Raw genomic sequence first — 144,179 nt, forward strand, 5'->3', positions numbered from 1 at the left:
ACCCATGAAATATGCTGGACCAATGTACCTCACAGCTGTTATTAGGACAAAATTGAGGGCAAGAGAACTAGGTACACTGATGTGAGCTCTTTGGAGAAAGGAAGGATATAAATGTAATAGAAAGGGGATGATTGCAAGTATTAATAAATACTATGGGATCTTTGGATGTCTCACATTTCAAAATCTGGGAAATGATAAAATGCAAATAATGCAAATAATCATAGATATAATAAAAGCTCAACATGGCGGCTCCATCCTCAATTTTTATTGGAAGTTGAGGCAACCACAGCAGTGGCCTTGCATTCTGTCTGTCACCACTCCCTCCTGTAATAGGGTAGCCTCACTGTGACCCACCTACTGCTGGCCCTGTTAGGCCAGAACCCCATCAGAAGGCCACCGAAGTTTGAGACAGATCTATGCTGAGAGGTTCTCCTGGAGCCTTACAGATTACTACTGCCTCTCCTCAGGACCTTTTGTAAGAAGTCTGGGACAGTCTGTCTCCCCCCACACACTCACACACAAACAAGGCTGCTGCAAAGCAAACAGTGAAGCAAACAGTAAACTGTGGGAGACATGTTCCTCTGCCCCTGCCTACTTAGGCCCAGGAATGTTAACAGTCTTACCTTCTCTGTGTCCTCTCTGTTAACCAGCTGCAGAAAGAGCAGCAGAGCTACTGTGGCCTCACAAAAGGCCTCCCAGCACACACAGCCTCCAAAGGCCACACAAATAGCCATGGAGGCAAGGCCCTGCTGGGAGTGTTTCCCCCTGGGAAGTGCTAGCCAGAAGCTGTTGCTAGGCAACCCAGGCTGCTCTTCTCAGTAAAGGGTGAGGCCTCAGACAAATAGAATAGCATACAGTCCACAGTTATTTTCTCCAGGATAGGGAGAGAAATCTGTTGTCTGGAATTCAGTTCTGATCCCAGGAGATCTTCACGCTCCACCTGAATGTTGGTTACCCTAGGTCTGGCAGCACCCTCTGGGTGACTTGATGCCACCCAGGTGGCATGATTTATCTAAGCTCAGCTGCTTACTCCTGTTCAGCAGCAGTCCCTCTATGACAGCCAATGTGAATTAGCAGTTGCCAATTTCAGGTTGGGAAATTCCTGGAGATTTGGTGGGTGAGACCTGGAGAGGGTGAGTTTGAGAAAGGATGGGACTTCAGACAGGTACCATGGCATAGAATCTACTCTCAAAATTAGCCATTTCTGCCTGAACCATTGTTGTCAAGCTCCAGGTGAGGGCTGTGTCATTATACCCTGCTGAGGTTGCTTGCTCCCTGCTTTTGTCCCCATTGTGGAGAAAGGCTGTCCTTTTACTAGGTAGATGCTGCAGGGAGGGGGAAAAAGATTGAAAACTGAAATCAGATAAATTCCCCTACAGAAAATACCTGCTTTGAGGTGCCACAGGCTCACGCTGATGCTAAACACCACAAGGCTGGATATGACAGGAAAAGGTGGCTAAAATGTACTACAAACAAAAGGAATGATGTGCTGCAGTGTCTGTGTGACCATCATCATGCTCCCTCTGCACCCCCACCCCCATTAGTCTTCCTTCTTGGCATTCTGGACCTGTTTCAGGGATTTGAGCCACCACAGACACGGGGACACGCACACACACACACACACACACACATGTGGGGGGGTGGGGAATGGAAAGTCAGTGTCTGTTTCAGCTGCAGGGTGGGTGGGAAGGGAAGACAGCAAGGGTGAGGATGAGGTGAATGAAAACCAAGGTTGGGGGTGGTGGTGGCTTCAGAGCAGAGTCTGCCAGACTGTGGACGTTGACTGGGTGATTTTGGGCCATTCACAGACTTTCAGTCTAACCTAACTTACAAGGCTGTGCAGATCAAACTCGAGAGAGGGGAATGATAAAACTGCTTTGGTCTTCCCCTCCACCAGTGTGAAGAAAGATTATCCTTTTCCTATGTAAAAGCTGCAGGGAGGGGGAAGGCAATGGAAAGCTGAAAGAGGGACAGATAAAGGGAAGGAGATATGGCTGCCAACTCCAGGTTAGGAAATTCCTGGAGATTGAATGGGTGGGGTTTGAGGAGGGATGAGACCTCAGACAGATACAATGCCATTTCCTTCTGGGGAACCACTGCTGCCAGTCTGCAGGTGAGGGCCTGTTTTTTACAACTGCTGCCCAGATGACAGACATCAGCTCCCCTTCAGGTGTGTGTGTGTGTGTGGGGGGAGTGCATACCTTCACTTGTGTGGGTGGAAGACAGCAAGGATGGGGGGGCACTCACCCAGAGCCTCTTTCTAGAGCCCATTGTATTTTTCTTCAAAACGGGCCTTATTACTAGTACTAAGTATAAAATGTGAAGGCCCAGAATCAGTTTCCCCCCACAGCGCTTGCTTTAAGCATCAGAGGTGGAGCCAGGCAGACAGACAAGGAGGAAGCACGCTGCCCCCTCCACAGCCGGCGCTTGCGAAGCGCTGGGTTTGCGGTGGAGCCACGTGGAGCGATCCCAGCGCTTGCCTGAAGAAGATGGAGCCAGGCAGGCAGGCGCGGGGGAAGCGCCGGATCGGAGGCAGAGGCAGCGGATCGCCCCCCCCCCGAAGGTACGCACCTTCGGACCATAAGACGCACACACTTCCCCCCCCCCCACTTTTTTGGTGGGGAAAAGTGCATCTTATGGTCCAAAAAATACGGTATTCTTTGTTTGGAGGGTTGCTAGAAGAGTGGGGTTATCAACATTTAAATGGGATCCTCTAGCTGTCCCTTTAATACCAGGCTGATCCTCAAGTAATTATCAGGTGAAGTTATTTAGCTTCATTCTATGAAAAGCCTCAACTGCCTATTTACATTTATCAAATTTTATTAAAAGGACATAGAGTTGCCAAGTCTCCTGCTATGGTGGGAAAACTCTGATTGACAATCTTTGGTACCCAGCATCACACGTGGTGTGACATTACTTCTGGAGAAAACTTGAAAGTAATGTCACTTCACTCTAGGAATCACCAGAAACTCTATGGTTTTTCATAGCGTTTCCAGTGTTTCCTAGAGTGGCATAATTTAATTTCCTCTTTTTCCTGGAAATGACTCACAGCACATATAACACCAGAACCCTCCATGTCCACCCCCCCAAGCTTCCACCTGTAAAAATACAGGACTTTTCCTCCTCTGGCTGGGGAGCTTTCACATCATTGGCAATGGTTCCAGCTATCTGGCAAAGAGACTCCAAAATGAGAGGGGAACTAAAGTGTGCTACTATAACTGGCAGGCAGCATAGACATCGTCAGGGCTTTTTTTATAGCAGGAATGCAGAAGAACGCAGTTCCAGCTGGCTTGGTGTCAGGAGGTGTGGCCTAATATACAAATGAGTTCATGCTAGGCTTTTTCTACCCCAAAAACCATGTGTGAAACAATGGTGATGTCAGGGGGTTTGGCCAAATATGCAAATGCGTTCCTGCTGGGCTTTTTCTACAAAAAAAGCCCTGGACCTCGTGTCATTTTTGTACTAAGTGGAAGTGATTTTCACATGGAAATGTGAATGATGTAAATCAGAAGAGCAAAAGCTACCTCATGCTTAGCCCAATGTTCTCATTTTCCATATATCCCATGTCTTTTAGTAATTTCATTCACAAACCATAGTTATCGTTCTTAGATAAATGCTAAACAAGATAGAAATTAACCCTTTAGGTGCATGTAAGGCCATATTTGCTAGTAAACACATGCTGACCCTCAGGGGATTAGTTAATTAAAGTCCACTGAAAACATGAGCCATGGCTCTAGTTCAGTCACGTAATCGATCAAAATCTCAACAATGTAATAAGTGTTTTGAAGAGAAATGGAAGACCTCATATTTCAATCTTGGGCAAGGGATAAAATAAAAATTAAAATCCTGGAATGAACCTTTCCAATGACTCTGATATGGCAACTGCTTCCCTTTCATGACAGTTTTCATCCCCCTGAGTGTACGGGTGACGTGGAGGCAGCTTTCATTCATTTTCCTAAATAGCTAAATGGATTGTTCTGATACTAAACCAATGCACTACTCATATTAACAGACATACCGGTATGTGTCTTGTAAAGGGTAGAGGGAAATCACAACAGCCAGTTTAGAGACACCTGATCTGCTTCTTATGCAGCATGAATGACTCAGACTGCCTAGTGCTGTCTCCTGTCATGGTTCACAGCAGATATTTCTACTTGACTTCCTTATAGCAATATATACACACACATTCTATAGTTGCAGCAATATTTTAAGGCTGTGATGCGGACAGAAAGCTGTTTGTACAATTTGTATAATGAAATGGATGTGGGCCTTATATTACAGCCTCTCTTAACCAACCAGTACAGGAACAAAGTCCAAATTCATTCATAGTGAGAAAGTATCATAGAGCTGTAAGATAAAAATGTATTTGTCCTGAGAAGCTTTCCTGCCTTGTGATTTTTTTCCCATATACCCCCCAGCACACATCATGTTCTATCAGTACAATGTCCAAACATTGTAACTAACAGATATACTAACAGAGCCACAGTCCACAAATTACCTGATGCCAAAGAATATTACCTTTTACTTCATCCTCTTTCCCAACCAGTATGCAACGGACCTTAGCATTCGGAATATCTCATGTATGAAATCAATCACATTTTTAATCCTGCCCTTCCTTCAAAGAGCTCAAGATGGCATCAATGAATTTCCTCTCCTCCATTTTATCTTCACAACAAACTCATGAAGTAGTGTAGGCTGAAAGGAGTTGCCTGCCCAAGGTAGGGTTTATGGCTTGAGGAGAATCTGAATCTGATTTGTGTTCCTTCCTAATCCAAAACACCCTAAACACACCGGTACTAGATTATATTGAAATGGTAATTGCCCACAAATGTCATGGCATGGGAGGATCTAGTTCATGCAGTTCTTCCCCTAGTAGCCTGTTTTCTTGCCAAATGATTAGTTTGCAGAATACTGGAAGACAGGGCTTTTTAAAAGCAGGAATGCACAGAACACAGTTCCGGCTGGCTTGGCATCAAGGGGTGTGGCCTAATATGCAAAAGCCCTGTGTGAAACAATGATAATATCAGGGGTGTGGCCTAATATGCAAATTAGTTCATGCTGGGTTTTTTCTACATGTTGCTAAATGATTCTGCTGGATGGTACCTGCTGGAAGGTATGCACAGGGGTATACTATTTAATCACAACATAAGGACAAACAGAATAAGGACAGTAGTCCCTGTCACTTGCTGGCCCACTTTGGAGTAATGATTGATTATGACTACTTTCATTCATAGTTATTGTTCAGTCAGGGACTAAGTTGTTGAGAAGGTTGCCATCTGAATTTTCTGATTCTCCCCCCCCCCACAAAAAAAATTCTAATTAGTCAATTGGTTTGTTTGGTTTATGTTTGGTTAGTTGTTTTGGAAATTATGTAATTTGTTTTATTCTGATGTGACCCGTTTTGAGCCCATCTGGGAAGGACAGAATAGAAATGTAAATAAATAAATAAGACATAAATAAAATCATAAACTCACTTAATATTAATGCAGCATAAATCACATTTTCAAAAAGAAAAGGAGAGAAAAAAGTAGCAAAATTCCAAAATCCTACATTGTGTTGTTGTTATGAATTGTCAAGTCAGCTATTTGTCTGGTAGATGGTGTTCTGCAATTTGAGATCTAGCCAGGTTCTTGGGCATTGCAGATGTATCTTCCCAAGATTCTTGCTGTTCCAAGCAACCCTGAGCTGAGCTGGTGTTATTTGTTGAATCTCCAAGATGTCCAGGTGTTTCTTGAGACTTCTAGGTATTGCTTCAAGGGTTCCAGTGACAACAGACATGATGGTAACCTTCCCCCAGAGGTGCTATAACTCTGTCCATAGGTCTTGTTATTTTGTGGTCTTCTCCTGTTTTTTCTTTTTGATGCTGCTGTCTCCTAAGATTTCAGAGTCAATGATCTATTTATATATTTATCCCTATTTCTCCCTTTTCCCCTACAATTGTGATATCAGGAGTGTTATGCTCCAAGTCTTTGCAATAGAAAGTCTTAGAGAATCTTTGTTCGCAATTGGAAGTCTCAAAGAATCTTTGTTCATCATTATCTCTGGTCTGGTCTGATTTTTGCTTCCATGAATATCTGGCTGATGCTAAGCCATACTTCATGCAAAGATTTCAGTGCAACATAGCTGCAACTCTATCATTATGTTTATATATAGTCAGTTTGAACAATTTTACTGCAGGTACTGACCATATGGTCAATTGTTTCATCCTTTGTCTTGCAAAGTCAACACCTGCTGTTACCACTGGTCTTTGCTTTCATACTTTTTTGTTTCAAGTGCCTATTCTTGTACAGCTAAAAGAATCCTTCTGTTTCTTCAAGTATCATTTTTGGAGCCACTTCCCATTCTCTATGTCTTTCCAATATTGATTGCCCATGCAAGTTTTTCCAGTTTGTTTCCAGTTGTCAGAGTGAGTTCTAATTTTAGTATGTTTGTAATTTTGATTTCTGTAACCTGAAATAAGTCCAACCAGAAGCATCTCTTTGCTTTTCTTGGTGCAGTCATTCAGTGCTTGTTTTTCTTCTTTAACTGCTTACTTAATTTTCAAGAGACCTCTTCCACCTAATTGTCTTGTCAAGTAGAGATGATCAACATCTAGGATACAGTGAGTGATGCATGATTGTTGTCTTGAGAGTTTTGCAATCTACTGCTTCTAATTCAGTTTGTTTGCAATCAATAATGCCGACTATGTATCTTAGAACTGGGACTGTGCACCTGTTAATTGCCCTTACTGTGTTGCCACTATTTAATTTTGTTCACAATATATTTTTAACTCTTTGGTAATTCTTTTTGGTTATATTTTTCTTAACAAGGGTATATTTGATGTCAGCTTCCAAAATTCCAAGATATTTGTAGTTTTCTTCAGAGCTCAGTGTTTTGATGTTGTTGTTGTTTGGCATCTGGATTTCTTCTTGTTCAATTATCTTTCATCTATGCAAAATATATAAATTTTATTTATTGCACATCCCTCAGTTTGTAAGCACTAAATAAATCAATAAGCTCATCTGGCCCTCTGTGTCACTGCATCAGAGCAGTTAATTTTGAATGCTTATTTTGTGCTACCTGAAATGAGATGGGGCACCCAATCCTCTCCCGCATTGCTCCCTTCCAGCAAACCTTCCTTCCCTCCTTTTCCTGCCCACCACCAATCACGACAATGCTCTCTTCTCTATTCCTATTTCTTTCCTCCTTGCTGTTTTTATATTGCTTTTCTAGCTTCCTACTTGACTGTCTGCCTTTTGGACTTGTTTAGAAACAAAGTAGTGCTTATCTCAGAAGCAAATACAGGCATACTTGGAAGGAGGGGAGAGAAGAAAATTTTATTTCCATATTCACTTTCAGAGTCAGAAACACATCTTGGTAAATGGCCAGACATTTAGGAAAGATCCATGTCTTTGTTTGTAACACAGCCAAGAACAGGTGAAAGTCAGAGAGTTATGAACAATGAAGATGGTTCTGAAGCTTTGCTACATGTTTCTCTCAGTCTTGTGCTTGACCTTCAGACATTTTAAACTCATCTCCCCCCCCCCCCTTCCAATGCCTCTGGAATTTTTAGAATGTGAGGGAAAGACATTGTCCTTAAGGACAGAGTAAAGCCACATGACTGGCTTGCTAATTAAACTGCATATGATCATAGCCTTCTAAGTTTCAGACTCCTGCACCACAAGTGATTAGCTGGTTGACGGTGGATGGAAATGGAATCCTCATCTCTACACATAAGGAGTGGATCCTAACCCATGTGAATAGAGATGCATTTGAGGAAAAAAACTCCCCGATCTTCCCCCTACCATTTTTTCTGGCCTTCAAAATTGTGTTCTTGTGGATTAGTAGACTCCCAGTAGGGTTGCCGGGTCTGACTCAGGAAATATCTGGAGACTTTAGGGGCAGAGCCAGGGGACTTTGGGGGTGGAGCCAGGAGCAAGGTTGTGACAAGCACGATTGAACTCCAAGGGGAGTCCTGGCCATCACATTCCTTTTAAATGCCTTATTTGAATTGGAAATAATGGAGGATGGGGGCACCTTTTTTTAGGGCTCATAGAATTGGACCCTTGATCCAATCTTTTTGAAACTTGTGGGGGGGGGGGTTGGGGGGGAATCAGATGTTATGCTGGAAATTTGGTGCCTCTACCTCAAAAAATAACCCCCCAGAACCTCACAGATCAATTCTCCATTATACCCTATGGGGAACTGATCTCCATAGGGTATAATGGAGTGCATAGCAGACATCCCAGCCCTGCTTTCTGATAACCCTGAAATGAGGGGAGGGCCTCCAAACCATGGGATCTCCTGCTCCCAACTGGGGATTGTGCAACCCAAAGTAGAGAATCACAGCATAAACAAGCAGGGGAAACAAAGCAACATGTTACTGTGATTACCAGCCTCAAAAAATCAAACAAAGAAAACAAATTGGAAAAATTCTATATCAAGGAATATTTTATACTAATTAGTAAACAACATAGTCACTCGGTCTCTTAAATCATGCAAAAGACATGTTCACTGTATACCAGCCCCACTGTTTCTGTAGCACTGCCATGCTGGTCTTCCTTAGGGATGATCCTGGTGAAATGGTAGAATGAATTCACTTTGTCCAAAAATCTTCAACGAAAGCAGCCAGCAGTTCAATAGAGCTGCAAGATCGTACTGGTGCCCTTGTTTCGCTATAGCTTTTTCGAGCTGCATAATGAATTACGAACATCACATTAAAATGCATATTAAAATACAAACGTTAACAATATCAGTGGTACCTTTGGATTACAAAATTGTCATACAATACCTCTTCAAAAATGCCACTTCAACGTGATGTCATTATACATCACCAATAAACTTATATACCCACAGGTGTGTTAATTAAACCATAAACATTGTTTAAAGAAACACAATTTTACAGCGTTTTTGCAATGAATTCTTCTAAATGCTACAGCAATGTCATTAGCAAAATTCAAAGTTAATACAAAACAGGGTTAATACAAAAAACACTCAGATTCACATCATAACTTATAAGAAGCAAGCCAAATCCCAATAATTCTTCAAGCTGTGTGGCATCAAATCCGCAATTTAAAGATCATGCGCATCTCCTGTTGAAGTAGCCATCTATTACAATCCACTTTTTCTTGTAGCCTGTTGAGAAATTTCATTAATACAAAAGAAGTATAGATTCTGGTGGATGTTTACGTCTCAGAAAGTGCTCAGCTAGAGGAGCATCTGTCACATGATTCTTGACTTGAGAATTGTGCTCCAAGATGCATGTACGCACTGACAAATTATGGAGCCCAAATTTATTTTGTCACATGGACACAGGATCCTGTAGATATATTTCTTGGTTGTGCATATGGTAGTATCCCTTAAAAACACTCGATACCCTGTTGTAGGATGTATAAATTCAGAGATCTGTAAATATAAGGTACACGTGGAACCCGCTCTGCATTTCAAGTGCCCGTTTTTCCGTTCTTATTTGTAAAATTCGAAAATCAGATCTAAGTAAATGGTCTCCAATATTTTCAGTTCTTATAAAACCCATAATGGGTTTCTCCTGGCAACCTGGCAGATCTTTAACTAAAAACCAAAATTTCTTGATGATATTATAAATTGGCTGAGTCAGTGGAGAAAACTGCGTAGTGCAAGTTATTCTGCTATTAGAAGGTACAGTCTTTCGCTGCCAAGAATCCTGTACTCGATTAATTCTAGAGACCACATCCTGTAGAATTCTATTAGCGTATCCTCGAGATCTAAACTGTTAGTAAATACGATCCCTTTCTTTTTCAAAATCCCGTATTTCAGTAGAATTATGCTTTGCACATATCATCTGACTGAATGGTAAACTAGCCCTCAAATGTGGAGGGTGGCAGGATTGGAAATGTAAAGGAACACTCTTATCTGTTGGTTTCCTATATATCTTAACTGCCAGAGTGTTAGTTTTATAGACACATGTGTCCAAAAAGGTAATGGTCTGCATGTCAGCTGTGTATGAAAATTTAATTGACGGATGCACATTATTCATCCATTCCATCAAAGTGGTCACCATTCCATCAAAGAAATCATCCACCATTCCATTCCGCCTTTTTCTCAGCATCCTCGCCCCATGGTCAAACCCAGCATCCACCAAGCCCAGTGAGGTTATAGATACAACTTATAAAGTTCTGCATATCAACTAGCTGATCAAAGATAGTTGACCCTTTAAGAGTCAGGTTCCCACTTGCAGCTGGCCCTTTGACAGTCAGCTGTCTGTCATTCAGCTGCTGGGAAGCTTAATCCTGGTGATAGAGAGGGAGATTAAGGGAGCAGAAATTGCTCAGAACATGCTATTGGTCCTCCACAGGCTTTGCCACACCTTCAAAAGGCTTCTGGATAGAGGGAGGCCACTGGGCAAGCCCCAGCACTGGATTCTTCAGAAGGCTGAAGGGAGGAGGTTGCTGAGGTCAGACTATGTCTGGCTCCCAGCTCAGAAGGGAATAGAGCCAAGGGAGAGGAGGTGGAATAGGGTGGTATAGTTTGGTTTAGTGGTTAAGTGTGCAGATTCTTATCTGGGAGCACCAGGATTGATTCCCCACCCCTCCACTTGCAGCTGCTGGAATAGCCTTGGGTCAGCCATAGCTCTCATAGGAGTTGTCCTTGAAAGCAGCTGCTGTAAGAGCTCTCTCGGCCCCACCTACCTCATAGGATGTCTGTTGTGGGGAGGGGGGAGGTAAAGGAGCTTGTGACTGCTCTGAGACTCTGAGATTCAAAGTATAGGGCAGGATATAAATCCAGTATTATCATCCTCTTCTGTCTGTCTGAGGCCAAGGGAAGGCACGTCAGCCAGATTAGTCCCTAATGCATGAGAGCTGGGGTTTGGTTCCTACAATACAATAATCTTGTCAGCATAACCTAAACCTTGGCATACAAGTGGCCTGCCTAGGACTTTAATCAGGTCTGTGGCTCTTCCCCCACCCCTTCTTAATGGAAAATCCATTCCCTTGCAACTTTGTCTGTGTACAATGTATTTTGTAGCTTCACTTTCCAGCATTTGTATGGCCAGTTGAAGCTGTTGCTTGCTGGAATTGTCTCCTTGCAAATACAGGATTGGTGCTTTGAGCCAGCTTGTCTCTGCTGAATGGACATGAGAATTGGTGCCTAGTGAGTACCTAGTGAGCCTGGGAAACCACAGCCAAAGAGATATTACACTGGAGAGCCATTGCTAATCTAAGTAGACCCAGGGGGTGGGGTGAGGAGAAGCTTGCAATGTTGAGCCATTCATGGTTGGTGTGTGGGAGTAGGCAAGGTAGGTGATGGCCTGGGGTGCCACCTTGCTTATGGGCACTGCTAGGCGCTCCCTTCCCCCCACCCCATCCAGCTCTTCTCACCTTGAACAAGAGAGCAGCTAAGCAGGGCGCATTCTTCTCCTCTGAGCATGGCTTCCCTTGAAAGGGAAGCTGAGCTTGGAGAAGAACATGCCTGGCCCATTGCAGCTGCTCTTGCCTTCAAAGTGAGAGCAGCTGGGTGGGGTGTTTTCTCCTCCAAGCCTGGCTTCCCTTGGAAGGGAAGCCAAGCTCAGAGGAGAATGCCTGTGAGTGCATTCTTGGAGGCGCTCCGAGACTCAGATTGCTTCTGAGACTACAGGCACTGCTCGACCGGAGCCTGCTGTGCCATCCCCTGCTGCACCACTGCATCTGCCCTCCCTGTGGGCAGGGGTGCAACAGTGTGGCAGTCAAAAGTTTGGGGGTGTGGGGGCAGGTGCTGGCTTGGGGCACCTGAGGTCCTTGCACTGGGCCTGGAGCCATTTCATGTTTTCCTAGGCTCAGAGCATGTTTTTAATTTCTGTTCTGATCCTTGTGCTTTCTTGTGATTTTTTATTTTAAAAATTGCATTGCCAAATCCCACTATTCCCCCACTTTTCCATTTAAAAAATATTGCAAGAGTTTTAAGCATGTTTGTATTTTAAATAAAAATATATTTAATTGTGTTTGTATGTATCCTTTATAAAGTTTATGTCTCCACTACCTGGCATTACATTTTATGACACACATGGCCCAGTCCCACAAAGTTCCATTTATGTCAGATCTGGCTCTCAAACAAATGAGCTTGACACCCCTGCCTTAGTCTACTCGATCCCTATTTTCTCCCTTCAAAAGCAAGTTTCCATTGATGCAGAGCATCTATAAACAGAAAAGTCACATCACATCAGAAAAGTCACATCAGATCTGGCTCTCAAATAAATGAGCTTGACACCCCTGCCTTAGTCTACTCGATCCCTATTTTCTCCCTTCAAAAGCAAGTTTCTGTTGGAACTCAGTCCTAAAATGGCTGACTGACTCCATCTTAGTAATAGTAATGTTGTTTCTGCAATGTCATGCTGAGTCATGCTGCATCATGGTCCAGTTGTTACCTGTTACTGAGGTAAGGTGGGATGACCTCACCTGTAATTAGGCTTTGTGCTGACTCACAAAGCTGATGCAACCTTCTGGTAAGATTGCATGATTGGTACGTGTACTTAGGGAAGCTCAGTGAGCCTGCTCTGTCTGCCTGTAAGGATTGTGGGTACTGAGAGGCTCACTGTCTGGGTGGCAGCAAACACTGCTGGTGTTGGATCCTATGCTACTGTGCTTGGATCGTGCTGTGTATACTTACTGCTGTATACTGTTATCTACTGAAGTGTGTACTGGTTACTGTGTATGACCTTGGCCTGGCAATGACTCTGAATATTGGATACTAGCCCTGGTAAATATATTCTACCACTGAATACAGTTATCTCTCTTGTCTATTAATTCCTGTGTTTGCCTGTCCCTCTCCTTCAGCTCTTCTGCTGCGTGCAAAATTCTCTAACATTGGTTATGGGCCCAGAGCTCCCAGTGCTCCCAGTGTTTCCAGAGGTGGTGCTGTTCTGAAGACAGAGGAGGCAACACAGCGTTTTTGGAAGAGACGGAGGCAGACTGCCAAGTTGCCCAGGTGTCCAGTGATAAGTAGCAGAGATGGAAGCTGCAAATGTTGTTTCCTTCTCTGGGCTCAGCATTACTAAGCTGAACGGGACTAACTATGCCACGTGGTCCCAGAAGGTCAGTCTGTTATTAAAGCACCAAGAGCTGTGGGAGGTGGTGGCTGCTCCTTTACGGGGGTTGTTGGCAGCTGCTGAAGACAGAAAAGCTGCAGACCTTTTGCATAAAAAGGATGTTAAGGCTTTGTCTTTAATAGGTCTTTCTCTAGACGACTCCCAGCTGGTGCATATAGCAGGACTGGAGACAGCTAATGGCTGTTGGAATGCTTTGAAGGAAATTTACGTCCGAGGAACTGTCGGCTCTCAGATACGTCTGGTAAGAAAGCTCCTGCATACCAGGTTGGCAGCTGGTGCAGATATGTTATCTCATGTTGAGGCAATGCGTAGAATGCTTCTAGAACTAAGAGAGCATAACCAAATGTTTTCTGAATCACAGGAGGTGTGCATACTTTTAAGTTCCCTAGATGCATCATATGACGTTGTGATAACGAGCCTGGATGGTTTGCCTGAGACAGGGTTGACCATGAACATCGTAACTGGACGGCTTCTTGATGAATTTGGCAAGAGACAGTCCAATTCCTCTTTACGTGTGGAGAGAAAGCCTGTCTGTAAGCCAGAGGGGCAGTGGATTTACTGTTAAGGAGGATCCTGACTGTCAAACCGGTAAAGTAATGGCTGTAAGAAAAAAATGCTTCCGGTGTGGCTCAACTAAACATTTGTTTAGGAATTGTCAAGGCCAGAAAGGGAAAGAGAGACGGTCTGAAAAGTGGTCTGCTGATAAGAGTGGTAATGTGCATCTCGTTACTACTGGTAAGTGAACTAACCACACTCAATCTTTCCTAATAGACAGCGGAGCGTCGGAGAACCTCTGTAGAGAGAGGAGTTTGTTTACTACTTACACACCTGTTGATAACCAGTCTGTTGTTTTGGCAGATGGAGTTAAAGCAACTGTTTTTGGCAGAGGGAAAGTGTTCCTGCCAAGCCTAAGGAAAGAGCTTCAAATGGGTTTTGTTCCTTCACTTAAGATGAATCTGCTGTCTGTGTCTGCTCTGTGCAGGGAAGGTTTCAAACTGCAATTTGACACCTCGTGCTGTGAGCTGAGGACCAGTGATGGCTTGTGTGCAAAGGCTATGCTGAAGGAAGATTTATACTTCTTGCATACCAAGGTACAAACGTGTAATAACGTTTGTGTACATAAACCAGTACATGATAATTGCTGTCATCTTTTACACAGGAAATTAGGGCATGCTGGTTTTCCTGCTCTAAAGAAGACTGTTGAACAGGCAGAAGGCATTAGTCTTAAACCTTGCAAGGAATTTCTTGACTGTGAAATCTGCAAGCTGGTGAAGTCTTCAAAAGCTCCTGTGCGTATTCCAAGTAAATTTACTAGTAAAAAACCTCTTGACCTAGTGTTCTTAGATCTGATAGGGCCCTTTAAGGAGTCGGTAGGTGGGGCCAAGTATGTATTAAGCATAGAAGATCACTACTCAAGGTTTTGTTTTGTTTACCTGTTGAAAGCTAAAACAGAAACCTTTCACAATATGCAAAATTGGCTAAGGTTTGTTAAGAGAAAAACTGAAAATGTGCCTGCATGCATTATTTCTGACCGAGGCTCTGAGTTTGTTAATAAACATTTTCAAAGTTTGTTTGCAGAGCTTGGAATTGAGCACAGATTGACTGCTCCATACAGACCTACCCATAACGCTTTTTGTGAGAGAAGGGGCCGTACATTGCAAGACATGTGTGTCAGAACTCAAGAACTTCAAACGGATCCCATACTCAGTTGCAAGGCTAGGATTTTATTGAAGAGAACTAGGTACTGGAAAAGGCAAGATAACAGTAATGGCGAGAGCCAGCATCAGCTTGATTTTATACACGTAAAGCAAACATCTCACAAAGCCACAATTCACATCTCAGGGCGCAGCTGTCTTCTCACCATCACTATCAGTAGAGAGGATGCCTCCCTACTTCGAAGGCCATGCTGTTCGGCTTCAAAGGGTCCCAGTGTGAGAATGTGCAGAGACAAGACATAATTCATTCTACAGCCCCAAATATTTTGGATACCAATGGGGCAAGGTTAATTACTATTCAGGCACTCTGGGTTAAGCAGAGGTTACAACATGGAGTCAGTTTGGTTCAGTTACAATACAGCTCTAAGGCACAGTAAAACTACCATACAGCATTGGTCACATTATAGGGGACCAGCAGCAAAGATACAAGTTCTGACATACTGCCCCCCCTAAGCGCCCCCTCCCGCGGGACCGGCTTTGGGCTTGTGCGGGTACAGTAGGTGAAACTTTTTCAGCAGTTGCGGAGCCACTACGTTCTGAGATTCGACCCACTCGTCACAGCTCGGGGGGAAGTGTTTCCACCTGATCAAATAATACAGTTTCCCCCGTTTGACTCTGGAGTCCAGGATCTCCTGGACTTCATGGTGACTCTGACCCCTCACTGTCGTCGGAGGGGGCGGTGGGGCCCTGGGATGGAAGGACGTAGCACCAGGGTCTTTCCGAAGCAAGCTGCAATGAAAAACAGGATGGATCTTACTTAGAGATTTGGGTAGTTCGAGTTCTACCGTTACTTTATTTATCACCCTTTTGATTTTGAAAGGTTCGAGGAACTTCAGGGCCAGTTTGCGACAGGACTGAGGAAGGGGGAGGTTTTTTGTTGACAGGAAAACTGTATCCCCCACCTTTAGATCCCACTCCGGAGAGTGTTTTTTGTCAAATTGTTTTTTGTATGCTTTTTTCGCTTCTTCCAGGTTTTCCTGAATTCCCTTCCAGCCTTCACGAAGTCCCTCCCACCACTGTTGGCACGATGTCGGTTGGGATGGGTTAGCTGGGAGGGCGAGCGTGGGGAACGGCTTGCCCTCGTAACCATTGATGATTTGAAAAGGGGAGGTTTTGGTTGAGCTATGGAGGCTATTGTTGTAGCCGTATTCTGCAAAGGGGAGGAGGTCTACCCAGTTGGACTGTTGGAAATTAATGAAGCAGCGGAGGTATTGCTCTAGAAGGCCATTAACCCTCTCCGTCTGTCCGTCCGACTGGGGGTGGTAGGCAGAACTCAATCCTTGCTCAATACCAGCCAGTTTGCAGAACTCCCGCCAGAAGTTGGCAACGAACTGTGTTCCGCGGTCACTAATGACCTTATCTGGGAATGAGTGTAGGCGTACAATGTGAGTGAAAAAGAGCTGGGCGAGTTTTTTGGCGGTGGGTAATTGTTTGCAAGGAATGAAGTGAGCCTGCTTTGAAAAGGTATCGACTACGACCAAGATGACTGTTTTGCCCTGCGAAGGCGGGAGCTCTACAATGAAGTCCATGGAGACTACCGACCAAGGTCGGGTGGCCGTAGGGAGGGGGACTAGGTGGCCCGGAGGTTTGCCCCCCCTCCGTTTTGCCATGAGGCACGTGGGACATGACAGTACAAACTCTGAAACATCTTTTTTCATTTTCGGCCACCAAAATTGGCGGGTGAGCAAGTTGAGCGTTTTAACATAGCCAAAGTGGCCGGCCAAGCGACTTGAGTGGCAGCGGTCCAAAACCTCTTTCCTGAGCGGATCGGGCACATAGATTTTCTCATTATGTAACCAGAGCCCGTTCTCGGCTTTGACCAAGTTGGGGGGGCGGTCAGCTTCTTGTTTGTACTCCGAGAGGAATCGAGAAAGTAATTCTAAGTCCGGAGGGTCGGTCTGTTTGCCGGAGCGGGTGGTGACCCCCCCCGCGATGGCTGAGGGGGAAATTAGCGAGTCTACCACCTCCTCCCTAAGACTGTCATGTTGGGGCAGGCGGGAAAGGGCGTCCGCTAAAAAGTTCTTTGAGCCTGGAATGTGTTTCAGCACAAAGTCAAACTTCGCAAAGAAGCCTGCCCACCGGATCTGTTTTGCAGTCATTTTGCGACGCCCAGTGAGGGCTTCTAGGTTTTTGTGATCGGTCCAAATTTCGAAGGGGACTCTTGCTCCTTCAAGCCAGGAGCGCCAGGTCTTTAAGGCAAACATGACTGCAAACGCTTCTTTGTCCCAGACTGACCAGTTTCTTTGTTCATTGGAACATTTCCTGGAAATATAGGCACATGGTCGGAGCGCCCCATCCTCCCCCCTCTGCATTAATATGGCTCCTACAGCGGCGTCGGAGGCGTCGCATTGGACCACGAAGGGCTTTAGTTCGTCAGGGTGCGCTAGCACGGGTTCGGAGGTGAAGAGGCGTTTTAGCTCAGTGAAAGCTTTTTGACAGTCCGGCGTCCACGTTAGGCGTGCGCCGGGTTTTTTAGCCTCGTCACCTTTCCCTTTGGTTTTGAGGAGTTCTGTAAGGGGGAGCATGACCGTGGCGAACCCCTTTATGAAGTCGCGGTAAAAGTTAGCGAACCCGATAAAACTTTGTAATTGCTTGCGGGTTCGAGGGGGTTCCCAGTCTAACACCGCTTGGACCTTTGCGGGGTCCATGGACAATCCCTCCCCCGACACCCGGAAGCCCAAATAATCAAGTTCAGTCTTGTGGAATTCACATTTCGACAGTTTGGCATACAGTTTGTGTTTACAAAGGGTGCTTAACACTTTTCTGACCAAAGGCACATGAGACTTTAGATCTTGTGAATAGATAATGATGTCATCAAGGTACACTACCACCCCCTTGAACAGGAAGTCCCGCAACACTTCATTGATAAAGTTCATAAAAACGCCCGGGGCTCCCTGTAGCCCAAACGGCATGACAAGGTACTCAAATTGTCCCAGTGGGGTGTTGAAGGCTGTTTTCCATTCGTCCCCCTCTTTGATGCGGACGCGGAAGTACGCGTCCCGGAGGTCGAGTTTGGTAAATATTTTTCCCTTTGCTACAGTGTTTAACAAGTCCTTTATCAACGGGATCGGGTAGGCGTTGGACATGGAAATCCCGTTTATCGCACGAAAATCTGTGCAAAGTCTAAGCGACCCGTCCTTTTTCTTTCGGAATAGGACGGGGGCGGCATGGGGGGCTGTGGCCGGTCGAATAAAACCACGCTTTAGATTTTTGTCCAAAAACTTTCGGAGTTCCGCCTTCTCCGCCCAACCCATGGAGTACAGTTTCGCTTTGGGAAGCTGCTGCCCGGGGATTAGCTCAATGGCGCAGTCTGTAGGGCGGTGGGGCGGTAGCTCATCCGCTTCCTTCTCGCTAAATGCCAGCTTTAAGTCTCGGTACTCCTTGGGGATGGAGGCGACTTCCTCAAGTGTGAGGCACGCCCGCATGTTTTGGGGGGGGGCGTGCGGCCCCCATTCGGGGCGCCAGTGGTGATGCTCGCACCTCCAATCTGGGAACCGGACGATCTGTTCCTCCCACCTTATGTCGGGTTGGTGGCGGGCGAGCCAGGCTGAGCCAACTACCACGTCGAAAGAGCAGGAGGGGGCAATTACGAAAGTCTCAATTCCCCAATGCTCCTCGGTCCCTACCGGGACCGCCTGAGTTTCTAAAACACATGGTTCCCCCCTCATGGGCCCCCCGTCCATTTGCTGGAACTGCATCGGTTGTGGCAGGGGCGAAGTGGCTAATCCCAGCGCCTCAACTAGGCGGGGGGTGATCAAGTCCCTGTTACACCCTGAGTCGATTAGTGCTCGGGCGTGCATGAATCTCTTTAGGTTCGGGTTTAGGAGGGTAACGGCCATAAAAAGTAAACCCCCAGTTGCTCTCACCGTGAGGAGTGCCGGCTGTTGCTGGACCTGCTTTGCGGCACCCATTAAAGCAGGTCGCTGTCGTTTCCCGCCGACTCGGTGTCGTCCGACTCCTCGGTCGATTCCTCGACTGCCGCCAGGCTGGTGGTAAAATCCTCGTCAGTCGCCAAGGAAGTGGCGACGGAGCCCCGACTGGGCTCCTTCGATCGGCTGCTCTTCTTCTTCTTCGGGCCCGGGGTGGTTGGCCGCGCCGTGGGTGGTGTGGATCCCGCTTTCCCAGGGCAGTTAGCAGCAAGATGATTTGGGTCCCCGCATTGGAAGCATTTGCGGGCGGGAGACGGGGTGGAGGTCGTCGGGGCCTTCTTCCCTTCAGATTTAGTTGGGGTGTGTTTGGCTCCCTTTCTCGCTAGTTGCTGTCTCCTCATCCCCACGTGTTGGAGGTTGGTCTCCACCTCCCCGGCCAGTTGGATCCAGCCGACCAGCGTATCGGGCCTTCCCTGACTGTAACAGCGGTCGAGGATGCTCGGATTCAACCCGTTGATGAACGCGGTGTATTTCATGACCTCGTTCCATCCCCTTGCTGCCGCGCAGTACCCCAGGAATTCGGTGGCGTACTCGCGGGTGGAGCGGTTGCCCTGTTCGATGCGTTGGAGGGCAGCGACCGCCTTCTCCTCCCGTAAGGGATCTCCATACTGGCGGAGCATCGCGTGTTGGAACCCTGCCACGGTAGCTAATTCGGGCTTTCTTCCCATGAAAAGCCCCACGTACCACTTGCGGGCCGCCCCTCTCAGTCGAGACGCGATGTGGTACACTCGGCTGGCCTCGGTCGGGTAATCGGCACCCCAGTGGGTGAAGAACGTGTCGCACTGGATAGTAAAGTATTCCACGTCCTCCGGATTCCCATCGAACGTAATCTTCAACTCTCTTCCCCGTCCCTCGGCCCCACCTGGCGCTCGCGGCGCCCCAGGCGGCGGCGCTGGGTCCGGTAGGGCCGGCGGGATCGGGACGGGTGGCGCAGGCGGCGCCGGGGCGGCCGGGGCCCCTGGTGCAGGTGGCGCCGGCGGTGCCGGGGCGGCCGGAGCCGGCGGAGCCGGAGGTGCCGGGGCTGCTGGGCCCACCGGGGCCGGCGGCGCCGGAGCAGCCGGAGCTTGCGGGGCGGGGGCCGGTGGGGCGACGGGCGGTTGCCCCAGTGGCAACACTCCATACGGTATCCCCAGGACCGCGGTTTGCAAGGTGCGGAGCTGGTCGTGGATAGCGCCCAGGTTCTGCTGCATCTCCTCGGCCATCGTCACGCGGGAGCGATGCACATCGCCGTGGATCTCCCGCACCCAATCGAATAATTCGTTGCGGAGGGTCCGGATCGGGTCTTCCCCCCCTCGGGGCTCCGCGCCCTCCGCCTGGCCCTCGTCGTCGTCTCCTGCCCCTCCTTCGCCCAACATGCTTCGGTACCGCTGCTCCGCGGCGTCGATTGCTGCCGTGGACTTCCGTGGGCTCCAGGTTCGCGGGGCCGGGAAAGCGGCGTCGACCGAGAAGGGCGCTGGAACCTTAATTTTGCGTCGGACCCCCGTCACGTTTGGGTCGAGCGGCGGGTCCTCCGATGGGGTGGTGGGCTCTCCGTCGTCTGGTACTTTTGCCGCCATCGGGCCAAGCCTCCAGTACAGATAAGCCACGAACAATGGGATTACTGTTATAATGTCAGAACTCAAGAACTTCAAACGGATCCCATACTCAGTTGCAAGGCTAGGATTTTATTGAAGAGAACTAGGTACTGGAAAAGGCAAGATAACAGTAATGGCGAGAGCCAGCATCAGCTTGATTTTATACACGTAAAGCAAACATCTCACAAAGCCACAATTCACATCTCAGGGCGCAGCTGTCTTCTCACCATCACTATCAGTAGAGAGGATGCCTCCCTACTTCGAAGGCCATGCTGTTCGGCTTCAAAGGGTCCCAGTGTGAGAATGTGCAGAGACAAGACATAATTCATTCTACAGCCCCAAATATTTTGGATACCAATGGGGCAAGGTTAATTACTATTCAGGCACTCTGGGTTAAGCAGAGGTTACAACATGGAGTCAGTTTGGTTCAGTTACAATACAGCTCTAAGGCACAGTAAAACTACCATACAGCATTGGTCACATTATAGGGGACCAGCAGCAAAGATACAAGTTCTGACAATGTGCCAGTGTATGTTACGTGATGCAGATATGCCCTGGAGATTTTGAGCAGAGGCTATGTGCTGTGCCAACTACAACCTGAACAGAGTTTGGTGTTCATCTACTGGCAAAATACCAGCAAGCCTATGGCATGACAAGGTAACTAACTTGGCAAATTTGCATGTATTTGGAGTTACAGCTTTTGTTCATATTCCTCAACAGCTCAGACGTAAAGGCCAACTGAAGGCTAGACGTATGAGGTTTCTCGGGTATGAGAGAAATGGGAGCTGTTATCGTTTTGGCACGCTCGACAGTCGTGAGGTGGTGATTAGTGCTTCAGCCACATTTCTGGAGAGATCAGAGGGCTAGAATCATTGCACCCAATCGCCAGTGTTCTGTCCTGAGGATGACCAAGGAATCCGGCTACAAGTCAGCTCGATGCCTAGCAACCCAGAGGAGGGAGAGGCAGCTGAGTTAACCCCAAAAGAAGAGATGCCTGATGGGGAGGAGACGGATATGAAGCCTACCAGTGAGGAATTATCCAGGAGGAATGTGCCAACTGAGGAGCCTGCATTGAGGAGATCTACACGTGAAAGAAGAGCTCCTGAGAGATTTAGTCCTGTGATGTCTGCTATACATGAGCCTGAGAAATATACTGATATTTTCTCTTTGTCCAAAGAAGAGCAGTGTAACTGGAAGGCTGCTATGGACGATGAACTTTCTTCCCTGAAACGTTTAAATGTTTATGTTGAGACTGATACTGTACCTGCTGGTGTAAAACCCATAGGCAGTAGATAGGTATACAAGGTGAAAACAGACCAGTCTGGGGGAAAAAAGTATAAGGCGAGGCTTGTAGCACAAGGCTGCAGACAGACTAATGAGACTTATGATGAAGTGTTTGCTCCAACGTTAAAGAGCAGTTCACTCCTCACTGCCTTAACTGTGGCAGCTAGAGAAAAACTCCATTTTACACATTTGGATGTTTGTGTGGCATACCTAAATGCTAATTTGGAGCACCAAATTTATTTAAAGAGACCAGAAGGTATTCCTGGTACTGGAAAGGGATACTGGTTGCTTAATAAGAGCTTGTATGGTCTAAAGCAAAGTGGTCATCAATGGTCAAAATGCCTAGTGGGTACACTTAAACAACTAGGGTTTACCCAAAGCATTGCTGATCCATGTGTGTTTACCAAGGGAAGTGGTGAAACAAGATGTATTGTTCTTACTTTTGTGGATGACTTGGGGATTCTAACCAAGACAAAGAAACAAACAGATGATATTGTTTCAGCCTTAAGTAAGAAGTTTAAACTGAGAAATCTTGGTACTGTACAGACCTATGTGGGTGTAGATATTGCAAAAACTACACAAGGTTTTAAACTGTCACAAAAACCTAAAATCATAGATTTGTTGGACAAGTACAAGATGACTGATTGCAAAACTGTTTCAACCCCTATGGTGACTGGCTTTGTAAATGATGTTACTGATAGCCCACCATGTAATGTTGAAATGTACAGGTCGTTAATTGGTAGTCTGAGCTATATCAGTAATTGGACACGGCCAGACATATCAGTAGCCTGTAATCTGTTGGCAAGAGCTACCCAGAACCCTAAGCAGAATCACTGGATTGCTGCTAAGCGAGTGTTGAGATATTTAAAGAACACTGCTGACTGGTGTCTTTATATCGAACCTAGGGGGGAGCTAGCACTGAAAGTGTATACAGATGCAAGTTTTGCAAGTGACTGTGAAACCAGAAAGTCAACAACAGGTCTTTCCATTTATTTGGGAGAGGTATTAGTATGCTGGAAGTACACAGAAGCAGCGTGTGGTAGCATTATCCACCACAGAAGCAGAGTTCTGCGCCCTTTCTACTGCATGTACCGAGGTAGAATGGTTTAGACAGCTACTAAAGGACCTGCATATAGAGGCAGAGGAACCTGTTGAAATTCTGGAAGACAATCAAGCTGTGATTGAGATTGCAAAAGCAGAAGGAGTAAAGACAAGGAATAGGTACACTGACATACGGTACCAGAATGTCAGATCATGTATCATGGAAGGGTTGATAAACATAAGGTATTGTGATACTGGCCACAATACAGTAGATATGTTTACTAAACCCCAGACTATGGAAAAGCATAATGAGCACTGTAAAAGGCTCAGATTGAGAAACGAACAAAACTATTAAGAGAAGAATGTTGGAACTCAGTCCTAAAATGGCTGACTGACTCCATCTTAGTAATAGTAATGTTGTTTCTGCAATGTCATGCTGAGTCATGCTGCATCATGGTCCAGCTGTTACCTGTTACTGAGGTAAGGTGGGATGACCTCACCTGTAATTAGGCTTTGTGCTGACTCACAAAGCTGATGCAACCTTCTGGTAAGATTGCATGATTGGTACATGTACTTAGGGAAGCTCAGTGAGCCTGCTCTGTCTGCCTGTAAGGATTGTGGGTACTGAGAGGCTCACTGTCTGGGTGGCAGCAAACACTGCTGGTGTTGGATCCTATGCTACTGTGCTTGGATCGTGCTGTGTATACTTACTGCTGTATACTGTTATCTACTGAAGTGTGTACTGGTTACTGTGTATGACCTTGGCCTGGCAACGACTCTGAATATTGGATACTAGCCCTGGTAAATATATTCTACCACTGAATACAGTTATCTCTCTTGTCTATTAATTCCTGTGTTTGCCTGTCCCTCTCCTTCAGCTCTTCTGCTGCGTGCAAAATTCTCTAACAGTTTCCATTGATGCAGAGCATCTATAAACAGAAAAGTCACAGATTTCTTTTCCTTATTTACTCTAAATGGCCTCAGTCTCCCCTCTCCCCCCAATGTGTAGGCTCCTCTTCTCAATGAAATATTAAAGCATCAGGTTCTTGTGATTCTTATTCCTAGGAGCTCCCACCAGAGGAATACTGAGATTATTTTAATGAGTGGAGAGATGTTAATACCTCTGTGTTTGACAGAAAGAAACATGAGAAGGATGCATTTTGAATTCTAAAACAAAAACTAAGAGGTTTGCAAAGAAAAATGCATGCGAGTACACAGATTAGCTACATGTTCACTTAGGACAACTATTCACTGTAATTTGCTGGTCTTTCAACCAAGGCTTCTGCATTACTTGCACTGTCAGAGACAGCAGCTTTGTTAATAGTAAAAATACCCTTTTCTTGACCCACATAGGGTACATTTCCCATTTTCTTCTTTTTCTATAATTATTTGGTGGACTCGACAGGCCAGTTCTGCTCCAGGCTTTGTCACAGATATAATTTTTGTCACTAACAAAAGGCCTACCATTATATCAGCAGGGACTGAAAGTTTATATATTATATATGATCCTGGTGAAAATCATAGTGCAGGCAACACTTTCCCTATGAAGAAAGGTTGAAACGCTTGGGGCTCTTTAGCATGGAGAAATGTCGACTGCGGGCTGACATGATAGAGGTTTACAAGATAATGCATGGGATGGAGAAAGTAGAGAAAGAAGTACTTTTCTCCCTTTCTCACAATACAAGAACTCGTGGGCATTCAATGAAATTACTGAGCAGTCAGGTTAAAACGGATAAAAGGAAGTACTTCTTCACCCAAAGAGTGATTAACATGTGGAATTCACTGCCACAGGAGGTGGTGGCGGTTACAAGCATAGCCAGTTTCAAGAGGGAATTGGATAAAAATATGGAGCAGAGGTCCATCAGTGGCTATTAGCCACAGTGTGTGTGTGTGTATTTTGGCCATTGTGTGATACAGAGTGTTGGACTGGATGGGCCATTGGCCTGATCCAACATGGCTTCTCTTATGTTCTTATGTTCTTAGGTGTACATAAAGGTCTGATTCAGTAGAAGGAAGCTTCATATGTTCACTCTTCTCTCTTTTCCTTGGGAAAAAATAGCATCAATTCACATACATTGGAGAAAGTAAAGAGCCTTGTTGGGTGGCCTCACAGTCTTGGGCATAAGGTAGATTTCTTGGCCATAACTCCCCAGCTTGGTGTAGTGGTTAAGTGTGTGGACTTTTATCTGGGAGAACCAGGTTTGATTCCCCATTCCTCCACTTGCACCTGCTGGAATGGCCTTGGGTCAACCATAGCTCTTGACAGGGCAGCTGCTGTGAGAGCCCTCTCAGCCCCACCCACTTCACAGGGTATTTATTTATTTATGTATTTATTTTTCACACTTATATCCCGCCCTCCCCGCCAAAGCAGGCTCAGGGCGGCTAACAACATCATTAAATATCCACAACAAAACAATAAAACCATAAAGCAATAAAAACAATTACAGTAAGATCAATTAAAATTAACAATTACACTTTAAATATTGAACAGATTTTAAAAACAGTTTTGGTGCTAAGTTCCATACCATGATGTTAAGCAGCTCTGTACTTTAGTTGAAGGCCATTCGAAACTAAGGTCCCGCAAGGCTCTAACATCATCAGGGAGTTGGTTCCACCAGTGGGGGGCAGCAAAAGAGAAGGCTCATTCTGTGGTAGCCTTCAATCTCGCCTCCCTCGGCCCAGGGATTTCTAATAGATTTTGTGTTCCAGATCTCAGTACCCTCTGGGGAATATGTGGGGAGAGATGGTCCCTAAGGTAGAGAGGACCTCGGCCATATAGGGCTTTAAAGGTAATAACCAGCACCTTGTAGCGAATCCGGAATACAGCCAATGCAGTCTCCGCAGCCCCGGCTGCACATGATCCCAAATAGAGAGACCCAGTAACAGCCTGGCTGCAGCATTCTGCACCAGCTGCAGCTTCCGGATTCGAGACATGGGCAGCCCCATGTAGAGGGCATTACAGTAGTCTAGTCTTGAGGTGACCGTAGCATGAATCACTGCTGCTAAGTCGCTGTGCTCTAGGAAGGGTGCCAGCTGTCGTGCCCACCTAAGGTGGAAAAAGGCGGATCTCATAGTGGCTGCTATCTGGGCCTTCATAGCCAATGTGGGCTCCAGTAGCACCCCCAAGCTCTTGACTTTAGGCGCTGATATCAGTGGCGCCCTATCAAAGGCTGGTAAAGGGATTTCCCTTCCCAGGCCACCAAGACTCAGACAAAGGACTTCTGTTTTCATTGGGTTCAGCTTCAGATGACTTAGCCTGAGCAACCCCACCATGACTTGTAATGCCGGGGCCAGTTTTTCTGGGGCGGAGGCAGGCCGGCCATCCATCAGCAGATAAAGCTGAGTGTCATCTGCATACTGATGGCAACCCAGCCCAAATCTCCTGACAATCTGGGCAAGGGGGCGCATGTAGATATTAAACAACATCGGGGAAAGCACCACCCCATGAGGCACCCCACAATTAAGCGGATGCCTCTGGGACGATCGTCCCCCATTCGCCACCCTTTATCCCCGATCACAGAGAAAGGAGGAAAGCCATTGTAAGGCTAACCCCTGAATCCCCGCATCAGCGAGGCAGTGAATGCTGCCAACAGGTCCAACAACAACAGCACTGCTGACTCGCCTCGATCCAGTTGTCACTGGAGATCATCTACTAAGGCGACCAGCACTGCCTACATCCCATGGCCCGGGCGAAAGCCAGACTGTTGTGGGTCTAGGACGGAAGCATCCTCCAGGAAGCTCTGCAACTGTAACCTATTTACGGGCCTATTTACGATATTCCGTACAGGATATTGAAGCTCCATCCGGCAAGCTTTAATCAGCCAGGATGGGCAAGGGTCCAAATCACATGTTGTTGGGTGTACAGTTGCAAGGATTCTGTCAACTTCTTCCAAGCTGAGTGTTGCAAAACTGTCTAAATCTGACCCTGAAAACAGGCACAGAGCCTCAAGTTCACTTACTATTTCAATTGTGGCAGGGAGATCATGGCGGAGCAACGAGACTTTATCTGTGAAAAATGTTGCAAAAGCCTCACAGCCTATTTCCAATTCCCTATAGTTTGGTCTGCCTTGTGGCAGAGTTGTAAGAGTCTGAATGATACTAAATAATTGTGCTGGGCATGAATTTGCAGATGCAATCTTGGCCGCAAAGTAAGTTTTCTTTGTGGCCTTGACTGCCATCTCATAGGATCTCATATATTCTCTATAAGATGCTCTGTTTGCTTCGTTGTGAGTCCGCCGCCATCGCCTCTCTAGACATCTGAGCCTCCATTTCATTGATTGCAAATCTGCATTATACCACAGCGCCATCTTTTCATGGGGGCGCAGAGGACACCGAGGAGCGATCTCATCAATGGCCATGGTGAGCCGATTTTGCCATAGCTCAACCATGTCATCAAGCAAGTCGCCAGGGGGCCAGGGATCCCTCAGTTCCCTCTGGAACCGTAGTGGGTCCATTAGGTTCCTTGGGCGAGCTAAAATATGCTCGTTGCCTAGACAGGTTTGGGGTGGCACATCCATGCGGGCCTTCAGGGCATAGTGGTCCGACTGTGGCACCGCATTAGCAATAATTCGGGTCACTGTAACCCCCGATGCAAAGATCAAATCCAGCATGTGCCCGGCCTGGTGAGCGGGTGTGGCTACAAATTGAGAGAGTTCTAGCGTAGCCATGGATGACACTAGGTCCATAGCCCAATTGGAGTCATCGGCATGGACGTTGAAATCACCCAGGATTAGAAGCCTTGGGTGTTCCAACGCCCAGCCTGTCATGGCCTCCATCAGGGATGGTAAGGCACTGGCTGATGCGCTAGGCAACCGGTAAACCAGCCAGATCGCCAACCCCTCTCCCACATCCCACTTCAGACCTGCACATTCAATGCTGTCGATCTCTGGCGCCGGTAGCGCCCTGAAGGAGTAAGCCTCCCATATGAATAATGCCACTCCTCCCCCCTGCTCACTAGTCCGTGACTGGTGAAAGACTGAGTATCGTGGGGGAGGCTACCTGAGAGAGGGCTACCTTCTCCCCTTCATGTACCCAGGTCTCAGTCACGCATGCCAGGTCCTGTTGTGAGGGAGGAAGATAAAGGAGACTGAGATTCAAAGTGGAGGGCGGGATATAAATCCAATATCTTCTTCTTCTACAACTGTTGGTGACAAGTCTTCTTGACCTGAATGTATAATAACCTGCTGGCTGCCCCCATAAGAACAAGGCCAGTCTAGAAAAGCTGTCCTGGACCTGTAAGAAGCTGTCTGTCTGTGTTGTGACATCCTGTTCTGGAGAAGACTGTAAATGCTTTGAAAACCTTGGTTCTATTTTAAACTCTGACAAGCATGACAGCTGCAGAAGTGGTTAATTCACACCCAGTGCATAGAACTTTGTTATTTGCTCTGTGCCAGTCACTAGGAAAGGGCAATCAGATATATGCCTGTGGGAAGGAGACCTTCCCAGCCGCAGAGACGCAGAGCCATTGATGTCTTTGAAATCAATTGAGTTGCATGGGTGTAGCTGAGAAAGCAGAGGCTGGCCCATTCTTCCTGTTGTCAGTGTTGCTCATCATTTTAATCCTCATGAAATACAGTCCCAGAGAAGTGTTTTAAAACTTATTCGCCTTCTGAAAGGTGAGGCAAAAATCAAGCACATTGTTATAAAATAGGGTTGCCAATCCCCAGGTGGGGGCAGGGGATCCCCCGGTTTGGAGGCCCTCCCCCCGCTTCAGGGTCATCAGAAAGCGGGGGGAGGGGAGGGAAATGTCTGCTGGGAACTCTGTTATTCCCTATGGAGATTTATTCCCATAGAAAATCATGGAGAATTGATCCGCGGGTATCTGGAGCTCTGGGGGGGCTGTTCTTTTGGGTAGAGGCACCAAAATTTCAGTATAGCATCTAGTCCCTCTCCTCAAAATACTCCCCAAGTTTCAAAAGGATTGGGGTCCAATTCTATGAGCCCCAAAAGAAGGTGCCCCTATCTTTCATTATTTCCCATGGAAGGAAGGCATTGAAAAGGTGTGCCGTCCCTTTAAATGTGATGGCCAGAACTCCTTTTGGAGTTCAATTATGCTTGTCACAGCCTTGATCTTGGCTCCACCCCTAATGTCTCCTGGCTCCACCCCCAAAGTCTCCTGGCTCCACCCCCAAAGTCCCCAGATATTTCTTGAATTGGACTTGGCAACCCTATTATAAAACCAAAGTGTATTCATAGAAGCACTCTCATTCCTTAACGTGCAGGTTCGTTTTTCCTCGCCACATTATTGTACGTCATGCTGCTGGAAATTGCCTTTTAGACAAAGTTTCATGGTTTCGGAAGGTAACATTGCTGGAATGGCCCACACCTTGCTTTTGTTCTGACCTGTCTCACTTGAAGTATTAATGAAAGATTTTTTTAGGAAATCAGAAAGAAGAAATAATGTCACTAGCAATTAAGCTCACACAGAAAAGCTTCCCAGCTTGAGATCAAAGCAAGACTCAGCCCTTCCATAGACTAGTAACACAATTCCCTAGTTAATGTAAGTAAGAAAAGCTTTGCAAACAATGGACTTTAAAAAAACAATTTTTCATTCTTACACCCCCACCAATATCCCCAAATATATCAATTATCCCAAAGTGTCAAATTGACATTCCTCTACTTTTGATGGATACAAAAGCTGTAATTTATTCACTGTGCACTGATTAGAAATCTGTGTGGACATCTATTTTGCTACTGGAAACCTGAAACTAAGGAAACAGGGGCCTACTAAAACCCAACAAAGTGACATTTTAGTGAAAGCAGACCAAGCCCAATCCAAATGTCACCGTTAGATAGAGATACACAATGAAGCCCAGACTAACAGTAGGCCTCAACATCATTCCACTCAAAGGAAAAAAAACAGGTTACTTAAGATCTATCTACACAACATTAACTCTGGGCCAAACACTGACTCTCTTTATGTGTTCTTCTGTGGACCTAAAAAACAATTGTGGGGAATGGGTGTGGATCTGCACAACAGCAACTGTACTGCACATTTTAACTTTATTCCTTGTAGGCCAGGGTAGTGTCCTAAACTTAGCTTAGCTTTTTTATTACATTTATTTTGTGCAACAGTTAATACCTCTGTGCAACAGTTAATACCCCTGTGAAGCTGCCAAAAAGTTTGCTAGTCTCTCAAACAGCTGTGCACATGAGAAGATGGGCTCAAGTATGTAGATGAAGCAGGTGGTGTTTCTGAAGTCAAGAAGTTCCCTTGGAGTGCCACTAGATGGCAAAATGCAAGAAGGCTGTTCACTGAGGTACAACACTCAAGGAATCTGGGTAGGCACACTGAATTCAGTGTTTTCATTGTATATGCCTAAACTGCTGCACATTTGCTAAATGTCTTCTGTCTAGATACATGATGTTAGGTTTCCTTCTGTTGCATTTTTGCATCTGCAGTAGTAACAGTGCTGTAGTGTTATTACATTTATGTTTCTGTAAAATGAGTACCCAGCTTGCTGGGGGGGAAGTGTAGATGACTAGGGAAGACAATGGCAAACCACCCCGTAAAAAGTCTGCTGTGAAAACATGAAAATAACATCACCCCAGAGTTGAAAACGACAGGTGCTTGTACAGGAGACTACCTTTACCTTTTTTTTTCTTTTTATTGAAATCCATATGAATACAAAGTTTTAGCTGGGGGTGTTTTATTGTAAGCTATCTTGAACCAAGAGGAAAGATGGGATATAAATGTTTTAATAAATAAAAGTAAATAATAGTTCTAAAAAAAATCACAGAATATATCAAACTTAACAATTTGCTGAACTAAGAAAACCACTGTATCAGTAATAGTCACCTATCTCAACAAAGTACATCAAGAATGAGATCTCAGTCTAAAAAGGAAGGCATTTTGTGCCTTTTGAGCCTCATTAATTATATGTGGGTACTTCAGAGTATCTGCTTTTTTAGTATCCATATATTTTCAGTAAGCCTATTTTATATATATATATAATTTCATCAAACCAATACTGTATCTGAGCAATATTTTTACATATCCAATACCTAGCTTCTAATATCAAATTCAAGATAATTGTTCTGTCTGTTTCTAATTCCTGTAAACTGGAAGAAACAATTTCAGATAGTCTCTTTTTAAAAAAGAGAAATCCCTTTGGAGATACACAGAAAGCCACATAAGCACATTCTTGCTGGTTAGATTTACACCCTTGTTATTGGGGTATTTGGGATTTCTCCAGAGAGCAGGGGTGGGGTGGTAATGGCAATAGTTCTCTTTTACCACGTGGCAAGATGACTGAGGCAACCAACTGCCCCAGAGTCACCATGGGCACTCTCGAGGAAATGGGGGGATAGGGTTGCCAGATCCAGTCTGGGAAACTCCTGGAGATTTTGGGATGGAGTGCGGGGAAGTAGAGGGACCTCAGTTAGGTGCAATGCCACAAAGTCCATCTTACAAAGCATCCACTTTCTCCAGGGGAACTGATGAGCTGTAATTCCAGGAAATAACTAGGTTCCACATGGAGATTGCCATCCATACTCAGAATGTTAGGTCTTTGTATTACACGCCCCGCCCCCTACTCCGGCTCCATATTTACTGGAGTATTACATGAATACTGATAAGTTTAGCAGCCACATTTTTTTCTTTGGAGCGACTAACTGGTTACATTTTTATGAGTTTTCAAACACTCATAAAACAGCAATGAATGTTACATATCATGTGAAGGCCTGAAGTTACTGATATATTAGCCTACCTATATTTGCTCAGTTAACTAACCAATTAATTTCCAAATCTTGTTTTTTCAACACACGTTCATAAAATGTCTGATAGTACTATGTCACATAGCCCAGTGTGGCCTTTTCTGGGTGGCTGCAGCTCTCCAGCCATGTGATCCATCCTTTTCCCTTGTGAAAGTGCTGAATCAAGATTCAGCACTATTTCCCTCACCTGCCCAGCAGGATCTCTCAATACAGGTATTTATAATATCCCTCAGGGATGTTAATCAGTCCTGTTGATAATTTTGTAGTTGGATTAGATTATCATATTTCACCCTGCAGTTTCCTAGATTAGATCTGATTTTATGTTTTTCCCACTTTGCCAGCAGTTAGGAGTGGTCCTCATCTCACTGGATTGATTATTGTTTTGATTGGATCTTGTTTTAAATATCTCTCCTCCTCACCATCTTTCTTTTGTCTGCAAACCTGAGTACTAAAACATTTCTGCCTATGATAGAAAAGATCATGATGAAATGAGTTCTGACTCTTGAATACTTATGCTGGAATAAAGGCTTTAGGTGTTGCTGGACTCTGTTCGATTAACAGAGTCTGTTTTGTTAAATTAAGCAAGTTAAGCTTGTAGTTGTCAAGAAAGTTGTAATGTATATTGAAGCTTTGGTTAATACAGTTAAGCCAATTGAAAAATTCTAATTCAGCAATGTCATGCTAGAGCATCTCTTTGAAATACCTTTGCTGACGCATAATGATGTTTAAATAAGCAACAGAGTTTCCCAGTAGGCTGAAATGTTCCCTCACAGGTTTCTGAATGTTGCCACTGTTTATGCTAGATTCCTTTATGGAGATGATCTTGAATTTCAAAAGAATAGCTAGATAGGTGCCTAACAGTACAATCCTAAACAAAGGTACACAAGCAGAGTTTTAAGTTAATGGGTTTAGAAGAATACAGCTTTGTTTAGGATTGCACTGTAATTTAGCTCTAGGAGTTGAGAAAGCTTTGAGAGCGTCCTCCCTAGTTGGGTCATGCTCACAGCAGAGGGTACTTCTGAATAATCACAACCAATGGGGGAAGATGAGTCATAACTGCAGCTTTTAAAGTTAAGTACCAGATGCCCTGCAATATGGAGGATGGGGTTCAAAATAGAATCTTAAAGATGTGGCCAATAACACTAGAATGTCACAGACTAATGTCTCCCTCTCAGTAGAAGAGAATGATTATTATGGGGGGTGGCCCTTCTTCATATTGAGTCTTCCCCCAGCTTTAATTTTCTTCCTCAGCCAATATTCCTTCCCCATTGCAGCTCTATCCCCCCCCCCCCCCCACAACAAGGGTGTCATTTTTAATCACAATAGAGTGGGGTGGAGAAATTTCAGATAAGGGTAGGGTTGCTAACTAACTGGCTTGTAGCAGGTGTGGGGGGATCCCTTGTCTTTTTAATAGAGATTCAATGAGATGTTATATAACCCCATACCATGAAAAACTTCACTTGTCTATTTCAACACATTCAGCTTCTATTAAAGGGACAGAGCATTTCATAATAATAGATATTCAAAGGTGCACTCAAAGCAACTGAGAGAAATAAATCACCAAGGGTAGGTGAGATATCAATAGAACTATTTCAAGCTATAGTGACTAAATCTCAACAAGAATATATCAACAAGAATATGAAAAACAAAATAATGATCCACAGGCTGTAAATGTGCAGTCTACATTCCAGTTCTAGAAAGGGGAGATGCCAAAGACTGCAGCAACTCTCAGACCATCATATTAATTTTCCATGTAATCAAAGTGATGTTCAAAATTTTACAACAAAGACTCTTACAACATATTGAACAAGAAATGCTAAATTTCAAGCTTAATTCAGAACATGAAATGGCTCTAGAGATTGTATTGCAAATTCATGGTGGTTACTGGAGCATACCAGAGAATTTCAGCAGAAAATCAGTTTGTGTTTTATAGATTACAGCAAAACTTTCAATTGTGTGTATCATGAAAAGCCATGAATGGTTTTAAAAGAAACTTCTGATGGTTTTTAGGTGCAACTTGTACTCTGGACAAGAAGTTACTGTTAGAATAGAACAGGGAGAAACAGAATGGTTTACAATTGGCAATAGTGTCAGACAATGATGTATTTTATCTCTGTCTGTTCTATCTGTATGCAAACAATATCATAAGGAAAGCCAGGGCTGGAATTCTAGCAGGAGCTCCTTTGCATATTAGGCCACACACCTCTGATGTAGCCAATCCTCCAAGAGCTTACAAGGCTATTTTTGTAAGCTCTTGGAGGATTGGCTGCATAAAGGGTGTGTGGCCTAATATGCAAAGGAGCTCCTGCTAGAATTCCACCCCTGAGGAAAGCCAAATTAATTTTAGAGGAAGGTGGAGTGAGCAAGGCTGTTAACTATAAGACATAGAGAGGTCGTTAATTCATAGCATCACCATAAGATGAAAGTGAAATTTATTTTTTATTAAAATATTTACATCTTGCCTTTTGTTGTGGCTCAAGGTGGCTTACAAATCATAATTAAAAACTTAACAATTTAAAAGCAACAGGCAAAACCCCCAACTAATTGTTTTCCTCCTAAGATATAAATGTGGTTATACTCTTATTAAAAGTTCTGGGAATGCAAATGAATTTACTTTGTCTCACAAAGACAAACCAGAGAGAGAGAGAGAGACCATCAGGGGGAAAGTGACAGTGGAAAGCCACAGCTCTGCTTGATTCCAGGTGGGTTACCTTTAATGGGGGAACAGCCAGCAGCCTGAAAACTGTAATTGGGGAAATATGGACCTTTAAATATGAAGGGCTTTAAAGATTTAAACAGCACTCTCAGTTGAACCTGAAAACAAAGTGGCAACCAATATAGCTGTTGTAAAATGGCAAGACATATTTCCACATGGTAGCCCCTGACAAAAGAGTTGTCACCACTTCTGGACCAGTTGATGTTTCCAAGTTGTCTTCAAGGCCAGCTCAATGTAGGTTGCATTACAGTAGTCTAACTGTGAGGTTACAGAAGCATGGATTAGCATAGCCAAGTGAGATGAAGGGTAAGAACTGGTAAACCAAACTTAATAGAATTCAGTTTTTTCTTTCCCACATATACTAAAATGTGCAAGAGAAATTTCTCTCCCTCTCCCAGAATGCTAGAATTCAAGGGCATCCAATAAAACTGGCAAGCAATAGGTTCAGGAAGGACAAAAGGAAATACTTCTTTATACAGTGAGTGAATAAAATGTGGAATTCACTGCCAGAGGATGCAGTGATGGCCACAGGCATAGACAGCTTTAAAAGGGGATTAGACAGATCTGTGGAGGATAAATCTATCAGTGATTACTAGCCATGGTGACTGTGAGAAACTGCCTCATACAGAGGCACTGAATCCAGAGCCAAAAGGCAACATCAATGGAAGGTCTTGGCCTCTACGCCCTGTTGCTGGCCTTTCAGAGGAACTGGTTGGCCACTATGTAAGGGAGGATGCTGGATTAGATGGACCATTGGTCTGATCCACCAGGGCTCTTCTTATGTTCTTATGCTGCAATACTCTGCTTAATTAATTCTGTTCTCCTAGAACTACCGGAACATCAAACTTGGGTTATTGCTCACCTTACTGCAATAAGAATCACTTTTTAAAAATAGCTTCTTAGACAGATTTCCCCAATAGATAGATTATAACAGAAAGGACAAAAGTATAGCCAATTACTTCTGCTGTCTTTTGTGTACTATGACCCAAAATTTCCTAACTAATTTGCACTCCCACTATGGGTGTATTAGGAAGCTGAGCCCGCCTTTGGCGGGGGAGGGCGGGATACAAAAATAAAGTTGTTGTTGTTGTTGTTATTATTATTATTATTTTTCACCTTTCCATCAGAGAGCACAGCCTCCTTGTGCTTAAAACAATTTTATTTGGTAACATATGGTAACAGATTATATTTCTTGCATCATTAATAACTTCTTTTATCTATCCCATATATTACTTTCTACCCACCCCTCCCCCCGTTACTTGACCCCCGCTGGTGTTATTTACTTAAACTACTAATGTTTAAAGGTACCCTTAACTAATAAAAACAAAAAATAATATTCTTCTTTTTTCTAAGATTTAATCATTATAAAAAAATGTCCAATGTCCTTTTATTTTCCACTCTTTTTCTACATATCTTCTGAACTTTTTCCACTCCATCTTAAAAACTTCTAAATCATAGCCTCTTAGAATTCTTGTTAATTTGTCCATTTCACTCCATGTCATAACTTTTACAATCCAATCCCATATCTCTGGTATTTTTTCTTGCTTCCACAATTGTGCATATAATGTCCTAGCAGCTGAAAGCAAGTACCAAATTAAAGTTCTATCTTCTTTTGGAAATTTTTCCATTTGTAATCCCAACAGAAAAGTCTCTGCAACTTTCTTAAATTCATATCCCAAGATCCTAGAAATTTCTTCTTGAATCATCTGCCAATACTTTTTTGCTCTTTCACAAGTCCACAACATATGGTAGAAAGAACCTTCATGTTATTTACATTTCCAGCATCTGCTGGCATCTTATTATTCATCTTTGCCAATTTCTTAGGAGTCATATACCATCTTTACATCATTTTAAAACAGTTCTCTTTGATACTATGACACGTTGAAAGCTTCATAGAGTTCTTCCACAAATATTCCAAAGTTTCCATCTGTATTTCTTTATTTACATTAATTGCCCACTTAATCATTTGAGATTTCACTACTTCATCTTCCGTAGACCATTTTAAAAGTAATTTATATAATTTTGAAATTAATTTTTCGTTGCCTCCAAGCAGAACTTTTTCCATTTCTGTTTGTTCTTTTCTTATTCCTTCAGTTTTAATGTCATTCTCCACCAAACTCTTTATTTGTTACATTTGAAACCAATCATATTTATTATTAAGCTCTTCAGCAGTTTTCAATTCTATTTTACCACTTTGTATTTTTAATAGTTGATTATATGACAACCACTTTTCTTCACCTGTCTCAGCTGTTATTTTTATCACTTCGGCTGGCACTATCCATAACGGTTTTCTCTCATCTCCATATTTCTTATATTTCATCCATGTATTTAGCAAGCTGTGTCTTATATAATGGTGAGAGAAAAAGCCGTCTATCTCCCCCCCCCCCCAATAATACATATAAGCGTGCCGGCCACATTTATTTCCATGACCTTCCAATGCTAAGAGTTTTTTGTTTAACATCATCCATTCTTTTATCTATACTAAGCAAACTGCTTCATGATATAATTTTAAGTCTGGTAATTGAAATCCGCCTCTCTCTTTTACATCTGTTAAAATTTTCATTTTAATTCTTGGTTTCTTCCCTGCCCACACAAACTCTGACATTTTTCTTTGCCATTTATTAAATTGTTTACTGTCTTTCACAATCGGAATAGTTTGAAAGACATATACATTATTCTTGGTAGAATATTCATTTTAATTTCAGCTATTCTACTTAACGGTGACAAATTAAGTTTATTCCACTTTAACATATTTTCATCCATTTTACACCATAGCTTCTCATAATTATTTTTGAACAAATCAATATTCTTCATTGTTATCTCCACACCCAAATATTTTACCTTGGAGGTAACTTCACAGCCCGTTAGTCTCTGCAATTCTTGTTGCTTATTTATTTGCATATTTTTACATAGAAGTTTTGATTTTTCTGTATTAATACAAAGTCCCGCCAACTCCCCATATTCTTTTATTTTGGCTAACAACAAAAGTGTGACTTGTATGTGGTTTTCATTTATAAACACTATATCATCTGCAAATGCTCTGTATTTATAAATAAATCCTTTTACTTTTAATCCTTCTATTTCTTTATCTTGAATTTGCATCAGTAATATTTCAAGAGTCATTATAAACAATAATGGGGAAAGTGGACAACCTTGTCTTGTACCTTTACTAATTATCATGTCTTCTGTAAGATCAGCATTTATACATAGCCTTGCACGTTGTTCAGTATATATTGCTTTTATCATTGTTATAAAGCTTTCTCCCAGTTCCATTTTCTCCATTACTGCAAACATAAAATCCCAATTTAAATTGTCAAATGCTTTCTCTGCGTCCGCAAAGAATAATGCTACTTCCTTTTCTGGATGTCTTTCATAATATTCTACAATATTTACAACAGTTCTGATATTATCTCTTATTTGCCTTTTGGGAAGAAACCCCGCTTGATCTTCCTTTATAAAATTTATCAAATATTGTTTTGCCAAGATTCTTGTATATATTTTATAGTCATTATTTAATAATGAAATTGGTCTATAATTTTTTACATTCGTAATATCTCTATCTTCCTTTGGAATCAACGAAATAACAGCTTCCTTCCACTTATTTGGTATTTTCCCTTTTGTTCTTATCATATTCATCAATTTTTGAAGTTTCGGGATTAACTCCTCTTTGAGGGTTTAAAAAAAATTAGCTGTATATCCATCTGGCCCAAGTGCTTTTCCAGTTTTCATTGCATTAATTGCTGCTTCAATTTCTATTTTTTCAATTGGATCATTCAAAACTTTTCACATATTTTCTGCTAAGGGTGCTATTTTTATCTTTTGTAAGTACTCATCCATCTTTCCTTTCCTTATTTTAACACCTTTAAATAACTTGGCATAATACTTAAAGAATGCTCTTTTTATTCCTTCTTGATCTACCACCTCTCTTCCATCCACCACAATTTTATTAATAATTTTACTTTCTCTCTTTTTCTTCAGTTGCCAGGCCAAATATTTTCCGGGTTTGTTTGCTCCCTCGAAAGATTTCTGCTGCAATCTTTTCAGATTCCATTCCAGTTCTTTATTTAACAAATGTCTCATTTGCATTTGTAATATTGTAATCTCCCTTATAATTTTCTTTTTCCCGGGCCTTTTTCTCAGTTCCCCTTCTTTTTTCTTTATTTCATTTGAATGTCCAACATTTGTTTTTCTTTTGCCATCTTATCTTTGTTATTCAATGTAATCAATATTCCTCTCATTACTGCTTTATAAGCATCCCAGACCGTCTGAAATTCTATATTCTCTTTATCATTTATTTGGAAGAAAGCTTAAGTTTCATTTTCTAGAGATGCCACTATTTCTTTATAATGTAGTAAATCTTCATTCAATCTCCATCTTCTCAACTTCTTAGACAATTTTGTGATCCACATTATTGGGTTATGGTCAGCCCCAATTTTAGGTAAAATCTCTATTTTCTTTGTTATAAGGCCTAAGTCTTTAGTGCCCTACAACATGTCAATTCTGGAAAAAGTTTTATGTCTTGCTGGAAAAAAAGGTATAGTCCTGCACTTCAGGGTTAAATTTCCTCCATATATCCTCCAAATTTTCTTGTTTGACCAATTCAAAGAAAGACTTTGGCAATTTTCCTTCCTTATTATTTTTTTTACCCCCAGACCTATCCAGTGTGTTCTTAATTGTTCCATTAAAGTCCCCCATTATCAAAACTTGGTCATAAGTCAGTTCATCAAATTGTTGGATAATGTCTTTTAAAAAAGCATCCTTTGCACTATTTGGTGCATACAGTCCCAATAACAACTTTTTTTTGCATTTAATATTATTTCTACCACTACAAATCTTCCATCTTTATCTTTAAACACTAATTTCGGCTCCAATTCTTGTTTTATATAAAAAATCACTCCCCTTTTCTTCTGTTCAGTCAATGAATAAAATTCTAGTCCCAGTTGTTTATTCCATAAAAATTTGTAATGCTTTTGTTTGATATGCACTTCTTGTAAACAAACTATTACAATTTTGCTTTTTAATCCAATGAAATGTTGCCTTTTTTTGTGGTGAATTTAGTCCATTTACATTCCAAGATAATACTTTGTAATCCATCAAGGTGCAAATTCTTTATGTTCTTCATAAAACCTACGCAGTTCCTGTGTGATTGTAATTGTAATCCTTTTACCTTGCAGCTCAAAGCTCAGACTTTCAGGTATTATCCATCTATACCTCATTTCATTGTCATGTAGTTTTTCTGTCAATTTTTGGATGCTTTTCTGTCATTTATCACTTGTCTTGACAATTCTTTCATGATTCTTACTCTGCTGCCTCCCACTATCAATGTCTTTTCAAAATTTTTATTCAAGATTTTTCCCACCATTTCTTTTATCATATATCTTATAACCACATCTCTTGGTAGATTATTTTTCTTGGCATATAGTGAGTTCACTCTATACATATAGTCATACATGCTTCTAGTTCCTTCAAGATCTTCCTCCAAAAATTCTGCAATTATTCTTATTATATACCCTTTCAAATCAGTCTCTTCATCCTCAGGTACTCCTCTCAGACATATCTGGGTTTCCATCAATTTGCAGTCATGAATTGCCACCTTTTCTTGCATTTTTAGCAAGGTGGAATCATGTACTTTCACTTTCTCTTCCACCTCTTGCACTTTCTTTGATGTTACCATTGTCTCATTTCTGAGATCTTCTATATCTTTCCTTAGCTCTTCAATGTCTTTTCTGATTTCTTTTTTAGAAGCAGTTATCATGTCTCTCACCCCTTTCATCATCCTGGCTTCCATTGCTTCTAATTGCTCTTGCATTTTATCCATTGAGGCAGTCCTTGCACGGGTTAACTTACGCTCTGACATTTAAAAAAACACTGAAAATTTTGACCTCTCAAAATTAAATTGAAACTATCAGGTTTGATAGAGTAAGGCTTGCCCTTTTCAATAAGCCTAATTCCGCCGTCCTCAGAGCCTCCTAGGCTCAGATATTAATTTTTAAAGTTTTTATTTCTTCCAAAATGGCGGTTGCGACTTTCTGCTTCCTTAAAAAAATTTTTCCTTCAAAAGGCTTCTAAAATAATTATCAGCGATAATGTCCAATAGTATTTACCTTATAACCGTCACCTCTGACAGCTTCACCAATTTTTAATGTCCTGAACACTTTAAAAACTTAGTTTTAATTTTGACCTCCTAGCAATGGCCGCCGATGTTTTTCTATGATATTATAGTCCTAGAGTAGGCTAGCTGCTTCAATGATTTCCCTTTTCTATCCGACACTTCCTGCTTTTCTTGCCACCAAATCCCATTTTCACTGATAAAAAGATCTTGCGATGTTTGACGTATTTCCTGTATTGACTGTGAGAGTTGCAAATCTGTGACGATGGGGCTTTTTTTACCAAAACCACAAGTAGAGAAAACAATAAATTCCTTTCCACTTTTTAGCACTGTCCTTTAAATTTACAAAGTTCAAATTTCACCCTTTCTCCCCTTCTTCTTCCAAACTTTCTGAATCTCTATTTCCCATCTTCTGATTTTATTTTGTTTAACTTTAAATAGTCCCAGAATGAAGATAGTCATCAGTACCTTTTTCTGCAGGTCCAACACCGGTCTTGTATAGCTTTAGATGTTTAGCAGTCTCAAAGAAGGTTAGGATCCTGTCGAGCTTATGCCAAATAAATGACTCTGGCAACTTCTGCAGATGATGAATATGCAACTCATCTCCGGAGACCCCTCGAAGCATCAAAGGAGCCCCCCCCCCCCGGGACTCGCTTTTAGCCAAGGTCATTCTCCTCAGAGTTTCCTGTGCATATCTTGGACTGATCTCTGACTGAGAAAAGTAGGCAGTAGGCATTAAATTGCCCTCCACTACCCCGAACAGAAGCTCCAGCCTGCTCCCCTTCTGAGAAGCAATTCAGCTCGGCATTTTCCAACCCCGGAAGTTCCAGAGAGCAGAACCTCCTGAAACTTTAACTTAACTGGTTTATAATGTCAATGAAAGTATAATTAGTGACAGTTTTCTTTCCTCCCTTGTGTTCAAACACATTTGGTTACTTCCCTAAACTTATTTCCCCATCTTTATAATGGGATTTTGATTGAAAGTTGTCAAAATGTAAAACAGGCACTTTAATTACTTCGCTCTTTTCCAGTGACTGCTCCCTAAACTTTTGTCTTGGCCACTGCACACACCAGGGTGAAAGCCTGTCTGCCTGGATCATGTGGGCAATGTTCCTTCTGGCTTCCCTCTGGGGCAGGAATGTCACCTTGTGAGCATCCAGAAGACTTGGTACACCCTAACCTGCAAAGGCTGTCAGTCAGCCACTCTTTCCAGCTTCCAGATGCCTCCTTACCATCTTCAGCTGAGGTCTTTTATTTGTCTTCTCCTGGTCACTCCCAATTCCTGCTTCTTTGCTCCTATTCCTGAGCAAGCTCTTTCTTCAAAGAGGTCTTTACTGCAGCAGTCTTTGCTCCATAAGGAGCTAGTACTGCTTGGCCCACCTCCTGGCTGCTCCTCCCTAACTGCCACCACCTTTACCTGGCTTTCTTCTCGTTTCTGTCACTAGTCTGATACTCTCCTTAGGGCTGTGGTCCTGCTCCACCCTTTATCCACAAGAGGTAGGATGCCCTGGGTTGTGGCACTCTAAATTTGGAGTATCATGCCTTTTTCTTGCTTTGACTTAACTGTCTTTTTTGGAGGTATGTTTGTATTTGTGTGTATCTGCACCTGGAAGTCTTGGTGACTTCTGATGACTGACCCCTACTGGGGGCTTGGAGGATATTCAGAGAGGTGGCTGAATAAAGCCTGCCCCTGCCCTCCTGACTACTGTATTCCAAGGAGGTCTCCTGTCCAAGTACTTGCCAGAGTTGACCCTGCTTAGCTTCTGAGATCTGATGAGATCAGGCTTGCCTGGGTTATACAGGTCAAGGTGCTTTGGTTTGACTTCAAACTTTGTTCAAGGCATTCATATCATATCATATCATATCATATCATATCATATCATATCATATCATATCATATCATACAACTGTAAGATGTTCCCGATGTCATGTTTGACCTGAAGATGCTCTTTAAAAGATGTCTTCACAGGGTTAAATTTTGTCTCAAGTTTTTTGAAGGATAACATAGACCTTCCCTTGTGGAGATCCATAAATATAATATATCCACATGAAACCGTTTATTGAATTGCTCTGAGTCTTTGCAAGTCAACAACAGTCTCAAGGAAGAGCATCTAAGGGAAAATATCAAATTATATAATCCCCCAAATTTAGAGAAGGTGGAAACATCTGATGTGGGTATGTTTTCTTCAATAATTCTTCTTGCCAAATCCATATTCTAAAAGGCATTTCCACTCATTTTTATTCTAATTCCTACTTAGCTTGATTTTTGTAATCGCTGAACCAATGCATTAGTGCAGAAAGCTCAGCTATATGATAACTGCACAAATAAAGTATTGTGCACCTTCCCTTTTCACACAAAACTTACATAACTTTGTTTTGAATCCTGGGTTTTATAACCCGAATGAACTAATGTGAAACAGATTTTTTTCAGGGTTGTCAAGGGTACTAATTACAAAGCTAGGAATACAAACACAGATCTGAGAAGAACCATTATTTTTATTACTACCACCTTTCCTAACTATAAGAGGTTACATGCAGACCACCTGTTCAATTGATTTTCAGAATGTTTTGTTAAAGGGTCTAATTTATTCTATATAGTAGAAAAATGGACTGTGACCTGGATAGCCCAATCTCATCAAATCTTGGAAGCTAAGCAGGGTCAGCCATGGTTAGTATTGCATGGGAGACCACCAAGCAATTCCAGGGTTGCTACACAGAAGTAGGCAATGATAAACCACCTCTGAACATCTCTTGTCTTGAAAACCTCATAAGGATCATCATATCAGCTGTGACTTGACAACCAATAAAGGAGGGGGGATAACTAAGTACTTCACATGGCTATCTTGCTACAAAGATGGAGGAATTGGGGGGGGGGCACAAATGTGAAGGGTGTATGGGAGAAGCAGGTTCACCATAGCTTTTGCCTACCTGGATTCAATGAGGTCTGCATGGTTGTAACTGCTGTGAATCTCACACTGGACAGAAATGAATGTGTCTTGCAGTAAAAAACTACAATCTGTTCACAGCTTTCCTCCCATACCAACATTAAAGGGATGGCAGCAAAGCAATAGAAAGAATGGATAACACAGTTGTGTGCTGGAGCCAATTGAAAACTCCTCTGGAGATCTAGGATGTATCCAACCAAATGTCAGTGTGGGAGACTAAAATCAGGTCCCAAAGGCTATAATCCTAGAAAATGTTTTCTCTGGTCCCAGGGAATGCCATTACACTTTTAGCGGTATAATTCCAAGCACAGCTTCCATTCACAGGGACTGTCACTCCACTCTGGGGGCTATCATTGCAGACCCCAATCAGTTTACTTAGTCACAGGGAATTTCATTCCATCCTGGGGACTATCATTCCAGGCCCAGAGCATGGATTCCAGGCTCACTGACATGAGGGGCAAACTTTCCAGTTCCAAGGGTACATCATTTTGTTTTAATGTCTGTCATTCCAGTCCCAGACCCCTAGTGCCACCCCCGTGGATTGTCATTTATGTCTCATAGCACTTACTGTAGTCCCAAGATTCCACTCTCCAGGACTGTCATTCCAATGTAGGGTTCCTGTGGAATGGGAGAGGGTCCTGAGGAACCAGAGGCTCAGATTTGTGTCCTGCCCAGCACAGTCCTAGAAGTTAATTCAGGGATCAGTGACAAGGTTTCCCTCACAAGGTCTGGCAGTGTGGCTTCTGGTACCACTACTGGTGGGGGTTGAGAGGGTAGGGTTGTCATATCCTGGTTGAAAAACTCCTAGAGATTTAGGGATGGAGCCTGTGGACACCTCAGTGGGGTGCAATGCCATAGATTCCAGAGAATCTATTTTCTCCAGTTCAACAAAGCAGGAGTCAAATTGCACTTGGTCTTAAAAGGTTAAACTTGACTCCTGCTTTGTTCAACTGCTTCAGACCAACACGACTGCCCACTTGGATCTATTTTCTCCAGTGGAATTGATCTCTCTAGTCTGGAGATGAACTGTAATTCTGGGGGATCCCCAGGTCTCACATGGAAGTTGGCATTCCTACTTGAGGCACTGGTAAATTCTTGGCAGGTACCTCTGCAGTGCTGGACTCTTCCCTTCTGGTCCTCTTCAGTCACCAAAGTTGGCTCTTCAGGCTACTCCAATGAAGTCTCTGAGTCAGATTTGCTGGTTGACTGGAGGGGGACATGACACCAGTCCTAGAACATTTATGCCATTCTCAGGGACCATAATTCAACTCAGCGTCCTAGATCAGTTTATCTGGCCCCAGGGAATGCCATTGCACTCTGGGGCCTGTCATTATAGTCCCAAAACACTTATGCCACTCCCATGGATTGTCATTTCTGTCCCATAGCACTTACTGTATTCCCAGGGACCATTAATTCACTCTGAGGACCGTCATTCCAGTCCCCCAATACTACTGCCAGTGGTAAGGACTGTCCTTCCAGTCAGATAGTGGTTATTACAGACACAAAACATTATGTCATTCCCAAAGTGTGTATTTCCACTCTGGGGACTGTAATTCAAGTTCCAGATCAGTTTAGCTTGTCCTGGGGAGTGTCATTTCACTCAGGGGACAGCGGTTATTCCTGTCCCAGGGACTGTGATTCCATTCAGGAAGCTATAATTTCAGTTTCAGAACACTCATGCTACTCACAGGGATGATGCATCCATTCTGGTGGTTTTCATTTTAGTACCAAAATACTTTGACTACTTCCAAGGGCTGCCATTCTATTCTGTGGGCCCAGGGGCATTTCTTCCAGTTTGGGGGCTGACATTTCAGTCCCAGAGCATTTTATCTGGGCCCCGGGTTCCTCATTCAACTCTCATTCTAGTCCCTGAATATTTATGCTACTCCCACAAGCTGTCATTCCACTCTGGGGCAGTCATTTCTGTCCCTAAGCAATGTATCCAGGCCCAGGAACAATTGTTCCACTCTGGGAGCTTTCGTTCTCATTGTATAACATTTGTACTATTCCCAGAAACACTCATTCCACTGTGGTTGGTGTCATTCCAGTTTCAGAATACTATGCCACTCTTAGGACTCTCCTTCCATTCTGGTGGCTGTCTTTCCAGTCCCAGAACAATTATGCTATTCCCAGAACTGTCATTCCACTATAGGGGCTGTCATTCCAGTTCCAGAGTAGTTTGTCTGAGTTCAGGGACCATCATTCCACTCTGGGGGCATTCATTTCTGTCCCAGAGCAGTTTATACGGTTCCTGCATTTGTCTTTCCACTGTGGGGCTGTTGTTCCAGCCTCTGAACAGTTTTTCTGGTCTCAGGGATTGCCTTTCCACTCTGGGGAGCTGTCATTCCAGGCCCAGAGCCATGATTGCACATTTAGGGACCATCATTCCACTATGGGGGCTGTCATTCCTGTCCAAGAGCAATGATTCTAGACCTTATTCCTCTCTGGGGACTTGTTATTCCATGACCAGTATAAGTTTCTGCATTTTCATTGCTGTTTTTCTGTACTGTAATGTTTTTTTAATAGATCCCATTCAAGTGAACTGGCATTCCTGACTTCCAGTATATCCATTGGGCCTTCAGGCATATTCCTTTTTCCCAGTGGGTATTCTTGTCATTCCTTTCTGTACATTCCCTATTTGGGGACATTAAAAATAAAGTGGCATTAATAAGGCTGGTTCAAGCTCTGCATGCTTGGTTCCTTGTTCATATATCATTGACTACATTACTGTTGACTATATATATTGCTATACCGACATATTATTATTAGGTATGTTCTTTGATTTCCCTCATTTGCAAGCAAAATAAAACATTTGGGGGGCAGCCGCCTTTTTATCTTCCCTTTTTTAGTCCTGGAAGTCCTGAAGAATGACACATTTTGTTCTGTAGAACTTCCGGCCCACAAGCTGGCACGGGTGGCCAAATCAAAGGCTAATAAAAATTCAGCTTCTACTGTCAGTGTGTTGCCGGCTTGTAAGAAGAATCTAGTGAACGTGGGATTCATTCATTGAGTCGTTCATTCATGAAACAAAAAAGGGCTTAAAGAAATGCCATAGGAATCGAGATTGTGAATGAAGAAATAAAACAGAAAGGAAAAGAAGAGCAAAAGATAAGAAATATTGAGAAAGGCAGTTGGTGCATCCTTGACAAATCTGTGCAGTGAAGGGTTAACTTCATCCTCTTGGCTAAGTTTACATGTAAATAGAGAGAAGCTGCTGCTCTCCGGTCAGGCTGGCCCACTGGAGGTTTTGATTGGTTGCCAATGACATCACTCCCCCCCCCCCCCCGCTTGTTATAACTACAGAAGCCCCGAAGCTATGTTGAATAAACCATCCCCTAAGAGACGAGAGTCCGGCCTTTGACTCCACCCATTTACCCGCCCCCCGCCAATCACTGGCGTCCCCGTAAGGAGGCGCAAGTTGCTTTAAACAGAGGGCTCCTATTGGATCGGCATGCCGTCTGTCCCTCCTCCTACCACGCCCCTTTCGAACCTTACATTTACTGTGTAGCAAAAGAGAAAGTAACTATGTTGCGTCTGGAGATCAATGAAGCCAAGTGAATGGGGGCTTAATGCGTAAATCGATAGCTAAAGACAAGCGCCAGAGGCTGGAGGGAAATATTCCTTTATGAAGTAAGCGGAGGACTTTAGTTCTGCGTGAGTTGTAGAAATTATTTTATAGTAAATATATATTGCCTTAGAAAAGGGATGCTTATAAAAACGGGTAATGCGATTAACACGGGAAAGAATATAGGAAATAAAGTATCCGCTTCTCTCCCTGCTACCCGTCTTGAGTTTGCTTCTGCTGACCCGTGTGCGTTTTTTGTGACCGATCGCCGCCTGGATCGGTAGAAACGAAGGCTTCTCTCGTTTGGGATTGCTGCAGTATCTAGGGGGGCAGGGGGAATCGGAGAACACCAGACATTCTCAGCATCGGCATCCCCCTCTTCTTCTGCAAAATCCCTTTCGTTGTTAGTGTGGTCTTGCTGGGCTAGAGATGGGTGAATATGTGAGAGTGAAAAACTGCCTCTTTTGGCTGGGATCTTTTAACTCCAGTCTGACTTCATGCTTTGGCTGGAAATATCGTACCTCTGCTGCAGAGATGCAGATCTTACCAAATATCCTTGCAATCTGAAGGAAACAGGTTTACTACTTTTATTAGGGATGGAAAAGAAATGATCTTGCTGGCCCCACAGGTGATTTGCTCACAGTCTAACGCCTTGTTTCTGCCTTTTATCTTTTTTTTTTTTAATCGCTATTTGTTTTCCCTGCCTCTTTCGATTACTAGCCTCAAAACGCTTTGCTTTTCCGTTCCTCAGCGTACAGGATGTGTTACATGTTGTTTGTAGTTGCGATTGCTCAAAAATGAGAGAGAAGGCAAAACGAGCTACAGAAGACTTGATCTGTAAAGATCCATCTTTCTGTATTTCAGATTTCTTGCCTCAGTGCATGGAACCCTTAGAACAAATAAATGGTCTCCCCTCTCAGTACAAAGATAATTTAAATTCATCCTGCGAAGACTTTTTCTTTCAGTAGGTGATAGAATAGCTTTTTCTCTGCTTGTTGCTTTAGGGTAATGTCCCATCTGAATGGAAAAGAAAAGAGACCTTGTCAGATTATTGGAATAGAGGTAATGTAAAGTTGGAAAATGGGGAGGGGATTACAGAGGATGAGTCACTTTCAGTGTTCTCTTTGTTTTTAGGTTGTTCTGTTCCAAATGGGGGCACCACACCATTTCAAGAATGGGGGTGGTGCAAGCTGTCCAGACTACAATATGGCATATAGGGTTATTTCCAGTGCAATTTAAAGTAGCCTTTGTAAAAGGAAGCCCTTGGGGCAGTTTTTGATACTTGGAATTGCAACTGTTTAAAACTAAGATTATCAATGAAGTTCTGAATTCCCCCCCTCCACCCCCCAAAAAGGAGAGTAAGAAAGCAGTTATAGTGGTTTGCTTTCAGTTGATCCTCAATGGATTTGGCTCATGCATTTGATCTCTATATAGCATCATAAATCTGATCATTTAAAAACAAAAAACTCAAGTGGTGACAGGAGAACCTGTGATTTTAGGAAGGATGGTTGTCTTAAACTGTCTTTGCGTATAGTGATGGGGATGTAAAGGATGTGTGTGCTATTAATAGCAATAGCAGGTCTGTCATCATATGAGGGTTATATTAGCCACTGTCTAAAGAGCCACTCCAAAATGGTACTTTTGCTCCTAAGGAATATGGAAGAAATATTGCTTGTCTTGTTTCTTTCTTCCAGTATATCTTTGGATTTGTAACAAGTTTCTTGAGGTATTTTATATGCACAATAAAGGTAGTTCTTTTCTTTGCAAACTCCTTGAGTGGAACCTCCTCCCAGGGCAGACTGGTTGTCCTGCATAATTTTCATCTATCAGGCCTTTGTCAGCTGATGGACTGCACTTTTAAAAAGCTTAGAAGTGCTGCGAAAACAGATAAAGGATTGTGGAGGGTTAATTCTTCACAGAGCCAGAGAGCCTTGAGTGACAGGCTGCTCCAAGAAATCTAATTGGTTAGCATCAGCTGAGCAGAAAAAGATTTCTGAACTGGTTGTTGAGGAGAGATGCAGTCTGATTTCAGCCCTAGTTGAGAAGAGTCAAGAACTGACAGTTTCATAATTCAGCCCTGACTGAGAGCAGTTTAACTCAGACAGGAGAACTGAGCCACAGTGTGTGTGTGTGTGTGTATATATATATAAAATTTTTTGCCACTGTGTGACACAGAGTGTTGGACTGGATGGGCCATTGGCCTGATCTAACATGGCTTCTCTTATGTTCTTATGAGGGAAAGTTGGCAAGGAAGTTTGGGAAGTAGGTGGAAGCTTCCATCCGGGTCAAGAAAGGGGATAGATCTTCTAGTGAGAGGAGAATTTCCCTACCCAGTCAGACAGGGAGTTAGCTCTGAAAAGTGCAGAGATCCTTGGTCTGGTGTGATTAGAAACTGCCCGTAGAAATGTTAAGAGCTCAAGATGCGTATTGGTGTTTCAAGAGAAGGGGTTTGGGGACCGGAAAGACTGCACCAGCCTCCTGGAAACCAAGTGAGTCAGAGAATACTCAAAGAAAGTGTGCTGGAGTGTTCAGAAAACACCAGAGCCTGTCAACATAAAGATTTTAAGTAACTATGAATAGCTTAAGCAGCTCTCGTTAGCCTGAAATAAATACTGAAGTCTGTGCATGTACTGGTTTTACCTCAGAGTTATCTTTATTGAGTTACCTCAGAACTTTCAACTCACCTGAGCTTTCCCCTCTTTGTTAAATAAAATATTTTGTTAATTTGGAATATAAAAATGTCTTGAGTGCCATTTAAGTTAAAGGGGGCTTACAATCCTCCCCTCAGGTTCCTGGGCTGAGCAAACAGTCAAAATATTGCATTGTGACAGGGTGGGGCAACCAGAGTTTTCCAGCAAAAAGAAAACATATTATTAGGAAAGATCAGTCAGTAAAGGGGAAAGAAAATGGAGGGGAAACCTTGCCTCTGAGGGAGGGAAGTAGACTGAGCCATCATGTCAGCTTAATTGGTAGGAAAATGTGGGATTGGAATATGCTCTCATTTAATGCTGGAGCTGACTTGCTTTGGACCATATGACTTGGCTCACTTGCATCTGCTCTGCAGGTATGTGGTGTCCAAGCTGTGGAATCTTGTGAGCACAAATTCTGCTTTGTGAGCTACTGGCATTTAAGTTGTGAACTACTGCATAAATTAGTTTGTTCTGGGGCCATTCTTTCTGAGCTAAGGAAAAATGTGTGAGCCAGACACTAAAAAATCGTGAGCTAGCTCACTCTAGCTCAGTTTATAGGGAACACTGGTGGGAGCTGCTGTGATCTGGATTTAGATTAGCATGGCTTTCTGTATTCTGCTATTAAACACACACACAAATACACACACAAGTTCTGCACCAAGGCACTCTAAATGGTATAACAGCAGAAATAAATTCAGTATCTTGTATAAATTATGCCATTTGAAATCTGCAAGTTGTATTTAGCTATGATATTTACATTCTGCTGGTCAAAGGGAAGGAGCAGAGCTTTGAATATATGCTCAGTGGAAGTCTTGTTTTCTTGGTTTCTGATTTCACCAGATATTGCCTACTTAAACTTTTGTTAATTGCAAGTGATTAGAAAGTTGCTTTAAAAAACAAAAAACTCAGATTTTGGAGCAGATGAATTCTGTAGTTTTTCTGCATGTTTCCAATGTACCTATGAATCTGCAGTGTACTAGTCTCCTGGTGGCAAATGTTCATTTGCTGCCTTGGGATAGTCCTTGGGACAAATGAACTCCTGACCACCTTACAGCCCTAGAGGTCTGCATTCCATAGCTGCAGGATATTCAGAGCAGATCTGAGTTTAGATATAAAAGGGTAGCAGCTAGTCATAAATTTTCTGTTTCATTGGACTGTCAAAAGTTCCTGCAATTTCCGTATTCCAGATGTTGGAATGAAATCCTGTGCATCATGGGATACCTGATATCTTTTTATTTCTTTCAACAGACAGAGCTTGAGTTCCTTTTGACTTGCCATTCTCAGCCTCCTCATGCCTCCATCTCCACTAGACGACAGGGTAGTAGTGGCACTTTCCAGGCCCATCAGACCTCAGGATCTCAACCTTTGCTTAGACTCCAGCTACCTTGAATCTGCCTCTTCTGCCAGTGAGAGCCACGTGAGTCTCCTCAGTTCAGCTGTCGTGTCCCTCAAGGCTGCGAATCTGACGTATATGCCCTCATCCAACAGCTCTGCCCGTTCCTTAAGTTGTGGATGCAGCAGTGCCAGTTGCTGCAGCGTGGCAACATACGACAAGGACAATCAGGCCCAAACTCAAGCCAGCACCAGCAGCACCTCGGCCAACGTAGGAACCTCCAGCCCTTGCCCTGCTAACCAAATGGTCAACAGCAATGAGAACTCTGGCCCTTTGAGTCCCTCAAGCAGTGTGGGGAGCCCAGTCTCAGGCACAGCAAAGCAGTTGGCTAGCATCAAGATCATCTATCCCAATGACCTGGCGAAGAAGATGACCAAATGCAACAAGAGCCACCAAGGACCTGTCATCATTGATTGCAGGCCTTTCATGGAATACAACAAAAGCCACATCCAAGGGGCAGTTCATATTAATTGCTCTGATAAGATTAGCAGGAGAAGGCTTCAGCAGGGCAAGATTACCGTCTTGGACTTGATCTCTTGCCGGGAAGGCAAGGACTCCTTCAAGAGGATCTTTTCCAAAGAAATTGTCGTTTATGATGAGAATACCAATGAGCCGAGCAGAGTGATACCTTCCCAACCATTGCATGTAGTGCTGGAGTCTCTCAAACGAGAAGGCAAGGAACCACTGGTTCTAAAAGGTATTGTTGACCTGCGTTCTGTTGCTTTTTCCTCTTTGTTGTTGTGAAGGTGCAGTTCTCATGCTAGGCTTCTTACAAAGCAAAACTTCACTTCTTTTTTTAAAAGGAGGGCTCCTGGGAGCAGAAGAATGAGGGAATTAATGACTGAATGCATGCCATTCCTTATTTCAAACAATTCAGATTCAGGGAGAGCAAAATAATACTTCATTAGGACAAATTGAGGGGTCTTTTTTTAAAAAAAACCTCTTAATGTTTAAGAGAAGTAGTTGAAAAGCAGGAAAAGATGTATTTAGTTAAGAATTGGATGATAAGCCTTGTCTGCATTTTTTAAGCCTTACCATGGTAATGAAGAAAGTCCTTTGTGATCTATAACAATTGTGTTTTGTTCTTGGATTATCTAAGAGAGAGGTGTCAAACTCATTTGTTATGTGGGCCAGATGAGACCTTGTTGGGCCAGGCCACATGTGTCATAAAATGTAATGCCAGGTAGTGGAGGCATAAACTTTATAAAGGAAACAGATAAACACAATTAATTTTTTTTAAAAAAACAAATAAAACATGCTTAAAAGATTTGCACACTTGCAATATTTTCTTTAACAGTCTCTGATAACTGTGAAGGAAGCAAGAGAGAGGGAGAAGGAAGCAGCCTTGCTCGTGGGCCTAATAGGAGCCCTCTGAGGATCTGATTCAGCCCCCAGGCCACATGTTTGACACCCCCGATAAGACATGCTGGGGTAGAGGAGAAAATGGAGGATGTCTTTTTGGGAGACCAGTAGTTATCCAAGCTTCTCTTGAGCACTGATCATCACACTGAGATCCCTTATAAGCAGAGAGATAAGGAAAAAAACATGGTAGCCTTCACATTCTCATAGTTTCAGATTAATTTTACAGTGTGTGTTAGGTACAGCACATGAAAATGGATGAGATCTAGGAGCTGCATTTCATGTTATTAAGAGAGGTGAAAGAGGAAGTGTGAGTGATTTGTGTTTCCTGCATCTCTGCTTCCTTTTCAATGTGAAAGCAGAATTCATGAGATCCAACAAACCTCAGACGGTGTAAAGTTGCCAGCCTCCAGGTGGGGGCTGGAGATCTCCCACTTTTGCAACTGATCTCCAGCTGGCAAAGAAAAATGTCTGCTTTGAAGGGTGGATTCTATGGCATTGAACCATGCTGAGGCCCCTCCCCTTTTCAAACCCTGCCCTCTCCTGGATCCACCCCCAAAGTCTCCAGGTATTTTCCAACACAAACCTGGCAACCCTAGAACTCATAGTGAGTACATGATAAGTATTCCACTCTTCCATATCATAATAGAATAAAAAACGGAAGGGGATACTCACCCGTGCTTCATTTTTCTGTACTTTACATTCCCCAACAAAAAGTGGTAGAATGGGCCTAAAAACAAATAAAAAGCCAATTTGTATTGAAATGAAGATTTTCTTGAGGCTGCAGTTATGAACCCCCATTAGTTTGAATGTTACTAATTTTTGCTAGTACTTATATCTCCTTGGTAATGTTGTGATACATACTGGTAAACTAAGATGTTTGGGTGCATGTAAGTCACAACTGCTTGCCTTTGGTTGACTTATTAGTAGCTTTGGAATATGGAATACTTTGTGTTGTTTCACTAGGCCATCACAGCTAGAGGTCTATTAAAGTTTTTTTTTAACGTAAATAATATAGTCCTCAAGTATTAACCTTTTATGAAACCTGTATGCAAGAAAGCGAAATGTTAGAGATTAGGTAACAGACCATTCAAATTTCATGCTTAGGGATGAGTAGTTTTGTTCCCTAGAGGTTAAAACACTGCTAAATCTGGAATCACAGAGTATATAGTTGCTGAAGACCTGGCTCTGCGGTAGAACACATGTTTGCATGTGAATGATTCCATGTTTCATCATTGGCATCTATAGCTGAAATGCTTTTTGGTAACAAGAATAGCAAAGACTTCTCTGACTGAATCTTTGGAGAGTTGTTGCCAGACTCCCGGAGAAGTATGCAATACTGGGTGAGGGATGCCATTGGTCTCAGACAGCTTCTTATGGTCATAGATTAATCTTCATTCTTTTAATTTATAACTGCGGTATAATAAACCACAAGGGATTATATAGCTTTTGTACAAAATCTATTATTTATTGGTTTTTAGATGTATCTTAAAGACAAAAGAGGCTATAAAATGGTCTGAGTCAAAGTGGAATTAATGAGTGCTGCCTGGTTCATAATGCAGTTTTGCCACAGTGCAAACTGTATTGCCACAAAGTCTGAAGTGTTACAGAGGACTACTCATTGCATATCAACACTGTTCTCCTTTCCCCATGTATTTTTACTTTAATGTTTTGAACCAGGCACAGGCACCAATATAGCCCTTGAGAGGCACTTATTTGCATCGGCTTGACTCCTTCTGACACTCAGAAGACTCGTGGTTCTCAATAGGGTTTTACCAGTGACCCTTGTGCATACTTGTGTTCTTTAGTGCTTTCCCTAGTAATATACTATTTTGAATGAAGCAATAATTTAAAAATTCATTCTGGGACCAGTTTCTTTTGACTTCTATCCTAAACACAATGACCTGTTTGTAAGTCAACTACTGTCACTGGAATTTCATTCCTTTCCAACATTTCAAAGGTGAAATGTCTTTAATATCCTATTTTGACACCATGGATCTATGCGTGTGCTCCCCCTTCTCACTATACACTGATGAAATTTCAAGAAACATAACAAAGCAAATAGAAACCTCTAAAAACCAGTTTCTGTTTGCCATGCAAAAACACCAATGTTACTTGCAGCCCTGGGACAGATAGTGTGAAATGAGGAGAAAGCCCCGCTGAGAAGAGGAACATGAGAGCGACGTAAGGTGAGTGGAAAATCGGTCAATGATTGCAAAGGAAATGGGACATTGTTATTTTGCGTATATGAGCATCCATTTGCACACATGTGCCCTACAGTCCATACTGTTATTATTTCCAAACTATTATTTCCCAAAGCCGTTCCCCTAATTCACTGATTGTCATCCATTTTAATAATGGTGCCCAAAGTCCAAAGTGTTACAGAGGACTACTCTATTATGTATCAACACTCTTCTCCTTTCTCCCTGTCTTTTTACTCTAATGTATTGAACCAGGGCATAGTCTAAATGCATGTTGTAGGGTTGCCAGCTTTCAGCTGGAAAATTCCTGGAGATTTGGGGGTAGAGCCTGGGGGGGGGCAGGGTCGGGGATGGGGCCAAGATATAATGCCATAGAGTCTACTCTCTAAAACAGCCATTTTCTCTAGGAGGACTGCTCTCTGTAGTATGGGGATTTCCTGTAATTCCAGGAGATCTCCAGGCCCATCCTGGAGGCTGGCAAGCCTAGACTATCCTATAATCTGAGCTTTATCGTCTAGAAATCTGCAAAATGGGCTGAAACCTGAAGAACTATTCAGGAGTACATATCACTTGTAAAATATTCCCTAGCATCTGCTAAAAGGTCAAATTAAAGCCATTTTTTTAAAGAAAAGAAAGACACCAGAAAATAGGGTCTGTCTGCCAAATTGGGACAATTGAATAACGTAGACTTTGTGGCAGCCTGGGAATGGAAAAAAATAAGCTTTCTTTTAAACTCATAACTGTACTGTGAAATTCAGCCCAGTAAAGTCAGCCATATGTATATTTTAGATGGAGCTAATGTATGATATCTGGAAGGTAGCTAGTAGTCCTTGCTCTTATGAATAGGGTTTTGGTGAATACTAGAAACTCAGATCTGGGTTACTTTTCAGGGTGATTGCAGGTATACCTAGGAACAGATTTAGGCTTTTCTTCTATGTTTATATACCTGCCACCCCATCCCTCAACCCCCACATGCATGCATGCTTCAGGTTGGCTGTCAACATTGTTTTTTTCCACTTCAAGTGCCAGCATATTTATCTAGTCTTATGTTTGGTACCTTCAGATGTTTTTATGTATAAGACTTAGGATGTTCTTCAAAACATTTAAAAATTTATTTGGAGAGGGAAAGAAGTTGAACTGGCCTATCAATAAGGTGAGGGACATGACTGCCAGGCCCCTATAGTCACTGTGCAAATCTGGTTTCTGCTGTGAACCAGAAGAACAGGTTTCTCCTGTGTCTGATCCATGTGAGAAGGCTATGCATGTATCTCAGTGGCAATTCATGTCTTCCAAAGCAGGCTCCTTGTTGAAACTATGTAGATTTGTCTTCATCTTTAGGCTCTTGGCTGAGTCCCTGATCTTGTCACTTGGCAGTGCTGGAATCCTCACAGTGTCATTCTGTGAACCATAATTCTGGGTCTGCTCTGAAGTCAGGAATTTTAAATTTAGCTGAAAGCACTCAGCTTTATCTTAAGAAGCTTTGCAAGAAAAGATTTTGTTCTTTTCCCCTGTCTGTCAGCTAGGAATAATTGTGAGTAAAGATCAAGGGATTAATATCACCATTTTAAACAAAATGGTGCCACCCCCCCTCCCCCCCAAAAAACACCCAACAAGAATGAGGGAATAAGCTGAAGTTGAAAAAGGTGGAATGAAACAGCACCATATGTTCACTATAAAACACAGGCACTCACACAAACAACTCTCTCCTTTCTTGCTCAGAAACTGCAACAGAAAAAGAGGGAATATATATTCTAATATAACTTTAATAAGGCTCTGCTTCAGCATCTGTGCTTGCAGCAGTGGTAGGAGAGGTGTCTGTTATTCAATTTCACTTGTCAGATGGGATTTTTTCCATCATGCTTCAGTGGCTTTTAATGCCATGCATGTGATGCAATTTTTGTTTTTAGGAATTGAACTAAAACTGAAGCCAGGGCTATAAAGCCTCTTTGCTTTTTATGTGGAGTGGAGGCTCTCGCCTGACTGCGATCCAGTCATAATTTATTGCTGGCCCATCTGATCCTCCCAGTTTATGTTTGTAAACATTGGTTGCTAACTGCCCCATCCAAGTTTGCCCCCCCCCCCATCTAGTGCCACGTTTTCCATGTTTGGTGCGGCCTGTCAGACCAGCAGCTCTGTTGCCATTTCAGTGGTACAGTGTCATACAGAGGAGAAACTGATCAGAGAGCCTTTGCCTTCAGGGATTGAATTACCAGCTTAATTTACAGTTCTTGCTGGTGACCTCAATCAAAATATATATATTCCTGTGCTAGACGTCTGGTGCTTTTTTAATCTTCAGAAAGTGAACAAAAATATAGCAGTCTCTAATAGATGGCCAGACTTCCCTGTTGATAAATGCAGTTTATGCTAGAATATATTCTTGAAGATGCTGGTTTGGCTGATACAATACAATTTAATTCTGTGCTTCCTCCAAAAAACTGACAGCTCTATGAGGTAGGTTAGGTTTAGAGATAGTTATTGATCCTAGCTAATCCACAACTGAACAGAGTGAATGTTTGGATCATATCTATAAAACAGGACCTTCTCATAGGTTGTTGTAAAGACAAAATCCATGAAAACTGGTAAAACTACTTGTAATGTACAGAGTACTACATAAATGGTGATAAGTATGTAGAAAATAATCTTGGTCCACAGAAAAGATGTACATACATATTAGCAGGATACAGTATGTCACAGAAGTGAGTACACCCCCTCACATTTTGTAAATATTTAAGTATATCTTTTCATGTGATAACACTGAAGAAATTACATTTGGCTACAATGTAAAGTAGGGAGTCTACAGCTTGTATAACAGTGTAAATGTGCTGTCCCCTCAAAATTACGCAACATACAGCTGGATTTCCTTTCAAACTAGAAATCAGGTGTCTCCTATAACTAGAGAGAAGCTGTGGTTTACCCTATGGAAATCTAAGGATGCACAGTGGCTGAAAGCAAGATGCGCTGCAACCCTAGTCTCTTTAAAAGGGAGCCTGATGTGGCCTAGTAGTCACACTGCCTTTTATGAGAAATCTAAAAAAAAATTAAATTGCCCCTCTCTGGCCTAATTGAATTTTGAAAGAAGATAAAGCCCTAAACTGGATTAATTTTTTTTAAAATTTCAAAAAACACAATCCCTAAAAACACCCTTATTAGTGGGGCAGCCTATTTAGTGGCCCTAGCCAAACCGAAAGCACTCTCAGACTCCAAAAATAACTCTATAAAAACATGAAAGTGACCCACCCCACACAGTCCACACACTAACCCCCTCATACCAACCAGAGGTAATTTAAAAAAACCAAAACATGACAGAAAGAAACTTAACTTTTAACCCCCCCCCCCCCAAAAAAAAAATCAGAACCAGGAAAGGGGACAATAGGACGGGATGCAGAACCAACAACAACAGATCCAAACAAATCACTGAGAAAAGACCAAGAAACTCAACTGTTAAAAAACCTGATGTTTTAACAATGAAAATTAGGCCAAACAGCCCCCCCCCCAAGAACCAGAACCAGAAGAGAAAAGGAACAAAAGCAGTTTAACGCAGCAGCAACAAATCAAACACAGAATCCTTTTAAAACAGTAAAAACCTTGACTTTTAACAATACAGGAGCTTTACGAATCCCTCCCCCCCAGAAAAACCTTCACCCTAACTCCAAGAAATCCAATCCAATCCAATCAGGAAAAGTAAAAGGACACTGCACTTTTAAAAGTCCTCTCGCTAAAGTAAGATATAGGCAAATTGGCAACCCCCGCACCCCAAGCTCCCACTCCCAGCAGAACCCCCTAACCTTAACCCCAAATAAGCTACACAGTACCCACCCACCCAAATCTGGATAAGTAAAGGGACTGTGAGTCTTAAAAAGTCCTTTTACTTTTAGCCTAACTAAAATAAAAACAAGAATGCCAATACTGTCTTACCTTACATGTCTTCTCTTCTCCAGACAGGTCAGGCAAGGCTGAGAGAGAGCAGCAGCAGCTGAGGCCAAGGGCCAGCGCAGACAATCTCTCTCAGACACCAACACAGCATCAATGGAATGGAGTCCAGCCAGGCAGACTTCTTAAAAAGGTTCTCTGGCCCTACACAGAGCCGTTTCAAAAAATACCACTGCTCTGTGATTGGCCGGAGAATAGTGTTTACTTGGATACCCAAGTAAACAAAAGAACAACAATGTTGCTGATGGCTGGAGGATTAGCCCAGCCATCAGCTACACAACAGCCCTGCGAAGCATGCATTTGCAATTGGCTTCTGGGGCTTCTCTCTCCCTTCCCCTTCCTCCCTGATCCCAGGGAGGCTATGGGAGAGGCGGGAAAAGGCTTCCAAAGGCGGGAAAGGAGGCAAGCAGCTCCCCTGAGGCTGCAGAAGCTCCTTTCCCCCCTTTTCTATGAACTTCTGAATACTTCCGAATATTGATTTGGAAGTATACAGCTCCCGTATAAAGTCTATAAATTGGATTCGGAAGTATACGATGCCGTATACTTCCGAATCAGGGGGTATTTGGAGGTTTATTCGGTTCGGCCGAACCAAATGCACATCCATAATAGTGATTGCAATGCTGAAATAAGAGCTTTTGGAGCTTTGATGATCCTTTAAAGTGGAAAGAAAGATCAGAAAGGTCCTAAATAAAATAGAAATGGGAAGATGTGGGTTCATTAGCACATTGCAAAGAATTGCATGGTTTCAGTCATATGTGAGCCCAATTTGGGTCTACAGGGAAGCATACTTAACTGTACAATCCTGTGAAAACTTTCATTGGAGTAAGCCCCATTGATAGGCTTGATGGTAAATCCCTGCTCTCAGTCGCATCCTCTGGTCTCAAGAAACTGAGCATGAAAGAGAAAAAATGGCTAGAAAATGGTCTCCGTAGTGTTGCTCTAGAAATTTCTCCATACCATAGAGATCAGGATAAAGTCTTAGGGCATATACCCAGAACTGGTCACATGTTCCCTGAATTCCACTCTCACCAGGCAATGCCATCAAAATCTTGCGGCATTTGTTAAGGTAGTACTGGCAAGTCAACCCTACCTGTTGTATTGACTCAGGACTTTTTAAAGCAGGAATGCACAGGAATGCAGTTCCCTCTGGCTTGGTGTCAGGGTGTGAGGCCTAATATGCAAATGAGTTTCTGCTGGGCTTCTTCTACAAAAAAAGCCCTGTATAGACCTGAATAGGTCTCAGACAAAGAGCAGGTCTCCCGCTCTTTACTGCTCCCCCTTATTTATAACCATGGGGCAAGTAATAAATCCATCTGGCCCAAGGATGTTTATGCTACAGCCTGGCTGATACCACGTTCAAGTCGCCTCTCCCACAGATTCACACAGACAGCCCTTATCTTCTGCTAGAGAAGTATGAGAATGGGAGATGTTTTTAGTAGCCTAAATTCCTTAGTAAGAAAAGAGATAGTGTTTAGTAACCTTTGAACCCGTGACTCAAGTATGCATCTGTAATGTAACCTTTGAAGTTATCCTATATAGCAACTGTGTAACTCTATATACATCATTATTACCAAGGCTTGTGTCCTTGGTACAGCTTCTGAGTTTTTAAAATAAAAAAGCTTTGATTTAAAACAAAAGACTGCTTATTGAGAAATATTGCGGCTTGACATTTTGGGAGTAATCCTACTTGGGGACTTAACCGAATTGGAAACTTTTGATCCAAATGGCAGAGAGAGCTCCAGAGAACGAAGAAGCCACTGAAAACCCAGAACCAACTGGCGAAGATCAAAGACCCGTCACAGCCCCGAGGCAACCTCCGTGGCATGTACTTGATGCCAGCAGACTGGCAGGCTGAGGGTCTTCACTGCACATACAGCAGCTGTTCATTACCCTGACGGATTGGGGCCCCAGGAGGTCCATTAGCTTAATGGACTAAGCACCCGCTCGGAGAGAGGCGATTTTGGTACTGCCCCCCCTTACGCTCACGGATGGGAGATGACAGCGACCAGGGCGCCTTGGAGGCGAGCGGGGGAGATGGTTGGGAAGAACGATGCCCCGATCCGCTCCCAGAGGACAGAACAGAACCCTGACCCGAGGGACTTCCTCCAAATGATGCAGTTAGAAATAGCAGAGATGACCAAGGGGTTAAGAGAAGAAATGCGAGTCAACAATGCATTCATGGCCCAAGAGGTAAGGAGGCATCTAGACCAAGTATTGCAGCCACCGGCACCAAGAGGGAGGGAAACCACCACAACCACCTCCGCCGCTGCTGCCCCAGCAACCTCAGTCATTGGGACAGCCACTGCTGCGAGATTATGGGCGAGGCCAGGAGCTGGATGCCACCTTCAATGGAGACTCTGAAGAGATAAAGTATTTTTCAATACAAGCCAACAGCTTTATGTTCTACTGGGGGCACATCTTCCCAGATGAACTTAGCAGAGTGGATTACTTGGGCTCGAAACTGAAAAGGGCTGCCAAAGATGCTATGTAAGCCTGTACGAGACCAGGAGTCTGGAACTAGACACGGTAGTGGTGTTCCTACGAGCCCCACTGACGCAGTACAAAGACCGATTGCATGAGACCCGAGCTCTCACCACCTGAAGGACCTACAACAGGGGCCAAAAGCTGTGCAAGAGTATGCCGCAGAGTTCCAAGCTAGTGTGGCCAAAGTACGAGGGTGGAACGAACAAATGAAGATCGAGCAGTTTCAGAGGGGCCTGAATGCCAGCGTACTGGATCGAGCCCTCTAACAGGCTCGCCCTACCATGCTGGTAGGGTGGGTGCAACTGGTGGGTGGGGTGGAAACCAACATGAAGAGAGTGGCTCTCCAGCTTCAACAGCAGCAAGAGGGTAAAGGGGGACGTGAGTCTCAGCCGGGGGCAAAAGCAGAAGGGCGGAAAGCAAGCCAGCCTGGGAGAGCAACTGAACCAGCCACCCCTAGATGTGGTGACCCAAACCATATGGCAGCCAACTGCCCCGAGTGGCCTTGAGGCCCCCCCTCACTCTGAAGACCAGCGCACCCAAGGTGAAAAAGGTGGAGGGGAGTGCAAAAGAAACAGCCAAAGGCACCTCAGTGTCCGCAACCCCACGGGAGGAAGAAATCATCATTGTTGATGAGCTGAGAGAAGACGCCTGGGAAGATGAGCCGGCGGGAAATGAGGGCGACCTGCACTGAGAGGTGTCGAGCAGCAGGTCGTGGAGTTAACGCACCTCTGAGGGTGAGAATTACGGGAACCTTGTTTTCACCCCACTGACTTTATTAAACTCTAGCCTCAAACGTTTTATACATGCCCGGGCACTACTAGATTCTGGGTGCACCAGAGACATAATCACACCCAAATTAGTGAAAGCACTCAGACTTCCTACGAGTCCTCTCCCCCACCCCATTCAATTTGAGCAAATGGATGGGACAGTGATGAAGGGGGAACCGTGTATGGAGCAAACTCAAGGGGTGCTGATGGGGATAGAAGACCACTGGGATACAGAAATTTTTGTTGTGGCCCCCTCTTCATCATTTGACATTGTCCTGGGAGTTGGATGGTTGGCCAAACAGGAACCCAACATAAAATGGGGAGACCAAGTCATAGACTTTAGAGATGGGAGATGTGAGTCCCGCCAAGTCCTGTGGAAATATTTCTACCGAGGAGTAGTGGTGTACCTGCACGATATAATTATTTATTCCAAAGACCTCCCCTCCCATGTAAAATTAGTGAGGGAAGTCCTAACAAACCTCTATGAGAACCAACTGTATGCAAAATTATCCAAATGTGAGTTCCATAAGACCGAATTGGATTACTTAGGTTATCGAGTATCAGGGAAGGGCTTGGCAATGTACCCAGCCAAAATACAAGCGGTACTGGACTGGGAACCCCCAAGGACATGTAGACAGCTCCAATCATTCATCGGATTCGTAATTTTTTTGTAATTTTATGCAGGAATTTGCACACACCATGCTCCCCTTGATGGACCTTCTTAAAATGAAGAGGAAGGGTCCAGAGGCCAAAAGGCCAGAAGCAAAATTAAATTGGACAGAAAACTGTCAGGAAGCCTTTAACAAATGGAAGAGACTGTTCACCAGTGAACTCATTTTAATTCATCCCAATTAATTAAAACCTTTTGTGGTCCAATGTGACACCAGCAATGTCACTGTGGGGGCCATTCTCATGCAACCAGATGAGGGGGGAGGGGCGGTCCTTAAAACCATGTGCTTACATCTCTAAAAAATTCTCTCAATGTCAGAGGAATTGGTCAGTGTGGGACAAAGAAGCATTTGCTGTAATGTTCGCCCTGAAAACATGGCGATCTTGGCTAGAAGTAGCGAGGGTTCCTTTTGAAATATGGACAGATCATAAAAATCTGGAAGCTCTTAAGGGTTGCAGAAAATTGACTGAGAAACAGATCCGATGGGCGGGATTCTTTGAGAAATTTGATTTTAAACTGAAATACATCCTGGGATCTAAGAATTTTCTAGCCGATGCATTATCCAGACTCCCCCAGCATAACAGCCAAAGGGAAGAAGTGATAGACTCACTCATCTCCCCCAGCCAGTTAGGGGGGCGGTAACTACCTGCTCCCAAGCAAAGCGCAAAAAACTGGACGAGAAATGGGGTGGGGGGGGGAGAAAGACTAATTGCTGAAGTGGAAAGGGAAGCAGATGCAATACCCAAAGAGGTAAAGAAAGGGGAGGGTGGTTTCTGGTACAAAGACAGTAAACTCTACGTGCCAGAGAGCCTCCGGAAAGAGGTGCTCCAAATGTGTCATGACAGCAAACTATCGGGGCACTTCGTGCATGTAAAAACCCTGCATCTACTGAATAGACGATTTTGGTGGCCCTTTATGAAAAAAGACATCTCCAATTATGTGGCTTCTTGTCCAATAAGCTTGATGGCTAAGAGAAGGGGGGGGGGAAGCCCCTAGGATTATTACAGTCACTGGAAATGGCCACCTGACTGTGGTCGATAGTCTCATTGGATTTCATTGTAGAACGTCCCCCTTCTCAGGAAAAGACCATAATTCTTGTAGTAGTAGAGACTTTTTCTAAACAAGTCCACTTCATTCCTTGCTCTCAAATAGCCACGGCTAAAAGACTAGCTCAACTATTCTTCCAACACGTGGTGAAACTACACTCATTCCCAAATAAGCTAATTAGTGACCAAGGAGTCCAGTTCGTTGCCAACTTCTGGCGGGAGTTTTGTACACTAACCGGGATTGAGCAGGGCTTGAGTTCCACGTACCATCCCCAAACGAACGGCCAGATGGAATGGGTAAATGCGCTACTGGAGCAATACTTAAGATGCTTTGTAAACTACCAGCAATCAAACTGGGCGAAATTGCTCCCATTTGCCGAATATGGCTATAATAACAGCATACACAGCTCCACCAAGTCATTCCCCTTTTTGGTAGTGAATGGGTATGAAGGGAAACCTTTTCCGCTACTTCTGGGGGGAATGATGCCTGCAATACCTTCAACTTTTCAGCAATGGTGGGGAAAGTTGGGGAAGGCTTAGAACAACATCCAGGAAAATCTGGAATTGGCTAAAGAGAACTATAAAAAACATTATGATAAGCACCATTCTCCTGCTTGGGATTTTAAAGTGGGAGATACAGTGTTCCTCTCTACAAAGAACTTGCCTTTACCACAAACTTCTAAAAAACTGGCATACAAGTTTTTGGGACCGTTCCATATTAAACGAGTAATAAAGTGACTGTAGAACTTGAATTACCCTAACTGTTTAGTAAGATAAATCCAATCTTTCATTGCAGTTTACTTTGGAGGGATCCTGGAGCCACACCTTGGCACCCCTGACCCCAAGCTCCCGAACCTATACCAGTGGGGGATCAGAATCACCATGGAGTAAAAGAAATCTTTGATGCTAAACTGAAGCAGGGTGTATTGTATTTTTTGATTAGATGGAAACATTTCTCAACAGCACACAATGAGTAGGTAATTAGCTCCAATGTGAGAGCGCCAGCGCTGATTAAACAATTCTATGCTAAAAACCCCAGAGAGAGGCTTGGGGGGGGCAGTATGTCAAACATGCTTATTTCTGTGACATAATGGGTTCTCAGACAAAGAGCAGGTCTCCCACACTTTACTGCTCCCCCCTTATTTAAAAGCATGGGGGAAGTAATAAATCCATCTGGCCCAAGGATGTTTATGCTACAGCCTGGCTGGTACCACTTTCAAGTCGCCTCTCCCACAGGTTCACACAGACAGCCTTTATCTTCTGCTAGAGAAGTGTGAGAATGGGAAATGTTTTTAGTAGCCTAAATTTCTTAGTATGAAAAGAGATAGTGTTTAGTAACCTTTGAACCCGTGACTCAAGTATGCATCTGTAATGTAACCTTTGAAGTTATCCTATATAGCAACTGTGTAACTCTGTATACGTTATTACTCCCAAGGCTTGTGTCCTTGGTACAGCTTCTGAGTTTCTAAAATAAAACAGCTTTGACTTAAAACAAAATACTACTTATTGAGAAATATCGACGCTTGACAATAGGGTCTCTATGCCTCCCCACCATATACCATTTCCATCACTTGAAACATCCCAGGGAGCTGCTATTTGTCTTCTGGGGGAAACTTATGTGTACTTATGACAAGTAGTGACTCTTTGGAGCCATTTCAAGTAGTGAAAAACATATGGGGTGGGGCTTAAGTAACCCTTCTTTGCATGGTGCAGTCTTGATCCAAAATGGACCTGTGCATAAGCATGCCTTTTTAATATTGACTTGTCTTTCAACCTTAAAACTCACTGCATGACCTAAGGCCAGTATGCTTCAAGCTTAGTCTACCTCATAAGGTTATAAGGATTAAGTTAAGGATGAGAAAGAACCATGGTACATATCCATTGGTTTCTTGAAGCTGGGAGATGTGGTAAAAATGTGATCATTTTTCAAATACTGATGAAGGATACCACTCTCTGGTTCTGAAAGTCCTACCTGAACTTTCCCGTTTACTCAATCATATCTTGAGGCTAAGTCTGGGGTGTTTCTTCCTTCAGAAGTTAGGCTTTTAGAGACTAAGGTCTTCTTTGAAATACCCTCCCTAGAAATGTATGCTTGATGCCTACTCTTGTGTTCAGATATCAAGTTTTACATTATTTGTTTTCTTACTATTTAGTGAGTGAGATAATGCTTGTGTTACTCCATTGCTACTGTGTAGTGGCATTGTTTGTTTTGGACTGTCTTTATCTGAAGTTTACTGTAACATGCTTTACTGGTTTTGTAAGCTGCATTGAAGGCATGGTAACAAAAAAGGGAAGAAGGTATAAATGTTTTAAATAAATAAAACCAGCCTGTCTTGGCAGCTGTGTGACTGGAGCAGTGAAAATTACAAAGATAATGACTGCTAAATGTGCCTTGTATTTTGGGATGCAGTCATTTTACAGCCAGGCTATTGAGTGTTGTTGACGTAGGCAGCTGCAAATGTTAAAGTGGAAGCAATATATAATTAGTATATTAACTACAAGCTGCCTCTAGTATAGTAGGATGGCACAATGATGTCAAATGAAACTTTGGTATATGCTTACCTTAAAAATTGATAATTTGTTTGGTTGTGATAAGCAAAGCAGACCTTTCATTGCAACATCTACATTAGTGTGTCTCATTCCTCCACTTTACCTTTATTCTGAGTTTTTTCTCTGAAGTCTTCTTGTTATATTATATGCATTATCCTTTGTCTAATTCCCTGAGAAATTAGCACTGAAATATTTAATTTCATTGCAAATCCATGATTTAGAATTTAACATGCCTGACTGATAAACTGATTTTTTTTCCTGTAGAAGAAATGCCAGTGGTTAAAAGTTAGAGCCTACATAGCTGTCATTCTGAGCTTTCAGAGAAGAAGAAGAATTGCAGATTTATACCCCGCCCTTCTCTCTGAATCAGAGACTCAGAGCGGCTTACAATCTCCTTTATCTTCTCCCCCCACAACAGACACCCTGTGAGGTGGGTGGGGCTGAGAAGGCTCTCACAGCAGCTGCCCTTTCAAGGACAACCTCTGCCAGAGCTATGGCTAACCCAAGGCCATTCCAGTAGGTGCAAGTGAAGAAGGGGGGGATCAAACCAGGTTCTCCCAGATAAGAGTCCACGCACTTAACCACTACACCAAACTGGCTCTCTGGTTCTAGCAGAGTAACCCTACTAGAAGCTGTTGCTATTTTCATTGAGCTGTATAATAGTCCCCTTTCTTGCACTCCAGCTGAATAATAGAGTGTAGTATTGTGTGGCTTTAGGGATGGTCTGCCACCAACTGTCAACCCCAGGTAATGGCAGAGATGATGCTGTGCAATGTTGCATGCACCTGGATGTGATATAAGTGCACTGGGCAACACTCTGCCCATCCTCCAAAACTCCATTGTGTGTACCATGAAGTTTTCAGAGATCAACAGAGCATCACCTGACATACTTAAATCACATCCAGATTTTCAGACAGATATGATGTTGACCAATGTCATTTTGGAACCTGAACTGGTGGGAGAGTGGGTCCACCAGTGGGAGGCTTCCTACCATAAGCAGGCAAATGGTAACCCAGTGTGCCTCTGAAAACAAAAGGGGAGGTTTCTCCTTTGGATTCCTTTCTTTGAGCATCATGCGTTTTGCTCTCCTCCCTCGCCTACTACAACTCTAGATACAGAACAACCTCTGAGATAATACTTGTAAAATGACAATGTGTTCTATCTAGGCATGCTTTCTTAACATGTTTTCTGGTAGGGAGTTGTCTTTTCAAATACGAGCAGATTATTAAATGTGGTGTCGCAGGAACTTACAGATGTGCCCTATGGACCTTACATAGGGGGGCTGTTCCAGTCTAAATCCAGAAGTAATGCAGCTGGTCTCATAATTATGGTTATGGACCAGGCTGCATGCCCCTTGCATTTTTCTCCTCTGTAATACAAATTGCATTCTTGTATTTTTTTTTCAGTTTTCAATTTAACATGCATCCTTGTTGATGTTAATCATGCTTAATGCAAACCATTTCCTAATTTGCCACACTAGCTATTGGAATGTTTGTCTAGAACTCAGTCATGAGATTCAACTATATGGACCAGTTCCTCTTTCTCTCCTTACCTGACCTACCTCAGGGAGTTGTTGCGTGAATAAAATGGAAGGAAGTCTCAAACAGTAGACTGAAGAAGGGGACAGGGGAGAAAACCAGAACAACCTGTTTATATCTTCTTTACTAGGGTTTGTAAGCCTTGATTTCAAAAGAAACTTGGTTAGCCTTAATGGTTAGTGACATTGCATTTAAAAAGCCAGAAAAGAAGGTGGGAGATTGTGTCAAGGAGAGGAGAAAGAAGAGGGGGACATAGCACATTGCCAATAAATGTTCTTTGTGCAGAGAGAGAACATGCAGAGAAGAAGCTGAACAAGAAAAGATTTTACAGAGTCTACACATATTCTGCTCTGAGGAAGCTTACCGAAACAGGTGTTTGAGCAAGCCTGTATGCAGAATCATGATCTCTTATGCTATTTGTCTACAGCCTGACAAGAAAGACACAAAGAACATTTATTGGCTATTGCACTTTGTTTGCACTGGATGGTGCTTGAGATGAAGAGGACCAAAGAGACTCTTGCAGTAGAGAAGAGCTTCAGATGATTGGACTGTGCTTGTTGACATTGTAGAGCCACTCCTTGATGTTTATGCCCCTGTGATTATACAATAATGTATTAATATTTATCAAATATTTTGAAAATTCAGTTTATTCTTTTGTTAATATATCATGGTTGTTACTCATTATTAATAATTATTGTTTCTCAATTATTATTAGACATGGAAGTGGTTAACAAAAGTTTTGTTCTGAGTTTAAAGAATACATACTGCTGTGCTTCTTCAGTCCCACATTCAAAACTTGACTCAGATACATAAATCTGTGACTTGTCTGCTTCCAGCATGCTTGGTGAAAACCAAGGATGACTGTGAAGAGCTCCAAGAGGATCTCCACAGACTGGGTAAGAGGGCAGTTGTGAGGTCATGCACTAAGCTTAAAACATGAGAAGGATCCCAAGAATTAAGTATTTGGTTATAAATATAAAAATTCAGTGGATGTCCTGGAAAACATAAAAATAGCAAGGTTTTGTACTTTCCTGCTGGTTGACAGTTTATGAGTATTGGTGGATACTTTGAGAGAGTAGTAGGTATTGTGCGAATGATGGCAGGCAGGGAGGGAGTGGTTCAGTGGAACAGCATCTACTTTGTATGCAGAAGATCACAAGCTCAGTTTTTGGCATCTTCAGGTGAAAGAAACAGGTCATAGGGGATGTGAAATATCTCTGCTTGGGACTGCGGAGACCCAGGTTTGAATCTCTGCTCTCAGTGCCTGTCACACACTCAGCTTAAGCCAACTCACAGAGTGGTTGTGATGATAAAATGGAGGAGAGGAAAATGATAATAAGTCACTTTTGGTCCCCCGATGGGGAGAAAGGCAGTATATCACTGAAGTAAATATAGAAATATTGACCTTGATAGCCTAATGACAGGACCCACTCCTCCTCCCCCAAGGAAAAAAGTTATCTTTACCATGCTGTGTAGTGCTGCCAGGATCTTTTAAAATCAAAGTTCTTGTTAGTCCTTTCCTGCATTTACTGCACTACCAGGTTTGTTGTTACCTCAGCTGAACTGAGGCAGTTCATTTTCCCTGTACTGAATTATTTGATTGCTTCTTTTCATTTGCAAAGAAATGTACTTCTCAAAGTACTATCAAAGCCTACATTGTTAAATGAATGGTAAAAGATTACCATTTGAGCTAAAGGGGAAAATTACATCTTTCTAAATCTCCATATATTCCTGCAGTGAACAAGCAAGTGCCAGAATCATAGCACATGCCTGACCACAAACACAGCAGTTAGCCTAGCCCAGGTCAAATGGGGAATCTCTTTGGAATTCTTGCTCTTTGTGTCTGTACAAGCAATACCAGTTCAAAGTTCACCCTCCAGCATGAACTTTTTCTCCAAAATAAACCTAGGAAAGCAAGAGATTTGAGGTAGAAATAGGAAAAGGGGCTTTCAGATAAGCAGCTTCCTTAATTGTTAGGTTACCTCCTGACTTCTCTGTTGACTGAAAATGAATTTATGAAATATTAACTGGCAAGTATCCAACTGCTGAGAAAGGCATTTTAGAAGAATAAATTGTGATGGTTTTTATTTGATGTTGTAGTATAGTAAATAGATTCTTAACAATATATATCATTTGACGATGGTTGCCAAGTCTGACTCAGGAAATATCTGGAGACTTTGGGGATGGAGCCAGGAGCAAGGGTGTGGCAAGCACAATTGAACTCTGAAAGGAGTTCTGGCCATCACATTTAAAGGGACTGTGCTCCTTTTAAATGCCTTCCCTCCATTTGGAATAATCAATCAATCAACATTTTATTTATATCCCGCCCTCCCCGCCGAGGCAGGCTCAGGGCGGCTAATAATGAAGGATAGGTGCACCTTTTTGGAGGGCTCATAGAATTGGACCTGCTGGTTCAACCTTTTTGAAACTTGGGGGGGGGGGGGTGGTATTTTGAGAAGAGTCACCAGATACTAAGCTGAAAAACACAGGGCCTCAAAACACAGGGCCCTCCAGAGCCCCAGATACCCATAGATCAATTTTCTATTATACCTTGTGAGAATCAGTTTTCATAGGGAATAATAGAGTGCCCAGCAGACATTTCCTCTCCCCCCCCACTTTCTGATGACTTCAAGCAGGGGGAGGGCCTCCAAACTGGGAGATTCCTGGCCTCCACCTGAAGATTGGCAGTCCTACATTTGACAGAGCACTGGTGACTAGGGGCCTTCCCTGACAACCAGTTCTCCCACTTGACTAAGCATTGCAGTACCTTACAGTTGGGTACAATAGTTCATCATTACTGTAGGGAGATAGCTTTTTCTACTTCCCTTAAGAAGTCTTGAAAACATGTTTTAAAAGCCTGTAAAATATTATTAAACAGGGTGACAATATACAGTTGCACCAACACGAGCGACAGTAAAGGGAAAAGGTGTCCACGAGGCTGCCAACTTCTTACTAGCTTCTGCGTCTCACAGTGGCTTGGTCAGCAAACATCAAATAATGCTCACCTTTATGCCGTGAAAAGCTTCACCTGATGATATATTAATCAATACAATATTTAATAATATATTAAAATATGTTGTAGAACTGGTGCTAAGGCTACTATAGCAAGTTTGGTCACTTGATAAATACTCAGCTAGCAACTCCAGGTAGCTTACCTACCTTTGATAGAGGTAGGTAAGATGTTTTGGCCCAGGAGAGCCAGTTTGGCATAGTGGTTAAGTGTGTGGACTCTTATCTGGGAGAACCAGGTTTGATTCCCCACTCCTCCACTTGCACCTGCTGGATTGGCCTTGGGTCAGCCATAGCTCTGGCAGAGGTTGTCCTTGAAAGGACAGCTGCTGTGAGAGCCCTCTCCAGCCCCACCCACCTCACAGGGTGTCTGTTGTGGGGGAGGAAAGTAAAGGAGATTGTGAGCCGCTCTGAGACTCTTCGGAGTGGAGGGCGGGATATAAATCCAATATCTTCTTCTTCTTCTACTACATAAGAATCATTGAATGAGTCAGTAACCCGTAAAAAAACCCAAAAACCCAACTCTCCCAGATAGCTAGGGTTACCATCTCTGGGTTAGGAAATACATGGTGATTTTGGTGTTGGAGCATAGCAGGATGGGGGTTTGGAGAAAGAAATAATGCCATAGAATCCACTCCTCCCCCCAGCCATTTTCTCCAGGGGAACTGATTTCTGTCATCTGGAGATCAATTGTAATAGCTAAAAAGTAACATTTTCCCACTCCACATGCCAACATCATTCCATTTGTGTGTACTAGCCTAGTATGATTTGAAGCTGTGCGGAAGGAACTTTTCCTAGCAATTCAGTACTCCTGTCCCATTAGTGGGAGTGATGTCTCTCTCATTTCAGTTGCATGTTCCCTGTGGGATAAAGAACATTATCAGGAACTTAAGCGAGCAGATGGAAAGGGACTACCTTTCCTTAACCTGCCACATGAGCAAAAACAGATCTTCTTTGTTCTTCAAGATCTTCAGGCCTCTAAATCCATCCAAAGGTATTCTTCTTTAGCCCTCTTTCCAAACTGCAGAATGTTGTCTTAATGCTCACCTAATCCTCCATATGACCACAGCAGCTGCTGGTTTGGTTTCAGTTTGAGAGCAGCAGTGAAGGGCATACAGTCAGTGTTGCATTAGAACCCACTCACCTGCTTGCTAGATGAAGAGAACCAGCAATAAAATCCCCAAATGGGCAGATTAGTATTTCACACAAGTCTCCCTCTGAATGCTCAGTGCAGATGTATGCTGACTAAGTCTGGGCTAAGTGATAAAGCACATCTAGTTTACATACAGATTTGTCCATGGGTGTTAATGGCTTGTCTTTTGGATCTGAACTTCATATTTTTCCCAGCAGCAAAAAAAAAATATTATTTTTAATTAATCCTCCATTATTTCACAGGCTTATTTGGAGTTCATGCAGACATTTTCAGGTGTTGCTTATTAATTGTGTTATCATATTCAATTCTGTCAAATCCAATTGTGCAAATTAATCACATTCATTGTTGTGTTATTTACCAGTTGCTTTGCATTTCCTCCTGCTAACTACCTCCCCAAAAAGGTTGGGGAAGAAAGGATGATAAAAAATGTCCTTTGCTTCTGTTATGGTTTGCTCACGCTACCTTCTGAGACAACAGCACAGTATGTCTAGGAGAAAGGTGGTGTAATACACTGTATACTTTAACACTGCTTGCTTGCTTTCTTTTTGCTGCTCCAGCAACACATTTATTTATTTATTTTTATTTATATTTACATTTATATCCCGCCCTCCCCGCCTAGGCGGCTCAGGGCGGCTAACAACATTTCACATATTTAACAAAGGATAAAACTTTAAAATTTAACAATTAAAGAAATTAAACATAAAAACCAGTTAATTAAGTTAAAATATTTAAAATACATAATTCATTACATAGAATAAATCTGGCAGCAGTAAACTTGTTTGGCGCTGGTTCTGCCAGTTTAGATGGTTCCATAATCGTATAGTAGATGGCGGCTCCTTATTCTTAGCAACTCAGCAGATATCAGCATAGGCTTGCCTAAAAAGAGCGGTCTTGCAGGCCCCGCGGAACTGGGCTCAATTAATGTAGAAGTTCCCATGCATGTGGTTTGATGTTTCTATCAAGAATATAACATCTGTACCTCCCTCTGCTTTTAGAATTTTGATGTGGTTAACAGAGATGGAAAGTCCCCATAATCAGCTGAAGGAAGATTATAGAATCATAGTGTTGGAAGGGACCTCCAGGGTCATCTAGTCCAACCCCTGCACAATGCAGGAAATTCACAAATACTGCGCCACCCCACCCTAAATTCACAGAATCCGCATTGCTGCCAGATGGCCATCCAGCCTCAGTTTAAAAACCTCCAAAGGAGAACCCATCACCTCCTGAGGAAGCCTGTTCCACTGAGGAACAGCTCTAACTGTCAGGAAGTTCTTCCTAATGTTGAGCCAGAAACTCTTTTGATTTAATTTCAACCCATTGGTTCTGGTCCTACCTTCTGGGGCCACAGACAACAATTCTGCATCATCTTCTATATGACAGCCCTTCAAGGACTTGAAGATGGTGATCATATCACCTCTCAGTTGCCTCCTCTCCAGGCTAAACATCCCCAGCTCCTTCAACCTTTCCTTATAGAACTTGGTCTCCAGACCCCTCACCATCTTCGTCGCCCTCCTCTGAACTTGTTCCAGCTTGTCTATATCCAGCGGTTGTTTTGTAGAAAAATAGGTGGTGGAGCTCATGCAGGGATTGTTATGCAGCTGCAATACTATTCAATGGACAAGGAGGTGGAACTCTCAGAAAGGTTCAGGAGCTGCGCTCCTGTGAGCTCCCACTGAATCTGAGGCCTGTCTATATCCTTCTTAAAATGTGGTGCCCAAAACTGGACACAATATTCCAGGTGAGGTTTTACCAGAGCAAAGTTAAGCGATACCATCACTTCACTTGATTTGAACAGTATACTTCTGTTAATACAGCCCAAAATCGCATCTGCCTTTTTAGCCACCACATCACACTGTTGACTCATGTTCAGTGTATGGTCCATTAAGACCCCCAGATGCTTTTTCACATACTGCTGCCCAGACAAGTCTCCCCTATCCTATAACCAAGCACGGGATTTTTCTTATCTAAATGCAGAACTTTACGTTTACCTCTGTTAAAATTCATTTTATTGGTTTCAGCCCAGTTTTCCAGCCTGTCAGGATCATCCTGGATCCTATTTCTGTCTTCTACTGTATTTGCAATGTCTCCCAATTTACTGTCAACTGCAAATTTAATAAGCATTCCCTCTGTTCATCCAAATCATTTATAAAGATGTTGAACAAAACAGGCCCCAGGACAAATCCTTGAGGCACTCCACTTGTCACTCCTCTCCAAGAGGATGAGGAACCATTCACAAGCACTCTTTGGGTACGATCTGTCAACCAGTTACAGACCATCCTAACGGTAACAGGATCCAAACCATATTTTACCAACTTGTCAACAAGGATAGTATGTGGAACCTTATCAAAAGCCTTACTGAAATCAAGATAAACGATGTTTACAGCATTCCCCTGATCCAGCAAGGTAGTCACTTTCTCGAAAAAAGAGATCAGGTTAGTCTGACATGACTTGTTCTTGAGAAAACGATGCTAGCTCTTGGTAATCACAGCCATCCTTTCTAAATGTTCCAGGACTGACTGACCGATGATTTGTTCTAAAACTTTTCCAGGTATAGACATCAAGCTGACAGGTTGATAATTACCCAGATCCTCAGAGAAGACTGAGGAAAAGTAAAAACTGAGCAATTCTGCCCTCTCTTCATCACCTGTTACAATTTCACTTTCCTGCCCTCACAACGGGCTTACCATGTCCTTGGTCTTTTTTTACGCTGAACATAAGAAAAAAACTCTTGATCAGCTTTCTGTGAACAATCATTGACTCTTGACTTTCATGGAATTTCACTGGCTTTGTGAATAGGACCACTAATTCAGAACCACTAGTCAGCTTTCCCCCCCGCCCCCTCTTCATAAAAGACTGCGACACAAACACCATGTTACGGGGGAAGTGAACAGCTTATTGCCTTGCCTTACTTTTAAAAAAAGGTGGTACTAAGAAACTGCAGAATACCTGAGTGTAGCAGAGCTTCAGGTTTTGCCAAGATGCATACACTTAGATAGCATTCTATGTAATATTTGCAGCATTATCTCTCTCTTTCCATTGTTGGAATGTATGGAATTTTGTATGAACATAACTATAAATCTGACAAATAGTACAAATTTATAAACTAAAATTATGAATGATACATTCTGACATGCTCTTAAATGAGCAAAATAACTTTAGGTTTGATAAATGAGTAAATACTTATAGATCCTCCCTCCAATTTTTTTTTGTTTCCCAGGTGAGGAACCATGAATAATTTTCTTGCAACCCAGATAGAAGAAGAAGAAGCTGGGGGAAAATTGATCTCTGTTGGAACTGGGGTAGAAAGGAGGATGGAGGTGGAAGGAAGAGTCTTCTGACCAAGTCTGTTTCCTGCCAAATATTTCTGTCCCAAAGTTTCAGTAAGAGCCCAGTGGCGCAGAGTGGTAAAGCTGCAGTACTGCAGTCTGAACTCTCTGCTCACAACCTGAGCTCGATCCCAGCGGAAGCTGGTTTCAGGTAGCCGGATCAGGTTGACTCAGCCTTCCATCCTTCTGAGGTTGGTAAAATGAGTACCCAGCTTGCTGGGAGGAAAATGTAGATGACTGGGGAAGGCAATAGCAAACCACCCCGTAAAAAGTCTGCTATGAAAGCGCGAAAGCAGTGTCACCCCAGAGTCAGAAACGACTGGTGCTTGCACAGGGGACTACCTTTATCTTTTTAAAAGTTTCAGTAGATCATGCATTCCCCTATGAAGCCCTTTCCTGCAGTTAGATTTTTGCTAGTGTAGACTGTGGTGGGCGTTTTGTAGCTCCTTACACCTTCTCTCTGGAGTGTACAACTGGCCTCCCACTCATTATTGCACATTTCTCTCATTTATGGTAATTTTCTCAAGGCAAATTGAAGACTTTATCATGTCCTTTTTCAAGCTTCGCTTATCTGAACAGAAAACTCCAGATATTTTAAGTCCTTACTATCTTATGAATACAATTCAGTCCAGTCCCATTACTACTCCCTGCTTCTTGGGGAGGTGCATCTGCTGGCTGGAATTTAAAGGTTTGAAGGCTACTCAGTTTAGAGAGGTGGGAACCCTCACTGGGAAATGTCCCTCTTTTTATTAAAATTTCTATGACCTCTCAAAGTTCTTTTAACTTTCTTTTTAATTATTTGGGGAGCTCCAGATTTATCTTCAGTTTCACTTCAGGTGAAAATCTGTGGTTATTCTAGTTCTAAACTGGAAACTTCTTGCTTTTAACAACCATGTTCCTAAGTCAGTATCTTTTACATGCAAAAAGAACTAGATAAAGGCATGCATCCAGTCTTCCTCCAGTCCCAGGAGCTTTCCTTCAATTTAGGTGGCTCTGCCTCCACTGGCCTTCATCCACATATGCATGTGCTGCCCACATATGTGAAGGAGGGAAAAGAGTATGTATCTTTTGCTCTCCTTCAGGCCCCATCCATACCAGTTGTGGTAAATGGAAGAGAATGCTTGTTGAAAATCAGAGACTGCCCTAGATGCATCTCCATCAAAGTCTCCAATTTCTATAGGTAAGAGGTGGGGTGAACACTCTCTTCTTTTAGGCCTGCTGCTTGGGGGTCAATGGTGAGCCCTTCTGGAACTTTGGCAGTTACTGGACCCTACTGACACTGGCCCTTCTGTGGGTGCTTTATAAACACAGTCAAGTGGAAAAATGAGAACACCTTAGAAAAATGAGAACACCTTAGAATACCTAGGTCAGGAGGCTTCCAGTTTTGGATTCATGGAGGATTGACGTGCTTCTCAGTGAGGAGCAGACCAGACCCTCTGTTCTGGACAGAGAAGGTGTTTTTAATGCATGCTGTCCACATCTTCTTTATAAGAAGGTGGCCAAGACATGCTTATTAAATTCTGAGGAGATTTACTTTGGCTAACGAGGAATTCCAGTGGGGTTTCTTTTTGGCTTTGAAGAGTCTTCGGAGAAGAATCGCATTCCAACGTCTACAGAGGATATCTGGAGTCATTAAAACGACTTAAATTCATCATGAGCCAAAGCTTCTTTGGGACTAATTAACTTCTAAGGGAGTTTGAATGGTGCTTTTGAAGGATCACGTCGTTAAAAGGTAAAAGACCTTTATCTACTGCTCCGGGACTAAATTAAGATTTATTTGGAAGAAAAATAAAAGGCTGGATACTAATATAAGACACTAAAACAAAGGAGGAGGAGGAGGGGGGAAATTGGAACTGAGAAAATTAAAGTAACGGCTAAAAAGGGGGGAAACTGAAATTGTATGCATACCTGTGGTCAGCTACCCCCTCCGAACTAGAAGAGGACTGCAGAACAACAAGATGTCACAGGAAGTGACATCATAGAAATATCACGAGACTTCTTTACCATAGAGAACGAGACTTTGTGGCAAGAAAGGAAAGTAGTGGCCATTAAGAGAAGGGAAAAAAGGAAACCTCCTAAGCCTCTCTAGGATCACAATCATAGAGAAACATTTGCAGCAATTATTTGGAAAGTACAAGTTTTAAAAATGAATATCTTGGCTTTGGAGTTTAGGAGGATGGCGATTTTGGGTTTGCCTGAAAGGGCATGTTCTGATCTATAGGAATGTATAGTTTTAAAGAACTTTGGTGACATCAACTTTGGTGCCTATATTTATAATGGGAAGGTAGTAATGTAAGCTCAAAAGCCAGGGAAACAGATACAGACAAGAGCCAAAACACTAGAAGAAGTTAAAAAATCGGGGGGGGGGGGGGGGAAGAACAAATGGATGCCATGGAGGCAAGACCGGTGAAGGTGATTAAGGAATCTGTAAGTGAATGTAAGAAGGAATGAAAAAAGGATATAGACGTTCTCACTAAAGAAGTTAAAGCAATATCTAAAAGAATTCAAGATGTTGAAGATAAAGTGACAGACCATGATGTAAGAATTAATACAGTGGATTCCACTATAAAAAAATGCAGGAAAAAGCAGTACTGCAAGATTGCAAATTAATGGAGAACCAGATACATTTGAGAGGGGTGCCTGAAAAAGATGGAATGGACTTAAGAACATACATAATAAGGATTATTGCTGAATTTGTTGGTGATGACCCTGATGAGACTAACTATTTCTTTGACTATATTTACAGGGTCAATTCAGAGTATGCAAGGAAAGATAAACTACCAAGGGATGTGGTAGTAAGATGTGTAACAAGAGACTTGGCAGGCAGAATTTTAAGTAAACAATATGATGGTAATTTGGTGGTGCAGGGTAGTGAAGTCAGAATCATGAAAGAATTACCAAGAAAAGTTCTAAGTGACAGAAAACTATATAAAAAATTGACAGATCAGTTGAGAAAAAGTGAATTGAGATATAGGTGGATTCTTCCAGAAGGTGTGGGTTTTGAATATAAAGGGAAGAGATGTACCATTACAAGTGTGCAAGATATGCAGAAATTCCTGATGGAAAATAAAGAATTTGGGGGTACAGATTAAAATCAGAAAATCATGATGGATTACAAATTATTATCTTGGAATGTAAATGGACTTAACACGAAAAAGAAGGGCAACTTTTCATTGGATTAAGAAACAAAAGTGTAACATTATTTGTTCGCAAGAAGTATATATTAAACAATTGGATTACAAATTTTTATGGAATAAGCAATTAGGTTTGGAATTTTTTTCACTGGCCAAGGAGAAAAAAAGAGGCGTGGTTTTTTATGTGAAGCGGGACTTAGAACCAAAACTGATCTTTAAAGACGATGATGGTAGGTTTATTGCAGTGGAAGTGATGTTAAACCACAAAATAACTTTGTTATTGGGATTGCATGCTCCTAAAGAAAGACTCTTTCTTTAAGGACATTATGCAACAACTTGACCAAGTGACATATGAGCAAATTATGATAATGGGAGACTTTAATGGAACGGTTAAGAATATTTTGGACAGGTCTGGAAAAAAATAAAGAAGGGAAATTGCCAAAATCTTTTTTTGAATTAGTTAAACAAGAAAATTGTGTGGATATTTGGAGAGAAATTAACCCTACAGTGAGAGACTATACATTCTTTTCAGCAAGTCTTTCTGAAGGATTGCTATGTTATGGATTACAAAAAATTTGGGGTTGATGACAAAAAAAAAACAGAGATTCTTCCTAAATTAAATGCAGACCCCAACCCAATAATGTGGTTTGCGAAGGACACTAAAAAGACTTTGAGATGGTGGATAAATGAAGATTCACTGCAGAAAAAAGAGGTAGTAGAGGCTCTGGAGAAAAGAGACCAAAGCTTTCTTCCAAGTAAATGAAAATAATGATGTCCAATACCAAACGGTGTGGGATGCATATAAAGCAGTAATGAGAGGAATTCTAATCACACTGAATAATGACAAAAAAGCTAAAGAAAAACAAATGATGGATTTACAAAGAGAAATTGGAAAGAGAGAGAGGGAACTTAAAAAAAGGCCAGGAAAAAAGAAAATCTCAAAGGAAATTACAATTCTACAAGAACAGCTAAGACATTTATTAAATAAAGAAGTGGAATGGAATTTAAAAAGGCTTCAACAAAAATCTTTTGAGAGTGCCAACAAACAGGTAAAATACTTGGCCTGGCACATGAAATGAAAAAGGGAAAATAAAATTATCAATAAAATAATTTTGGGAGATAAAGAAATTGTGGATCAGGAAGGAATTAAAAGAGAATTTTATAAATATTATGCAAAATTGTTTAAAAGCCCACTCTTTTGGTGGATTTCTTAAAACTTCAGTGCCAGGAGGAGAAAGGGGTGTTTCCATTTCCCTCTGGAGAAAATTAAATGTATGCAGTACTTTCAAACTCCAAGCTTCTTAAAACATGAATTGTGTTAATGTATAACCTAGTTTAACAATTGTATGAGGATGTAATCCTATCAGCTTTCCAACTGGTGAAGGAGGCAGGGTCATCTGTCAACCACTGGAAAAGTTATGTGAGTCCTGTCACAGCAAAAGCCATGTGGTATTTTGGCTACAATGAGGAAGCAAATTGGCACAGAAATGTGGTAGGATCCAACAGGCTTGGTATTCACTGCCTTGAGGACCCTGAACTGGGTAGAAACATCAAAAAAATGACATAGGAATATTTTAAATAAATTAAAAAATTGTAAAAATTAAAAAATGTGTAAATGCTTTAGCATTGTTTAAACTATAATTACAGTCTGGCTTCTACAAATTGCCTTCTTCTAATGAAGCAGCAAATTCTGCACCCATATAGAAGATGGCCTCCCCAAGCAGTGAGTCTGGGTAAGGAGCAATAACAATTTTTTTGTTTGCATTACCTGCTTAGGATGGAGAATCTGGGGGTGTGAGGGACTTCATTGCAATCTAGGCTACTCGTTAGGTTGGTTTTCTAAACCAGTCTCTCTAACTTGAATATGGGAGGGAGCAGAGAATTGATTATACAACTTTATGGAATGTTCTGATTTTTTGGAGTATATGTTAAAGGGCAATATTCCTTGTGGCATTGGATGTGCTATGGGTGAAGGAAATGATATAGGTTTTTCTAAGAGCAACTCCTACCAGTTCTGAGACAGCAAAAAGTGAATAGGGCCTTTTTTAGTTTTGCTCTGCTCCACATGCTTTCCTAGTGTGGAATTAATCCTGGGTTCATCTGTGTATTGCTTCAGTTGTACATATTGTAAGAAAATAATCTGACCTAAAATTGTTGCTGTGTACTGAGTACAAGAACAGATAGATTCCTGGTATTTTCCTTTTTGGTATTGGATGTAGAAATGAATGGATCCATTGCCTGATAGTTTCATACTGAAAAGTGTTGGCAGGCAGTGGTATCTATTCTGATTCATCCAAATTTTGGAAAGGATCGCAGCATTTGGATTTTGCTTTCTACAGTGGGCATACATAGAGAAAGCTAGTGTGGCTAGGCCTTTGATACATGGTTCCAGCAGGAACTTATTTGCATGTTAGGCCACACACCCAGATGTCACCATTTTTTCACACAGGACTTTTTTTGTAGAAAAAGCTCAGCAGGAACTGATTTGCATATTAGGCCACAACCCCTGGTGCCAAGTCAAGCTTTTTCATATAATGGCAGGAATAGCAGAGATGCTGGTGTGTGTTAGCAGTTCAGTGTTTTGAAAGCAAATGAATTTTTAGCTCTGCTTTGCCTTTAAGATCCTTACAACATGAGGCTTGTAGGAACTTCTCTAAGAAGTGCAGCTGTCTGTGGCTGCCTTTTCTGTTTCCTTTCTCCAAGAGTGGTGGTTGTGGTGGGGGACACCTATGCACCTTAGGTTGGCTCTGTTCTTTTGAACTCTTCTCCCTTTGAGCTCTCACTACTGGTCCACAGGGAAGGTCCGTGTGGACCAGTAGTGAGAGCTCAAAGGGAGAAGAGTTATTAGCTTCAAGGTAGGGTCTAGAGTACTCCCAGAAGTATAATCTTTTGTGTGTGAGGGTACTCACAGGGGTTTTTTGTGATTCTGTCGAGTCCTGATCCCTTTTACCAGCCTGGTCCACTTACCCCAATCAAGAGCTGGACCCTTAGGAACAGACTAGTGGGGATCTGCAGAGAGAGGGGAGGAATTGTTAGAAATTGGTGCTACCTTATACATGAGTGTGTATGTTAAGTACTGTCATGTTGCTTCCAGGGCCGACTTGCCCACTAGGCAAATTAGGCATTTGCCTATAGTGCCGGGAGGGGAGTGCCAAATTGGGCTCCCCCCTCCTGGTACCTCAGACAAATGCCTAATCCCCCCCTGCCCCCCCCCCCCCGGTACGCTCAGAGGAGCGACACCGGCCTTCTCCTTATCCGCTTCAACGCAGGCATTTCAGTAAAGCGTTCTCTTAAGAGAGCACATGACAGAAGGGAGGGGGTAGTGAAGCTTTGTCATCTTCCTGTTGTTAACAGCGTTGCTCAGGTCTAGCATACTGAGGGCCATGTTTTCTTCTCATGTTGAGTCATCATCAAAGTGGGTAAGGAGGAGGCTAGTATTGCTCCTTTGAGCACACTGGGGGGGGCGTGAAAACTGGCCTGCCCCCCCCCCCCCGGTGCATTCAGAGGAATGACACCAGCCTCCCCCTTATCTGTTCCGATGTGGGAATCTCAGTAAAGCATTCTCTTAAGAGAGTGCATGATGATGAGACTTTGCTCTCCCCTCCCTTCCTTGTCGTCATGTGCTCTCTTAAGAGAATGCTTTACTGAAATGCCTGCATCAAAGTGAGTAAGGGGGCGGCTGGTGTCACTCCTCTGAGTGTTCTGGGGGAAGGGGCTGGAACCACAAATAAGAGAAGGGAGGGGGCATGGGTGGTGTGGACAGAGGGGAGGGTGGCGGGGTGCAGTGCGTCGCCATAGAGGGGGTGCGGCAAATCTGGGGCGCTGTTCACCCTAGGGCCGGCCCTGGTTGCTTCCAATTTATAGAGACCATATGGATTAATAACTTCCAAAACATCCTATTGTTAACAGCCTTGCTCAGGTCTAGCATACTGAGGGCCATGGCTTCTTCTCATGTTGGGTCTTCCTCTTTTACTGCTGCCTTCAACTTTTCCTAGAATTATTGTCTGCTCATAATGTGACCAAAGTATAAAAGCCTCTGTGTGGTGATTTTAGCTTCTAGGGAGTGTTTAGGCTTGCTTTCATATGGAACCCACTTGTTTGTCTTATTGGTGGTCTGTGGTATCCATAACTCCTCCAACACCACACACTATGAAATGAATTAACATGAACTTGGTCACCAGCAATACATCCTTACACTTAAGATCTTTTCTAGTTCCTTCATGTTTGCCCTTCCCAGTCCCAGTCTCCTTCTGATTTCTTGGTTGATGATGGAGCCAAAGAATAGAAAGTATTGAACAATTTCAATTTTTTTCCACTGTTAACTTTAAAGTTGTATAATTCCCTGGTAGCTATTACTTCAGTCTTCGTGATGTTCAGGTGTAATCCTGCCTTGGTACTTTGTGCTGTAGCCTTCTTCAGTGGTTGTTCCAAGACCTCACATTTTTATGCCCATAATGGTGGGTCATCTGCATTTTCCAACTTGTTAATGTTTCTACCACCATTTTTCACTCCACCTTCATCAGTGAGTACAGGCACCTTCTCTCTTTATTTTATTTACTTTAGATTTATATGCCGCCCACTCCACGAGCGGACTTTGTCTCTCACACAGATACATATACAAAAGCGCCAAGTATAATTGATCTCCATACTACAGAGATTAGTTTCCCCAGGGGAAATGGCCACATTTGGAGGGTGGACTGTATGTAATCATGTCCATACTGAGATCCCTTGCCACCTCCAAAAATCCAGGAAATTCCTAAGACGGACATGGCAGCCCTAGCCTCACCCCCTTGCCAGATTTGTGTTGCATTACGTACTGGAAATACATCAATATGTGTTGAAGGGATAGGAAAACAAACATTTTGAATTAGCCTGAGCTCACGGAAGTGTTCCCTTCTGTGTGTATGTGTGTTCCTTTCCACAGTCTGATGTATAAGTAAGTGTGTCAGTGAGTTCATGCATATATCACTGCATTGCTGTGACTGCCACATCACGTGATCAGCTGAATGTATGAAATGGACGTTTTTGGTTCAAGTATAAGAGCAGAATTTTTATACCTTGTCAACAAATATAGATATGGTTGTGAGAAGATATAACAGTTGATGTCATACAAACAATCCTATAGACTTAGGAGAGAAGCATGGAAGTTAGAGGTGCAGGCTAGCGCTATAGCCATGTTGTGATTAGGCTTGCCAACCCCCAGGTCCCAGGGGGGTTCTCCCGCTTTCCCAGGCTCCTTCCCGCCCCCAGTCAGCTGGCCGACGGGGGGAAACCCCACCTCCACAGCCATCATGTCCCTTTCCCCCTCCGCAGGCTTCAGTCTCTTCTTGAGAAAGCCTTCTTCTTTGGATCAATCAATTAATCAATCATTTATGTATTTATTTTTATTTATTTATTTGTAATTTATATCCCGCCCTTCCCACTAGGTGGCTCAGGGCGGCTTACAACATATAAAAACTAACATAAAATATAAAATTAAGCATAAAAAGTTAACATTTCATAATTTATATAATTAAAATCTAGACATTTGTTATATACGTAAACATTAAAATCATACAGCGGTCTTACAGCTACACTCAGTTCAAGTTCAGTGCCGGTTAGTTGTGGGCCAGCCGGAAGAGGGCTGTCTTGCAGGCCCTGTGGAATTGGGCAAGGTCCCACAGGGCCCTTACCTCTTCCGGCAGCTGGTTCCACCAGGATGGAGCCATTACGGAGAAGGCCCTGTCCCTTGTAGCTTTCAAACAGGCTTCCTTTGGCCCGGGGACAACCAGGAGGTTTTGAGTTCCCGATCTCAGTGCTCTCTGGGGAACGTGTGGGAAGAGACGGTCCTTCAGGTAGGCAGGTCCTAGGCCATATAGGGCTTTAAAGGTAATAACCAGCACCTTGTACCAAACTCAGTAAAGTATTGGCAGCCAGTACAGAGCCCGAAGTCCCGGCTGAATGTGCTCCCATCTTGGGAGCCCCAATAACAACCGGGCGGCGGCGTTCTGCACCATTTTATTTATATCCCGCCCTCCCCACCGAAGCAGGCTCAGGGCGGCTAACAACATCAAATACAATAAATTATACAATAAATATTTAAAAACAATAGCTAGTTTAACAGTTTAATTAAGATTCTAAAATTACTAAAATTAACATTCTGGTGCTATTTCAGCAGATGGTGAAAGTCACTTAGGCAAGTCCCTCTATCTTTTTAATCTGTGAAGGCCATCCCAAAGAGGATGGTCTTGCAGACCCTGCAAAACTGTTCAAAGTCCCGCAGGGCCCGCACTTCTTCCGGGAGCTGGTTCCATAGGTGTGGAGCTACAAAAGAGAAGGCCCACATGCGAGTGCTCTGTAGTTTTGCCTCTTCGGCCCGAGGATGGTCAGTTGGTTCTTCCCTGCTGACCTCAGTGCTCTTTGGGGTTCAAATGGGGAAAGACGGTCCCTCAGGTAGGCAGGTCCTCGGCCATATGGGGCTTTAAAGGTTATAACCAGCACTTTGTAACGAATCCGGTATGTAACTGGCAACCAGTGCAGTCCGCACAGCCCTGGCCGTATGTGCTCCCATTTCGGGAGTCCCAATAGCAGCCTAGCCGCCGCGTTCTGCACCAGCTGCAGCTTCCGGGTTCGGCACAGAGGCAGCCCCATGTAATCCAATCTTGGTGACCGTTGCATGAATCACTGTTGCTAGGTCCTGACGCTCTAGGAAGGGGGCCAACTGGCTTGCCCACCTTAGGTAAAAGAAGGCTGACTTAGCAGTGGCTGCTATCTGGGCCTCTATTGATAGTGAAGGCTCCAGTAGAACTCCCAAGCTCTTGACCCAGTGCGCCGCTTTCAGCAGCACCCCGTCAAAAACCAGGAGAGGTATTTCCCTCCCCAAAGCGCCCCGACCCACGCAAAGGACTTCTGTCTTCGTCGGATTCAGCTTCAACCCACTCAGCCTTAGCCAAGTTGCCATGGCCTGCAGTGCCAAGTCCAAATTCCCTGGGACGCAGTCAGGCCAGCCATCCATTAGCAGATAGATCTGGGTGTCATCTGTATATTGGTGACACCCAAGCCTGTGCCTCCGGGCAATCTGGGCAAGGGGGCGCATATAGATGGGAGCATATACAGCCAGGACTGCGTGAACTGCACTGGCTGCCAGTTGCATACCGGGTCCACTACAAAGTGCTGGTTATCACCTTTAAAGCCCTATATGGCTGAGGACCTGCCTACCTGAGGGACCGTCTCTCCCCATATGAGCCCCAAAGAGCACTGAGGTCAGCAGGGAAGAACATGCTGACTATCCCTGGGCCATTAGATCATTCAAACCAGCAGGGGGCCTGTGATTGGAGCAGGGCAGCAGGGATTTGGATCCTACTGCCCATTGTTCCTGAGTCCCCAAGTTCTGTTCTACAGGCTCCAATGAGCCAGGCAGGAACCCTATTAATACATACTTTGGTCAGCATACACAACAATGTTATATGGTATTTGTTTGTTTTTTGCTATGGACCAAAGGTCTGCCAGCTTTGTGTTTAAGGAATTATCCAAAAAGTGCTTCTGAATGAAAGCAAAGACTTGAAATTTGCCAGAATCCCAAATTTAAGGATGAATGCTCTCACTGTTGACTGCGGGAGTTCTATGAAAGCCAAGCTTGTTTTGGCTAGGACAATACTTAGCTTAATAGTAGATCACCTCATTTTTCTCCAGTTTAGCTTAGACTTGGGCAAAAGGTAGAGAGGTAACCCTTCTTGCTCCCATGCTCCTTGGAACTAACTAGTTATTTTGAATAAATAAATAAATCTTGAAGACAAATTCTGCATTAGAGGAAAGTCATACTTCAACTTTAAAAAACCTCCTTTTACCTGGTGAGCAGGATGTATGGAGGTTCCTTCCAACTTTGTGATTCTATGATTCTGTGTCCACTACCTGGATTAGAACAAGAACAATGAAGAACTGAAATGCTGAAGAGCTGTGATCCTGAAGAAGTCACTTTTCCCACTTGGTGATGATATTGTCTACTCTAGACAATAAGACTGTAACCTACACTGACATAACTTGTTTGCTTTAGTTAAAACACAAGGGCTGACATTTTAATTGCCTCTGGGAAAACGTCTCCTTAACATTAATGGATTAACTTCTGTTGTATGGAAGAGCTTTGAAGGCATCATAAGGCTGGTTTGCATTGGCTGGATTTGCCTTTAAGCAGTGCTGCTGTACATCTTTCCTTGTGCTGGCCCGTGTTTTCTTCACTTTTTCTTGCACTTGCAACACACGTCTCCTTCATAATAATCTAATTGCCGCACTGCATGCAGTAGTCTTTGCATTGTACATTGTGTTGGAGGATAAAATGGAGGGCAGACAAATAAAGGTGTTTCTAGCTCCACCTTTGCAATGCAGAAATACTAAGAATAATAGGCAGATCTTAGACTGTTCATGAAACTCAGCAAGAACATTCACAGTTGAGGTGGGAGGGCTGTCTGTCTGGGGGAAGGAGTCCTGTTTAAAACTAGCTGTGGCTTGTATTAGCAATGAGATATTGTTATGCCTGAACCAGTTTTAATTCTGAAAAAGCAAGGGAGAGAATACATTACATGAGAAGGGAGGCTGAAGGAAATGCAAAAGCCCGTGGCACACTAACAGTGTTTAGGTAACTGGGAACATAGAGTACCAGGCTTTGGTCAGGATCTAGTCCAATAATTTTCATAGGTAGCTAGCTGCATTAGTGCTTCTTAACAAAATAACACAGTATTGTCTATGCTGCCATCTTGTAGGGTCTCTAGATTGGTTTGCTTTTCTGTCATATCTATTGGAAGCTAAACTGTGACCTCTTTCCCTCCCTTGTTAAATGTCATAGTTAATATTAAAGTGGAGTAGCATCTCAGCTTTACCTCTTAGGTCCCAAGTTCAAACTGTTCGGTTCTATCCCTGCACACTCTGTCATGTAGTTTAAATGACATTGCCTTATCCTTCGACCATCTCATGCCTTGAATTGGTTTGACATAATGTCCTCTGTTCATTAAAAACACAGAAGCCCTTTAATTGTTATCTTAGTGGGAAAATACATAAGGCTGTCATCAGCTGTTGCTTTGGCAGGACTTTCTGCAGCAATATAAATAAATGAGGTCACAGTCTTTAAACAAACAGGCTGTACTTGCAGAATTGCACAGTACACTTTCAAACATGATGCCTGTACCTGGATGTTGGATTACAGTCTCAAATGTAACTTGTTTGATATTAGCTTAGAAATAACACACACTGGCTTAGATCCTCAGTTGAGGCATTACATTTTCTGCCATTCAAGGAATTTTTAATCTTTAAATGTCTTTATTAAACTAATCTATACCATCTTATGTCTGCCATCCATATTTCTCAGCTGCTGAAGTTGTATATTAAAGCTTAACTTCAAAGAGAACTGAATCTAAAATTCCCTTTCAAGGGAAAATATGCACTTGGACAGGATTCCCTCCCCATTCAGTCTTTGCTAAATTGCCTTATTTATGCCTGCAAGCAGTATCTGCATCAGAGACTTAAACAGGATTGAAGCCACTAGAGTTCTGTGAATGGGAAGGGGAGGCTCTGGCAGAGTATTAGCCAAACAATCCCCAGCATTTTTTGTGGAAAGGTACAAATCAGTATACAACCAGTATAGGGGGTTATAATGTAAATGTATTCTCCTTTATCTTTCAGAGTGGAATAGCCTGATCTTGTCAGATCTTAGAAGTTAAGCAGGGTTGGTACTTGGATGGGAGACCATCATGGAAGACTATGCAGAGCCAGACAATGGCAAACCACTTACTTCAAAAACTGGTGGGTTGCCATAAGTTGGCTGTGACTTGATCACACTTCACACACACCCCAATTACTTTGACCTAGTCTATAAGGTGTAGAGGGCTTTTTTATTAAGGGAAGGAGTTCAGATTTCACCGTCTCTGACGGTTCTCCACCAAGACTCTAGGAGATCTGAAGGCATTGTGCTAGGTTTGTGGACTTAATTTTTGTCATATGTCATTGGTTGTGTTTTCACAACCTATGGTTTCAATAGGTGTTGCATTTTTATACAGGGCCTTTTTATCCTGACCTCCTTCCCAAGAGCTCAGAGTAACTGACATAGTAAGTCTCTCCCCCATTTTATTCCTGACGCAATCGTGGTAATTAAGCTGTTGTGAGACAACGTGAATTTGGGCTAATATTTAGTGCTGAACACATACTAAAACCCAGTTTTTCCCAAGTCCAGTACTCTTTCTCCTATATTATACTGACTCATAGATGCACAGAAATGTCATATTCCAGAGGCACTTCTGAAAATAAAATAAACGTGGCTTTCATGAACAAACTGTCATGTTAAATACATTATAGCTGGAGGAAACAGATATGCATTTGAGGCTACCAATACAAATTATATAAAGTAATTTGGGCTTTACTTCAACCACAAGAACTGCAGTTGGAGATCTCTTCAGTCTGAATAGGTCTCTTAGCACACTGAAGTGTGCCGTTCAGTTTCCAGATAGCACATTTAATGTACTTCGTGTGGTGTTTGTATGTTAAAGACATCTGTAAAGGCTGGGAAAACTTGAGAGCTTTTGAAATACCTTAATCCTTTGGTCAGAGAATCTAGTGTACTTGTTGTGAGCAAAGCACCATCACTTCCGGATTTCAGAAGGACTGAAAAAATAGGAGAAAATGTATTATACAATAATCCACAATAGAAATAAATATATATATAATAATTCATAGGAAAATGGATAAATCAGATTTTTTCCAGGGACTCAATCCTTGGGCCACATTAAAATTTTGCTTGACAAGATATGTTGAAAATGGATTTTTGTGATCATTCAGGCCAGTTCCTGAGGATGGTAAGATCTGGCCCCATGGCTGGCAAAAGGATTGCCTGATGCTGCCATTATAACTTCAGAGGCATGCATAAAAGAATGTTCAGTTTGTACATGCCATAACTGAGTGGGGCCTGTCCCTGGTCCCCTAATATCATGGAACTGGTACTTATTATTTGTTAGTATTGATTAATATCTTTCATAAGCCCCAGATATGGACCAGTGAATATGGGGGCATGATTTGTAGAAATTAGAGTTCATGAAAGTTTTTCAGGACAACTTTAGAATCATAGAGTTGGAAGGGACCTCCAGGGTCATCTAGTCAAACTCCCTGCACAATGCAGGAAATTCACAAGTACCTCCCCACCACACACACACCCAGTGTCCCCTGTTCCATGTCCAGTATATGGCAAAACCTCCATGATCCCTGGCCAAATTGGCCTGGTGAAAAATTGCTTCCTGATTCCAAAGTGGTGATCAGCATATCCTTGGGCATGTAAGAAAGGACCATGAGAACGAAGCACTGATGCAGCCCTTCCTGCCATCCTCATCTTCTGCATAAGTTCTCAGAATCATTATTGCTGTCAAATGGCCATCTACCCTCTATTTAAAAACCTCCAAACAAGGAGAGCCCACCACCTCCTGAGGAATCACTCCAACTGTCAGGAAGTTCTACCTGATGTTTAGTTGAAAACTCTTTTGATTTAATTTCAGTCCATTGGTTCTGGTCTGCCCTTTTGGGGCAACAGAAAATAAATCTTCATAGCTTTATTTTATTTATTTATTAAAACATATCCTGCATTTGCTCTTGGTTGCTTTTAGGCAGTTCTAGATTAGTTTTATCTAGTTAAAATAATACAAATATGAAGACCGAATACAAGCTCCCCAATCTTCATAAATAGGGAAGGATAAAAGTATATGTTTCACAAACAGTCATTGGTAAAGATAGTGACCTTCTAGAATGCCTAGGCACTTATCTTGCAGTGTGGTTGCCAAACGCATGCTTGAAGAGTGACATATGCACTCCAGCCCCCTCTCTGTGGTCATTGTACCCATGACAATTGGACTGGTAGACACTACTGCAGTTTTCGAACTGGAAATACTTGCTAATCTTTGCATGTATATATTTCATAGTAATAGGACTTGCTGACTGGAATAGGTATCTTTTAAAAATGTCAAAACAGTCCATGATTTCTGTCATCACTATTCCCTAGCTAAGAAAATAACTGTTTAAAAAACCATAAATAAAAATCACACATGGTAGATTTTAATAATTATTTTCCAGTGCTGAATTTAAGTATTTACTTCTTTTTGCTAGTTCAATTTTTTTTCATATGTTCCTGTCTGTCCAATTCCATTATGTCCACATATACTGGATTAAAATATTTTCCATTATCTGATATAATCTTTCTGGAACAGAGATCCTATCTGCTTCACTTGGATGATTACTTCAAATGGCAGAATTTTAAATTTAGAAGCCATACCTCTTATCAAACAACCAAGTTTATAGGTGCTATTTATGGGTGCTGGTGTTCATGACTTTATTTTTATTTCTGATTAAAGATAGTCTTCATGTATTATATTGAGCAGACATAAAATGCAGGCTTAGATCTGGCATGCAGTCAACATAAAAAATAGCAAACATACTTTAGATCCATATTAATATTGGAATTATTGAACAAAAATGTGTACTCTGAAACAGAAGTTCTGGCAGGCAATTTTTGTGTTTACCTCTGTTAATATTTCCTTATATTGTTAGTATTGTTTATGTAGAAAGAGGATCTAAATTCTAAATATCTTCCAGACAAACGAGAAAAATAACATTAGGCATGGTTGCAGGCATTTATTATTTTAAAAGTCTGAAATACCGTACTGTTTAATTCTGTCAGTTTTTAACAGCACAGGAAGAAATGTGTATGTTCCAAAAATTAGAGTTATCTTCTCCCCCTCCCTGACTCCAAATCTGAGGAAATGTTTTTCTGATTGTCCTGTGTAAGTTTGGTGTTGTTCAATATCATTCAGTAAAGATTTGTGGCTGTGAGTTCCTAAATACTCTAGAAAAGATGGAACATATGAATACAACTTAAAACCAACCCAGCTACACCAGCTGCAGGCTTAATCATGTTCCCTTCCCAATCACTACTTCTACCCCCAAGCAATAATGTATAAGTATAGGCCTGCTGACATTGTGAGGGGGGAGGGCAAGAATGTTAGTGATCAAGCAAATGAAATAAAATGGCATAAAGACTATGAAACTAGAAACTGATTCTGAATAAAGGGAGCTTCTCACACAATACATTCATCAGTGCCAGATTAAACCCTGTGGAGGCCCCTAGGCAGTCAAAATCTTGGGTGGCCCCTTGCAAATTACCTCAGAGTCAGAGCACCCGCCCCACCACCCACAGCCCCTGCTGCAGCCACCTTCTTAAAAGCCCCTTTGACAAAGCTGCGGGGGAGAGGCAGAGAGAGGCAAATTTGGCAATGACACCAGCAGCAGCCGCACCAGGCAAGTCAGGCAAAGAGTGGCTCAATTGCTGGCTGTGCATGCAGACTGGGAGGGCTGCAAGCAGGGGGGAAAGGGGGGGGGAGTTGGCTCGTGGCCCCTAAAGGCATGGGGGTCCATAGGCCAGTACCTGCTTGGCCTAATTGATAATCCAGCCCTGACAATCTCCCAATGACTGTGCTTGAATTGTTAATTCACAGTCCCCAATACAACTCCAGCATTACTTCATTCCCCCCCAGCCCCAGCAAATGGGCTGTGTCTGCAGCATCTGTACAGCATGCATACTAGGTATGTTTCTGTCTCAGATGGTTGAATTTTGGCTATCATGCAGCTATTAAAGAAACAGTGTTTCAGTTGTTTCACTGTTTCAGTTGTGGGTGTGTATGTGGTAAGGAATAACTTTACTACTACTACTACTAAAGAGAAATTTGGAGGTGGCTGAATTACCAAATGAAAAAGGGGGTATTGGAAAAGAAGTTTGCTTTCTGTTTTGGCTTTGGCCAAAATTGCAACCTATTAATGCCTGCATTTCTTATGTAATGGGTAAAAACTTTCTCCACTTTGGGTAACAATTATTTCTCCATGAATTGGAGGGAAGGGCTTTTAAGGAATTGGATGTAGCCTGTTTCTGCTAAATTTTCTGAAATTATAAAGTACAGACAAAAAAGCCCAGATGTGGCTATTTCTAGATTCTGATTTTTTCAGCTATGCTTTTGCTGACCTCATAATAGACCAGCATGGAAACTTTTCTGTTTACAAAAATACTAAATTAGAGTATTCAAAAGGTTTAATTCCATGTCCTTTTAAACTGTATTATAATATCCAGTCCTCCGTTTTAAATTATAGATCACTGAGGGGTTTTGAGTGGGGCAAAACATCTCAAATTAAAAGGTAAAGTTAATGCCTTATCATCGAGAGCTTAGTTCAGAATTCTAAATGCTTTTTTTTGTTCCAGCAGAAAGAATTTTATAGACAAAGTAAATGTCTATCAGTATGAAGAACATTGTCCATAAATATAACCATCTCTGTATTGCCATTTTTTAACCTCTGCCTTTCAGAAGAATACATAGTTTTTATAATACTAGACCTTTCGCTCTCAATAGCAAGATTACACTGTTTTATATGCAGCATCTCATTCTTGAGAATTTTTGTCCAGTTCACATTAATATTCCTTTCTGAACTGATGCATATGCGCTTAGCAAAATCTTAAACTGTAATCTTATATGTATACGGGACATCTTGGAATTTTTCCCCATCCTCCCTTGAGCAGAAACAGACCCAACCACCTGTTAGCATTACATCACTGGCTCCCAGGAACACAGTTGTACCAAAAGGCCTCAAACAAAGTAGCTCTTCTTGCATTGTTTGCACTCAAAGAGCTGATGTCATGCCAAGCTGATGTCATTGTATGTCTTTGTGTAATTGCCATGGAAACCAGGCAGGTGGGGGAGTTGAGTTGATGTCATCTTGGGGGAGAGGTGTAGAAAAAGTTTTCTAAGCTTCTCTCCAGTTTTTGTTGTTGTTGTTCTATCTGCTAGAAAACAGTCTGAAAAATCCTGAAGTCGTTTTAGAAAACTTAAAAATTGCATGTTAGATCATGAATCTTCTTTGTTTGATTGCTGGGTTCTTACTTTAAATTATTCTGTCTTGATCTGTTTTTTAGCCTCTTTGAAGCATTGTGAACAATTTGTTATTCTGGGTGCCTTTTTAAGAAGCAAAACAAAATATCATTGTTTCCTCAGCGTGAAGTCCAAATGCTTTATGGTCATTTGGATTTATTAGCTGGGTGTCCCCCCCCCCCCCCCAATCTAAAATAAGGGATTCTATCCAGGAAGTTAGAGGACTTAAATTATATGTGTAACGTATCCATACATCTTTTCTTAAAATAAGTTTTTAAGTCTCTAGTTTGTTGAACAAATGTTGAAAATGTTTAGCAAAGTTTGTAGATAAAGGATATAATGCCACACACATTGAAGCAAGCTGTTTTTAGACCAACAGGAAGATAAATTATTAGTGTATTATCCCTGGAGATTTGTCTGGTATGGTTTAGTTAGGTAATGGTTAATTTATTCTTAATCATGTAAGCAAATAATATATGCACAGTATCAGCCTAGATATATGAGGCCTGTCCATGCAGACTTTGTACCTGCTTCACAGCAACTGTGCAAAACAACTCATCTGCACTCTGTCTTGTGTTGTTGTTGCCAACAGAAATTAGAGTAAGTGGTGAATAAATAGTTCTGAGTGTGGTACGTGAGGCCCTGCATTCCTGAACAACCTTACTGGTTTTAGCTGGATTGCTCTGGAGGAAGTATATTGAGAACTGCAGCTTCCATAATGCTCCTAACTTAGGTATTTACTGCAATGTGAATGTTCCATAGTTCAGGTTTTGATCAGTTTTCTGAAAAACCTGTCTAATTTTTCTCCAATGCAGGTGGACTTAGCAGTTTTAAACAGAACCATGAAAACCTCTGTGACAACTCCCTCCAACTCCAAGAGTGCCCTGATGGAGGAGGAGGTGGCGCCATGGCAGTGACTTCTACACTACCTCAGTCAATCCCCACCACTCCAGACATCGAAAATGCTGAGCTCACTCCCATCTTGCCCTTCTTGTTCCTTGGAAATGAGCATGATGCTCAGGACTTGGAGAAGATGCAGAGGCTGAACATAGGCTACATAATCAATGTAACCACTCATCTCCCCCTCTATCATTATGAGAAAGGTTTGTTCAACTACAAACGCCTCCCCGCTACGGACAGCAACAAGCAGAATCTCAGGCAGTATTTTGAAGAGGCTTTTGAATTCATTGGTAACTATCTCTGCTTGGGGTTCTCTTTCCTAATAAATTGCTATAATTTCTGTTTTCATGGCTTAAATGCATTTAATGCAGGGTTGTTAGGCATAGAACTGATTATTTCAGGCCAAGGGGCTGAAAAGTAAAGCTACACTTATTTAGAGCGTTGCATGACCTGAGAAAACTCTACCTTTTGTACCCACAAAACAAAATTATTGATTGATTCTGAATAGATTTCATGGGGGGCCTTTTCTTGTGTTGTAGAAGACAATCCCAGCTTTGACCTTGAGACTGAGAAATTAATTGTAATAGGAGGGGTTGGGTACCTATTTTTAAACCATAACAGAGAGTTTGGAAGAGACAAATTAAGCCCTGTTCCTCTCCTTGCCTTTCCTTGTGGTGCTGGTCAATACTCCTGTAAGCTGTATACTACTTTTGTAGAAAACCTTTATCTAAAAAAGCAATCTCTGATCTCTTCGGCAAACTTGTCAGTTCTTTCCACTTTTGCAATGAATTATTTTGGACACAGATTTCAAGCAGATGAGGCACTGTAGTTTGTTTGTTCACATGTATATATCTTACACACATATCACATACAGTATGTCACAGAAGTGAGTACACCCCCTCACATTTTGTAAATATTTAAGTATATCTTTTCATGTGACAACACTGAAGAAATGACACTTGGCTACAATGTAAAGTAGTGAGTCTGCAGCTTGTATAACAGTGTAAATGTGCTGTCCCCTCAAAATTACGCAACACACAGCCATCAATGTCTAAACTGCTGGCAACAAAAGTGAATACACCCCTAAGTGATAATGTCCAAATGGGGCCCAAGTAGCCGTTTTCCCTCTCTGGTGTCATGAGACTCGTTAGTGGTACAAGGTATCAGGTGTGAAGGGGGAGCAGGTTATCGCTCTCACTCCCTCATACTGGTCACTGGAAAGTCCACATGGCACCTCATGGCAATGAACTCTCTGAGGATCTGAAAAAACAAATTGTTGCTCTACATAAAGATGGCCTAGGCTATGAGAAGATTGCCAAGACCCTGAAACTGAGCTGCAGCACGGTGGCCAAGACCATACAGCGGTTTAACAGGACAGGCCATGGTTGACCAAAGAAGTTGAGTGCCCGTGCTCAGCGTCATATCCAGAGGTTGGCTTTGGGAAATAGATGTATGAGTGCTGCCAGCATTGCTACAGAGGTTGAAGGGGTGGGGGGTCAGCCTGTCAGTGCTCAGACCATACACCGCATGCTGCATCAAATTGGTCTGCAGGGCTGTCATCCCAGAAGGAAGCCTCTTCTAAAGATGATGCACAAGAAAGCCCGTGAATGGTTTGCTGCAGACAAGCAGACTAAGGACATGGATTTCTGGAACCATGTCATGTGGTCTGATGAGACCAAGATAAACTTATGTGATTCAGATGGTGTCAAGTGTGTGTGACGGAGTACAAAGACAAGTGTGTCTTGCCTACAATCAAGCATGGTGGTGGGAATGTCATGGTCTGGGGCTGCATGAGTGCTGCTGGCACTGGGAAGCTACAGTTCATTGAGGAAACCATGAATGCCAACATGTACTGTGACATACTGAAGCAGAGCATGATCCCCTCCCTTTGGAGACTGGGCCGCAGGGCAGTATTCCAACATGATAATGACCCCAAACATACCTCCAAAATGACTACTACCTTGCTAAAGAAGCTGAGGGTAAAGGTGATGGACTGGCCAAGCATGTCTCCAGACCTAAACCCTATTGAACATCTGTGGGGCATCCTGAAATGGAAGGTGGAGGTGCACAAGGTCTCTAACATCCACCAGCTACGTGACGTCGTCATGGAGGAGTGGAAGTGGACTCCAGTGGCAACCTGTGAAGCTCTGGTGAACTCTATGCCCAAGAGGGTTAAGGCAGTGCTGGAAAATAATGGTGGCCACACAAAATATTGACACTTTGGGACCCATTTGGACATTATCACTTAGGGGTGTACTCACTTTTGTTGCCAGCAGTTTAGACAGTAATGGCTGTGTGTTGCATAATTTTGAGGGGACAGCACATTTGCACTGTTATACAAGCTGTAGACTCACTACTTTACATTGTAGCCAAGTGTCATTTCTTCAGTGTTGTCACATAAAAAGATATACTTAAATATTTACAAAATGTGAGGGGATGTACTCATTTCTGTGACATACTGTACATTCAGTAATGTAGCTAAGCATCTAGGACATATTCTGGAGAACAAATCAGATGTATCACTTAGGAGTGGAATATTCAGGAGTAGAGCATTTTCTGTGGCTGTTCTGCCCCTAGACACATGGGGTGCATTCACACTGCACTAAATAATGTGCTACTGGATTTTTACTGTGTAAGAATAGCAAAAATCCAGTTCCAAAGCACATTATTTAGTGTAGTGTGAATGCACCCATGATCCATAGCCCTTAAACCTATCCCAGGGACTTTGTGAAGATATCATGTTTCTTACTGTTATAGTTATAGAGGGACATTTTGAAAATGCAGTGGGAACACTATGACTGCAAGAAGAGAACAAGATAGAACTTACCCAAATTACTTTTCCCATTATACATTCATGATTACTTAGAGTGCATTGGCAATCTGACTTTGGTTTTTCCACAATTTGCGGATAAACATTTTCAGAATCAAAGTACTTCAGTACAGGTACAGTGTGTCTTTCAGCTGTAGTTGTACACAGGCTGTGTTAATTAAAAAAAACTCTGCTATGTAAAGTACATGCAATCACAAATCTAGCTGTTCCTTAAAATTATGCTATTGCAGCCTGTGTGGCTGATATTGCTAAACTTATCATCCATTCTTCCTGTGTGTCTTCCATTTACATGATACATGATGTTTGATAGTTACTATCAAGTTCAAGTTTATTAAGTTTAGCAGCCCATAGGCTATACATAATAAAAACGGATTAAGAATTAGAAATCGTAGTAAAACAAGTTTGCCATAGTCAGCAGTGATGGAGAAAACTCACTTATCTCCATTAGGAAAGGGCTGTGTCTTTCTAAGCTCTTTCAGAGTCCTGGCTCTTTCTAAGAATTCCTCTTAAGTTTAGAAAGACCAAACCTGCCACTTCTGTCAGTTTCTCCCTCTCTTGCCTGGCTTTTCATTTTCCCAAAATGAACAAATTGTGGGTTGGTAGTGACGAACAGCTAAAGCTCTTTCTAATTTTGCTAATCTTTGTAATGATGTTATCTGAGTATGCTTCGATGCTCTGTTACTGATGGAATTCTGAAAATTGTTATTTTGTTTTTTCTTCCTCCTGAAAAATGTGCATCAGGAAGAATTTTCAAAAACTTTACTTCAGCGGTTTACATCAGCAGCTTAGAAGCAGTTCTCACATTTAACCTCAGCTAATGCTTCCCTCATCCCATTCTCCTTTGCAACTTGGTAAATTTGGGGGAAGTGAAAGAAGGTGGAAGCTGAAGGACACTGGCAGGTGTCAAACCACTGTAGGCTGAGATGAAATCTAGGGACCTGGATTATACATTTAGGGAAATCTGAATTTATTTATTTAGTGAATTTATATTCCACCCTACCCTTTGAACAGGCTCAGGGTGGGTTACAGGGCAGCTGAAAGGATTGCTGGGATAATTGTTTATTAATTCAAAGACTGTTTTTTAATTCTTCCATTTCAGAAACTAATTTCCATATTATGCAGGTATGCTGTAGAGGCACAGTAATTAAACTTATTGTTGAAATAATGGGTAAAATCTATAGGATTTTAAGTGGAACTGTAAACATAGAAGGGATCTACATATGGGGCCACATTTGGCTATCAGAATGTACAAGTGGAATCCCTAAAGGAAATTGTGGGAGCAGCAATTGCATTCCCTCTGCTTTTGCTTCCTCCCCATGCCCCTCCTGTTAGTTTGTTCTCCCCCCCCCCTTTGTTCACCCTCTCTCTGCATCACCAGTGCCTTCTGAAACACACATAAACACTTGTCGCCAGTACACCCATATCAAACACATACACTTGTTCATTCCATTTTCTTTCTGTGCCCCTTTGGTGTTTGTCTGTCTGTCTGTCTGTCTCTCTCACACACACACACACTCATACACTGAAAAGGACTGGACTTGATACAGGAGTACACTCATGAGAGAGTGATTTCAGCTTTTTATTTAGTGATTACAGCAATGAGAGAGAAAAATTAATCTGCCTCACATGGCCAAGGGCCTTGCTTATATACATGCAAATAACCCCAACCCAAAACCCACACACATAACTATAGGTACATGGGCTGGCCCAATGACTCCTGATTGACTACCACCCAGAGTCCAGGTGGCTATTGTTCTGGAGCCTCAAGCTCAGCAAAGTCTCTGATAACACACCCATGAAAAATCCAGTGTCAGTACATAATACATACACACACAGAGAGGTCCTCTTTCTTTCTCCATCCCCCTTCTTGTACATTCGCACACAAACAAACTGTCATTAATTTCTCTCTCTTTCTCAGTCCCCTCTGAGAAAGAGAGAGAAATTAATTAATGACATATTAATTGATGTAGGAGTTGGAGTAGCGGTAACAGCCAATATTCCAACTCCTCCATCACCTGATGCCTCTGTTGCTAGGATGGCAGTGAGGCCAACCGACAGGGTTACATTCTGTGTGCAAGTGCAGATAGCCTTACTGTGGTTTTGGCAAATTTAATCCCCCCTCCATTTTTGTTTTATGTTCTCAGATTTATTTGAAAACTTGATCCCCCATATTTGTTGAAAAAATCTTTCTGTCTAAATGGGCCCAATCTACAGATTGCTCCCCCCTCACTATCGATGGGTAGCCATGTTTGTCATGTCTGTAGCAGTAGAAAATATCGATGGGTAGCCATGTTTGTCATGTCTGTAGCAGCAGAAAAGAGTGGGAATGAGTTTCTGTTTTTCTAGCGAAGGAGGATCTGTTCTGTCCATATTTCACAGATGGAGTCCTCCTATCTAAGCATTAAGACCTATATCACTTTTCATAGCTCAGCCAATGAGCAGCGAGCCTTTTTTGTAAGCAGACATCAGGAATGTAAAGCTAGGGATCATACTAAGACTTCTCATCCTCAACCCAGCCACGATGCCTTGGCTACCATTATGTGTCAGTCTTTGTAATCCACATACTTGACACCCCTGCATTAAACAGTGCAGAAATTGCACAGAAAGAGCATCCTTAACAGTAACAGACAGTACATGCTATACATAAGTAGTGTAGTCTGCAATCAGACGTGGACTACTGCACCCTTCTTAAATCTTCGTTCGCAAAGTCAAGCCGAGAGAGAGAGAGAGTCTGCAATCCCTTTACCAAAGCATCTTTCTGAACCATTTTATTACATTACAATTCTATTACCTGTGTAGAAACACCCTCTTGAATAATTTAATTTTGCATAGTTTGGGGAAAATCAGAAGAGTAGGAGCATTTCTGAGGGGAAGAGCCATGAGTCAGTGGTAGAGCATCTGCTTGACATGCAGAAGATCCCAGCTTCAGTCCCTGGCATTTCCAGATAAGGTGTCTGGGAGTAGATGAATCAAAAGACCCCTGCCTGAGATCCTGGAGAGTCATTATTACTCTGAGTAGACAGTACTGACTTTGACATGATTCACTATAAGGCAGCTTCACGTGTTTGACCTCAGGCAAGCCATTGCATAAGGTGAGGGCAATATGTACAGACAGTTGTTGATTTTGCCCATTTTCAGGGTGGCACCTGCAGGAGGCCCTGATCAGATGAGAAAAGCAATTTTGTTTCTGCTTTTACCATAACTCTTGTTTTGGTAAAGGAATAAAACATTGTGCTGTGCTTGCTTGATGCCAAGTTTAGATGCATGAGCTCATTTGAGAAGCATTCTGTTATCTTATCCTTTAATAAATAGGCCTACTTTACAGGGTGGCTGTAAAGATTACTAGGATAATCTATGTAAAGTGCTCTAAGTACTTGGGGGGGAAAGTGCTGTGTCCTACTAAGCACTATGAAAAGCAATGCAAGGCATGGTTTTGTAAACTCTGTGTAAGTCATGAGTGACATTCTCAGGCAGGGATAATCTGTGACTGTTTAATATAAATGTCTAAACTCATGAGCAGTATGTCCATATATTCTCTGTCAGAGGACTTTCGTGCTGCCTTTCTTGAGATTAAGAAGTTGGGTGTATGTAGCTTTGCAGTGTCCACAGTCTAATGAATGCCTGCAATGTGGTGGTACTTTTTTAAATGAGAAAAACAGCAACTCAGAATGCTTGAGCCCAAATGTGGTGTAGTCTTTAGAATGTTGGATTAGGACCAGGAGGACCAGGGTTCAATTCCCCAATTCCCATGAAATTTAAGGGATGATTTTGGGCCAGCCATTTTCTTTTAGCCCAACTTACCTCACAGTGTTGCTGTGAGGATGGATGGAAGTGGGGAGAGCACCATATGCTGCCCTGAGCTCCTTGGAGGAAGGGAAGACAATAGTGTACAAAATAAATAACCCCAGAGTTGTCTATGTGTTTAAGTGGTTTGGCATACTTTTTTATCTTCACTTCACCAATTATGAATTTGAAGGAATTTGCTTAGTTCCTGAGCTGCCTGCCCAAGGAGCACTAGTTCAATGTATCTTGTTTCAACCTGAGTAATATGAAAACAGTCAAGGATTAATAAAGCAAGCAACAAGCAGGTTGAGGCCCTGGAGAACCACTGCCAGTCTGAGTACACAATACTGACTTTGATGGACCAAGGGTCTGATTCAGTATAAGGCAGCTTCATATGTTCATGTGTTCATATGCATCAGTCATAACAGTTTGATGTATTAGAATGAGGTTAATGGAAGTGGGTTGGCATGGGAGTTAAAGTGACAAGACCACCTGAACAGTTCACTTAGAGCACACCCAAACTGTGATAGTGATAGGGGCACACATTCAGCTGGTTAGTGCAATCAGCAAACCAGCACGGCCAGCATTGGTGCATTCTAATTCTTGTGCAACTAAAGAGTTTTGTATTATCATAAACTCTAATCCAGGACAATTGTTCATGCTACCTAGTGACAGTGACAGCCTTGCCCTTTTCAAATTCAGTTTGCTTTTGCATCTTTCTAGTATATATGTAGAAACAGAGATTGGACCATGGACAGGACTAATCTCATTTAATGTCAAAAGACTGGGGCATTTTAAAATATTTTTTTAAAAATATATATTAATGTGGAAGGATACTGAAATGGAGGGTGGAGTATAAACAAATAGCCTAGTGCAGTGTTGACCAGCACAGGGTCTCTTTTTGTTGCAAAGAACACTTAAGGGTATGTACTGGAAGGGATCTTCCATTTTTTTCATGTTGATAACTTCAGCCTGAAGCTATGCCTGAGTGCTGGATAAACAAATATGTCTTCATCTTGACTTTTTAGTAGGATAAGTATTCTGTTAAGTAACTAATCAGGGCTTAGCTTTGCCCTAAGGACAGTTTAAATTGGATCTGAAAAGATCTGGATGGTCTTAAATAGATTATTTCTTCCACTGCTGGGTTTTATGAAGGTTGCAACAAAGACAGAAGGTCTATCTGCAGAATCAATGCATATAGTCACAGCCTTTGCAAAAGTAAATGCTGACTTTTTTAAGTCCTAAGAAGCCTTCCCTGGGAAAGCAAAAAAAAAAAAAAAAAAAGTGATAGTCATGCTGAGTCAAACCAGCTCTGAAAACCATTTTGCACATTACATTTTTGGGGTACATATACATACATCATGGAGCCATGGTTGGCTTCAGGTTGCTGTTGAACACACATGGTGTGGCAAACCCACTCTGTTATGACATTGGTCTGTGCCCAGCAACTGTCAGTCAGTGGTCCTTGCAAAACTCAAGAGAAGAGATTGGGCAACACTTTCACACCATAACCTGGATGGCACAGGCTAGCCCAGTCTCATCAGATCTCAGAAACTAAGCAGGCTAGCATTTGGAAGGGAGACAACCAAGGAAATCTAGGGTTGCAGTACAGAGGCATGCAATGGCAAACCATGTCTGAACATCTCTTGCTTTGCAAATCCTACCGGGTCACCATAAGTCAGCTGTGACTTTATAGCACTTCCCACAACCACCAATGCTTTCCAATTTTAAATTCCAGATCTGTGTGGTGACTGCAGAAACGTGTCTTCAGTAATGTTATGGAATTTGTAGCTAGCTTGGAAATAATCGCCAGATACCATGCCAGTAAGTGCAAATAATAAGAAAAAAACCCCTCTCCCACCTCAGAAGGGCTGGGACAGGGAGCGAGTTGGGTCATTTGCTTCTGTAACATGTAGAATAGCCCACATCTCAAGTCATCTGATATAATGTAACTCTCTCTCTCTCGGCTTGGCTTCGCGAACGAAGATTTAAGAAGGGTGCAATAGTCCACGTTTGCTGCAGGCTCGCTGGTCATTTTTGTTCTTGCTGCTTGCTTAATGGCATATTCTGTCTTACTCACTGACATATATCTGCAATCTCAAATTTGAAAAACTTTTTTTAAAGCGCATTGGTTAGTTACAATGAGTTCAGCGGAATATAGATCAAGATGGGTAGCCGTGTTAGTCTATCTGTAGCAGTGGAGCCCCATGACGCAGAGTGGTACAGTTGCTGTACTTCAGTCGGAGCCCTCTGTTCATGACCTGAGTTCGATCCCAGCGAAAGCTGGTTCAGATAGCCGGCTCGAGGTTGACTCAGCCTTCCATCCTTCCGAGGTTGGTAAAATGAGTACCCAGCTTGCTGGGGGAAAGTGTAAATGACTGGGGAAGGCAATGGCAAACCACCCCATAAAAAGTCTGCCATGAAAACGTGAAAGCAATGTCACCCCAGAGTCGGAAATGACTGGTGCTTGCACAGGGGACTACCTTTACCTTTACCTTTTTAGCAGTAGAAAAGAGCAAATAACTCATGCAAGCTCATACCCTGCCACAAATTTTGTTAGTCTTTAGAGTGCTACTGGACTCTTGCTTTTTTCATTGTAATATATGCAGAAATGCAGGCTTCTGTACAGGGAAGCCTGCAACTTTGGCAGCATAAATGGAGCATTGCATTCTTTTTGCAATTATTTTACATAGTTCCCATTTGAACATTTATCTGCATTCACTGGTCACTGTGACAGGTATCTCTTTGAGACACTGCACATTGACCAGGCAATGTGCAAAATCTTGATTGTGCTGTTAATTTGTACATGATGTTTGGTGAGTGTGCACAGTGGTTAGGGTCTATGCACATTCTGCATACAGCTTGCTTTGCCCCCTCTGTGATTTTCATAGATTCAGACCAATGCCAACAAGTACTCAAGATAAAGTTGACTCTTTTTTTAGAACAGAATTCAGTATATACAGTTCTATTGAGTCAGGCCTACCAGAGTCTTTCATGATTGTCTGACCAAATCCAGTTTGTGATGAGAGAGGCTTAGCTACAACTAAAACCTGGATTGGAACTTCATCAAGCTTTTCCTTAAATACATTAGACCTAAGAACAACAGAATTCTAAGCTACACACTACTGTGCATTACATAGAATATCATTGACATAGAATATATAGGCCTACTGTGCTGCGTTTAAAACTTGGTCTTGAGAAAGGGTACATTATACAGTCTTGCTCCCCTGGCTTGTTTGGTGTTTAAGATGCTGGCCTAAATTTGGTCATTTGGATGCATATTATTTATTTATTTACATTTATCATTGGCTTTATATCCTGCCCTCCCCCCAAGCAGGCCCAAGGCTGGTCACAACCGTCAAATAACTGAGCAAATAAATACACTTCATAACATTAAAAATGTTAAAATCAATACATTATAACACTATCTCTGGCACCCACCAATGCCTCCCACTGGTGTAGGGCATATAAAGACTAACAACAGAGCCCATTCAGCAAGCCCTGAGGAATTATAGTATATTCCTCAAGGCCCTGATCTCGAGTGGGAGTGAGTTCCACCAGGCTGGTGCCAGGTCAGAGAATGCCCTGGCCCTGGTTGAGGCTAAGCAGACATCTTTTGAGCCAGGGACTTTCAACAGATGTTGCTCAGCAGAGCACAGATATCTTCGGGTCATATAGGGGGAGAGGCAGTTCAACAGATAAGTTGGTTAGTTACAATGAGTTCAATGGAATGTAGGTCCAGGCCACATGGGCTTTGAAGATTAATATCATAACCTTGAACTGGATCTGGTACTCAATAGGCAGCCAGCACAATTGGCGAAGCAATGGCTGAATGTGCACCCACATAGATGTCGCAGTTAGCGGGCATGCTGCTGCATTTTGCACTAGCTGCAGTTTCTGGGTCAGTTTCAATGTCAGCCCCGCATAGAGTGCATTACAGTAATTCAACCTGGAAGTAACCATTGCATGGAGCACTGTAGCCAAGTCCCAGGAAGAGAGATAAGGAAGCAGCTGCCTGACCAGCGAAAAATGGTAAAAGGCTGATCTGGCAGCCATGGTGACCTGGGCCTCCATTGAAATTGAGGCATTCAGGACCACCCCTTCAGAGCTGGGAGCCTGATTCCTGATCCCACTCTCCCATGGCAGATATAGGACCTCTGTTGGGTTTAACCTCAGCAGACTCTGTTATAACCTCCATATTTAAGCATCCATATTTAACTAACCATTAAACCATCATATTTAACTAATCATATTTGGTTTAGCAGTCCACAAGCCTCCATAATTCTTCTCCCGACCAATGGCAAGTGTAGGAAACCCAGAATCCCAAAGCATTTTAAAATGCACCACTTTCCTACTACATTTATGTGAAAATGTATTGTAGCAGGAATAATTTGAAGCCATGGAAAGGGAGAGTGTGAACAGCCTCTTGGCAATTCATCACTGAAAGTAAGAAAACCAGTCATGTATGTGAGTGTGAAAGTTAAGCCTTCCAGGATGTAGAAGGAAAAAGAAACAAAATTTGTGTTCAGATGTAAGCAAACATAATTGGTTGCTTACATTGTGGGGATCATAATATTGCCTATCTTGACTTCTTTCAAAAGCTGCCACTCTTGTGAAGGGAATTGTAACACTCATTTCTGTCCTTTTCAGAGGAAGCTCACCAGTGTGGGAAAGGTCTTCTTATCCACTGCCAGGCTGGTGTGTCCCGCTCTGCCACCATCGTCATTGCTTACCTAATGAAGCACACACGGATGACTATGACTGATGCCTATAAATTTGTCAAAGGCAAGCGACCAATCATTTCTCCTAATCTTAATTTTATGGGGCAATTATTGGAGTTTGAAGAAGATCTAAACAATGGAGTCACACCACGAATTCTTACGCCAAAGCTGATCGGTGTAGAGACTGTCGTGTGATGGCGAAGAATCATGTGACAGACTATCCTATTCTTCACTTGACACAGATTGGGCAACTTGGGTTTTCCTAGCTTTATTTGGGAAGGGGGGGGGCTTCTCTAAGACAAACTCTGAACAAAACCTTTTTTTGGGAAAAAGGGTTTTTAAAAATACAAGAACTTTACAATGTTGAGCAGAATGCCATTGCAAATCTTTTCTCCAAAAATGGCTGAAGAAGAAATACTTAGAAAAGAAACCAGTTTTTTAAAAAGCCTGTGTCTGTGTGAGAGAGAAAAACTGGACACTAGGTATATTTTTTTCCTTCCCATTTTGGTGATTCAGCTACTTGTAGAGATTATGCCTAAGTAGTCTGTGCAGGTTCATAGACAGAAGACAACTATGTTCGGAGAACACAAAACACAACCAGCCAAAATAAAAAGCAAAAAGACAACTAAATCCATGGGCCTTGAGTTTGCAAAGGCTTCGCTAAAGAAAACCTAAGCAAAATGCTTGCCGGTGCAAAGAAGATCAGAGCAGCTTAAACTATCTGCAAAAGCACTTCTCACCCTCCTGACTAGAGAATCTTTTTATTTCTTGTTTCATCTTCTGGTACTGTTTTTTCTATTTACGGGAGGGTGGGTGGGTGCGTAATGCAGTTTTAACACCAAGGGATTTGACCATTTTATGCCATATGCCTTTACTGGCTTCTTGTGCAATAATAGTTAAGGGGAAGAGAAAGATTAAACCAGTGATAGCTGGCTGTCCAGTAATTTTTTTTTTAAGTGCAAAGGTGGGCTGGTTTGATTAAAAAGAAGGAATGCAACAAAAGCAATTATTTTTTTTCCTTTTTCTGATTCTGGTTATAGTGCCATGTTACATATGTATATCAGAATGTACAAAGATCGAGAATAAGCAAAGTTTATTTAAAATATTTTTTCGCACAAAATACTGGTGTGTTTCTGTTCATGTAAAAAAAAAGTTTGATTATAAAAATGAAAACTGTTTTGGAAATTGCCTGTGTGTGCGCTCTTTGATTTCTTTAGCTCTTGCTCAAAACGAATTAAGTTTTCCATTTGTTGTACGTAGTGAAATGTTCTGGTAGCTTCATGGATGAAGAATTTACCAAGTTAACACTACAATTATCTGCTGCATTGCTCCAGTCATGTTTATGTGGGCCAGTACATTCCTGACATGCTACCACTGGCCATGTTTGGCCAGACACACAAGCATTTAAACAGGATGGGTGTTGTGTGGACCTCTCCCACAGATGCCCATGGCTCTAACTGTGTTAGTATGCAGAACACACCTTCATTCAGCTTGACAGGATTCCTTCACCAAGTCCCTTTTCTTCAATCTTTTAACTGATTGAACTTATTATCCTTTACATCTTTTATGTCAAGGATTTCTTTTCACAATAGCGAAACTTTTTTTTCTGCAGCTCACTTTAAAATGTGTAAGCATGAATGATTATATGGCTTGGGAAAATACTGCATTTAACCTAAGGGATATCCACATAAGGATTTTGTGTGAGTGTTCATTTGTATTAATACAAAATATCTGACTCCTCCAAAGCTTGAAACTTGATCCCTATTAGACTATTTATTTAAAACGTTTATTAGCTGTTTTTCTCCCTTGCAGAACTCAAGGCAGCTACATAAGTGACTGGGGGTGAGAGTGGGGGTGGGTAGATATAATCTTTACATGGAATTGTGCAAATATCACCCATCCTCCTGTTTGGACATCATTGACCTCAGTTCCATTTTAAGTGCCAGTGGAGTAAGAAGTGGCTGTGCAAACATTTTTTACTTAACCATGTTTTAACCTGTTGCCATGCTTAGAGCATCTTAGCCTTCCCAAAGCTCAACTATATTTGTAAGAATTCTAGCTGTGGGTGACAGTGGCAGGGGAAAACAAAGAAGGTGGTTTGTCTCACAAGCTTCTGATTTAGATAATTTAAGGTTAACGCTTTCATGGTAAAAGCTGAGGACTGTTGCTTCCCTCCTTTTATTTTTTACTAATTTAATACAGATTGGGGAGACCAAAGGAACCTGGTTTTCCCTGAATGGCTTTCTGGCTTCCAGATTGTCTCACATTTGAATAGTATCCATTTATAGATTAAAATAGATATTTATTCTCTACTTGATCTTAATTAGCTATCATATTTTCTTTTTAATCCTGGTCATATTAGTGTGAAGTATGGTATGCAATTTTCTCATTTACCACTGATCTTTCATTTAGATGTACTAGCTGTTGTCTTTGTATGGCCCTCAAGTTATGTTTTTCCCACTGCCAATTCAAGCCTTGATCTCAGTCCATTATCGTTTATCCTATGCAAACTCATTAAACTTGTGTAGCAGTGGTACAAGAGCTGCTGATAGTGCTCTTGTGTGGCTCCGCATTCATTTTAATGGCTTCTTTCAAAATCAAAATTTGTCTGTAGGTTAAAGAGTATGAAAATAAGGTTTGTTGAAGGAAATTATGTGTATGTATATTTTCATGCACTATTGTTTAACAGCTTTATTTACTATAGAAATAATTTTTGACTTTTTATGCCTTTTATTAAACTATTTTTGTACCAGGAGTGATAATTTTGCTTTCTCTGAACAGTGGTGGTCTTTTCTTAACTTGTTACTAATGTACTGAAGGATTAGCGTTGGCTCCTGAGATAAATGAACAGTGACTGCTCAAAGGGAAGCATTCTGCTAAAGGGTGAGTTTACACTGATGGTATCAGGGCCCAGCAAACTGACTTAGCCTTTCCCTGCATTACTAGATGGATTTAAATGGCTGTCTCCTAATTGCCATCATGTACTACATGTGACCAGTAAAGATGTATTCCATCTGAGTCAACTCACATATCTGGGTAAAATGAGAGCTCAGTAAAGGTGTAGCCTTTTCTGCACCATGCAAGATGATTTCATGTTGTCATACACTTCACATCAACAAACTATGGCTTGTCACAGGCTGTATGTATGCTTAATAGAGAACTGTAATCAGTCCTCCCTCCCCACCCCCGTACATCTTATTGTGACTTCCTTACCCAAACATTCATACCTACTGTGCATCTAGAAGTGTAAGAAGAGGCCTTCATTTGGGTGGGTATTTCAAGTAGGGCAGAGCTGAATTCTACTGTAAAATTTGCTGTTTTGACAAAGTAGAAACTTGTTGAATTGCTAAACAATTTACACATAAAATCTTTGTGGCTGTATTGGAGATACACACGCTCACACAACTGTGCTACCCGTTTCCAGCATTACATGAAGTTGGAGCTTGCTGAGTGGTCTACAAGGAAGATCCCAGCAGTAGCACAGAGAGTAGGTAGGTATGGGAAATCCTGTCTTTTGATATGAAGACATCTGACAGTGTCAGTCTCTGAAATTTGATTCAACATCTGTTACTATACCTTAAATCAACTCTTAGTTGATATGTGAACAAACTGCCTTACTCAAAGCTATGCAGAAAGCCATTAGAAATAGAACAACATCCAAGTTAATATGACTTCTACTAGAAATGTAAGGTTAACACTGAGATTAGCATCTGTGTCTTACCTTTTTTAAAAAATGTAGTGGGTAACCAGTGTTCTTTCTGAGCTGAGTTAGTGTGAGCTAGCTCACAGTTTTTTAGCCTCCAGCTCACACATTTTTGTTTTAGCTCAGGAAAAATGGCCCCAGATCAAGCTAATTTATGCAGTAGCTCACAACTTCAATGCTAGTAGTTCACAAAGTAGAATTTTTGCTCACAAGACTCTACAGCTTAGAGGAAACATTGGTGGTAACACAGCCCTGACCTGGATGGTCGAGGTTAGCCTGATCTCTTCAGATCTTGGAAGCTAAGCAGGGTCCACTCTGGTTAGTACTTGGATTGGAGACTACTAAGAAAGTCTAGAATTGCTACACAGAATCAGGCAATGGCAAACCACCCCTGTTTATTTCCTCCCTCAAAAGTTGATTGCAATTTGATGGCACTTTCCACCACCAATGATAACAAAAGCTGGACTAGGTCTTGCCAGCCCTTATGTATTTAAAGTTGGAATCAGCTCAGCTTCATTAAAACTGAAATCTCTCAAATACTGTTCCCTGACCCCATTCTTTATAAAAACTGCTGTTTAACTGTTAACAAATAATCCTTTGCCATCTAAAAGAAAAGCAGTCTGTGTGATGCTGTCCCAGGTTTTATTATCCAATATTCAAACAGTCCTCATTTACCCAGAGGACTACTGCAAGTGGCCTGGGCTCTGATAAGCCACAGTTTAAGTTCTCAGCATAGAAATAGCTCCAGAGTAGCTTGAATGTTGTTTCTAATTGCAACGGATGAGCAGACCAGCTCATTAATCCTCCCCTATCAGCAGTACATAACTTGTCTGCCCCAGAATAGCCCTGATCTCAGCAATCCTGTATTCAGCCTTGGGTCTCTGTGTTCATCATATCAGGGAAAGGCAAGCTTCCACAGCAGGCCCAAAGGGACTTTGACATAACCAAGCTGGCTTTGTATGACTGAGGCTGTACATAACCCACTGAGGCTTGTCCTTTCATGCAAATACATTTGTGCCTTAAGTTTGCATGATCTGGAAGAATTTTTCAGCCACGTTATTGAGCAGCTGTTTTATTTATTCTTTTGGCAATCTTTAAAAGCTTGTGCTCTGGAGGAAGAACAGGAAGAAGCCCAATGACTTTTCTGTCTCTTTCTATTCAAATATTGTGTATCTGCCTAAAAATTCCACTGATTTACAACCACATTTTGTTTGTATTAATATTTTCAAGATGTATTGCTGGTAGAGTGCAAAATGTAGTCTTTATTACAGTTAAAGTTGCTTAATCTAATAGGAGCCAACTTCACGCATTCTTGAAGTCCTCTTAGTCCCCCCAAGAGCTTGGAAGAACACTATACTTCCAGTTTGTGGTGTTTACTGTGCAGCTCTATGTAGTCACTCTAGTTTAATCCCACTGGTTTCAGTGGACTCTGGCCACTCTTTTTAAAATGACATTTAGTTTTGTGGGGGGTAATGGTCCCCTCATATCCGTACACTTGTGGGCCAACTTCATTACTCATTTTAGCTTTGGACATTTCCAATAGCTCCATACATAAGCTTGGCTAATTTAAATGTTGATAGGCAAGATATCTTCCTGGAACACAGGCTTCATTCTTCTATCAGTGATACCATTTTCCAGGGCATTGTGGAATATTACAAATAACAGTAGATCAATTTAAATTGAAATAAATCAGCAATTGTAAAACAAGCTTTTAATATGGTATTTCATGTGTTCGCTGAACAAATACGTATCGATTTGTAACAGCTTAAAACTTACCAGCTTTGCAATGAAGTTGAATCCAACAAAGATGTAGGTCCTGTACCTAAGTCATGGGGGATTGAGGTCAGGAATCAGGCTCCTGGTCTTTGATGGGGCACCATTGGTGCCAGTGCCAATGGTGAGGAGTTTCGGAGTGATGCTGGATTCCTCTCTCTCTATGGAGGCCCAGGTCACTTTGGTTGACAGATTGGCCTTTTATCATTTTCGTCTGGTCAGGCAACTGGTTGCCTATCTCACCCCCTGGGACTTAGCTACAATGATCCATGCAGTGGTCACTTATGGGTTGGATTACTGTAACTCACAGTATGCAGGGCTACCCTTGAGCATGATCCAGAAATTGCAGCTAGTGCAGAATGTGGCACAGCAGTGCCTCTGTGGGCTTGCACCCAGCTGGTGTTGTGCCAAATGCACTGGATGCTTATTGAATACTGCATCTGGCTCAAGGTCATGATCTTGAGCCGCCCTGAGTCCACTTGCGGAGAGGGCGGGATATAAGTCAAATGTAATAAATAAATAATAAATAAATAATTGACCTTTAAAACCTTATGTGGTCTGAGACCATCATACCTGTGAGGCCACCTCTCCCCATATGAGCCCTGGAGAGCTTTATGATTGGGCAACTTCTCCTGGTACTCCCCAGCCCAAGGGGCATTTGCTTAGCCTCAACTAGGGCAAAAGCTTTTTTGGCTATTGCCCCAGCCTGGTGGAACATGCTCCCACTCTCTGTCAAAGCCCTGTGGGACTTATTACACTCCTGCAAGGCTTGTAAAACAAAATTGTTCTGCCAGGCTTTTAGTTGAGGTGGTGAACGTTCAATTTTTCTGGCCTCCCCTGTTTAAGGCCCCTTCTTCAATGACTGGCTGGATATGAATTGACGGAGCCTTGCACAGCATCTGTCTTTGTTACTGCTTTCTGTGTCATCCTTTGTTTCATAGTTTTACTGTTTTTATTGTTTTAATGGATCTGTTGTAGGTAGGGTTGCCAGTCCCCAGGTTGGTTAACAACACTGAATGCAAGTGAAAAAATCTTAGAGACTACTTATATACTTTCCAAATTTCTGTTTCTGTTATTCTCATTCATACAATAATTTTATACACACAACTCAGTTGAAAGTCCTTAAAGTTACAGTCCCACATATATATCAGTGTGTCCTGGATAGATCCTCACAGTTCTTCAGAAGTCAAGTATGAAGTGTAATTTTTCAGTTGGTGATAGTAACCAGGTGGCACTTGAAGACTGCAAGCAGCTGTATTGCTTCCAAAATCAAGAGCGGCAACATGAATCCTAGGTTAACTTCATGTTTCTGTAAATTCTTCTTCTATAAATTCACTAGTGCTATTATGAACAACTGAGAGCTTTCTAGCTGGAGTAAGGAAATATATGAAGCACTGGTTCCATTTTAAGTTGTGGTCCCTTTAAATGTGGTGGCCAGAACTCCCTTTGGACTTCAATTATGCAGGTCACAACCTTGCTTCTGGCTCCACCCCCAAAGTCCCCAGATATTTCTTGAATTGGACGTGGCAACTCTACTTGTTGGATAAGCAGGTATAAATCAGATCAAATCAATTTACAGTAAGCTTTAAGAGCAGTGACCAAAACGTTGAATTCAGCAGCCTGCATGATGGATTCTCTAATGACAATAGGACAGGGCAAATGTAAAAGAAACAAGTTTTCTTTGGCTTTCTCTTCATGTACAACAACAGAAAGCAAATTCACATAACTAAAGATAAGAGCCATAGATTGTGGATCAAGTGCCTAGAGCTTCCTAGAAGCTAGGGAAAGAATAATTATTGAACAAAAATGTTTTCCTCCATCAGAAAATAAACTGCAATAATAAAGCTATTGCCTATTTATTAAGAAGACTGTGTGCGTGTGTTTGTGTTAAATAACTGCATTGGATCTTGAGAAAAAGAATTTAGCATATGAGTTTAAAATTACATTTGAATATAAAGTTACATGTAAGATGTGGATCTAATATAAATCCATTTTTTAAAAAGCGTAGCTTTTTAGAAGTTCTTTTAATTAAAATAACGTTTGACAAAAAGTAGCTGTTATCTGCTGCTGCCATTCTAAGAATAACAATGAATCTGTTGCAGTTACTGGACAGAAGCCTTGTACAGTCTTACCTTGTCTAATATTAAGTTGGATCTCCACAGATAAAAGGATCATGAATCTTTTCTGCATTCCATTCCCCCTAGCAGGCAGTCCTCTCTAACTCGGGGAAAGTTTATTCTTAGGACTGCAGAAATGTATCAATTTATAGTTATGTGCCCATTGAGAGGCTGCAGTGGAGAAGGGGCAAAACCACAAACCTATGAAGTAGAAGAGGAAGAAATGGCAGATTCATCTCCTTCATCTTCCTGTCTACCTCTTCCATTAGTTCGGGCACACAGTTCTGCCCCTTTCCCTTCCCATTGCAGTCTTCCTATAAGTCCACAGGGACCTGCAGATAGGGATGCCAGCCTCCAGGTGAGATCTGGGGACCCCCAGGAATTACAGCTCAGAGAAACTAGAGAAAATGGATGCTTTGGAGGGTGGGCTCTATGGCGTATCCCACTGAGTCCCTGTCCTCCCCAGGCTCCATCCCCAAATCTCCAGGAGTTTTGCATCCTGCATCTGGCAACCCTATGCCCTCATCCCCTGCTGGTAGACAGGAGTGACCTGCAACCCTACCTGCAGCTCTGGGAATAAGCAGACAGAAGGGGCAGCTGGGACCAAGAAAAAGTGGGGAAGTTCTATGCATGTTGGTGTCTTCTGCTGACAGATCACTAGATCCAACCAATGGTTTCATTCATTGTTTTCAGCCTGCCTTTCTCACTGAGACTCAAGGCATCTTGCACAGTGCAATCAACATCATGAGAGAGCTAATATATATTGTGACAGTATTAGCATTACAGAAAACTGAAACAAAGCATGGAGTATTAGGCACCCAATGCAGAAAACAGTATTACATAAATATAAAATAATACAGTGAGAGCAGATTAATGTATACAGCAAACAAATAATGCATTATATAGTGTAACTCAGTGCAATCTAGTCCTGGTCCTTCAGTAGCAGATGCCAAGAACTGCACATAGGATCTATGTCAAAGCTAGTCATAGACACTTTCTCTGAGCTATTTGTTGAGGATCTTGAAAAACACTAAATCTTAACAAATAAGTGCACTCAAAATTAATGAACCTATCTGCAGATCGAAAGGAGTGAAGATGCACTCATATTCTCCAGGGACCACCAAATCATAAAAACCGCATCTGAGTTGGCTTTTCCTGTAGGTTGATTATTCTATATTCTAGCTTTAGCAAACTAGATGCACTTATGGTCTCCTGCTGAGAAGCAGGTCACTATAAGCAGAGTGTATTCCATTGCATTAAATGGCAAAATGGAGCTGGCCTCATTATTTTCAGTGTCTTGTCAGCAGGATGTTGCCTGAAGCCAGGGAACAAAGAAAGAGGTATGGACTGTCTGCCTTTATTGCTATAAGTGTAATCACTGATCCTTAGTAGTATACATGCTACCAGTGGCAGAAGGAAAAGTGAATCGGCATGTGTTGGAGATGATGAGCATATATGGTAAGGATCACCTGTGAAACTCAAGCTCCCTTTGTACCCATCCAGGAATGGATAAGGCAGTGACTACAACCCTGCTTCTATGAAAATCCAAGGCATAGTTCTTCTGACTTCAAAAGAGCAGAATCACAGCCAGTTTTGATGCATGTAAAAAAAAGCTAAAAGTAGTCCCCTGTGCAAGCACCAGTCATTTCCAATTCTGGGGTGACGTCGCTTTCATGATGTTTTCATGGCAGACTTTTTAAAGGGATGGTTTGTATTGTACCTTGCTTCTTTTCTGAAACTGAGGTGGCATCACAGGGTGCCCTGCCCAGTATGGAATTCAACAGAAACATACTAAATAGTGTGGAGGTTCTGCAGCCAGTGGCATCAACTATTGAAGAGCCTTTTCCTATCTGTAGGGGAAATAAATAATTGAGCACATGCTTGAATTATGAAAGGAATCCATTGTTGCTAATAAATAAATTACATGGAGCCTGCCTGAAGGTTTAGGGTGGCTATAGCCCAGGGATGTGCACATGTCATGCATCCAAAAGGTGGCTGTGAAAACATGGATGCTACGTAATTTGGCTCAGAATTACACTTCCTTCTGTGAGATAAGCAGACTGTTTGCAGCTTCCTTAGGCTCAACCCAAGAAGATGGCAAGCTTGCATTCCAGGGCCAGATAACAGTTCACTGCAAAGCAGCACATTATGTGAGAATGGATTAGCATTCAGCGAATGCAGGAAAGGGGCGGATAGGATGTTTGGGGAGCCTGAGCAGAAGCTAGGTATGGAAAGCACCACTAAGGTGTAAAAAGGCCTGCAGAAATGTGCTCTGGACTCAAGGTCCTTTATTATCTGGGAGTTGCATGTCATCTGAAGAACCATCTCTCCTTGTGTGAACCCACAAGGAGTTCACCTGCTGCACTTCTCATCACATGCTAGTTACAGTTCCACTTCATGGGGTTTTCAAGGTAAGAGATAAACAGTGGTGGTTTGCTATTGTCTTCTTCTGCATAGCAGCCCCAGTACCATCCAAGTACCAACTCTGCTTGGCTTCTGTTTCTGGGCTGTGATGATATCAGGCTATTCTGGACTGAGAGCTGCTGTATGTGTGTATATATATATATACACATGCAATCGTAGTATCCTTAGCTGGGTATACATATAATACAAGTTATTCTGGATGTAAAACTTCCCTGGTAGGTAGGATTGGAATTTGGTTCTCTTCCCCCCACCCCTCCGTCTTCCATTGATTTAGCGTTCTAATATATATATATATATATATATATATATATATATATATATATATATATATATATATATATATGCTACACAAGCACAGAATCTCTGGCAGAAAAAACAGACCACTCTAATAGCAGTCACAGCCTTGTTGGACATTGTTGTTCTTTTTGCATGCAGTGAGACTACACCTGTGTCAGTAGTTAATGAATCAAGCTCTTGCCTGAAGTGTTTCAGCCTTTTAAACTGAACCGGTCTACCCTACAGCTATCTTGAAAGTTGGACACAAACAAGCAGAGCCCTTTCTTCAGCTGCTCTGAAAGGTGCTTTGTGCCTCAACCAGACAGGTATCAGGGAGCTGGAGAACATTAGGGAGACACAATGAAAGTAGCTTGTGCCTTTTATGCTTGTGCTGAAAAGCAATTTTGCCTTTTCAGGAGAAATTAGTTTCTCTTTAATAGTAGTGTTAGGGGACTTGGTGACCCCAAGGTCTTTATTACTCAATAATTGTAGGCTTTATATAAGATTTCACAGCCCAGCAGAGGCACTGACAAAGAACTGGCTGTAAATAGTGAGAGATATAAGTGGCCTAACTTGAAAGGCACCATAGCTGAAGGGAGGAGAAGGTTATTTAAGACAGACTAAAAGATATGGCTGAAATGTATCTTATGATAAAAAAAAGGGAATCTGGAATCTGAAGACCAATTCCACAATAGCCATTAGCAGCCCGGTGGTGCAGAGTGGTAAAGCTGCAGTACTGCAGTCCGAATTCTCTGCTCATAACCTGAGTTCGATCCCAGCAGAAGCTGGGTTTAGGTAGCCAGCTCAAGGTTGACTCAGCCTTCCATCCTTTCGAGATCGGTAAAATGAGTACCCAGCTTGCTGGGGGGAAAGTGTAGATGACTGAAAATGTTGTGATGTGACATCACCCCAGAGTCAGAAAAGACTGATGCTTGTACAGGGGACTACCTTTACCTTTTCCACAGTAGCAGTTGCACTGCCCTCTAGAAATCAGGAAGATGAAAGGAAAACTGGAGGGTGATGCAGGCCAAAATGCAACCATGCAGCAACTGCTGGGGCATCAATTGGCTGAGCCGGGGAAAGCAACTGCTACTGTGGAATCAGTGAATGTCTTAGTTTGGTTTATTCCTGTGTTTTCCCAGGTTAATTGCATTTGTTGTTGTAGCTTTTCCAGGCTGCCGTGATCTTGACATTGTGAGACCTGACGTTTCACCAGTAACTGTGACTGGCATCCTCAGAGGTATAACCAAGAAAACTGAAGTTCTCTCTGGGTCAAAGTAAGAAGATGGTAGGCAGGTCATTCATACCTACTCAGAAAGGTGGGGTAGTGCTGAATCATTATCTTGTAGGAGCTTCCCAGTCTGTGACATGTTAATGAAGGAGCTTTCCTGAGGGGGTTCTTTTGTATATGGATTGGCTATTGAAATTCTAATCTTATTTGTAGTGGTGTTGTAAGATGTAGAGGATTTTGTGTTTTTCAGGACTGGAAGCCATGCCCTATTCATTTTTAAGCTTCCAGTTTAGTATGTTCCAGTCCTGAAAGGGGCTGAAAAGAACTGATATGTGTGAACTTTGTCAAAGCTGAGGGAACTGCAGGAGCAATCTTCCCTCCCAAAGTATGTCCAAGGGCATGACAATACATTCCCCCCTGCCCTTATGATAGAAGCTTGCACTAAATTAAGTAATGAAAGACCTGCAGCTGATGTTTTATTAAAAGGAAGAGAACCATGCTTCCTTATAAACTTGTCCTTGATTCTGCAGCTGGTTAGTGAGACGCAGGCCTCATTTTGGGCAGGAACTCACATAGGCTTGCCAATCCCCAGGTCCCAGAGGGGTTCCCCCACTTTTGCAGGCTTCGTCCCATCCCCAGTCAGCTGGCAAGTGGGGGGAAGCCCTGCCCCAACAGCCCCCATGTGCCTTCAAACCTCGAAGGCTTAAGAAGATACTGTGAACAACTTTTTTTCTAGAAAGGTGCTCTGTGCCTTTAAATCTTAGATCAGGCTGAATGGGGTTGGGATGAGAGTGCAGAACAACCTGCCTGTTGGAAGAGAAGGGAACAGAAGGAGCCCAGAACCTCTGTTGCTTTAATAATATTCTCAGAGGCTGTTTGTACAGGAAAGGGTAAACTAGAACCTTTAGTTTCCTTGTGTTATTCTTTAGAACTTGGAACTTCAGCAACTCGTAAGCAAATTGCCCTAGTGAGACCACGCAAGTGTGGGATTGCAAACTGTTTATTTTGGCTGCTGTGTGTGTGTGTGTGTGTGTGTGTGAGAGAGAGAGAGAGAGTACAGAGGAGGTACAGCTGGTTGGCGTGAGGAAATTAAGACTGTATTCAGGGGAACTGCACTGCTGTTTTTTACTTATTTATTTTAGGGAATGTGAAAGTCTTCTGGCTCCATCCACAAAGTTCCCAGATATTTTCTGACTTGCCAACCCTACCAGAACTCCCTTTGGAGTTAAATTATGCTTGTCAAAACCTTGCTATTGGCTCTACCCCCAAAGTCCCCAGATATTTCTTGAACTGGACTTGGCAACCCTAAGCTCGGAGCTCTGGAACCTTTACATTTTATTGTGCTTTCTAAACCCCTCCCCCACCAAATACTTGCTTCTGGGCTCCATTGTTCAAACCCCCTGGGAGAATTTTATGTGATCTCTAAGATTTGACAAACTTTCTAATATTTTTCCCCACACACAAAAAGGGGGAAATAACCAAAACATATAAAGCAGTCAGATGGAAATCTTTATCATGCCACTATGGCCACATAGGAGAAAGTAATTTTAAAAGTATGATGGGAATAAGGTTTTATTATGACAGTTAAAATCCAAGACATTTTAAGGTAGATGCTAAGCTGCTATAATTTAGTACACCTTCTGATGATGTCAGGGGTGAGTGGCATATGCAAAAGAGTGGTGTTAATGAGCTCCAGCACCTCTTTTTCTATGAAATGCCCCTGGTGAAATGCATGGCTCTCAAACAGGATCTGTTTAAGCCCCAGCCTTGACAAAGCAATTATGGAATTACATACTGCTTGTACTGTGCATTTTTGATAGATGGTACCTGCTTTCTATCTCTTCAGGACCAATTTATCCTGACCACACTGAAATCAAGCAGAGGTTGTCTATGAAGCCAAAAGAAACACTGATTCTGGTACCAGGACTGAATCATGCCTCTATGTACATAGGGGTACAGATTCACCCTTCCCCATGGATTTCTATGTGCATATTTAGAGAATGGTGATGGACTTGTTTAAAATAAATAATCAATGAAACCTACTCCACTTATCTCATTTTTGCCATCACTGGCAAGTTAGTAAAATTCACAGGGCACTGTGTCATTCTGACATTAAGACCTCACCCATCATTTCTAAAATGAACACAAAAACAAGATAATAAAAATTTATAGTAGTGTACATGAATTTGGATGGTATGATAAATTGGAATGAATTTCATCTTCCTTTGATAAATTCCACACATGTCTTTTTGGGGTGTTCCTTTGGAGTGCCTCACAATCCTCTCTGGTTCTCACCACCCTGAACAATTTAGTGTCATCCGCAAACTTGGCCACTTCACTGCTTACTCCCAACTCCAAATCATTAATGAACAAGTTAATGAACAAGATCTTCACTATGTAACTGAGAATAAGATGAAGCAACCATTTTGTGACTGGCTGTATCTCCTGCCATTTTGTGGCTGAACCCAGCATGCTATATCAGAATCCCAAAGGTGTCCATGGGCTCAGATAGGTAAGGTAATCCAGTTATCCTGCTAAACTAGGGAGCCAGTGTTATATAGTTGTTAGACTGTAGGACAAAAATATGAGGGGCCCTGGTTCAAATCTGTACTCTGCTATGGAAGCTCACTGGGTAATCTCGGTCCAGTCATTTTCTTTCAGACCAACTTCCTCATAAGATGAGTGTTGTGAGGATATAACAGAAGATAAGAAAATTATGGTATAGACTGCTTTGGGTCCGCACTGGGGAGAAAAGCAGAATATAACATATAAATAATATAAGTAGTAAGAGAAATCCTCAATGCTTGGTCAGAAATCCAGATAACCAGGGTTTTTTTTGTAGCAAGAACTCCTTTGCATGTTAGGCCACACCCCCTGATGTACCCAGTCCTCCAAGAGCTTATACGGTTCTTATTACAGGACCTACTGTAAGCTCTTGGAGGATTGGCTACATCGGGGTGTGTGGCCTAAAGGAGTTCCTGCTACAAAAAAAGCCCTGCAGGTAACTGAGGGAGTGGAAAGATAGGATGCTACGTATATTTATAATATTTCTATTTCTACTCAATGCAGCTTACAATTAAAAGTAACTGTATAAAATACTATGATGTGGCAAGGCAGTAAAAACAGCCCCCCCCCACTGCCATGAGGTCACATGAATACTAAATGGCTGCGGTGGAAAGTACCATCAAGTTACAGCTGACTTATGGTGACCCCATGGGGTTTTCAAGGCAAGAGATGTTCAGATGTGGTTTGCCGTTGCCTGCTTTTGCATCACAACCCATATATTCCTTGGAGGTCTCCCATGCAAATACAAGCCATGGCCCCCCTCAGAGAATCCAGAAACAGCAAAGGGCACATGGACCAGCCAGAGGTAGGGGCGGCGCCTCGGAAAGGAACACGCGAAGAACCAGGGGCCGTAGCCAGACGTGAGTTCTACCCGTTGTTCACGCGCTTTCAGACTCATCCCCTCAAGGCAACGCTCAGCTCCTTGGGCTGCTTCCACACACTAAGCCTAAAGACCACGCCGCCGCAGCTCCTTCCGGTTTCTTAGCCATGAGCGCGGACTGAGGAGTCACAAAGGCCGGGGCACGCAAGTCCAGAAGCACTGTTACGTCCTGCACAGAATGATGTATGCGCATGCGTGCTAGCTCTGGAAGCTTGTACCAGTGCCTGCCTGTCTGCTCGTTCCTCCTTGTCTATCTCCTGGTGTGTGAAGAAAATATCATAAAGAAGAGGCGGCAGCAGTGCAGCAGCTCGCTATGCTCCTTGGCGCTGTTTCCCTCCCCCGCTTCCGTTTTTTTGGGGAGCGGGGGAAGAGGCTAGAAATGCTGGGGTCCCTCGCCAGGGCGGGAGGGTTGGGAAGCCTATGCAGAATGCAGCAGCCAGACTGTTACTGGGGCTCTCCATGTGGGAGCACATACAGCCTGGTCTGTGAGCTCTGCACTGGCTGCCTGTGGCATACAAGGTGCTGGTTATTACCTTTAAAGCCCTATATGGCCTGGGACCTGTCCACCTGAGGGACCACCTTTCCCCATATGTTTCCCAGAGGGTACTTCAATCAGGAGTTCAAAATCTATTATTGATCCTCGGGCTGAGAGAGGCAAGACTTAAAGCAACTTGTGCAAGAGCCTTCTCTGTTGCCACCCCTTATTGGTGGAATCAACTCTCAAAAGATGTCAGAGCCTTGCGGGACCTTACTCAGTTCGGCAAGACCTGTAAGACCACACTATTCCATCTGGCATTTGATTGTTAACTATGGAATCTGACAAAATGATTGCATCAAATCTGCTATGTTACCATTGAGACCAATAGTAGCATAGCAGTTTGGTGCCTGTTAAGATTACTTGAACACCACCTATTTATTTGTTATTGTATGGAAATAGCACCTAAGTATCATTTTAGTCTAATGTTTTTATACTGCTGTTTTTATCATGAATTGTGAGCCGACCTGAGCCTGCTTTGGCAGGGAGGGCGGGGTATAAATCAAATAAACTAAACTAAACTACATTAATTATACAGGTACTACAAAACTGGAGCTTGAGGAAATGTAACCTTTACTAAGTAGGTTTCTTATTTGACTGATTTAGAATTTTAACTTGCATAAAAAGGCTTTTAACTAGGGTTGCCAGGTCTTGTCTGGCTGCCAGCAGTGGGACTGTCTGTGTGTGTGCAAAGTGCGCATGGCATGATGACATCACCCAGAAGTGACATAATCGTGCTGGGATGCTCCAGCATTTGGGTAAAAAACTTTATGGTGCCATAGAGTATTTAACCCAAATGCTAGAGCGTCCCTGTGCGACATGTCCATTGCAATTACATCACTTCCAGGTGACATTATCATGCCAGGCATGTCAGGTGCTGATGGAGCTCTTTGGGGCCAGGGCTCCCCCTGCTGGCCAATCCTATGCCAGCAGGTCGCAGGTCTTGAAATTGGGGTGAAACCTCACTCCTAGCAGGAGGCTGGGAACCCCACTTTTAACTTTTAATTGCTTTTGACAGAAACAGCACTCAAACCCTACATATCTTCAAAATATCTAAAATCCCTAATGGTTTCCCTGCCTAACCAGTCGATTCCTAAAATCCAGGAGATTTCTAAAATCAGGATTCCCTGCCTAACCATTCTCCCAACAAAATCCAACTACCTTCAACTGTGTTAGTTGTCCAGCAGTTAAACTGCCCAAGTCTTAATCTTTTTCTTTTCTTTTCAACATTCAAGTTCACTGTTTGAACGTGATAGGCTGAGGTTTCTGGAGGGTGGAAAGCATCTGTAGAAACCACACAGCAAACGTTTGGTAAAATTGTCATCTGTAATCCAGCCTTTGGGTGAACAAACAATGTAGGAGTTAGAGCACTGAACCGAAATACCTGAAATAGAAGAAATTGTTGTTTGGACATTCATCAATGCAGAAGCAGCCAAAACAGATAGTTCTACCTATCTGGGAAGGAAAGAAGGGAGAAAAATTACCCAAATGAAAGGCTGAAAACCACTAAATGAGATCATGCTGAATTCTTCATTCAACCTCATGAGGGATCTCATGAGTGAGTTCTTAGACGTATTCCAATTGGCTCACTAGATAGGAATTTACAAGATATACTTTTATGGTTCTATCAGTCCAAAGGATCTCATTCAATAGCCTTAGCCATTGAATTCCTATAATATTCATATGTTGCCATGTAGACAAATGAAAACAAGCAAGTTTAATGCTGTGGTAATTGCCAGAAAGGGAGAGATACACTATAGACAAAGATGATGGAGAGAAGCCTGATTATACACTCTGTGTCCCATTGTCCTTCCTCCTGGCTTTTAGGTCATCATGAATTTATTTCAGTTGAGTCACAGCTTCCCAGTGTATTTCCTATGCAGGAGACCAGAAATCAAGCCGTTCACCAGTCTCCTAGATTTTTACCCTCACATGGTTCACAGTCCAAGGAATATAAAAACTGCAGTTAGCACAGCACCATCAACTCAAATTCCATCAACTCACAATAGCTAACATTTTTCTATTCACCATTCTATTTTCTGCGCACTTCCATTATTTGTTACATTTTTTCATTCCATCCTTCCTCCAAGAAGCTCATACTTACATTACTAGGTCTCCTTCCTGATTTTATCCTTGGAGCAATCCCATGAGGTAGGTTAAGTTTAGAGATGGTAACTGGTCCAAAGGAGCTTTTTGACTAAATGGGAAGTTGAAGCTAGGTCCTACTCTGAAACTGCAAGTGGTGCACCATAGTGGCTCAAATAGATCCTTTCAACAGCACTCAATTTAGGCTAATATGAGGTTTCCAGTCTTCATACTAATTTACTTTTTGTGCAGGTAGTGAACTTGTATCTGGCCTGTACCACTTCAGACTGCAGGAGGGGATTCAGAGGACCAAACATTTCTCCTTACAAAAACCTTCCCATAAACAGAAAACAATGAGATGTTTGGTTAGAACCATTCTTCCCAACATTCAGTTTTCTGCATAATTTAGAGGAGCATTCAGTCATGCCAGACTCTTGCTTGCAGGTGGAAATGATATGGCTCAGGCCAAGTTTACTTTCTCTAGGAGCATTAGGCTTTTGGCACAGTAAGTTAGAACTGCACATTGTACAAGTACAGAGAAGCTAAGAAAGATGCATATTTCAGTTGATTTTTTTTGTTATTGCTTATTTGCACTGGTTCTCCTAGTTCTTCAGGTTCTTCACGCAGGACTGATTCATGATTATTGATGGGCTTTATGGCACAGCTGAGAGAATCTTCTCTCATCTACATGGAAGAACCTTGGAATACCCATTTTACAGCATGGGATAATCACTGTGGCCAGCCAGAATAATTTGAACAAGTAGAGGAAGGAGAACAAAGAGAAATGGTGAATAACTGATGACTGTTATTGCATTTGATTTTATTTGGGCCCCACAAGACCAGCTACTTTGTGCCCAGGAAAGTAAGGGTTACAGATGTGGATCTGGCAAGAAAACAGATATGGGTGTTTTGGCAGCAAAGGTTTGGTTTGAATAAGCAGCTGGGAGATGCTGTCTTTGTCAGCGTGTATCATCAGATAAGGCTGCCTATGCTTTGTGCTGCCTTTTTCCTTCTCAATTTACAAATGGATTAATAAGTGGATTTTCAACAGAGTGTCATGTGATTCTTTCACAAGCACAACAGAAAGTAGCAAGGCAGATTTACGATTTGCCTGTGATATATCCAGTATGGGAACATCTGGGGATCAGTGGGGCTTGTTCAAGTTTTCCAGTCTTTTACATACAAGGCCTATTCTCATGACCGCATTAAACCCCTCTGATCTCAAGAAAAGAAGCTCTGCCTGTTCAGGGTCTAACCATTGACAGATTTTGTACAAGTGTTTGGTCTGCATGTCACTAGCACTAAGCACTGAACTCAGCCTTGTCTGGGTTCATTCTCCTTCCCCAACCATGAGTTGAATATTTGAAGAAGTGCTCCAGGTACTAATTGTGGCTGACATATCTCATCCCAAAGAACTGGGGCAGGTAACTGCTCTTATAATATGGCTAGTGGCAAAACACAAAATCCTAAAATATTTTTTTTCCAGTAAAGGGCTAGCGAAACAACAAGGAATAGCCCAAAGCTGGATTTCAGTGAGTCTTTTCTCGGGGTGTGTGTGTGTGGGGGGGGGAAAATCTGTGGTTACTGAATATCTATAAGAATATCTTCCATCAGCTTTTTGTTCAAGTTTGGTCCATCAATTGTATTGTTGAAGGAATGGGCTTGGTTGATTTTAAGGACAGGCTGAATTGTTGTTTTAGGAGAGGAAGCAATCTCAAGGCCCTAGTGAGTAACTATTTTAAAACAATGGCCAAGTTCCGAATCAATCTATGGATGAAGGGGAGATCACAGCATTGGCTATGTCTTTCCACTTCAGTCCAGATATAGGCAAGTGGCATTTTAATCTCTTCCTCCTGGGCATGAGTCACAACAACAGCTTTGGCAGTCATCTCAGCTGCTGACTATGAGGAGCAGGCCAAAACAGTCTCAGAGGCTGTGATTGAGACTGGTGAGTGAAAAGGCTGCTTAACTCTTCCTTCCAGTGGTTTGGTCATAACTGGTCACCCAGTTGCTTTCTTAACTGAGGAGAAAAGTAGTGATATGAAAGCTCCATGTTTTCCTCCATGTACTGGACTGAAGTTTTGTGGGTGGTGGGAATTTGAATGGACCAATGGCAGCATGGGAAAGGGTTCAACAGCCCTTCCATTGGTCAATGTTTAGACCCTGAGATTCACTGAATTCTTTTAAAAAGACACCAACTGAGCATCACCTATTATCTGAGTGAGAGGCAAACAAGACACTTCCATTTGCTAAAACACAAGCTGAGGGAGTGAGATGCATAAAGGGAAAAGACTTCGCTGCTGTTCACATAAGAGATGGGTGGAGTTACAGAACTCTCTGCATTTATTTCAGTTTTTGACAGAGTAGCTGATATACATAATAGAGGGGAGTTCTTGGGATCAAAGGTCCCTAAGACTGGGTTTCTGGGCTATCAGTTGCAGGTCCCTGTTTTAAGTCCTATTGCTATGGTTCCCCAGAACTGTAAATTCCTTAAGTTCTTTGATCCTGAATGTCTGCAAAGATTGTCATTGGCAATTCAAGATGAATAATTGAAAATTGGTGAACTCCTAGTTACTTGTTATCTGAAACATGTCTCTTTTTTCCTCCTGTAACAAATTGTAGTTTATTTTTATATACTTTCTTTGTCTTGTGCTGTTTGACGTAAGCTTGCATAAACCTAAACCAGCCTGTTTGTACTTCCTGAGAAACAGCACTTTTTAGTGAATGAATAAGCCTTTCTTTCTTTTTAAGAAATAATAGGGCCTCTTGATGATGTCAGGTGCTCAGAGGTTTTTTTTAATGTATTTTTAGGCCTGCCATAAACACACAAAGCTTAACGTTTCATCTCAACAATGGGAATGTACACTCTTCTGACAACTGGTTGGATGTTGGCTTCAGAAGACTGGACAAGTAATTGGATTCATGTGCTCCCCTTCTGGACCAGTCTGCCAAATGGGTCAGCTGCCAAAATCTTTACATAAATTGTGACTGGATTTTAGGGCTGTGTCTGCTGTGATATAACATGTTGTTTTGATCCCCAACTGCATACCCCCTCCCCCAGTAATATCCAACGTGCTCAGCACAGGTGCTTGTCTGTTCACTTACTGAAAAAAGATTCCCATCTTCTAAGTGGAGCCTAGAGGTCTCCTGGATTTACAACTGATATCCAGTCTACAAAGGTGAAGAAAGGTGAAGGCCATCCAAGGACTTGTATGAACTGACCATAAAAGGATACTCACATCTGACCAGGTTTCATCCCAGCAGCTCTGAAGCTTTTCCAGACTAAATCCATAAGTTGACTTCTATATGGCTCCCAATTAAGCTTGACCTCAAATGTTAAGATTCTTGAATTGGTCCAAGCTAAGTTTCTTAGATGTTTATTTAATGCGCCTCAATACACCTCAAATGTCATCCTCAGACAAGAAGCCGGCATGCTTAAAGTTGAACTTAAAATATGGGAAAGTGCAATCTTTTACTAGCTTAGAGTGCACTTTGACCCAAAAGGCTTAATGCCATGGTTGCAAGCCTCTGTCCTCTACCCTACATGGTTTTTAAAGATAATTGAGAATATCAAACAAATAGGTCTAGATCCAGAAGCCCTGTTTGACATGGGATTAAATAAGGCAAGAACTCTGGTTATCCAGAGCTTAACTGGTATAGGAGCCCAAAATGATGAGGAGCTGCTCTCCTTAAGCTACAAGAGCCTGAGGAACGATTTGAATTTTACACCATCCTCTTATCTTTTGGACATTACTCAAGCGAGGCACAGATGGGCTTTTTCAAGAGCCCGCTTTAATGCCTTTCCTTCTGCCATTCTAAGTGGTAGATTTTCCAACTTGCCTATCCAACAGTGCTGTTGCCCTTGTTCAAGTAATGTAATTGAGACTATTGCACACATACCACACTATACCCTCTATCAGGATGAGAGATGTCAAATACTTATCCCACTACTCTCTAAATTTAAACCTTTGCAAGACTATATTGACCTCAGACCTGAAATATTGCAGACATTCTTGTTAAGGGATAGCCAAAAACGGATAACATGCGCGGTAGCAAAATTCTGTGTATTAGCTTTTAGGGAAAGGAACTGTGTGATTAAGGGAATGTAATTGACTTAGAATTTATTTTTATGTACATTTACAAACCTGCTTTCTATTTGCTCCAAACTGGCCAGTCCTTAGACTGTAATAAAGAATTGATTGATTGATTGACTCACACCTGACCCATCCCACTCCTACAATCTCTGTGGCAGCTGGAGACCCATGTGTATGATCACTGTGAAGGTCAGCAAGAAAAGGAGCTGCTTGGAATGTGGAGTTAACTTATATAGAATAATGCAAAATAAAGTCAGAAAAATAGTGCAAGTTTGTTCACTAAGAGCAACAATAATGTTGTGTGCAAATAACCCATATAAAACCTACCACAAGTGTTACCTGAAATCAGGGCTTTTTTTGAGCAGGAACACACAGGAAAGCAGTTTCGGCTGGCCTGGTGTCAGGGTGTGTGGCTATTATGCAAATAAGTCCATGTTCAATTTAAAAACATTTTAAAAATGCTCAATTTAAAAACAACAGAAAGATGGAAGCCAAACAGCAGCACTTCTCTTTGTGCTTTCTTCTCTACAGCATTGGGGCTGCTTTTCATCAGCATGCTGCTGCTGTTGCAGTTTGTATATTGTTACTATGGCATATTCATTATCATCATTTGAAATAAGATATCAATATATCTAATTTTCAACATGGGCAAATCCATGGACACTTAAAACCAGAGACTGGAGCCATGGACAGACAAGACAGATCTTTCTATAAACCTGAAAAACCTCCCAGTTTGCAAAAAAAAAAAAAAAAAAAAAAAATCTAAATAAGCCCCTAAAATAATAGAAGCAGTGCCTGTACCTTTAATAAACGAATGCCCTCTACAGTGGCCATTGTGAGGATTACTAGGCAATCACAACAGCATTGCTAGCCTTCGAGTCCTGTTTTCTGTCAGTAAATGCAGGGGGAGGGGGTGAGAGCCCCTTCCAAGGCAGTTCTGGTCTTTGAGGAAGGACTTGTGGGGGCCAGGGCTGGCAACAGCCACCAGATACGATGCAGCATGTTCTGTATCGTATCAAGGACTGGTTGCTTACTATTTAACAGCAGCCACACCACTAGAGTTGCCAAGTCGAATTCAAGAAATATCTGGGGACTTTGGGGGTGGAGCCAGGAGACTTTGGGGGTGGAGCCAGGAGACATTGGGGCGGAGCCAGGAGCAAGGGTGTGACAACCATAATTGAACTTCAAGAAAGTTCTGGCCATCACATTTAAAGGGACCACACATCTTTTAAATACCTTCCCTCCATAAGAAATAATGAAGGCCAGGGGCACCTTCTTTTGGGGCTCATAAAATTGGACCGCCTGGTCCAATCTTTTTGAAACTTGGGGGGTATTTTGAGGAGAGGTACTGAATGCTATGCTAGTGCCTCAACCTCAAAAAACAGCCCCCCCAGAGCCCCAGATACCCGCGGATCAATTTTCCATTATTTCCTATGAGAATAAGTCTCCATAGGGAATAATAGAGTTCCCTCCCCTCCCCCCCGTTTTCTCTCTCTCACTCACACACGCTTAACTGTCTCTGGTGCAAGTGGGCAGCTGTGTTGGTCAGGAGTTTCTGGTCCCTCCACAACCAGGTCTGGAAAGTACGGGGGCTACGCTGCTCTTTTACACACACACTCACTTGTCAGAAAGGAAAGCAAAACAAACAGAGGAGCTGCACTCTCACGAGGTCTGCTGTTGCTAATCCTTTTCCATGAAGTACTTCCTGCTCCAATTTAAAGGCACACACACATTTTAAACCTATACCTGTTTGCAGGTCCTGCCCAAGACCTAAAGATACAGAATGGCTGTGGGGGAGGAGCTCCCCACTGGTTGGGGAAAGCCTGTAAAACTGGGAATCCCCAGCTGGGACCTGAAGATTGGAAAGTGTAAGGGGAAGGAAAGGGGCAAAGAGAAGCTGCTGCGATGGGGCTGGGTGGGAGGGGAAGGGAAGGGGTGAGGAAAAGCTGCTGTGATGGGACTGGGTGGGAGGGGAGGGGAAGGAGTGAAGAGAAGCTACTGTGATGGTGCTGGGTGGGAGGGGAAGGGAAGGGGCGAGGAGAAGCTGCTGTGATGGGGCTGGGTGGGAGGGGAAGGGAAGGGGCGAGGAGAAGCTGCTGCGATGGGGCTGGGTGGGAAGGAAAGGGGCGAAGAGAAGCTGCTGTGATCAGGGCTGGGTGGGAGGGGAAGGGAAGGGGCGAGGAGAAGCTGCTGCGATGGAATTGGGTGGGAAGGGAAGGGGCGAGGAGAAGCTGTTGAGATGGGGCTGGGTGGGAGGGGAAGGGAAGGGGCGAGGAGAAGCTGCTGTGATCGGGGCTGGGTGGGAAGGGAAGGGGCGAGAAGAAGCTGCTGCGATGGGGCAGGTGGGAAGGGAAGGGAAGGGGTGAGGAGAAGCTGCTGTGAGGGGCTGGGTGGGAAGGGAAGGGGCGAGCAGAAGCTGCTGCGATGGGGCTGGGTGGGAAGGAAAGGGGTGAGGAGAAGCTGCTGCGATGGGGCTGGGTGGGAAGGGAAGGGAAGGGGTGAGGAGAAGCTGCTGCGATGGGGCTGGGTGGGAAGGGAAGGGGTGAGGAGAAGCTGCTGCGATGGGGCTGGGTGGGAAGGTAAGGGGCGAGAAGAAGCTGCTGCGATGGGGCTAGGTGGGAGGGGAAGGGAAGGGTGAGGAGAAGCTGCTGCGATGGGGCTGGGTGGGAAGGGAAGGGGCGAGGAGAAGCTGCTGCGATGGGGCTAGGTGGGAGGGGAAGGGAAGGGCGAGGAGAAGCTGCTGCGATGGGGCTGGGTGGGAAGGGAAGGGGTGAGGAGAAGCTGCTGTGATCGGGGCTGGGTGGGAAAAGAAGTGGTGAGGAGAAGCTGCTGTGATGGTGCTGGGTGGGAGGGGAAGGGGCGAGGAGAAGCTGCTGCGATCGGGGCTGGGTGGGAAAAAGTGGTGAGGAGAAGCTGCTGTGATGGTGCTGGGTGGGAGGGGAAGGGGCGAGGAGAAGCTGCTGCGATCGGGGCTGGGTGGGAAAAAAAGTGGTGAGGAGAAGCTGCTGTGATGGTGCTGGGTGGGAGGGGAAGGGGCGAGGAGAAGCTGCTGCGATCGGGGCTGGGTGGGAAAAAAGTGGTGTGGAGAAGCTGCTGTGATGGTGCTGGGTGGGAGGGGAAGGGGTGAGGAGAAGCTGCTGCGATCGGGGCTGGGTGGGAAAAAAAGTGGTGAGGAGAAGCTGCTGTGATGGTGCTGGGTGGGAGGGGAAGGGGAGAGGAGAAGCTGCTGCGATCGGGGCTGGGTGGGAAAAAAGTGGTGTGGAGAAGCTGCTGTGATAGTGCTGGGTGGGAGGGGAAGGGGAGAGGAGAAGCTGCTGTGATGGTGCTGGGTGGGAGGGGAAGGGGCGAGGAGAAGCTGCTGCGATCGGGGCTGGGTGGGGAAAAAAGTGGTGAGGAGAAGCTGCTGTGATGGTGCTGGGTGGGAGGGGAAGGGGAGAGGAGAGGAGAAGCTGCTGCGATCAGGGCTGGGTGGGAAAAAAGTGGTGTGGAGAAGCTGCTGTGATGGTGCTGGGTGGGAGGGGAAGGGGAGAGGAGAAGCTGCTGTAATGGTGCTGGGTGGGAGGGGAAGGGGTGAGGAGAAGCTGCTGTGATGGTGCTGGGTGGGAGGGGAAGGGGAGAGGAGAGGAGAAGCTGCTGTGATGGTACTGGGTGGGAGGGGAAGGGGTGAGGAGAAGCTGCTGTGATCGGGGCTGGGTGGGAAGGGAAGAGGAGAGGAGAAGCTGCTGTGATGGTGCTGGGTGGGAGGGGAAGGGGCGAGGAGAAGCTGCTGCGATCGGGGCTGGGTGGGAAAAGAAGTGGTGAGGAGAAGCTGCTGTGATGGTGCTGGGTGGGAGGGGAAGGGGCGAGGAGAAGCTGCTGCGATCGGGGCTGGGTGGGAGGGGAAGGGGTGAGGAGAAGCTGCTGTGATGGTGCTGGGTGGGAGCGGAAGGGGCGAGGAGAAGCTGCTGCGATCGGGGCTGGGTGGGAAAAGAAGTAGTGAGGAGAAGCTGCTGTGATGGTGCTGGGTGGGAGGGGAAGGGGAGAGGAGAAGCTGCTGTGATGGTTCTGGGTGGGAGGGGAAGGGGAAAGGAGAAGCTGCTGTGATGAGGCTGGGTGGGAGGGGAAGGGGAGAGGAGAAGCTGCTGCGATCGGGGCTGGGTGGGAAAAGAAGTGGTGAGGAGAAGCTGCTGTGATGGTGCTGGGTGGGAGGGGAAGGGGAGAGGAGAAGCTGCTGTGATGGTTCTGGGTGGGAGGGGAAGGGGAAAGGAGAAGCTGCTGTGATGAGGCTGGGTGGGAGGGGAAGGGGCAAGGAGAAGCTGCTGCGATGAGGCTGGGTGGGAGGGGAAGGGGCAAGGAGAAGCTGCTGCGATCGGGGCTGGGTGGGAAAAGAAGTGGTGAGGAGAAGCTGCTGTGATGGTGCTGAGTGGGAGGGGAAGGGGAGAGGAGAAGCTGCTGCAATGGGGCCGGATGGGAGGGGAAGGGGCAAGGAGAATCTGCTGCGATTGGGGCTGGGTGCGAAAAGTAGTGGTGAGGAGAAGCTGCTGTGATGGGGCTGGGTGGGAAGGGAAGGGGCAAGGAGAAGCTGCTGCGATGGGGCTGGGTGGGAGGGGGAGGGGTGAGGAGAAGCTGCTGCAATGGGGCCGGGTGGGAGGGAAAGGGGCGAGGAGAAGCTGCTGTGATGGGGCTGGGTGGGAAGGGAAGTGGCGAGGAGAAGCTGCTGCGATGGGGCTGGGTGGGAGGGAAGGGGAGAAGAGAAGCTGCTGCGATGGGGCTGGGTGGGAGGGGAAGGGGCGAGGAGAAGCTGCTGCGATCGGGGCTGGGTGGGAGGGGAAGGGGCGAGGAGAAGCTGCTGCGATGGGGCTGGGTGGGAAGGGAAGGGGCGAGGAGAAGCTGCTGCAATCAGGGCTGGGTGGGAAGGGAACGGCTGCCATTTTTCCCCCGCTTCCGGATTTTTGGCGAGCGGGGGAGGAGGCTCTAAATGGGGTGTCCCCCACCCGGGGCAGGGGATTGGGAATCCTACACACCACAGAAGCCAGTGTAGTGCAGTGGTTAGAGGTTCAGACTAGGACCTTGAATCCCCATTCTGCTATGGAAGCTCACTGGGTGACCTTGGGCCATTCGTACATTATCAGCCTAACTTACTTTACAGGCAGAGGAGTGGGTGGGTAGGACACTAAGAGCACAAGGATGCCTCCAAAGGATCTGATAGTCTCCCCTGCACCTAGCTCAGGCCAGCCCTGTGGCATAAGGACTGAGCCCAGTGCACCCAAGCCCTATGTGTCAAAATAAAGTAAAATGATATGTTAACTGTTTTGGGGTAATTTTCCATCGACAAGGATGCTGAACGTAATAGCACTAAGGTTGCTGCTGCTAACTGTTGCAATAATATCCACATCTCTCACCAGGTAGAACTATTAGTTGATACTTAACAAGATGGCATTAAAATCATATCAACTAGGAATCAGTTTCAAGGTGAATTTCAACAACAAAATGTGGGTCAATGTTAGAGCCTTGAATTTAAAAGTAAGTAGGTGTTGTAAAGACCTTTGCCCGAGACCCTGAAGAGCTGTTGCCAGACACAGGAGACAATACCAAGACAGACCAAAGATCTGGCTCAGTAAAAGGTGAGTACTGTGTCCCATATAGCATCACAGCCTTTTACTGTCTATTGCTTCTCTGTCTGAAGTGGTGTTCTGGTCTCAGGAGCTCTGATAAGGACATGCATTTGGTGAAAACATTGCTAGTTTGGGTTCATCCATGATTCTGTTTGTTTTGCATACTGACTCCTTGAAAGCAAACTGTAGCTGACAAGGCAAGGTCAGCCAGACATCCACTCTCAGCTCAACCAATCACAGACAGAAACTTCATAAATGTCTTTCATTTGCAACCTACAAGTCGGTTAGGTTATGTGGGTTTTCAGTCTATTTTTAACTCAGCAATCTGTCATTGGGGGCTTTGTGAAGCTCTAAGCTACATGCCACAGGATTTGTAATGTAATAGCGGTGTATATTATGGGATTTCCTCTACCACTTTTTAGAAACAGCAGGTGCAGTGTCAGCATTCAGTGTTGATAACAAAATACAGATACCATCACAAATACATTGCATAACACAGCTAACCTTGGAAGTATTAGCTCTACTCTGTCAGATGACCGACCAATAAACACTGAAAATACAATCTAACAATTGTCTCCTGATACAGTGGAGGCAAGGCAATCTCTTCCTTCCTTCCTTCCTTCCTTCCTTCCTTCCTTCCTTCCTTCCTTCCTTCCTTCCTTCCTTCCTTCCTTCCTTCCTTCCTTCCTTCCTTCCTTCCTTCCTTCCTTCCTTCCTTCCTTCCTTCCTTCCTTCCTTCCTTCCTTCCTTCCTTCCTTCCTTCCTTCCTTCCTTCCTTCCTTCCCTTTCCAAACAAAACTCTTTGTTTAAAAGCTACTGTTCTATGCTATAGATTATTTAACTGTTTTTATATCCCATTCTTTCTTTGTGGAGCTTAAGGTGGTTTACATAGAATTCCAAGGAGAAATTCTGTCCAGGCATTGACCAAACTTACTGTATCCTAGGACCATTTTATGTGACACATAATTCATGGTTCTCTAATAATGCCATGTGCTTCTGTTCAGTGACCCATTTATCCAGTTTCTTCTCCTAAATTACTTTCCTACAACAGGCATAGGAGAGCTGAAGGTTTGGTGAACTAAACGGTAACTCTTTCAGGTGCACAGATAGACTAACTGCAATTAAAACACCATGTACAGCAGTCTGTAAGCCTTGTTCTAGAACAATCTAAGGCCATGTGATCCTAGGGTAAGTCCATACATTACCAGTTTCTTACCACTGGATACTCATGGTATTTACACAGCCACAACTCACATTTGCTCTGGTTGCTTTGCAGGTCAAAAGATCTGCACTTTCCATATTTTAAAAATCACTTTGAGTGCTAGGGAAAAGGATATCCCCAGAGCAGAAGCATTACCCTGAATGACAATAGTTGGATTCCCTCCCCAAAATGGCTAACAATTGTACATTTAGTGTACAACACCCTTTTCACCAAGAGACAACTTGAACAACCAGTATCTCAAAGGACCCTTTGTAAGATGATGAATTTGAAGCCACAAACCAAACTGTCTATTGATAAGTGGAAGGAATTTCAGACACTCTATGTTCATACAATTGGGTTGGGCATGCTAAAATTATGATGGTCTGGAACAGAAGAATTTATATTTTAATCCCCATTTTAGATATATTCTCACCCACAATCATGACATGAAAACGCCTCCAGGAATTTAAACAATTGTCACAGCTAAACTGGGTTGCATTTTTCCTAAAAGTGGATGAAGCAGACTTATTTTAACCCATGGCTATCTTTATGGTGACTGTCACATAATCTGCCAGCTGTTAACACTGTGATGAAGATAGCTTTGCAGAACGTGAATCTGGACATGGAACCCTCCAGGTGACATTGGGCAGAAACTTATGGACAATGAAGGAAAAAAATGGGCTGCAGGAATAGAGAAAAGAGGTTGGGAGAGAGAATTCCCCATTCACAGGTGTTCTGTTCCTGGGATCACCCCAAATGGCAAAATCCATGAATACTGGTGGGCGTGGACTGGGAAGCCAAAACAACCTGGAAAAAATTCTCACTCTCTCCCCAGCCCCACTCCATTCCCCCAGTCTCCTGTCCAAAGGACAAGTTTTGGGGATGGGAGGTACCTCAGCAGGGTATAATGCCATACAGTCCACTCTCCAAAGCAGCCATTTTCTCCAGAGGAACTGATCTGGAACTCAGTTGCAATTCTGGGAGATATCAGGGCCCTATCTAGAGAACGGCAACCATATTGGATGGGTTAGGTGGCAAGACCTACAAGTGCCTGGCAGTGCGACAAGGACCATATGGGTCATACAGCAGCAGCTGCTGCTACAAGGAGAGAAAAGTTGCACAGCAGTGCCTGCCACCACTGGGCTAGGATAAGTTGTATTGCTAGACCTGAACAAGTTGCACAGTGGCCACTATCACTGAGCCCTGCAATGACAGTCACCAGCAGGGGCGTTAGACTTCCCAACCCTCCCACCCTGGCGGGGGACCCCAGGATTTCCAGCCTCTTCCCCCGCTCCCCCAAAAAACGGAAGCGGAGGGAGGGGGGAAACGGCGCCAAGGAGCATGGCGAGCTGCCCCATCTCGGAGCGGGTGACACCGCTGTGCGGCTGCCGCCTCTTCTCCGCTTCATCTTAGCTGCTCCTCCAAGATGGGCTCAGGCTGAGCCCATCTCGGAGGAGCAGCTAAGATGAAGTGGAGAAGAGGTGGCAGCAGCGCAGCAGCATCACCCACTCCGCCTCTGAGGTAAAATCAGAGAAGGGGAGGGTGGAGGCAGGCCAGGAGCATGGCGAGCCGTGAATCTGGGTCCTTCTAGGACCCGGACTTGCGGCTCGCCACGCTCCTGGCCTGCCTCTACCCTCCCCTTCTCTGATTTCACCTCAGAGGTGGAGCGGGTGACACCGCTGCGCTGCCGCCTTTTCTCCACTTCACCATAGCTGCTCCTCCGAGATGCGCTCAGTCATCTGCTCTGCTCCGCCTCTGAGGTGAAATCAGAGAAGGGGAGGGTGGAGGGAAGGAAGGCATTTAAAAAGTTGTGAGGTTCCTTTAATTGTGATGGACAGAACTCCCTTTGGAGTTCAATTGTGCTTGTCACACTCTTGTTCCTAGCTCCACCCCATGTCTCCTGGCTCCACCCCCAAAGTCTCCTGGCTCCACCCCCAAAGTCTCCAGATATTTCTGGAATTGGACTTGGCAACCCTAAGGGGCATAAACTTTTCAATTCCCGGGGGGGGGGTAAGGGCTGGGGCCCAGCCTGAGACATTTGATCCAGTGACATCATAGGGAGGAGCCAGTGACATCACAGGGAGGGGCCTCCACTATCACTACCTACAAATTTATGGAGAAGCTCCCTCCCCATAAATTTAGGGAGCACCCCCCCCCCAACAAAGCCAATGGACCAGGCCAAATCCAGAAACAGGTGGGAATTGGCCAGTGGTTATAGTGGTATCTCAGAAGTCTCTTGCTGTGTCCTATTTTTGAAATTCACTTTTAGAATAGTCACTTTAAGATCTGCAAATATACATATCATGTGCATAGGACAAACTAATGGTCATAAATTTGACAGTAAAAGGCAATACAGAAAAGTTTTAGGGGAACATTTCCCTTCCCCCCCACACTGTTTTCTGATGACCCTGGAGCACAGGGAGGGCCTCCAAACTGGGGGATCCTCTGCCCCCAACTGGGGATTGGCAACCCTATGCCTAGGTGGTGAACAATTCTCAATACACACCTACTTGACCAAGTCTTTAAAAGTGTAGTCATTTTGAAAAAAAAAATAGGCTTGCTGAGGCCATTAATTTTCAAAAGGATCTGGTTCAGCATCCACTTAAATGAATGTAAACAATCACAGGCTTGAAGAAGACACAAAATATCTGCCAAAAGAACCCCCAAATACTATAGCAACATGTATGCAACATAGCAATACAGTGTTATTCTTCCCCCCAATTTCTTCTCCAATTACTAACTAGTTTAACAAAGTTTGAGTCCAGTAACACCTTTAAGACTTAATAAGTTTTATTCTGGGTATAAGCTATCCTGTGCTAGCACACTTCATCAGATACAGTACATTGAAAACAGTTTCCTCAACCCTTACTTACAGGGGTTGGGTGGTTGTCAGAAAAGCCAAGATGCATATAATACTGGGTGATTATAGCTGACTACAGCTGAGACTGGATGTGAGGAAGATCTGTGAATTGCATAAAAATAGCATGCAAACACAAGAGTTAACAAACAAATATGGGAATAAGGTTTGAGGTTTCAGTTTTTACCCACAAATCATTCCATTGTGGATACAACTGAGAAGCTTAGTATGTCCACTCCTTAAGAAACAGATTTCCTCAAGTATTACATATAGGTAAGAAAGGAGGCGTAAGTAACTGAACAATAAATCCAGCTAAGATTGGAATAACACATTGGGTAAGATGTATAAATCACAGTAAATTGGTATACAGATAATAAGGCAAAGGTAGGTAAAGGTAGTCCCCTGTGCAAGCACCAGTCGTTTCAGACTCTGGGGTGACATTGCTTTCACAATGTTTTTACGGGGTGGTTTGCCATTGCCTTCCCCAGTCATCTACACTTTCCCCCCAGCAAGCTGGGTACTCATTTTATCGACCCCGGAAGGATGGAAGGCTGAGTCAACCTGGAGCCAGCTACCTGAACCCAGCTTCCACCGGGATCAAACTCAAGTTTTGAGCAGGGAGCTCAGACTGCAGCGCTGCAGCTTTACCACTCTGTGCCACAGGGCTCTTACAGATAATAAAGCAGTCAACAAACGTGGCTCCCATGCAGAAGCAGGCTGCACAGCCTTGCTTCTGGGGGCCATTTTGCCTCCTCGCAAGGAGGAGGAGCGGACTGGGCATCAGCTGAGGTGGGGGCAGAGCAGGCACGCCTAGAGGCGGGCTCCGCTCCCTCCTCGCAGTCTTTGCTTGTGCTCGGAAAAATGGAGCATTGCTGTCGCTCCTGCCCAGCACGAGGCCTGTTGATCCCAGCATCTGCGGCTGCTGCTAGAGCCGTGGAAGTCTGGCGTCGGGCAGGGAGCTTTCCGTGAGGACGGGTGTCACTTGCCACAGCTGTTTGGAGCTGCGGTGGTTTCGTTGAGTGTCAGAAGGGAGCAGAGGCCAGCATCTGAAGGGAGTTGAGTGTGGTTTGGTGCTGGCCACGTGTTGTTGGCGTGGCAGCGTTTTTCGTGATCCCCTGCCCTCACCCCACCTGCCCCCCCCCCGGTTTTCAGTTTAAGGGGTGTTGGGGGTCTCGTTAGGCAGCTGTTGGGAGTGCGGTGGTTGCCGCCATTGGCGGCAATCTTCCCACTCACCTTTTTTTTTTAAAAAAGGAGGGAACCCTTTACATCCCTGTTGGCGGTGGGAGGCCTGCCTTTTGGGGCTACAGGGGTGTTGCTTTCTCTGCATCGTGTGGGAGGGTTTGGGGATCCCGGGCCGCTTGGCGGCCATTGGTGTTTGTCCTCACATCCCTCGCATTCCCTGTGGGTAAGCTTTGGGGGTACCGGGGGGTTGAGATTGGATCATTGTGGGGAGTCATTGCACCGGGCCACCTGGCAGCCTTTGGTAATTTTGATTTTGTTGCAGGGGCAAGTGGGTGGCCATTTTGGTATAGCTTCTTCTTTCCCTGTTACCGGAGCAAGTTGGAGGCCATTGTGAGTGATTCTGGCTGTTAGCTTTTCTTTCCCTGTTGCCGGGGCAAGTTGTTAGCCATTTTGAGTGGTGTTGGCTGTTAGCTTTTTCTTTTCCTGTTGCCGGGGCAAGTTGGCAGCCATTTTGAGTGGTTTTGCTATTAGCTTTTCCCCCCCCTGTTGCTGGGGGAAGTTGGCGGCCATTTTAGATCTGGGGAGGCCATTTTAGTGGAGGCTTGGGTTGTGCTTTATTAGGCAGCCACTCTAGGGCAGCCGCGGGTGCTTGAAGTTTGGTTGCTTGCTGCTTGCGCCTGTAGAGCAGGTTTGTTATCAGATTTTACTGCCTTGATTAACCATGCCTAAAGGACATGGAAAATCTAAGGGCAAAAGCCCTGTGCTGAGACCACAGCGGCCTGTGCCTAAGTGCTCAGCACCTTTGCCTTCCTCGTCTGACGAGGAGGATGGCTCCATTGAGCAGTCTGTTTTAAACAGAATAGCAGCCTTGGAGGGTTCGTGTAGGCAGCAGATGGTTATGTCGGGTGAGCCGGCTTCTAAGGCAGATAAGCGGGCTGCTAAGAAGCACTTCCAGGAAGAAATTCTTAACCGCTTGTCTTCCCTTGAAAGCAGGACTTCTGCGGATAAGATGGAGGGTGTGTCCCCTCTTCCAGTGGAGATGACAGATGTGGATGCCGTGCAGAGTTGGCAGTTGGGTAGGGTTGAGTTTAGACAACACACTACCACAGCTTGGCCCTGGGGGCCGTGGGGGCAGTCTGCCGCCCTCGGGCCGGTTGCCAATAGCCAGCCTGCAGCTTTTACTAATCCACAGCCTTGGGCTTGGGGTATTAACCTGGCTAGCGCTTGGGGTCCTTGGGGAGGCCTGCCTGACCAGTTCCCGGGAGCGCCCGGAACGCCATATGGTGGCTGGGGGGTTTCTTATCCTTGGTGTCCATCATATTCTGCAGTGCCAGCTAAGGCTTTACCTTTTGGTGATCTGGTCTTACCTCTGGGTGATCACTTATTGCCAGCTACCAAGGATAAGATACTGGAAGGGGGGTGTTATGGACCTATTTTCTTTGCTCTATAGGGAGCTAGAGAAAAAGGACAAAGAAGATTTGGACAAACGAGAAAAGGAAAAAATTAAAAGGCATAAAGTGGATAGGACATGGGCGAATTGGGTGCCCGGGTTTATTATTTACGCTGGAATTATTGTCCGGTCGCAGTCATGGAGGGCCACTTTCCTTTTTCAATATTTTGACATCATTTATAAAAGCTACACCAGATTTATCGCCCCGGCCTGGCTGCAGTATGATGAGAAGTTCAGGATGAGGGCGGCTTTGAAGTTTGAACCCGGCCCTTCAGTGGGATCAGATTCAGCCACAGCTCTGGCTGCAGGTCATGCCTCCAGCACGACCTAACCTGGGTGATAGATCAGACAGTGGGCATGTGGTGCAGCGCACAGCCGCTGTTGCTGGCACCCACAGCAGTGCAGGGCAGGTGGTTCAACCCCACCTGCTTTGCTGGGAGTTTGGGTCACAGGGGGTCTGTGGAAAAAAGAAGTCCCCATATAAACATGAGTGCCCTCTTTGCAGGGGGTTGCATTTCTTCACGAATTGCTCCAGGGGTAGATTCAGGCGGGGACAGCACAAGCAGGTCTCTGGCGGGGCAGATAAGCCATTTGGTAAAGGGTCCCAACCCAATAAGGGTGACAGTGCTTGAGACATGGCTCTGTGATTACCCAAAGGCTGAAGATCGGCTTTATTTGTTAAATGGTTTTAGGTTTGGGTTTAGAATTCCTTTTCAGTGTCCTAGAAGGCTGTTTTTGGCCAATAACTTGCTGGGTTTGAATTGCTGGGTTTTCATTTTGAAGGGCAGTTTTATATGGACAGGGCCCTGCCCATGGGGTGCTCCGTTTCTTGTGTGGCCTTTGAGCACTTTAGCTCCTTTTTGGAATGGGCGGTGCGCCGCAGGGCTCGTTTGAGCACTACGGTGCGTTACTTGGATGACTTTTAGTTTGCGGGCCCCTTGGGCTCTGGTCAGCGTGCCCATTTGATGGCAGCTTTTACAGCGCGGTCGGTGGAGCTGGGCATTCCTCTAGCCCATGAGAAGACAGAGGGCCCTACCCAGCAGTTGATGTTTTTAGGTGTGGAACTGGATTCATGCCAGCAAACTTCACGCCTTCCAAAAGAAAAAAAAAATTAGTTTTGCAAGAGTTGGTTGATCAGTTTTGCTGAGGCGGAAGGTGACCTTGAGGAAGCTGCAGCAGTTGGTGGGGCACTTAAATTTTGCTTGTAAGGTGGTAGCTCCTGGTCGCCCCTTTTTGAGAAAGTTGTGTGATGCAATGGGTGGATTACGCCAGCAGCATCATCGAATCAGGATTTCATGTAGCATGAGGGAAGACCTTGTACTATTGAAGGAGTTTTTAACCTCTTTAATGGTGTCTCCTTCTGGAGGATGGAGTTGCAGCTGGAGGCTGAGCTGCAAATAGCATCAGACGCAGTGGGGTCCCTTGGGTTTGGCGTCTTCTTTTGTGGACATTGGTGTGCAGAGGAATGGCCCTGGGAATGGGTAGATGCGTGATGGAACAGAGATTTGACTTTCTTGGAGTTCTTCCCGATCTTGGTAGCCGTTCGGTTGTGGGGGACTGAGTTGGCAAACCACACAGTCCACTTTTGGTGTGACAACCTAGCTGTGGTGCATGTTATCAATTCCCTCACTTCCAAATCCTCTAGGGTGATGAGGCTGGTGTGGGCCTTCACTCTCTGTTGCCTGAGGCTTAATATTTTATTTTTCGCCAGGCACGTGCCTGGGGTGGCTAATGGGGTGGCTGGTGTTCTCTCTCGCAAACAGATGCAGAAGTTTCGCCAGCTGGCCCCAGACGCAGATCTCCTTCTGACAGTGATGCCCCTGGAATATTATTAATAAAATAATAAATAAATAAATAAATAAATAAATAAATAAATAAATAAATAAATAAATAAATAAATAAAATGTCTCGCCATTGCTCCTAGTACCAGAAAATCATATAACAGGGCAGTATGCCAGTTTGAAAGTTTTAGGAGCAAAGTTGATTGGCCCCTTCCGGTGGAGCAATTACTCCACTATAATGTATCTTTAAGGCACAGGGGATTAGCAGTATGATCTGTTTGGGGCTAGCTGTCTGCGTTGGCCTTCGCTAGTAAGGCTTTGGGTTTCCGGGAGAATTCCAGTGACTTCCACATTAAGAAAATGTTGGAAGGTTGGTCCAGAGAAGTTGGACCCCGCTGTGATTCTCGGCGACTGATTTCCCCTGCAGTTCTTAGAGTTTTACGATCGGTCTGGAGCCAGGTGTGCATGTCGGAGTACGATATGCTGCTCTTTCATACTGCCTCTCTTATGGCATTCTTTGGGGCTCTTCAGGTGAGTGAGCTTGTGGCTCAGTCCAAACGGGACGTTTCAGGGAGGGCCTTAATAGCCCAAGACATTTGTCTGGCTGGCGGATTTGTACATGTTACAGTTCGTCGTTCCAAGACAGATCAGTTACAACATGGGGACACTATTAGTTTGGGTTCCTGCTCTGATGTCGAGATCTGTCCTGTAGCGACTTTAACGTGCTACATGGTTGCTCGTGGTTTTGGTGACTGCTTTTTGTTTCATCACTGGGACGATAGTCCCTTGACGAAGCATCAGTTTTGGACTGTGACGTGCAAGGCCCTGGCTATGCTGGACCTGTCGGGAGTTAAGTTTGGCACCCAATCCTTCCATATAGGAGCAGCATCTACCATCGTTGAATGGCGTGGATGGCGAGGTTTCTATTGGTCGGGCCTGTTGCCCTTCTTGTTTGAAGATGTGTACGTGTTGCCGCCACATGTTGTGGTGATACATCTGGGTGGTAATGATTTAGGCCTGCTCAAGGGGAAAGCCCTGATATTGCAGGCCAAAGAAGACTTTAGAGTCATCAAGAGTTCTGTAAGCGAAGATCTTGCCTCACTAACCTGTTACATTTCTTTGAGGGGGGTGAACAAACATGTGGACAAAGGAGACCCGATAGATATTGTTTACCTTGACTTCCAGAAAGCTTTTGATAAAGTTCCTCATCAAAGGCTCCTTAGTAAGCTCGAGAATCCTGGAGTAAAAGGACAGGTCCTCTTGTGGATCAAAAACTGGCTAATTAATAGTCCTCGCAGTGGAGGACAGTAAGCAGTGGAGTGCCGCAGGGCTCAGTACTGGGTCCCATGCTCTTTAACTTGTTTATAAATGATTTGGAGTAAGCAGTGAAGTGGCCAAGTTTGCGGATGACACTAAATTGTTCAGGGTGGTAAGAACCAGAGAGGAGTGTGAGGCACTCCAAAGGGATCTGTTGAGGCTGGGTGAGTGGGCGTCAACGTGGCAGATGAGGTTCAATGTGGCCAAGTGCAAAGTAATGCACATTGGGGCCAAGAATCCCAGCTTCAAATACAAGTTGATGGGGTGTGAACTGGCAGAGACTAACCAAGAGAGAGATTTTGGGGTTGTGGTAGTTAACTCACTGAAAATGTCAAGACAGTGTGCGATTGCAATAAAAAAGGCCAACGCCATGCTGGGAATTATTAGGAAGGGAATTGAAAACAAATCAGCCAGTATCATAATGCCCCTGTATAAATTGATGGTGCGGTCTCATTTGGAATACTGTGTGCAATTCTGGTCACCGCACCTCAAAAAGGATGTTATAGCACTGGAAAAAGTGCAGAAAAGGGCAACTAGAATGATTACAGGTTTGGAACACTTTCCCTATGAAGAAAGGTTAAAACACTTGGGACTCTTTAGCTTGGAAAAACGTCGGCTGCGGGGTGACATGATAGAGGTTTACAAGATTATGCATGGGATGGAGAAGGTAGAGAAAAAAGTACTTTTCTCCCTTTCTCACAATACAAGAACTCGTGGGCATTCAATGAAATTGCTGAGCAGTCGGCTTAGAACGGATAAAAGGAAGTACTTCTTCACCCAAAAGGTGATTAACATGTAGAATTCACTGCCACAGGAAGTGGTGGTGGCTACAAGCATAGCCAGCTTCAAGAGGGGGTTAGATAAAAATATGGAGCAGAGGTCCATCAGTGGCTATTAGCCACAGCGTGTATATATATATTTATATATATATAAATGTATTTGTTTCAAACTATTCTGATTGTGAAAGACAGTAAAGAATTTAATGGCAAAGAAAAATTTCAGAATTTGTGTGGGCTGGGAAGAAACCAAGAATTAAAATGAAAATTTTAACAAATGCAAAAGAGAGAGCTGGATTTCAATTACCAGACTTAAAATTATATCATGAAGCAGTTTGTTTAGTATAGATAAAAGAATGGATGATGCTGTTAAACAAAAAACTCTTAGCATTGGAAGGTCATGGAAATAAATTTGGCTGGCATGCTTAAATGTATTATGGAAAAAAAAGAGGGATGCTTTTTTTTCTCACCGTTATATAAGAAACAACCTGTTAAATACGTGGATGAAATATAAAAAATATGGGGATGAGAGAAAGACGTTATGGATAGTGCCAGCAGAAGTAATAAAAATAACAGCTGAGATGGGTGACGAAAAGTGGTTGTCATACAACCAACTATTAAAAATACAAAGTGGCAAAATAGAATTGAAAACTGCTGAAGAACTGAATAATAAATATGATTGGTTTCAAATGCAACAAATAAAGAGCTTAGTGGAAAAGGATATTAAAACTGAAGGAATAAGAAAAGAGCAAACAGAAATGGAAAGAGTTCTGCTTGGAGGTAATGAAAAATTAATTTCAAAATTATATAAATGACTTCTAAAATGGTCTTCGGAAGATGAAGTAGTGAAATCTCAAATGATAAAGTGGGCAATTAATGTAAATAAAGAAATACAGATGGAAACTTGGGAATATTTGTGGAAGAATTCTATTAAGCTTTCGACATGTCACAGTATTAAAGAGAACTGTTTTAAAATGATGTATAGATGGTATATGACTCCTAAAAAGTTGGCAACGATGAACAATAAGATGCCAGATAGATGTTGGAAATGTAAAAAACATGAAGGTTCTTTTTACCATATGTGGTGGACTTGTGAAAGAGCAAAAAAGTATTGGCAGACGATTCAACAAGAAATTTCTAGGATCTTGGGATATGAATTTAAGAAAGTTGCAGAGACTTTTCTGTTGGGATTACAAATGGAAAAATTTCCAAAAGAAGATAGAACTATAATCTGGTATTTGCTTTCAGCTGCTGGGACATTGCATGCGCAGTTATGGAAGTAAGAAAAAATTCCAGAGAAATGGGAT

At 43.2% G+C, this 144,179-nt stretch overlaps 1 protein-coding gene across 2 annotated transcripts; it reads left to right on the forward strand.

Annotated features, from left to right (window-relative positions):
* Positions 1 to 46,475: 46,475 nt before the first annotated feature.
* Positions 46,476 to 106,220, forward strand: DUSP10 (dual specificity phosphatase 10). Of its 2 annotated transcripts, none has more exons than XM_060246257.1 (4): positions 46,476 to 46,697; positions 50,571 to 51,412; positions 93,613 to 93,987; positions 104,961 to 106,220. In XM_060246257.1, exons 2-4 carry the CDS (start codon positions 50,614 to 50,616, stop codon positions 105,224 to 105,226), a joined length of 1,440 nt encoding a protein of 479 aa, XP_060102240.1. In that variant the 5' UTR covers positions 46,476 to 46,697; positions 50,571 to 50,613; the 3' UTR covers positions 105,227 to 106,220. The 2 variants fall into 2 exon arrangements, with proteins under 2 accessions (XP_060102240.1, XP_060102234.1); XM_060246251.1 differs by having other exon boundaries at positions 46,477 to 46,721.
* Positions 106,221 to 144,179: the final 37,959 nt, after the last annotated feature.

Source organism: Heteronotia binoei, chromosome 1 (genome assembly GCF_032191835.1).
Source record: "Heteronotia binoei isolate CCM8104 ecotype False Entrance Well chromosome 1, APGP_CSIRO_Hbin_v1, whole genome shotgun sequence".
NCBI classification, from domain to species: Eukaryota; Metazoa; Chordata; class Lepidosauria; order Squamata; family Gekkonidae; genus Heteronotia; species Heteronotia binoei.

Excerpts from the sequence above, each read along its gene's own strand:
- DUSP10 (XM_060246257.1), top strand. The coding sequence starts at position 50,614 with ATGCCTCCATCTCCACTAGACGACAGGGTAGTAGTGGCACTTTCCAGG. Across the intron at positions 51,413-93,612 it reads GGAACCACTGGTTCTAAAAG|GTGGACTTAGCAGTTTTAAA; the intron begins GTATTGTTGACC and ends TCTCCAATGCAG. Across the intron at positions 93,988-104,960 it reads AGAGGCTTTTGAATTCATTG|AGGAAGCTCACCAGTGTGGG; the intron begins GTAACTATCTCT and ends TGTCCTTTTCAG.